We start from the raw sequence: 144,179 nt of genomic DNA, 5'->3' as shown, positions 1-144,179 counted from the left end.
TGATGTTTATCAGATATGAGCCCGATTTGACGTTTAGGAATATTACTGTTGCCATTTAAGGTCCATCTTTACATGCGTAATTGAGAAATATAACCTGGTCAGCCTTTACGATGGCCATCAAAATTTGCTTTCAAATACCATATTGCCAATGCCACCATAATGCCAATGCGATAACGAACCCGCAAAATATTACATGGACAAAAAACAATGGATTATAGATACAGTAAGTCATCTTACCATGGGGTTCCAAGTCTAGGTTCTGTTGTGAATATGTCCTCAGCAATAGACTGCTTTTAAAAGTGTGTGCCATTTGATTCCGAGCGAGGCTATTATATAATCTACATGACGTAATACTGAAAGTTACATGTTTGGTTTGTAAGGCGTGCCAGACACAACCCACATAACAACCATGGTTGCACTTCTTATTTTAAGCCAGCAAATTATATTTGGATAAGGTCACTCCAGTTCATTGGAAATAGCGTTGTTAGAGACACACACCACCAAACGAAATCATTCACACACACACACCACACAGGTTCCGTTTTTTTGACTACTGCTATTGATGCTATTGGAGATTAGTTTATTTTTTTATTCCAGACCTTCTGCGACTGGTTGCCATGCACACAGGAACCTTCATAGTATAGTGAAACAATGTATTAACTGACCAAGAACTGAAAATCTATACTTCAGGGCAAAGAAAAGGTATCGAAGGAGTAGGATCAAAGAGTTTTTCAGGACGCAATGTCTTTGTTTTATTGCTGCATTTACATGTTGAGCCAGTGCTTGGGTAAAAAGGTCATGGCATGATGTTTGTGTGTGTGTGTGTGTGCATGTGCATGCATTCGTGTGTGTGTTTGTTCATGTGTATATGTGTGAGTGATATAAAAAACAGAGTGAGTGGGTAAGCGACTGTTATTGAGAGATGAAGAGAAGGGAGAAAGAGATGGAGAGAGAGTTTCCTTGTATGTGTGTGTAATTGAGAGATGAAGTGAGACAGGGAGAGAGGGAGAGAGAGAGAGAGAGAGAGAGAGAGAGAGAGGGACAGACAGAGTTTCCTTGTGTGTGTGTGATTGAGAGAGGATTGTAAGTGAGGGTGTTTACTGAACGTTCATTCTGCCATCTGTGGTATTCAGGCTGAAGAAGAGTCTGTGATGTTTGTTTATGTGAACTTTGAAGCAGCCCTTGAGGTTGGCATAAAAGCAATAAGTCAAAGATGATGTATTATGAGAAGTAACATGAGTTAATTTTAGAGCACTCACTTCTTGTTTATTAGACTTCCTCCATCGCATAACATGCTGACAACACGGACCCTAAAACAGTCTAACAAACGACAAAGACAGCCTTTAATAGACAGGCAGGCAAACAGACTTACAGTGACATGTACTGTCTCTAAACTAGCTCTGAGTTAAACCATGCCTCAACCGACCATTCAATTTTCACTGTGTCATTGTTCAAATTAATTGAAAATAGGCCTATTCAATTAAAACTTGTTGAAATGATCCAGCCTGAGGATCGCAATAACTCATTAGATGTTTGGGAAATGTCAGTGACATAGTTTTATACATGGTCTTACATGGTTATAAAGTTACATACTGTGTTGTTGCACTGACCAGGTGGTGGCAGCAAAGATGATGGTTATTTTGTTGAACACTTGATGCAATTAAAAACATTTACATGTAAATGAGATCGAATCTGTCTGATCCAAAGAAGACTTTGGCTTCTCCATCTACATGACAGACTGTCAGAGGAAGACCAAACCCCAGAGGAGGGACCCTAAAAAATATGTCTGGGAGGTGGTTTATCGAACAAGAAACAACAAAATGAATCTCCCTTTTAATACTAATTCATGCATCATAAATGCGAATTGACAGAAACAAGTCTACATTTGAGCATATAGAAATTGCATAACTGAGCCTAGATAGAACAAGGATAATCTTGTGTCACACGTTCACACTTAGAGAAAAGGACAAAGTAACGTGTGTTTAAAGACACTGACCCAATAATATAGGGTTTCTTGGGTAGTTTTCCACAATTTATGCCTGATTTCCTTACTCTGGAACAGTTCAAGTAGTTCTTCTACCTTCTTGGCAGACAGTCCTGCCTTAAGATCCACCAGTGGTGAGAGAGAGCAAATGGCCATATCGACACGTCAGAATAAGTCAACGCAGAACAAACACCCACACAAACAGTTACACCATCCCAAATAAAGATATGGGATGAGTAATTGTCTGTGTAAATGCTGCACCTCTGTGAGTGAGGCAGGCTGGGTGATGTCTTGGCCTTTACTCCAGATTCTCGTCCACAGCTCCCTAGACACCTTCTCCACCTGGGCATCACCACCTGTCTCCATCTCCTCCACAGCTGTCACAGTGCGCCCTGTCTCTAGTCCTGTTCATTCTCTATCAGAGTAACTCTAGTAGACACACGCTTGTCAAGATCTCAGCCACACTGTCTCCCTCTCACACTTGTGAAACTCAGACCCTATCTGACCCTATAGGCAAATACAGACATTAGCCCCTGCCAGCACTGAGGGGTATGGGTTGGGTGTGGATCAGTATGGTACCTCTGTGAGTGAGGCAGGCTGGGTGATGTCTTGATCTTTACTCCAGATTCTCGTCCACAGCTCCCTGGACACCTTCTCCACCTTAGCATCACCCTCTGTCTTCTCCTCCACTGCTGCCACAAAGGATGGCTGCACCCACAGATGTCTAAACTGTCATATCAGGTTAAGAGTTGCTGGAAACTTGTGTCTGTTTTGGTCAAACTGTAGTGTCCACCTATATTAGTGATGCCTTAAACCATTAAGCTTTGAATGGAGTACAGACTCCAGAGACGATGATGCTGCCTGTCATTAACCTGTTACCTCTGAAGCGCCCCCTGGTGGAAGCGGCGGCGCCCCGGAGCTGATAACAATTTAATTAGTGTATGTAGCCACAAAAATAAAAAACATTTCACTATAAACAGATGTCTTTTCTGAGTAAGCACTAATACTGCCACAAGCACACGTAATATCAAATGCCTGTGTCAAACAGTTCATTGAAAAAAAAAAATCAGACAAACGTGATGTGCCCCCTGCAGTTTCCCCCCCTCCTGACGTCTTGTCAAACTAATTGTCCATTAAAACATACTATCTTTGCCAAAATGTCGTATTTTCTGCCATGAAACAATCGTTATCTATCCAAACAACTAAATTATGACACTGAATAGTTTAACTGAGGATATTATTGTAGTTTATTTATGTACTCACATCACAGCACAAAACGCATTGTCATTTTCAATATAATATGATCTCAATCTTCTCGAACTCCTTGAGGCTATGATACGTCTTTGTTTTACCTAAATATACCTTTATAATCAAAGCCATATATCTCTTTTACAAAACTGTGTAGTTTTTTTGGGCCAGAGTAAAGTTTTATTCCTTGTTCTACGTTCATTTTCATGTTTACTACCGATCATCGGTGAGCTAATGCACGACTTCCGGTTTCACGAAAATGGTTGTTATTCGTATCAACTCGTTGGAAACTGATTGACACCTATTTCAACCAATAGTACTCATTGTCAGGTTTAAAACGATGTGCATATTGTCTGTGTTTGAATAATGCAGAGGCCTGATTGGATTGAGCGTAACTGCCACCTCTCGATATATCTCAGCGTGCGTCACGCGCGCAACTCAGCGTTTTTCAGTCCCATCTGATAACGCACGAGTTTTGAGTCTTTCGTTTGTTATACTATTAAATCCATCTGTAAAAATGGAGAGATATACACGGCAACAAGTCTTAGAGATGTTTTTTAACAGCGATGACGAGGATTTATACCTTGATTTGGATGAATGCTCAGATGGTGCAAGCTTGGATTCTGAGGAGGAGATCAATTTGGATGAAAGACTGGATCCTGTCCTTGACATGTAAGTACATTTCTGCATTTATGGCTGTGTATTATACTTATACTATTAGCATGCATTTCGGTATGTTTCCCCAATATTATTACCAAGTATTATCTTGCTAAAAAGCAAGAATGCAACCAAGCCTCCTGCTAATCTGCTAACGTCAGATACGTGTAGGTTTAGGCTATGCATACTGTTCAGCACCAGTGCTTTTTCACTTGGTCAAGATGTACATATTTCCTAAATTTCCCTCGGGATTAATGGAGTATCCAGCTATCTATATTTTAATATGTATCATATGCTGTTTGAGTTCGAATATCAATCATGATATTTGATAAGAGTCTATATTCATTATATTCATATTCTGGCTAGCAAGAATTTTAGCATGCATGCTAGCTAGGTAAACAGCAATGTGGATGCAGCCACGATGCAGTGCGTTTTCACTTGGTCAAACAGTATTTTTCCTAAATTTCCCTGAGAATTAATAAAGTATCCAGCTATCTTTATTTTAATATGTACCATATGCTGTTTGAGTTCGATTATCAATCATGATATTTGATAAGTTGTTATATATTCATATTCTGCCGAATAAGCTAGGAAGAATTTTAGCAAGCTGGCTAACCAGCCATGTGGATGCTTCTACGATGCAATGTTTTTTCACTTGGTCAAACTGTATTTTTCCTAAATTTCCCTCGGGATTAATAAAGTATCCAGCTATCTATATTTTAATATGTACCATATGCTGTTTGAGTTTGATTATCAATCATGATATTTGAGAAGTTATTATATATTCATAGTCTGTCTAATAAGCTAGCAAGAATTTTAGCAAGCATGCTAGCTGGCTATCCAGCCAGGATGCAGTCTTCCTCACACGTAGATGTTTTCCTGTTCTAATCTGTTTGCTGTTTACATAGTATTTCTTGTGTGAGAATATAAATGCTGATATACTAATATAACTGAATATTGTTATTCTCCTGTTGGAAACTCTCTATGTCTGCATGTTTCTTATTTTGAGTTGCATATTGCGATTTGTTATTTTACAATTATATTTTACAGTTATGCTTGCTCAGTATTTTTGTTTGCACGGTTGTTTGTGTAACATTTGCCAATTGGTTTATTTTTTCCAGAGATGACCCTGCGGGAAATAAATCTGTCAGCTCCCCTCCGCCAGCACCCCTCAGCTCTTCTGACCTGCCAGGTCCTTCAAGCCCTCCTTCAGCACCAAAGAAGACAAGGGCCATCTACACCATCTCCACCACCCCCCAAACCATCTCCACAACCCTCTACACCATCTCCAACCTCTCCACCACCCCCCAAACCGACTCCACACACCACCTACCCATCTCCACCCCCTCCACAGCATCTCCATCACCCCCAAAACCATCTCCACCCCCTCCACAGCATCTACACCATCTCCATCTCCCCTCTACACCATCTACAACCTCTCCACCACCCCCCAATCCACCTCCACACACCACCTACCCATCTCCACCCCCTCCACAGCATCTACACCATCTCCACCACCCCCCAAACCATCTCCACAACCCTCTACACCATCTCCAACCCCCTCCACAGCATCAACACCATCTCCACACCTCCCAAAACAACCTCCACAACCCTCTACACCATCTCCAACCTCTCCACCACCCCCATAACCACCTACACACATCACCTACACATCTCCACAACCCTCTACACCATCTCCACCCCCTCCACAGCATCTACACCATCTCCACACCCCCCAAACCACCTCCACAACCCTCTACACCCCCTCCACAGCATCTACACCCCCCCCCCCCCCCCCCCAAACCACGTCCACACACCACCTTCACCCCCCAAAACCATCTCCACACACTTTGGATAGGTTTTTGGGTATGTTTTGGAGACCACCATATGTGTTTTCACAATAAATTACAAAATATTACACTGAAATGAGATCAGAATGGTTTGTTGTAGTACACAATGCAAGAAAACAGTATGACTGCTTGATATTCATTGAAAAGTACTTGCTTTTGTATTTGGTATATTTGGTGATGTTGGAGAGGTTGAGAGACACTTGGAGACGTCTAAAGACACCATATGGAAACTGATGTGTAACATTTGTTAACTTTTGTCTATCTGCTTCAATTTTTTTTCACACACTGTCAACATGTTGTTGCATCAGGAAATGTAAATATTTGTTTCCCATGACATTCCAAACCCATTTCTACACTGTAACATATAAAAAACAGTAGGCGTTTTTATGTTTTTCTGACAAATATTTTAGTTTGGTTGCTCTGAAATGTAAACTAAAATTACATAATAAAACACTTTAACTGTTTGAAGTTGATGGGCCAAGTGTCTTCTTTAATTTAAGCCATAAATGGTTATTCTGCAATGTGTAGAACCATAGATATTCAAGTTTTAAATGAAACAGTGCAATATAGGCGGAAATTGTCCAAAATACCCTTCTGAATTAACAAGTTAAACTCATTTTACTAAACATACTCTTAGTTTTTTCATTAATGAAGACGTTTTTGTAGATACATCAAAGCGGTCGGACATTAACACACAAGCCACTATATCAAGATTCCACATATTCTGGAGATTCAAGAGAAATGTATTTCACATTTTTTATATTTTCTTTATGGTCATTTTTGTATAAACTGTGTGATTAAAGATTTGTTAAGACAAAGTGTAGACGTGTGAGTATTTGATTGTCACAATTGAATTACAATTGCATTGTCAAAGTAGCAAGATGTGATTTGAAATCATGGGAATAGTGTAAATTCATATCATTCTACAAATTACTTTGAAAAAAATATATTCTGAGCTATCAGTGTAAGCAGATAAAAGATTAGAAGAAAAATCACTGTATTTTCATTACATTAGTGACATAAGTAACTAATTGGGAATTAAATGAGGAAAGTCTAGCAGAAAAGCTGTGGCACGCTTGGAGAAAAATCAGACATTACATCAACTCTCATCCACTGTTATTCTCCTCTTCACATTTTACTGGGACTGTAAGACCAGACTTCTGCTGGCTTTTCAGACACTGGTAACTATGGAAACATCCTAAAATATGTGTCTTTTGAGAAAAACTGAAACACAAAATTATCATACAAGTTTTTTCTTACTCTACGTACATTGAAAAACAATGCATGAGAGTTTGTCACAGATGAGCTCAACCAGAAAAAAAACAGAAACACCTGCAAAGACTCGCCACTAGAGGACGCCCTGTCTCTATTACTACTAGCAACAAGCTTGTCAAGAACTCAGCCACACTGTCTCCCTCTAACTCTTGTAAAGCTCAGACCCTATCTGACCCTATAGTCAAATACAGCCTTGTGCCACTGTCAGCCTGGTAGGCTTGTACTTGATCATGGGGACATGTCTAGAGAAATCTCACTTTAGTAAATGTATTGTATTTGGTCAAAGATTAATCAAGAGAATCAAGAGGTCTTAACCATATCAGTAGAGTGTGAATTATGCAATGACATTTTGGGGGCATCAACTTATTTGACAGGGTGCACACAAAGCCTAGACATTATATGTGTCAATGTCAATGTGTAATGTGTAATGCGTAACGTGCAATGTGTAATGTGTAATGTGTAACGTGTAATGTGTAATGTTTAAATGTAAGCAAACATACCTTTGCCTTCTTTAAGAGGCTTATTACGGCTTGTATTGCTGTTGATTTTAGTCAGTACTTAATATTTGTATTTAATTGTAAAGACATTGGGCCTCATTCTCGACAGCAGTTTATTATGACTATAAATGTGAAACGTAATTGTTAATGATACAAATATTCTCGTATTTATTATTTTAATCCGAGGATGTCTGTAGAGTTGACGTGAACGCAATCACCAACGGGTTCTCACAAATTCAACCGTTGACCCTTTTACTGTAATACGGAGTTTTTTCAAATGTCATTCCTCAACGCGATTCCTCAAATAACCACAAGATGGCCCGTGGAATCGCATTTGAGAAGATTCTGGCAGAGTTACGACTGCTATTTCGAGTTCTGAAAGTTGTCTGAAGTTCAGAAGAAAGCACAGAAGAAAAAACTATGGAGAATGCAAATGTTTTCATAAATGTTTCCGAAGTGGAGTTCCTTCTGAAATCCTTCGGAAAGTCTTCCCAACTGCTGTCGAGAATGAGGCCCTATGTTTTCAACTACTGAAAAACTGAGCGGATGTGTCTAACATTTGCAGGAGGATGGCATAAACTTAGTTGAATTGTAGCGCGCATGACCACCAGGCACAGAGAACGAACCAGAGGAAGATAGAAGGGAGTTTTCCATTGAAAGTTTCTGCGCTCGCCATGATTTTGCTTCTCAGAATTACCGCATTCATTACTATAATCAGTAAGTATCCTATAGATATGGAAATAATTCGATCATGAGAAATGGACTGCACAGCTGAAGAATAAAGCTCCTTTAGCCATAAATTTCATTTTTTTTTGCATTGTAGACCTGTTTTATTTTCACATTCTGCAGGTAAGGCCAAAGCTGGGAATTGGTACAATTCGCATGTGCGAGAGTCGCCATTCGCTTCAGAATTGGTACAATTCGCATGTGCGAGAGTCGCCATTCGCTTCACGCGAATCAGGCACAATTCGAGTGGGCGAGAGTCGACACTTTGGGCGCATATGAGACGTTGAGACTCTTATTAAAGATTTTACTCATTCTCGTGGTTGAAAGTCGGTACAGAATTGCACAGAGACGGGCGCATATGAGACATATACGTTGTTGACTCACAAAGACAAAACAAATAGCTACGTAGCCTATAAACGTTGTTGAGACACTTATTAAAGATTTTACTCATTCTCGTGGTTGAAAGTCGGTAACAAAACAGAGACAAATAGGTACACGTTCAAGCAATGTCATTTCATGTCATTTATTTCAAAAACAAACAATCAGAGTGTAAGAGCTCTGGTTCCAAGACACAAAAAAGCCAGGAACCAGGTCTGATGGCCCATCATCCTAAACAATAGGCCAGGAGCCGCCTTGATGGTTGTAACCTGGTGCTGTGTAAACTAGCTTGTGGGTGTTGAATTGGTATTTTTTTTGTTCAGCCACTTAACATTCTATAGTGTTTTCATATCTATTTATGTCATATCATGCCTCATGACTCTTACCTCATATTCATTGTACTTATATATCTTATCATGTCTTACCTCATTCATAACCTCTATTGCTACCTTCACCTGTACCTGTATCATATCTGCACTAATGACCAACTATTGCTGCCAATGTTACTACTGCTCATACCCCATATATCTTGTACTGTCATATCATACTGTATACATCCCATCTATTTATTTTTATATTACCACTATGCAGAATACTCTGCACTCTTCTACTATGGTTCCTTTGGTTAGATTCCGTTGCATTGTACTTATATCATATCAACATCAGCAATGATCTCACCTGGTCTGCCCACACTGACAAGGTGGTCAAAGCTGCCCGAAAACGCCTCTTCTTCCTGAGGAGACTCAGGAAGTTTGGCATGAATCCAGACATCCTCACCAACTTCTATAGATGCACTATAGAAAGCATCTTGACTGTTAGCATCTCAGTGCGGTTTGGAAGCTGCACAGCCATGGACCGTAAGGCCCTACGCAGTGTGGTCAGATCCGTTGAGTTCATCATCGGCAGGAAACTCCCATCCCTTCAGGACATCTACCTTAAAAGATGCCTCCGAAGAGCTGGCAGGATCCTAAAAGACTGTCATCACCCATCCTTCAGACTGTTCACCCTGCTGCCTTCTGGTAGGCGGTTCCGAAGTGTCCGGTCTCGCACCCGCAGACTGGAGAACAGTTTCTACCCTAAGGCCATCAGACTCCTAAATGAAGAATAATGCACTCCTCACTTTACACTTGCCACTTTACTCTTCACTGGCTCACTTTTACTGCTGTTTGCACTACTTTCTCAGTCCAGCTAATGTTCAGTTTAGCTCATGTAGGTTGTTTATCTGTTTAGTATCTGTTTAATATGTGTATTTATGTTTAGTATCTATGGTAGTGTGGTATGGTGTCCTGTCTTAAGCATTTCAGTGCCCAGTCCAACTCTGTTGTTCTGTGTATCTGACAATAAAAGAGTTGACTTGACTTGACTTGACTTGTACCTGTATCATATCTGCGCTAATGACCAACTATTGCTGCCAATGTTACAACTACTCATACCCCATATATCTTGCTCTGCCATATCATACTGAATACAAATGCTATACAATTCATTATCTGTACGGTTGTGAGTGTGCAGTGGTAATGTAAGTTGATATTGAATATGTTTTTATTCAGTCACACACAGTAACAACAAACAAGTTCAACACAAATAATAATACATTCAAAGTGACTGAAAAGGCACAAGCTGAAGAATAATGCTTGTATTTAAGCCTGTCCTGTTTGACCAATTTAAGCTACCCATCAACATATGCATTTTTATTTTATTTTTTACAAGTAATACATGTAATGGAAATAAAAAAAACAAACAAAAGAATTGCCTCCAAAAAGTTAGTCACAAGAAGAGCAATGAAGCAAGATCTCAAATAAACAGCACAAAATCCTGCATAAATTATGGACACTTGTAGCCCTCAAAAATTGCTTTAGCTACCATCCCTTTGAAAACAAAAAATGTCTTACACTTTCTTAAGATTATGTTAGCATCATTCCATAATGAACAGATATACATCTCCTTTTAATTAATTTTTTGGCATTTGGTACACTAAATTTACAGACATCTGAGATTATATTTTGTCTCTTGAAATGAGAAAAACCTTTGTATGCTGACTGGGAGTTGGTTTGATTTAGCTCGATACATTATTTGCATTATTTTATAATATACCAGATCATTAAATTTCATAACAAATGATTTCATAAACAATGGGTTAGTGGGTGCATAATAATCAACCTTATTTATTATCCTTATGGCTCGTTTTTGTAAAATAATGATTTCATTGACAGTTGTTTTATAAGTCAATCCCCAGACTTCCACACAATATGATATGTAGGGAAGTATAAGTGAACAGTAAATAATATGTAAGGCCTTATAGTTTAACATGCTTCTTGATTTGTACAAAATTGCTATCATCTTAGAGATCTTTCCTTTGATATAATAAACATGTGGTTTCCATGTTAATTTATGGTCAATGACCACTCCTAGAAATGTTATCTCGGTCACTCGTTCAGCATCACTTATTTTTAATTGAATGTCCTTACCTATTTCCTTTTTCGATTTCCAAAGACCATGAATTCGTTTTTTATTTTTCTATTGAGTGACAATCTATTAACATCAAACCAGGTTTTGAGGATTTCAAAATCTCTTTCAATAGAAGTCAAGAGTTGCTGTAGATTACTACCCGAACAGTAGACTACATGTTTGTATCAGTTGGATTCGTAGAACGTAATAAATTACATTGCTTGACCGTGTGTCTGTTTTGTTATTGTTATCTTTAATAAAAGTCTCAACAACGTTTATAGGTTACGTGTAGCTATTTGTTTGTAGTTCGCGTCCTAAGTGAAGCGCGCTTCATTCACAAAGTGGCGACTCTCGCGTGAAGCGAATTGTGCCAAGCGAATGGCGACTCTCGCACATGCGAAATGTACCCATTCGCAGACAAGACCTTAGCTCCATTCTGGTCTAAAAATGTAACTTCCTTCTCGAGACATCGCAGATGTTGTGACTGATCAGAGTGATGTTGTGTTTGGTGCAAACGGGTCCAGTGCCACCATTTGTAGCCAGCTACAGACATCAGCTAACATTACTGCTATTTTCTGGTACCATGAGAACCTCGTGGGAGACATTCATTTGGTCTGTATTTTGACCGAGGTTAGACTGCATCAAGACCGTTTCGTGGGAACACTGCCAGACGCCTCTGGTAAAACTTCACTGACTCTCAGGGAAGTCACAATGTCAGACGCAGGAAGGTACTTTGCCATGATGAACTTCAAAAGGACATATGTTAGTGGCTCCGCACCGTATTTGGTTGTAACAGGTAGGCACACATATATGGAGGATTATCGGGGCCAAAACTAAATAAATAAATAACTAAATAAATAAATAAATGAATGGTTAAATTCTTGGATAAATACATAATTAGATTTATGTATACCTACATTTATTTATTTATACTTACATATATTTATTTATACTTACATATATTTATTTATACTTACATTTTGTCATACATTTTGTCAAACATTTTGTCATACTTACATTTTGTCATACATTTTGTCATACATTTTGTCATACTTATTGTCATACTTATTGTCATACTTATTGTCATACTTATTGTCCACGGTGTAACTTGCTTGCAGCAAAATAAATCCGTCATCCCCCGTCACCAAGTCAGGGGGCGGGTTAAAGCCTCTGATTGGTGTTACACACCAGGCAGGCTCAACCAGTCGATCAGGCTCGAGGGATACTGAATTTTGGCGTTTATGGATGCCAAGCGCCAGATTTAGTTTAATGAAAGTTATTGAGCATTATTTAAATAAATCAAGATACCAGAATGTCCCAGAAGACATACCCTCAGCTGCTGCGTGAGGCTGCATCCTTAATTTAAGAGGCCCTCAACTCGTCTACTACTAGTAGTATTTCTAGTAGTGTTATGAAATGTTGGGTTTAATGTGGCCTACTGGGTGCACTGGCCGTAGTAGTCGTAGCCAGGTCGTAGCGCTGTCGTTACCCCATCACGTCTATCTCTTCCATAGTTTGCATCAGGCTGCTATTAGAATGTTACGCTGTAGCATGGTTCTTATGTCCTCAGTTTTTGAATCACCAGTGATGAAGAAAGTGTTTTGTCCGTCTCTTCATAAACGGATGACTAAGAGTAAGACCACATTTACACATAGCCGGGTAATTACAGAATAGAGAATATTTCTGCTCTTCCGTTCAAAAATAACGTCGTACACACAAGGTCTTTTTCCAAAAAACTTTCTGTTTACATGAACCCGCATGTACGCCCCCAAACGCCATCATAACTATGCTAAACCTGTAGGTTTGCATAAGTAGGCTGCTAATCCATTAAATTGGCTATGACTCCTAGATATGTCCTTTACGTTTATTTGGCTACAACAGGTAGACAAGATGGAATGTAAAACTCGTAGTCCACTGGTGGAAGTGCAGGGGATACCATTGTTAAAGCCAATAGTCACACACTGGGGAAGGGTTGAGAGATTCAGTTATAGGGTTGAAAGAATGCAATCCTGCGTTTGCATTAACGTATAAATGAGCACTACGTTAACAGCATCCATGATCAGTAAACAGTAAATATAGGACACTCACATCACGAATGCATTTTAGGCGCATATGTGACGCAAACTCCGTTTGACCCAGTGCACACGCAAAAACTGAGTTTTCCTGAAATCTCCACTTTGGCCGGAGTTTTTAGAAATGATCGTTTCCCGTGATAAAACCTCCGTTTTTTCTCGTAAATGAAAGGCCAAACCGCATGAAAATATATACGTTTTCCCACCGTATAAACGGGGTCTACGTTCAGTTGAGTTCTGGATTTTAATACGTTTATCAATCTGTAGATTGGGAGAGAAACCCAGACCTCTGACAATAAAAAACAACACAACACCAGGCTTAGGTCTCAATCATGTCTCTCTCCGCTCTGAAGGCCGGAGGACCATCTTTTATAGGGCACAATACTGTAAACATAGTGACAGTCAAGCAGTAATGACGTTACAACAGTCTCAGAGAAAGAGTCTCACAGCTCCCCAACAAATGACAACTCTCAGACTAGAGAGAAGCTCTCCTTTTAGTCATGACAAGGGACGTTTACCCATTACTTTCTCCAGATCCCGAACATCTATACCCCTGACACAGACACAGTCTACTCTTATTAATACCTGATACCACTCTGCTGCATTTGTCGCTTGATAGTGCGCTTGGACACTCGAAAAAGGTTCGCAATATCTTATATTTTCAGGCCAGAGAGTGCGAAGTGTTCAATTGTGCCAGCCGAAGATCAAACAGAGTACGACCACCTCCAGGATGTATGACCATCACTCAGCCTCATCTGCTACCATCTCGCTGAGGATCGTGAACACATTTTCATCTATGTCTGTGTCAGTCAGGGCCGATACCGTTGATATAATCTCAGCGAAGCCCTCAATATGATTTTAAAAACAATGTGAATTGCAGTTGCCTCCATCTCCTCAGCTACAGCCAACATTTCGACTACTGTAGCATGCAATATTCCATTTATTTAATCCACACCGGGTGCTGCCATCTTGAATTAGTCAAAAGCAGTCAATTCAAGTTGAACCACCAATCAGAGGCTTTCACCCGCCCCCTGACTTGGTGACGGGGGATGACGGATTTATTTTGCTGCAAGCAAGTTACACCGTGGACAATAAGTATGACAATAAGTATGACAAAATGTATGACAAAATGTATGACAAAATGTAAGTATGACAAAATGTTTGACAAAATGTATGACAAAATGTATGACAAAATGTAAGTATAAATAAATATATGTAAGTATAAATAAATATATGTAAGTATAAATAAATATATGTAAGTATAAATAAATAAATGTAGGTATAAATAAATCTAATTATGTATTTATCCAAGTATTTAACCATTCATTTATTTATTTATTTAGTTATTTATTTATTTAGTTTTGGCCCCGATAATCCTCCATACACATATAGCCTCTAAGCCAAATTGATTAAAATATAACTGTTTTTGGCTGATTAGGGTATTTAGAGGTTTTATGTGAAGTAGGCTACTTACGCATGATTAAAAGCACGAAACATGCTCCTTTGCATTTGTCTTTTCTTGTAAAAGCGCTATTTAAGATGTTTAGAAGAGCATATAGGCTTCAGGGACGTGTTGCAATTTTAAATGTACCGTAAGCAGTTAGACCTGTTGTGAAGCATGCGGCATTTCTGTAGGTTATATTTGGACATGTCCCAGCCTCTAATTTTTCCTTTATTGGTTTTAGACACTTCTACTCCGGCCATGCGCTTGTATCGAGGGGCTGATGGCCTTGGCTTTCCCTTGTTTCTCTGTGAGGTGATGGGAGCTGGTGCAAACTGGGGATATCCCTTTTGGCAAATCAAGGGAGAAGGGTAGATGGATGGCTCGAAGGAACCACAGGAAGACGAATCGGCAGTGACGGAGTCTTCACTCGATGGTCCACTGTCAGACTCAACTCTACACTTAATGTGGCGTGTGCCTGTCGCCACGTGAACCAGACCAGTGTCCTTATTAGAGCCTATGAATTAGAAGCGCCAGATGGTAAGTCGAATGGGAATATTAGTCCTATCCTATCTTAAAGCTTAAAGTGCTTTACAGCAAAGAAATTACATGCACAAGAATTTAAACTTTTAAACCACTGGGTTACTCGTTGTCAACGATTGGACTTCCCAGTCTTTTTGGTCAGCAGCACATCCTGGATGTTGGGCAGCACATCACCCTGTGCGATGATGACTCGGCACAGGCTATATCTAAATACTTTTTACGTTTTAGTTTCATCAGGTGCAGTGTGTGAATGCCTGGTTGTCCTGAGTCCGCCGTGCCTTCTCCTGATTCTGCTCACAATTGCGGTAGCCTTGCTTTGGGCACGGAGAGTCCGCCGACTCAGAGCTGCATGATGCAAGCCAGAAATAAAGACTTTTGAAATATGTGTAAATGTGTTACATGCAATGTGTTACGTTCTATTTTTGTAATTACAATTTTGTGAAATTACCTATTTTCCTATCTTTCTCATCACAATACTGGCAACAACAACAACAGAGAACCTACTGCTGTTAAAGTGCAAATAAAGGCTATGTGTTTAGTTTGAGACTTTACAAAGATGTCAAGGGAATGCAGGAATGTTGCATGGGGGTCACATAATCATAAACGTTAATTGAGTTGAAGCTCTTGATCTTGACAATTACTCTAAAGCATGTTCATTTCTATTGTTTCTATACTTTGTCTGTGGTCAATTGTTTGAACCACAGAGCTATCAGAAGGTGATTGCCTGTGAGGATGTGTGAGCACGGCTACGAAAATAACACAACGGAACAATTCTCTTTGGTTTCCTGTAAACAAAATAAATAAAACACATTTTGTGCAAACCTTTGAACGATGGCCTAGTTTGTGGCGGTAACGACCATAGCCTGACCACCCACCCACCACCTTTGTATTCTTGCAATAGTTTCCCATGCTGCCTGTAGGCGACTGCTCAATCTGAGCACTTGCAAAAATATTTTGGCGCCTTACAATGCCGAGGCACCGTCACACACAGATAACTATAAAAATAGGCCCACTTAATATTGTTTCTCACCGGGGTAAATCGAGTTTCTGTACGGTGAAGTAATAAATGAGGGCTTTTGAGGCTATACAAGTCATACCTTGCCCAGAGACCTGCGCTAGCCTAAGGCTGAATCCCATTTCTCCCGCTACCCCTTCGTCTTTCCCCTTCCCCTCCGTTTTGCGCGTTCATGTGGAGGGGTAGGGCCGTCCCAATTCACGTTAAGACAGAGGGGTAGGGGAAGGGTAAGCGCTTTCTACCGCTCCAAACGAAGATTTTCCACTTCAAACGGAGGGGTAGACTGATTTCCCTCAATGCATTGCGAACCCGTGATCATTAAAGAACAAACATCGCGCGAGTCCATTTAAAAATGTCGGAAACAGCAGGGAAAGCATCACACAAATGAAAGTATTTTCTTTGTAATTCATGATTTTAAAACTTGTTTGATGAAATGTTGCATTGTGTAAATAACAGCTGCAGGCGCCATGTTTGTTTATATCTGGTGAGTGACAGCTGTCGCTCTCCGGTAACGTAACAGCTGACGCTTCGTACTGATGACGTACGTAATTGTTGAAGTGCTATCCCAATTCGAAGGGCTAGCGTTTCAACCCCTTTCGCTACCGCTCCGTTTGAAAAAGCGAAGGCGAAGGGGTAGGGGTAAGGGTAGGGGTAGAGATGAGAAATGGGATTGGGCCTAAGTATGAGCAGGTGTCCCGCTTTCCGCTGGAGCCTACTGCACAGCATTTAGGCCCAATCCCATTTCTCATCTCTACCCCTACCCTTACCCCTACCCCTTCGCCTTCGCTTTTTCAAACAGAGCGGTAGCGGAAGGGGTTGAAACGCTAGCCCTTCGAATTGGGACAGCCCTACCCCTCCACATGAACGCGCAAAACGGAGGGGAAGGGGAAAGACGAAGGGGTAGCGGGAGAAATGGGATTCAGCCTAAGGCTATGACGTACGTAAGTGTTGAAGTGCTATCCCAATTCGAAGGGCTAGCGTTTCAACCCCTTCCGCTACCGCTCCGTTTGAAAAAGCGAAGGCGAAGGGGTAGGGGTAAGGGTAGCGGTAGAGATGAGAAATGGGATTGGGCCTAAGTCCCTTTGTCCTGAATTTCGCAAATTGAGATAATGTCCGGCATTTCATTGTTCATTTGTTTATTTGTCAGATACAAATATTTTATCTCTACTCGATCCATGGATCCATTCTGTGCACTGTCTTTTTAATGCAGCTGGGTTTTCTTTGAACCGTTTGATGGCCTGTAATGGCCAATACATGTTGGGTGTCTCAATAAAGAAATGTTACGTTGCAAAATGAGTGTGCCTTTGGGATGACAATCAGCACTATGCTCCGCATATCTTTGATAAAAAGGTTTCTTATTGAGTTTGATAGACATCTGGTCTTCATAAACCTAAATGTTGTACAGACAGAGATCATTTGCAGTCCTTTTACTGTGTTGCAGTTATTTTAAGATGCCATTTTTGCCAGGGTGGGAACAAAGTTAATTACAGTGCTGAATAAATATAATCAATTCCTTTGACAATAAATATATCCATAGCCTACCATATTTCTCGAACAGACACTTTTATGACAGGTTAACGACTTGATAGTCTCCAAAGCATGAAATAATATAATGCTTCCGCTAGACATTGGAAAATGTTGGTCTAGTTCTTTTGTGATACAAAAAAAAGCCATAGTGCACCTCACTTGTGTCAAAGGTGGCCGCCGACCACAACAGCGCCTACGCAGCCTCTACGGGGGGGGGTCGACCCTTAAAACCAATTATGAAATGCAGTGTATCGCTTTCTCTCGCACTTTCTGTGTCCCAGGACACTGTAAAGCAGACTGACTCAGGCTTTGGTCAATTATCAATATGGCAATATCTGCCTTCACAATTTTCATCCTTGCCTTAACGGCTGGTAAGTCATCTTCCCCCTTGATTTGGTCTGTTTGGTAGACCTAAGTCTATTGTAGGTTTAGCCATTGTCTTCTGTTATTGTAGTGATAAGATTTAAGATATTAGACACTTGTAGTTACAGCGAATTGTTCAATTTCCTTTTGCAGACTACTCGGTAAGCGAGAGTGGATTAATACTCGCAATGCTTGGTGAAGATGTTTCATTTACCTGCCTTTGCCCAAAACGCATACCGTGTAAGGATAGGTTCATCCGCTGGATAAAAGTCGCTGTGAATGGCACTGTGACAGTCTTAGACACTGGCTGTGGACAATCCTGTCGAATCTCTCATAAAAAAGTAAACGATTCCAAGATTGAGTTGACTGTTCGACGGATAAAGAGGGATGACGAGGGCCGATATTACTGTGACAAAAACACTTCTTGGGTCCTCAAGTTTCAAGGAAAGAGAACCCGACTCCAAATTAAAGGTGAGAATTATATGCCTAAACTGCAGACACAAATATAGGCCAAACTTGTCATTAATCATACGCCATTATTATAGGCCAATAGCTCTGATGAGCAAGTTTTGAAATGGGCAAAGATGAATATTTCACTGGATTAACTTCCAAAGTAATCTCGTCTGATACATAATATGGCATTTCAGAGCCTGAGACCGGGACCAACGGAAGTCAAGTGATGTTGTTCAGAGAATTCGAGAGCTCCATGAGGGCTCAGATACACATACGCGTTTTTGTAAAAACGGGACGCGAGCAAATGCATTGATTCCTATGGTACGGCGCGTTTAAAGCGTGCGCCCCTTCTCCACCACGCGTTGCGTCTTTGAAGCGTTTTTTAGGTGCGCTTAAAAGTTGAACTATTCTCAACTTTCCAGCGCAAGGCAGGGAAGCGCACCGCTCATCAATGTCACACTCGGCCCAGGCAGCCAATCAGATCGAGCAACAGGCGGGCTTAACTACTTTATCACTTATTTCCTGTTTTGATGCTGGTAGATGTGGTATGATTAAGCGATATAGCACGAGTGGGAGTGGGATTATCCCTTACCTACCCCACTCCCACGAGTATTGCTTTTATAAAACAATTCTACAGTCAACAAATTAACATTTTAATACGACAAATAGTTCCATTTTCAACGTCAGAATTTTGAATGAACGGTTTTCATCAATGCGCTTTCATCGCGGAGTGATTATTATTAGCTGTGAAAAGTCTGCACTTTGCCAAGGCGTTACTGAAGCGTTTCTGCCTGAAAAAAGACGCGTATGTGTATCTGAGCCCTGATAAAACCAGCTTTAGAGAAACCCCGAACATCTGTGCTATGCTGTCTTGTGACCGCCTTGCTCACTCCGAACATCATCATCACTTGGCATTCATCCCAGGGACGGGTGGAAGCCGGTGAGACCTGGGTATCTGACGCTAACGAAAGGTAACACAATTGCTAAATTAAATTAATCAACATGCAATTCAATCTGACCCTAAACCCCCAAGGCGAACAAGTGAAAAATTATAGCCCAGGTTAAATAAGTAAATTACATTGTTAAAATAATTACATGCATTATTCGTTGAATCCCACACACAGCAGCAGCGGTATCGTCACCATCGTCAATAATTATAATAATAATGATTGAAATGTAATGATTAACCTTTTAGATTTTTTTCCCTTCATTTCATTTTTTTTCTTGTTAAGCTATGTCGACACACTTGTGCTTAACATTCACGCGCTGAGGTGTAATACAATTCCAGATAATTTCATTATACACTATTTTCCTTTAATTAATTATTTAAATGTCTCTCACCAGATTTATTTAAATGTGGGATAAGGTTTAATCAGAATCAGAATCAGGTTTTATTGGCCAAGTAAGTTTGCACAAACAAGGAATTTGACCTGGTAAACTGGCTCTCAGTGTGCTTACACAAAATATACATTACAACACAATACAAAACAAACACAACACAAAAACAAACAGTGCAATGGTCTATGAAGTTTAAGAAAGTACAGGAGCTGTGAATGTTACAACAATAGTAGGCTATACAAAGAAGAAGTGGAGAGTGCAAGAAGTGCAGGGATACATATATATGCTACAGTGGATAAATATATATGCTACAGTGGATAAATATAAATGCTACAGTGGGTTAGCTGTTCAGTAGTGAGACGGCAAGGGGGAAAAAACTGTTAGGTTTAATATCACAAATACAATAGTTTATGATCTCTGCATGGACAGGCAATATATAAAACTACATAGCCCATGGTGTGCCCAGTCTCCCCCTGGATTTATATAGTTTCTAGCCTTGTTACTAAAAGAAAACCAATACCAAAACCTAATAACAGCCTCTCCATCATTTATTGACGAAGTCAATGAGGCTTTTTTGGAAATGTCGGTCAAGTTATTTTTCCTGCCTGCTTCTTCTAAAATAGGTTCACTGCAGGAAGCCGGCTACAAATAAACGTGACGACTGGCAAGGACTCCCAAATTTCCCCAAATGCAGAGGAGCACAGGGAGGAGTGGTGGTGTGAGGTGCAGGGAGGAAATCAGGGGGATTTCACATTGAGAAGTGACACGTCTGCAATTTACACAAGCAGAGGTAATGTGCCTCTACTATCTGGGCTCTTTCTTCTTGTAACTGAAATGAACTGATCCTGCCTCATGTGTCACCTCTGGCTCACTGATTCTCCTCCTTTAGTGTCCAAGGGGTGTCCTGCTGTCCTGTACTCTGCTGTGGCTCTCATCTCGCTGTGTGTCCTGTCCCTCGTCCTGCTCACCTCTCACTGGATCCTCTACTTACGCAAAGGTTCGTTACACATAGGAGGAGCCGCACAAAGATGTCATTAGGTGCCGATAAGAGCAGTATTATAATCGTATTACCCAATATAGTTTCTAAATACGCTGACAAGGTGAACTATATCTGACATCAGCTTGCAGATACTGTATATTAAAATACAAACTAATTGTACTGTCTGACTGAAACAGTTTCAAACTAGCTCTCAACTAACATAAGGCAAGTTACAACGTTTTTTTTGTATGGTTCCAGGTGCAGGAGCTTCATTCACCAGTGCTACATCACCATCTCATGTAAGATTTATGTATGCACACAATGTTGGCGTATGTTCATATTTATTTCACTTCTTTGTCTTGTGTGGTACTTCTATACACCAGGTAAGTGTTTTAGTGCGTAGCCCACATGTGTTTTAGTGCGTAGCCCACGTGTGTTTTGGTATGCACCTGGATGTGTGAGAGGAAGGTGAGAGAGAAGTTTTAAATTTGCCATTTGCCCACTATTGTGTTGACTCTCTCACTCTAGAATGATACTTCAACCAGTGTGACTTACGCTTCAGTGGACTTTCAACAGCCACCACGGCCAGAGAGACGACGCAAGGAGAACAACCGAGATCGGCAGACTGACATGTACAGTGCAGTTCATTTTCGCTAAACTTGTTGTGGATGCACTTGTGATAAAAAATCAATTAAACAAATTAGCACAGAAACCTCCTCTTGAAGTTCATCTAATTATAGACCACAGGATATGCATGCTTTTCAATGATGTATTACTTATTCTCACTACAACGTATTACTTTAAAGTCACATATCAGTTATTTAAATACCCTGTTTGTACTTGGCCGAAACTGCAATTCTACAACATTTTCTTTTGATCTTCCTCAAAGTATGTTGGCCATTGGCATAATATTTTTGAGTGCACTGACTTACTGAAAAAGATGAGCTGATCTCCTGTTTTATCCCATTTGAGTGAATCTGAGTGACTGATTGGTTGTCTTGGGTCCTCCAGGTACTCTCTTGATTCTGAACACTGTGGTGTATGCTTTGGGCTCAGAGATCCCACTGAATAAGACCTAAATGATGCAGATCAGAAATTAGGCCAAACAATGTGTTGTCACGTGTGTAAACATACTATCAGTTAAACATATAGTTTATAATTATATACTTGTATTTAAGCTGTCTGACATAGTGCCCCACACTATCAGAACTGGCCTGGCTCAAGAGTGAATTGAGTCGATCCTTATCCATCACATGTACACAGTCAGGGTTTGAATGACAAGTAATTTAGAAGCATATTTTAATGAAGCAGAAAAAAGCACAGCTGACACATAATGAGAACTAGTTTAACCATTTACATGTCATGATTTACACAATGAATGTACGTTTTTTGGGGTAAGACAAAATAGCAGATGATTGTACATGAATGTGCAAAAACATTTGCATAATGTCCAAAAGAATGAGACACTGCTGTTATGATGTGCACAAGTAACTAGATAATGTGGAGATTTATCTTATTTTAGAATTTAAATTCTGATCGGATAAATGCACCAAAGAAACTGAGAAAAACTGTTAATGAGCTAGACCATGTCTATGCCATGTTTCATGTTGATCAGTAAAGTCTGAGTATATAATATCGCCGACCAAAAGTCTGTGGGGGAGGAGAAAAATAAAAACACTTTGACAAACACTATATGACTCCACTGTGCTGCATAACAGTTCATATCAAGTGGCTGAGAAAATCACACCAATGAAAACAGTTCTCACAGGTTTCTTGTAAACAAAACAATAAAAACACCCCCAGTAGAAGCCTCTAAGTGTGGGTTTTTTTTCAGTAAGAATTCTCCACTCCCACGCACAATGGTGAACCTGCTTTGCACTTTCAAAGACAAGCATGCATAGGCATCTGTTTACCACAGTACAGTATACAGATGCACTCACTCAACTCAACTCAACTCCCTCACCCAGTAAATTCTATTGCCAGATATGTATGAAAGAAACATAAGCGGGCACGTGCAACATGAGGCATGTAAGACATCACAGGCTATCACTAGCCAGCTGCTCATGTAAGACATCATAGGCTATCACTAGTCAACTGCTCATGTAAAACATCACAGGCTATCACTAGTCAACTGCTCATGTTGTAGGCAGTGGTGTAGTCCAGGGTATACGCAGGTATACGGAGTATACCCACTTATTTTTGGTCAGCAATGCGTATACCCACTTCTCAAAGCAGGGGGTTTATCCTGTGCTGTATGGGCTGCTTAAAAAAATTAAGAGTATACCCACTTCTCCAGTGACAACTACACCAGTGGTTGTAGGTGCAGTATTTTCAGTCGCCAGTGCTCCTATGGCAGTTTCTCAGGTGAGTGTTGTCTGTGTGTGCCCCTTTGTGTACTTTGTAACTTTTTACACAAAAGTCAAAGCACCTCCATTTGGGTCCAAGTTCAAGATTGAGCTTGCACGTAAACAAACTTTCCACATCTAGAGGACAACCAATATATAGTATAGTGTCATGCAATGTTGGTATCCAGTATACCCTACCTACCCGCTATAGTAGTGTTGTTTTCATAGCAAGTGCTTGTATAAAACGTCTACAAAAAAGTGCCCTCAGACAGAGACGTAGTCTTTATTAGTTTCACCTCTCGACTGTGAGTTGTGTACATATGAGTATGTGTACGGTGTGAATGGAGAGAGACTATATTTCCGTTAACACATCCTTAAAAATGTAATTGATTATGTAATTTTACATTACAGTCAACTGTATGAATGGTTTATGAATGAAGGACGTTTATCCATTGCTGATCAAAGAAAACGTCACAGTTGGAAATCCTGCACTCTACTTTTAGAAATGAAAAAGTTTCAAAACTAGCAAAATTCATGAGTTCTGGACTGAATGTATTGTTTGATAAATGTTATTCTGAAATGTCAATGTGTGCGAGTTTGTCACGGATGAGCTCAACCAGAAAGCAGTAGACCTCCAAAGACTTGCCACTAGAGGGCGCTATGTCTCTATTCCTGTTCATTCTCTATCAGAGTAACTCTACTAGCCACAAGCTAGTCAAGATCTTAGCCACACTGTCTCCCTCTTATGAGTAAACTTTTGTAATGCTCAGACCCCACCTGACCTATAAATTAGAGATCAGTTCAAGTTCAAGTTCAAGTGTTTTGATTTGTCACATACAATAAATTGAAGTGAAATGTTAAAAGACCATTGCTCCACACTGTGCAAAAATAAATACAAATATAAAATAAAATAAATTAGTTAATTTATATAGATAAAATAAAAAATATGAATAAAATCAAATTTAAAAATAAGGTGTTGAATTAAAAATTTGAATTCAAGTGTCTCACTGCCTGTGGATAGAAACTTCTCTTAAGTCTCTCAGTCCTTGAGTTAAGGCTTCGTAGGCGTCTACACGACGGCAGCAGGGTGAAGAGGCTGGCATTGGGGTGTGTGTCATCCCTCCTGATGTTTTTTGCCCTCGACTCCACCCTCTTGTGGTAGATGTCCTTCACGTTGGGTAGGGACGCTCTGATAGTTCGCTCAGCTGAGCGCACCACCCTCTGTAGGTTGGCCTGGTCTTGAGCGGTACAGCTTCCGTACCAGACGGAGATGCATCCTGTGAGGGCGCTCTCCACGGCTGAGGAGTAGAAGGTCTTCAGGATGGAAGGGGAGACCTTGAACTTCCTCAGCCTCCGGAGTAAGTACAGTCGCTGCCTAGATGACTTTGTCACATGTTGTGTGTGGAGGGTCCAGGTTAGGTCTTCAGTGATGTGCACACCCAGGTACTTAAAACTGGGAACCCTCTCCACAGGCTCCCCGTTGATGATGAGGGGGGTGAACCCGCTGTCCTGCTTCCACCGACGTCCACCACCATTTCCTTTGTCTTTTTTATATTTAGGGCCAAATTGTTGGACTGACACCACAGTGCCAGGTCTGCCACTTTGTTCTGGTAGGGCTGCTCGTTGTTATCAGAGATAAGACCCAGCACCACAGTGTCGTCTGCAAATTTAATGATGGAGGTTGAACTTCCGGAGGCTGTGCAGTCATAAGTGTAGATGTTGTACAGCAGCGGGCTCAGAACACAGCCCTGGGGGGAACCGATGTTGAGGGTCAGCGGCCCAGAGGTTACACCACCCTCCACTTTCACCATCTGGGGGCGGTCAGTAAGGAAGCTGAGCACCCAGTTGCACATTTGGGTGCTGATCCCCAGCGACCTCATCTTGTCGATCAGGCGGAGGGGGACTATGGTATTGAAAGCTGAACTGTAATCAATGAACAGCATCCTCACATAGTTCCCCCCCCACCATCCAGATGAGTAAGAGTGGTGTTTAGCAGGTTGGAGATGGCATCGTCTCTGCTTCTGTTTGCTTTGTATGCAAACTGGAGGGGGTCGAACGAGTTTGGCAGGGAGGTGCAGATGTAATTTTTCACCAGCCTTTCGAAACATTTCATCACTGCAGAGGTCAGGGCCACTGGACGGTAATCGTTCAAACATGATGGTTTACTATTTTTGGGCACCGGTACAATGATAGACTTTTTAAAGCAAGATGGGACGACAGCTTGGGCCAGGGATGTATTAAAGATCATAGTGTACACTGGAGCTAGTTGGTCAGCACAGGATTTAAGGACCCTTTCAGGGATCTGGTCAGGCCCGGCAGCCTTTTTCCCATTTACCCCTTTGAACACCCTCCTCACATCACTCTCACTTACTATGAAGGGGGGTTTGGTGTTATTCCCAAACATGTCGGCCATGACTGCCATTGACTTGTGATCTTCACTCTCCATCTCAAACCGTGCAAAGAAAGTGTTGAGTTCATCAGCAAGGGAGGGGTCAGAGCTACACACCGAGCCGGCCTTGTTCTTAAAGTCTGTCATTATTCGCAGGCCCTTCCACACACTAGCGGGGTCACCAGCGGTAAAGTCGGCTTCCACTCTGTCCTTATATCGGCACTTTGCAGCTTTTACGAACTTCCTTAGGCCATAAGCAGCCACTTTGTAGTCCAACATGTCCCCCGTAGTAATCCCAACATTATAGGCAGCAGTACGCGCTGAAAGTGCTGCCCTGACAGTTCCATCTACCCATGGCTTCTGGTTTGGGAAAACTTTTATTTTAACTGATGGAATAATGTAATTTACCAGTAGGTGCATATGAGTAGGTGTATGTGTATGTAGTTCCCGACCACTTCCGCAAACTCACTGACGTTGTCGGAGGACTCCCGGAACATTTCCCAGTCAGCGTTGTGTTGTCAAGCGCGTCTTGCAGCAAGCCTTCTGATTGGTCAGTCCAACGTTTTACTTCTTTAGTCACCACAGCTTCGTTAATGATCTTTTGCTTGTATTTATGGAGAAGGAAGATGGCAACGTGATCGGACTTTCCGAATGCAGGCAGGGGGATAGCCTTGTAGCTGTCCTTGAACGGAGTGTAGCAGTGATCCAAGGTGTTGTCTCCTCGCGTCGGGAAGTGGATATGCTGTTTAAATTCAGGCAGGCCCCGGGAACGTTTGGCTTTGTTAAAATCACCGAGAACGATGATAGCAGCTGCCGGATGACGATGTTGTTGTTTGTTTATCACCTCCTGCAGCTCGGATATGGCAGTATCTGTGTTGGCTTGTGGGGGGATGTAAACCGCGGTGGTGATGATTGCGGTGAACTCACGGGGTAGATAGTGGGGGCGGCACATAATGGACAGATGTTCCTGATGGGGAGTATAATAGTCTTTCTCCTCCACCCTTGGACTTTCCGGACTTTCCGGACTCCTCCCGGATTATCACCATGTACTGTGTCCCATTGATATGTACCTGTTCCTATGAGCATCTAACAACACATGGTCACCGTTCTATCCATGCGAGCGATGGAGAAATGCTCGGCGGGTGTAACAGAGTGATCCGGGATAGATGGGGACAGCCAGGATTCGGTAAAACATAAAATGCAACAATCTCTGACGTCACGCTGGAAGGCAATCCTTGCTCTAATATCATCCAGACTGGACATTTGCTAGCAGAATACTGGGCAAAGGTGGATGGTTTATACTTGGAGGCCTGTACTACGTACTGTACTGAAGGTGTCACGTTTCTTTGACCATGGCTAAATTATTTTTCTTTTGGACAGACCCTCGTCAAAGTAAATTCCACGTATCCGGTGGTCAACATGAAATAGATAAATGTGGATGTGGAGATGGGTACCACAATCTCCGTTACTGAGTTTGGCATATGTATGGATTGTTTTACAAACATTTTGTATTACCTATAGCCTAATAATCGAATCACCTGAGACCGGACGATGTTTTCAACTAGGCCTACTGAAAAATTGAGCGGATGCCTCTAACATTTGCAGGAGGATGTCATAAACTTTGAATTGTAGCGCGCATGAACACCAGACAGAGAGAGAACGAGCAAGAAGAAGATACAAGGGAGTTAACTAACCGTTTAAAGTTAGCTAACAGTAACGTTTCTGCGCTCGCCATGAGTTTACTTCTCAGATTTACCACATTACTTTCTATAATCAGTAAGTAGCCTACAGATCTGGAAATAATTTGATTTGTTGTCTTCTACAACAATTTGATTTTCACATTCTGGCCTAATAATTTACCTTCCTTCTCCAGGCATCGCAGATGTTGTGACTGATCAGATCGATTTTGTGTTCGGTGCCAACGGGTCCAGTGTCACCATGTGCAGCCAGCTACAGACCTCAGCTCACAGTACTTCTATTCTCTGGTATCACGAGACCCTCGTGGGAGACATTAATTTGGTCTGTATTTTTACCGAGTCTATACTGCTTCAAAACAATTTTGTGGGAACACTGCCAGACGCCTCTGGTAAAACTTCACTGACCCTCAGGGAAGCCACAATGTCAGACGCAGGACGCTACTTTGCCATTATGGAATTCGGAAAGACATTTGTTGGTGGCTCCGCACAGTATTTGGTTGTAACAGGTAGGCAATAGCCTATGCAAAACGATTTTCATAAATATAGCCTTTAAACTAAATAGATTAAAACACAATTGTTTTTGCATCATTAGGGTATTAAGAGGTTATATGTGATACTACTGTACTGATGCTACTTACGCATGATTAAAAGAACGCGAAATGCTCTTTTGCCTTTTCTTGTTAAATCGCTATTAAGGGCAACATTTAAAGAAGAGCATATAGGCTTTAGGAATTTGCAATTTGAAATGTAACGTACGCAGTTATAGTAGGCATGTGGCATTTAGCGCAAAATAAATGCTATTTCGACATCTCCCTTAGATTTGGACATCTAATTTTTCCTTTACTGGTTTCAGACACTTCTGCTCCGGCCATGCGCTTGTATCGAGGGGCTGATGGCCTTGGCTTTCCCGTGTTTCTCTGTGAGGTGACGGGAGCTGGTGCAAACTGGGGAGATCCTTTTTGGCAAATCAAGGGAGAAGGGGCAGATGGATGGCTCGAAGGAACCACAGGAAGACGAATCGGCACTGACGGAGTCTTCACTCGATGGTCCACTGTCAGACTCAACTCTACACTTAATGTGGCGTGTGCGTGTCGCCACCAGAACCAGACGAGTGTCGTCAGATCATATGAATTAGAAGCGCCAGATGGTAAGTTAAGCGAACGTACAGAATAGGCATATCCTCTCCCCGTAATTCTTTCATCTCGTGGTTGAACATACATTGTATTATATACAGTGACAGTAGTCTCTGTATGATGTAGACTATAATAATAAACTGTATTTGTATAGCACCTCTTAAATAAACCATACAGTGCTTAACAACAAAAGAAATTACACAAGAATGTTTTAACCTCTGGGTTACTGTGTCAATGATTGGACTTCCCAGTCTTTTTGGGCAGCAGGCAGCACAGTGGATGTTGGGCAGCACACCACCCTGTGCGATGATGACTACGCACAGGTTTTATCTAAATACTGTTTACCGTTTAGTTTCATCAGGTGCAGCGTGTGAATGGCTGGTTTTCCTGAGTCCCCCGTGCCTTCTCCTGATTCTGCTCACAGTGGCGGTAGCCTTGCTTTGGGCACGGAGAGTCCGCCAACTCAGAGCTGGATGATGCAAGCCAGGAGGACATTTGATTTGAAATATGTGTAAATGTGTTACATGCAATGTGTTTCAAAGCCTACGTTCTATTTTTGTAATTACAATTTTGTTAAATTCCTATTTTCCTATCTTTCTCATTACAATACTGTCAACAACAACAACAGAGAACCTACTGCTGTTAAAGTGCAAATATATGTGTTTAGCTTGAGACTAGTTTTACACAGATGTCAAGGGAATGCAGGAATGTTGCATTGGTGTCACATAATCATAAACGTCAGTTGAGTTGAAGATCTTGATGAAAGCTAGGCAATTAAAGCATGTTCATTTTTTTCTGTTTCTATTACTATTTCTATTAGAAAACAGTCAAGCTAAGAGCAATAAAAACCTGGTGTAACAATAAATATAAGAAATAGAAAACGACAAAAGAAGTGCGGGACTGTAATTGCTGAAGTGCAAGTTAAGCATTAGTCAAGGTGCCAGTTAGGAAGGGAAGTGCTCTCTGAAGAGTTGGGTCTTCAAGAGCTTCTTGAAGGTAGAGCGGGACGCCCCTGCTCTGGTAGTCAAATGTTTGAACCACAACGCTATCAAAAGTGCCTGTGTGGGTGTCGGTTAAGAAAATAGCACAACGGAACAACTCTCTTTGGTTTCCTGTAAACAAACATTAATAGCAACACCTTCTGTGTCAGTAACAACCATACCCTGACCACCCACCCACCACCTTTGTGTTCTTTCAATCGTTTCCCATGCTGCCTGTTGGCGACCGCTCAATCTGAGCACTTGCAAAAAATATTTTATTTTTATTTTGAGGCACCGTCTCACACAGATCATACAAATAGGCCCACTCACTTTTGGGACATTTTTCCAGTCAGATGAAATATTATAAATATTGCTTCACCGGGGTAAATCGAGTTTCTGTACGGTGAAGAAATAAATGAGAACATTTGAAATGGGCCATACAAGTCATAACTCTGAGGACAAACCAGGTCGTTTGCCAAGAGGACCTGCATTAGCCAAACTAAGATAAACTATGTCCCACTTTGCTATGTAGCCTATGCACAGCATTTTAATCCTTTGTCCCGCATTTGTCGGATATAAATATTTTATCTGCCCGATTTAATTGAATAGTGCTACGTCAAAACCAGCGACCAGGGGCACATTTATCGCCGGAAAAATGTAAATTATTAATTACATTTGATAGGACGTCGTTGTGTGGTGAGAACGGATAGAAAATCGTAAACAACAACAATCGCCAGTGGGGAGAGGCCATTTTTCCATTGACTGGAATCCTGCTTTATTTATTGGTGGCACCAATAAATAAAGAAAATGGCGGCGATTGTTGTTGTTTTTCTATCAGTTCTCACCACACAACGTCTCATCTCTGCTCCTTGAATGTCGATATGTAATGGTATGGAGTTATTGAAACTTATAGGTGTAAAAAAGACTAGAAATGTTATGTTATTTTTAAGCCTCGAAAGTTGCACTGGGTGTCTTTAATAGCCTAATTTTTGAATCAACTTTTTATTCTTATCTTGCATTTGTTGTTGGACCGATTCTGTGCACTGTCTTTTTTAATGCGGATGGGTTGAGCTATGATGACTGCTGCTTTTTTTAAGAACCGTTTGATGGGCCTGTAATGGCTAAGGCATAAAGAAATGTTACATTGCAAAATTAGTTTGCCTTTGGGATGACGATCAGCAGCACTGTGCTCAGCATTTCTTTGATACAAATGTTTCTTATTCAGTGAGATAGTCACTTTATCAAAGTTTTAGGTTACCTCTCTCAGCGTTAATGACATGTCCCACATTGGCTCACACAAACGTAGGCTACTACTCGTCCCTCATTTGGTCTGTTTGCATCTGGTCGTCCTAAACCTAAATGTCGCGCTCTCAATTACAGTAGGCCTACACCGATAATCTGTATACATATATAGGCTACTGTATTGCAGTTATTTTATAATGCCATCTGCGCCAGGGTGGAAACAAAGTTCATTACAGTGCTTCCCTTGACAATAAATATATCCATACCATATTGCTTGAAAAAGACACCTTTATGAAAGGGTATCGACTTATCAAGCTGTAAAGCATGAAATAATTCCTGTAGACAATGGAACATTTTGGTCTATTGTTTTTTTATATATACAAAAAAGCCACAGTGCATGTCACCTATGTCAAAGGTGTCCGCCGACCACGAGGGCGACCACGCAGCCTTTAGGTGGGGGGGGGGGGGGGGATCGACCCTTAAAACCAATTATGAAATGCCGTTTATCGCTTTCTCTCTCACTCATTCTAACACTCTCTGTCTACCAGGACACTGGCAAGCAGACTGACTCCGGCTTTGGTCAATTATCAATGGCAATATCTGCCTTCACAATTTTCATCCTTGCCTTAACGGCTGGTAAGTCCTCTTGCTCCCTTGATTTGGTCTGTTTGTCTTCAGACCTGTGGTAGATCTTTGTCTGCAGGTTTAGCCCATTTTAGCTGGGCCTATTGTTTTAGATATTAGACACTTGTAGGCTAATTACAGCGAACTGTTAAATTTCCTTTTGCAGACTACTCGGTCAGCGAGAGTGGTTTAAAACTCTCAACGCTTGGTGAAGATGTTTCATTTACCTGCCTTTGCCTGAGACACACACCGTGTGAGGATCATTTCATCCGTTGGATAAAAGTCGATGTGAATGGCACTGTGACAGTCATAGACACTGGTTGTGGACAATCATGTCGAATCTCTCATAAAAGCGTAAGCGATTCCAAGATTGAGTTGACTATTCGACAGGTAAAGAGGGATGACGAGGGACGATATTACTGTGACCAAAACACTTTGTGGGCTCTCACGTTCCAAGGAAAGGGTACATTTCTCCAAGTAAAAGGTGAGATTTCAATAAACTGCAGACAAACCTGTCATTAATCATACGTCTTTAATAGGCTATAGGTAAATAGGTCTGTTGAGCAAGTTGGACTATGGAGTAGGCCTGAGGAAAAGGATATTGAAAATGGGCAAAGAGAAATATTTCTTTCTGTCACTGGATTAAAGTAGCCTCATCTCATCTAATAAATAAAATGGCATTTCAGAGTCTGAGAGCGGGACCAACAGGAGTGAAGTGATGTTGTTAAGAGAATTCGAGAGCTTCATGATGAAACCAACTTTAGCGAAACCCCGAACATCTGTGCTATGCTGCCTTGTGACCGCCTTGCTCACTCCGAACATCATCATCACTTGGCATTCATCCCAGGGACGGGTGGAAGCCGGTCAGACCTGGGTATCTGACGCTAACGAAAGGTAACACAATTGCTAAATGAATAAACATGGAGCATTGCAATCTAACCCTAACCCCCAAGGCAACCAAATCAAAAAAATATAGGTATAATAACATTACATTGTTTAAAAAATGACATACATTATTTGTTGAATCCCACAACAGCAGCAGTAGGCTATCATCAACATCATCGATAATATGAATGATAATAATGATTGAAAGTTAATAATTAACTTTTTAGATTTCTTTCACTTCATTCAGCCTACATTTTCCCCCCGATGTCGACACACTTGCCAAACTGTGATCAACATTCACACACCGAGCTGTAATACAATTGGTTCCTAATATTCCATTATACACTAATTTCCTTCAATTCATGAATTAAATATATCTAACCAGATTTCTTTAAATTAAAGATAAGTTTAATATCAGAAATACAATAGTTTATGATATCTGCATGGACAGGCCATATATAAAACTACATACCCCAGGTGTGCCCAGTCTCCCCCTGGATTCATATTAGTTTCTAGCATTGTTTCTCTTAGAAGAAAGTTTCATTTTCTGATTTTTACTTTGAAAGGATTACTGGGTAACTTGCCACATTACATCTCAGCACTGCTTTCTTTTCACACTAGTATATATAGTACAAGGTCAACAAATAAATTACTATTAATCACACCCTCAGTAAGGACTGGCAAAACATCATTCTGTTACTATGCATCATATGTCTGGAATGAACTCCAAAACACATTACATTTAGAGACACTTCCTTCTGTCAATATTTTTAAAAATCTTTTGAAGTCAGCTATTACAGAGCATTGCCATTGCTTTTAAATATGTTTCACTTCTTTAATTATTTTATTGCCATTTAGTTAGGATCCACATGTACATTATCCGGTCTTCTGCAGTGTTTCTCTTTAGTTGTCCTTGATGGTACTATCAATTGTGTTAGTGAGAATTGTCTAGTTTTTCTATGTGATTCTGTACTTTGTTTTCTGTCTGTGGTCCTGTTAGTTTTGTCCTCTGTCCTTGTATTTTCTGTAAATGTTTTCACTTGCTGCCTGCCACTCTTGGCCAGGACTCCCTGGAAGAAGAGCCATTGTGGCTCAATGGGACTTTCCTGGTAAAACAAGGGTTAAAAAAAAAAAATAATAAAATAAAAATAAAAATAAAAGAAAACCAATACCAAATACCTAATTAGAGTCTTTCCGTCATTTATTGATGAAGCCAAAAAGGCTTTAGTTTTGGGAAAGGTCAATCATATTTTTTTCCTGCCTGCTTCTTCTAAAATAGGTTCACTGCAGGAAGCCGGCTACAAATAAACGTGACGACCGGCAAGGACTCCCAAATTTCCCCAAATGCAGAGGAACACAGGGAGGAGTGGTGGTGTGAGGTGCAGCAGGGGGATTACACATCGAGAAGTGACACGTCTTCAATTTACACAACTAAAGGTAATGTGCCTCTAGTACTATGGGCTCATTCTTCTTGTTACTGAAATTAATTGATGTCACCTTTGGCTCACTGATTCTCCTCCTTTAGTGTCCAAGGGGTGTCCTGCTGTCCTGTACTCCGCTGTGGCTCTCATCTCGCTGTGTGTCCTGTCCCTCGTCCTGCTCACCTCTCACTGGATCCTCTACTTACGCAAAGGTTTGGTACACATAGGAGGAGCCGCACAAAGATGCCATTAAGTGCCGATAAGAGCTGTATAATAATCTTATAACCCAATATATTGCATCAAAGAGTAGGGTTACGTCGTACATACACTGACAAGGGGAACTATATCTGAACTTACAAGGGGAATAAATATCTGCCATCAGCTAACAGATACTGTATATTAAAATACAAACTAATTGTACTGTCTGACTGAATCATGTCTTATTTCTAACTAGGTGGTGACTTATTCAAGACAAGTCACAATGTTTTTTTTACGGTTCCAGGTGCAGGAGTCACCAGTGCTACAACATCACCGTCTCAGGTAAGATTTATGTATGCACACAATGTTGGCATTTGTTCATATTTATTTAGTTTCTTAGTCTTGTATGGTATTTGGATGTGTACCTCTATACACAAATATCCAGAAGCCTCCATGTTAATTTTGTGTAGGATGATACAACCTCAGGAGTGAGATTACAGCTCGACGAACGTACCACACCAAGAAGACAATCTGCAGATGGAGGTTCGGAAGTGTACAGCATCCTGAAATGTAAGTACTCCCAATTACATACACCTTATACCTAGCCTGGATACCAGCCTGAACTCCGCCCACACATTTTTTGGTCTGGGAGATTCAGTCTGGAGTCGAGCTAGTTGGGAGAGATTTAACGTTTCAGAAAAGTTGAGAAAGCAATCTAAACCAATCAAATTGTAAGGGCGGGCTTTATACGTTGATGGACAGATATAGATAGAATATACCGGAATATACATCGAACAAAGATGGCGCCGTCTCGGGAGCTTAGTGGGACATATTTTATATGATTTAAGCTATCTACACGACTTTTTTATGTCTACATTGACTCGGTTAGTTGTGTATACGCAAAACGTGTGTTGCCGGGGATTGTAGGTCTTAACTGAAGCCCTCTAGACCATTATTGATAGGTTATGCTAACGCGTAGTAAAAAAAAACATTGAAACAAATGGTAGCTTCTAGCCTTGAGTGCTAATTAAGTAACGTGAGCAGGCATATCTCAACAGATATTGACAGCGCATTCATTTTGAAAGAGGAACAGAGAAACGCGATCAAGGCATTTGTCGATTGAAAAGATGTTTTTGCCGTCCTTCCTACGGGATCAGGTAAAAGTTTAATCTGTCAGATGGTAATACTACGTTGCTCTGATTGGTTCTAGGTATCCAATTCAGCGAAGAGGAATTTTCACGCCCCATAATCACAGCCCAATGGTTTGGTCTCAGACTCATATTCTGACTAGAATTATGAGTATGACATCGTCAGGCTACCTTATACCTATATGACAGTCGCATGTTCATTTGAATTGTGTGCCTTTTTAATGCGTCAATGTGAAAAGCTTAGAAAGAATCCTGTGCTCTGTGTTCATTAGTTCCAGCTGGCAGCGCCGTGTCTTCATCTTCTCACCAGGTCAGTGTTCTATTGCGTACCCTACATGTGATAGTGTTTTAGTTCGTACCCTACATATGTTAGTGTTTTAGTGCGTACCCTTCATGTGTTAGTGTGCTACTGTGTATCCTTCATGTGTTAGTGTGTTACTGTGAACCCTTCATGTGTAGGTGTTTTATTGCGTAGCCCACGTGTGTTTCACTATGCACCTGGATGTGTGGGAGGAGGGTGAGAGAGAAGTTTTAAATTTGCCATTTGCCCATGGTTGTGTTGACTTTCTCACTCTAGATTGATAAGTCAGCCGGTGTGACGTATGCTTCCGTGGACTTTCAACGGCCACCAAGGCCCGGGAGACGACGCAAGGAGAACAACCAAGATCGGCAGACGGACATATACAGTGCAGTTCATTTTCCCTAAATTTCCCCTGGTTGAGAATGCTCTTGTGAATTAAGGCGATAAAAAAATCAATTAAACAAATGATCACAGAATCCTTCTCTTAAAGTTTATCTAATTAAAGACCATTATGCATATACTATATCACCACACCAGATTATAACACGCCTACAACAAACTGAATGTTATTTTGTAGCAAGTTGATGTTCATGTAAATGTCAACAATTTCAACTCAAGCTATCAAATGATGTAGAAGAATGAAGTAGCAGTATGCAAAAAAAAGAACTTGAAAGACTCGACAGTATCAACAATGGACCCTTCCGCAAACTCCGCCCCCCTTAGCAACGGTTGCTATATCAGTCAAGCATTCACGTTTCCCAGGTTCTCAGCATTGGTATGAATGGCGTGGCAACATGTTTTCAACCGTGTCAATTTCAGCTCTACCCAAAGAAATCACAAGCATTTTTTCGAAAAACGGCAAGATCTCAGATCGAAGCAGGCAAAAGGGTCTGCAATATGCTTATATAGGCTACAACCACGTCATTACATGCCGTGTTTGTAGACAGACAAATGCGAAGGCTAACAGGTTCATTCCAGCCATGTTTATGTGTTCTATTCAGAATCATATTTTTCAGAATCAGATTTTATTTGCCAAGTAAGTTAGAACAAACAAGGAATTTGACCTGGTAAACTGGCTCTCAATGTGCTTACACATATATTACACGTATAACACAATACAAAAACAAACACAATATATTACACAAAATATACATTACAACACAATACAAAAACAAACACAATACAATACAATACAAAAACAAACAATGGTCTATGAAAGTTTAAAAAAGTATGTACAGGAGCTGTGAATTTTTACAATAGTGCAAAGAAGAAAGTGGAGAGTGCAAGAAGTGCAGGGATAAATATATATGCTACATGGATAAATATGTATGTTACTTTGAGCAGTTCAATAGTGAGACGGGGAGGGGGAAGAAACTGTTTGTGTCTGGATGTTTTCGTGAACAGAGATCTGTAACGCCTACCAGAGGGGAGGCGTTTGAAAAGTTTGTTTCCGGGGTGTGAGGGGTCTGCAGTGATTTTTCCTGCCCGTTTCCTGACTCTGGCGGTGTACAGGTCTTGGATGGTGGGCAGGTTGGCACCAATGATCCTTTCTGCAGTCCTGACAGTCCGTTGAAGTCTGTTCTTGTCCAGTTTGGTTGCGGATCCAAACCAGACAGTGATGGAAGTGCAAAGAACAGACACAATTATCTACACAGTCGCCGCTACGCAAACATATAAGGTGGTAAAACTAAATCTTATTTTAAGCAAGGGTTTTCTCACGTTTTCGATGCAGTGGGCAGATTTTAGCGATATAGCAGCTTCTTGGAACAAACGTAGGTGCTTCTGTTTACGTTGCTGACATTCAGCAGATGGGGGGGGAGTCGTCCATATTGTTTGATCCACAGCAGGCATTTCTCTCTCTGGGTCTTGGGTTTCGGGAAGGGATACAATGTTACCCCTCCCTCCAGCCTTTTTGGATATCGGCTGTCAGAATTACACACTCCATAAGCGCAACGTTTAATTTTCTCTTCTCGAGCAGACGTCTCTCTCATTGACTTCCATTCATCAAAATGGCTCGCTTGACTGAGGTCCCGAGCTTAGTAACCGTTGCTATGCTATGATTGATCAGTTACCGTTTTGGGGAGTGGTCGCGGAAGGGTCAATTATAACCTGTTGAGAAACAATGGGACAGTCTTGCATGCCACATTACAGTAATTCTTTATGAAGTGATGTCATCCAATCATGATGCCACATTACAGTAATTCTTTATGAAGTGATGTCATCCAATCATGATGCCAAATTACTGTAATTCTTTATGAAGTGATGTCATCCAATCATGGTGATCATAGTCATTTCATTCTGTTCGATTCAGAACAGAACTTTGCATAAAGTACAGAATAAAATGCTGGAGCAGCAATCAGCATTTTTTTTTATGGTGTTTACATTGACCAAAATGACGTCAATCCAATCCAATCCAATCCACTTTATTTATATAGCACAGTTTAAACAAACACATGGGTTTCCAAAGTGCTGCACACAGAAAAAGAGATAAAATAAGTATAAAATAAGTAAAACACATGACCCACCCAACACTTCTACATCACATCAACACGCCATCTAGTGTCCAAAGGCCAAATAAAAAAGGTGCGTTTTTACCAAGGTTTTAAAAAGACACAGGGATGTAGTTTGTCTAATATGGAGTGGCAAAGTGTTCCACAATTTTGGGGCTGCTACCGCAAAGGCACGTTCTCCTCTGTGTTTTTGCCTGGTATGGGGTGTGGCCAAAAACAGCTGGTCAGCTGACCTAAGCAAACGGCTAGGAGTGTAGGGTTTTAGCAGCTCGGAGAGGTATGGTGGGGCAAGGCCATTTAAGGCTTTAAACGCAAATAAAAGTATTTTAAAATGAATCCTAAAACGTACAGGTAGCCAGTGCAATGAAGCCAGAATAGGTGTAATGTGGTCGTACTTTCTAGTGTTAGTCAAGAGACGAGCTGCGGCATTTTGAACTAATTGTAGGCGGGCAATGGAGGCCTCACTAATCCCCATGTAAAGTGCATTACAGTAGTCCAGCCGGGTGGTCACAAACGCATGGATTACTGTTTCAAAATGCTGTCTCTGAAGCATTGGTTTAATTTTTGCCAGCTGCCTTAGCTGGAAGAAGCTGGACTTCACCACAGCTTTTACCTGGGTGTCAAATTTGAGGTCAGTGTCCACCTTAACCCCCAGGTTATTTATGATTGATTATGATACATACCATCACACACCCCCATCCTAATGATTGAGATCCCTATACATGGTTTAGAGATGGTTACAGTAATATTTAGTTTGATGTAAAGCTCAAAAGTACAAATGTGACATAGTTAACTGACAGTGACACACACTTACATTACTGATCTGGCTTATGGGTGAATTAAAACGATCCTAATCTGTCAGATCTACACAGTCAGGGTTTGATTGACAAGTCATTTAGAAGCATATTTTAATGAAGCAGAATAAAGCACGGCTGACACATAATGAGAACTAGTTTCACCATTTTCATGTCATGACTTACACAATAAATGAATGTTTTTTAGGGTCAGAGAAAATAGCAGATGATTTTACATGAATGTGCAAAAGCATTTGCATAATGTCCAAAAGAATGAGACACTGCTGTTTTGATGTGCACAGGTAACTAGATGATGTGGAGATTTATCTGTTTTGAGAATTTCAATTCTGATCTGATAAATGTACCAAAGCAACTGAGAAAAACTGTTAATGAGCTAAACTATATCTATGCCATGTTTCATGTGGATCGGTGAAGTCTAAGTATATATTATCGTCGACCAAAAATCTGTGGGGGAGGAGAAAAATAAAAACACTTTGACAAACACAATATGACTGCACTCTGCTGCATAACAGTTAAAGTGGGGCTGTGGCTGAGAAAATCACACCAATGAAAACAGTTCTCACAGGTTTTGTGTAAACAAAAGAATAACAACACCCCCATTGAAGTGTGTTTTATTTTCTCAGTGTAAATGTTCCACTCCCACACATGATGATGAACCTTTCAAAGACAGGCATGCGTAGGCATCTGTCTCGCACAGTAGGCCTACAGTATACAAATGCACTCAACTCAACTCAACTCAACTCATCACCAGGTCAAATTATATTGAAAGAAACAAAAGAGGGCACGTGCAACATGTGGCATGTAAGACATCACAGGCTATCACTAGCCAGCTGCTTATGAGGCATGTAAGACATCACAGGCTATCACTAGCCAGCTGCTCATGTAAGATATCACAGGCTATCACTAGCCAGCTGCTCATGTAAGACATCACAGGCTATCACTAGCCAGCTGCTCATGTAAGACATCACAGGCTATCACTAGCCAGCTGCTCATGTAAGACATCACAGGCTATCACTAGCCAGCTGCTCATGTAAGACATCACAGGCTATCACTAGCCAGCTGCTCATGTAAGACATCACAGGCTATCACTAGCCAGCTGCTCATGTAAGACATCACAGGCTATCACTAGCCAGCTGCTCATGTAAGACATCACAGGCTATCACTAGCCAGCTGCTCATGTAAGACATCACAGGCTATCACTAGCCAGCTGCTCATGTAAGACATCACAGGCTATCACTAGCCAGCTGCTCATGTAAGATATCACAGGCTATCACTAGCCAGCTGCTCATGTAAGACATCACAGGCTATCACTAGCCAGCTGCTCATGTAAGACATCACAGGCTATCACTAGCCAGCTGCTCATGTAAGACATCACAGGCTATCACTAGCCAGCTGCTCATGTAAGACATCACAGGCTATCACTAGTTAGCTGCTCATGTTAGACATCACAGGCTATCACTAGTTAGCTGCTCATGAGGCATGTAAGACATCACAGGCTATCTCTAGTCAGCTGCTCATGTTGTAGGTGCAGTAGTTTCAGTCGCCAGTGCTCCTAAGGCAGTTTCTCAGGGGAGTGTTGTCTGTGCGTTGCTGTATGTGTACCTTGTACCTAAATATAATGTTTTACCTTTTTACACAAAAGTCCAAGAACCTTATTTCCATTTGGGTAGAATGCAAGTTCAAGGTTGAGCTTGCACTTCAACAAACCTTCCACATGGAGGACAACCAACAAAAAATAGCTCTGTCAGTGAATAGTGTCATGAAATGTTGGTGTCTAACATACCATACCTACCTGCTATAGTTGTGTTGTTTTTATGGCAAAGTCACCAAGGAGTGCTTGTGTAAAACGTCTACAAAACAGTGCCTTCAGACAGAGACGTAGTCTTGATTAGTTTAACCTGTCGACTGTGAGTATGTGTGGGGTGTGAATGTCTATTTCTGTTTGCCTATTGCCTTGACTTTCACCTAAGTTCTTCCAATAACAGATCTTAATAAATAGCTATATCTGCCAGCTTTCGAATCACATCAGTACTTGTAAATGCTTCCCCTTAAAATATGTCCACCATTATCTGATTTGATGCATTCTATGTATGAAAGTAATGTCACAGGCACCAGTACACATCCTTAAAAATGTAATAGATTTTATGATTTTGTCATTTTTGGCATTACAGTCAAATGGGCAAATATCCATTGCTGATCAAAGAAAATGGCACAGTTGGAAAACATGTTCAATTTACATTTGTTTTCTCCTAAAATATTCAAATACTGACCAAAGTTGTAAGTCACTTGCAAAATCAGTGTCTGCACTCTGTACTCTACAGTACATCTGACGAATACGATACATTTCAAAATCTTTATGAGTTCTGGATTAAATGTATTGTTTGATAATGATAATTCTGAAATGTCTCACTGAGGCTCCAACTGCATTCCATTCATAAGTAAGCTTCTGTTGAGCATATGCTTTTAACTAGCTTCTCAAACGGCAGCGCCATCCATATCATCCATGTGACCATCAGTGAACTTAAAAAATATAAAGTATAACTCAGCATCATTTTCATTCCCTTGCTATGTTATGTTTACTTCACACATAAGAAAGTCCTGAAGAAAGCAAGTTGGCCTGAACCATTCAAAAGGTCTCTGGAGTGTTGGGCAATGAGTCGACATCAGAGTCCAGAGATCCTGACTGTTTATAAGTATCCTCTCTGTCCATGATCACAATAATATCAGACACATGTGCTTCAGACAAGTCGTGCGATGATGAAGTTCTTGCCTCTGACACACATGATGTGTCTTCATCCTTCGTCTGGGTAACTGTTTCAGATTGACTTGAACAGCAGAGAAACTTACGCACCCTGTTTCTCCAAGAGGCCTGGTGTTGCATTGGTGATGATGAGAGGGAGGACTGTGGGTCCAGAAATGGACTAGTTTGGGTCGGCTTTGGAGATTGTGATCTAGCTATGTTGTTAGTGTGCTTTTTCTCCAGAAATGGACTAGTTTGGGTCAGCGGTGAAGATGGTGATCTGGCTACGTTGTCAGAGTGCTTTTTCTCCAGAAATGGACTAGTTTGTGTCGGCTGTGTAGATCGCGATCTGGCTACGTTGTAAGAGTGCTTTTTCTCCAATTCCCGATGGGGGCTCCCAGAGGCAACATCACTGATCACTCCCATGGTGCACGGAGAAACATCTCCCCTTGCCTTCACTTGGCTTTCCTTTGACCATCCCGATGACAGTGACGCCCCATCTTCTGAGGATGCTAAGTTGGAATCATCTTCACTTGTCTCGGCGGAACTCCCCGTATCATAAGTGTCGCTGTCCTCAACTAACTGTGAGTCGCTGTCGTCCTGAGCGGGCTTCGTGCCCCATAAGTATGACTTCACTTTGTCCTGGACACCTTGGTATATGTGCTGAGCTGAGCCCGAGGTGTCAATATCCCCCTCTGTAGAATTAAGGGTTCCACTCAGGCCTCTCACTAGTGCTCCTACAATGTCTGTCGCTGCAGAAGGTGCGTGACCCAAAGGTGCCTCCCCAGTCATGGACTCGGACTGTATGAGGACCTCCTGAACCTTTTGCTGAGCTATGATCTGGAACTGTGGACTAAAGACTTCCTGATCCGCAGCACATGACGCCGTAACAGCTGGTAAAAGTACATCCTTTGGAATCCACTGAAAGGCAGAAATCTTCCCAGAAGAGGCTAGCTCTTTGAGCTCGATCATTACGCTGTCCACAAAATGGTCGGTCAAGAGGGACACTTCTGATTCTCTTTCACTGGCAGCTCTGAGGCGCTGCTCCTCCAGCTCAGCTAATTGGTAAGCATCAAACATCTGACTGATCACTTCATTTGTGCAGGCTGTCGTGACCTCCTCCTCCTTGGAAGAGGTCTCATCAGTGCTGGTCGCTCCGGCATTTTCAGGCTGTGGAGTGCTTCTCTCCTCGCTTATATCTTTGGCCTCAGAGTCCATCTGAAGATCCTCACTCGACGGACAGCTGGCCTTAGTCTTTTGAGCAATAAAATCGGAGGAGTCCAGTCTCGCCCTTAGTGCACTTGAAATGTCCTCTTCAAGTGTGAGGAAAAGGGCACTCCATCCTTCAGTGGTGGCAGAGGATGTATCATTCCCTGACACCCTGTTGTCCAAGGCTGCTGACAGGGCTAGTTTGACCTCCTGCACAATTTCTGCGACGACAGCATTCCCCTGAGGCGACTCCAAAGGGGGCCTGGGCAATTAAAATGAAACAGAAATCCATCAATACAGAATGAAAAATACCAAAATGCAATATAATGTCTTGAATTAAAAATGATCAAATCATAAAACTTTGAAATGCAAAATGAAAACAGTATAACTTCAGTACAAATATATACATACAGAATAGTAGGGGCACGTAATGCAGCTGTTGCAGATGGCTTGGATCCATGGACAGTGTCCTCCTTTGGTTTTTGACTTAAGCTCATCATATCAATAGCTAGTTTGATATTCTTGTAGGTGGTGTCTGTCAAGTGCTGCACAATCCCTACACAAATCTTTGCAAAGTCCACTCTGGTGACCTGATTTTAACAAAAAGTAAGACGCCCGTTATTTTGAAATACACTGTGCAATAAAAAAAAATGTCTTAGCTACTAAATAAATAACCAGAAATAAGCAGGATAAATAAAACAATTAATAAAGACTATTACATATATTAAGACACTTAAGCACTGTAGAAAGCTGCATTCTTTTGCATGAAACGTGCTATATAAATAGTTTTATTATTATTATTATTATTATTATTATTATATATTAAGACACCAACTAATAACTTGGCTATATTGCCTATATCAAATTGTAACTCACATCTTCGAAGTCTTTGGTCAAAGTTCCCCATTGCCTGGAAGATTGATATAAGTTATGACATCAGCAAACAATGGCAATCTAGTTTACAGTCAAACGTAAGTTCAGTCTTCTGATATGATGACCATAATTTTGTACAACTTATGATATACTGCTGAAATGTATCCTGGCAAATAAACAAGTGGGTAGCTGAATGGCAGACATAGACCCACTCATTGTTGAGGTTTTCAATAATGGCAATGACATCTTCATGATTCTTCTTATCAAGCTTCACAATTCTTCGGTTTGGAGGGGATGCAAGGCGCCATCCGCCAGAAGTATTATTCACAAGCATTTCTGAAAGATCGAAACATGAACATACATCACTAAGAAGAATCTCATAGTAGTGGACTACGCCAAAGGAAATTTCCCTTGAAGATAGGTCAAAAGTTAACGTCAATCCGTCCCTATCTGTCAACATCTGTCTGTTTTTTGCATTCCCTTTCATATAAATGTTACCCATTGGCCTGCTTCCTAGGCGTTCGTGGTGCCATGGTTAGGCCCGCATTCATTTCCCGTCTGCAACAGTGTTAAATACCAGACCTTCATTTTACATATTTATAGAAAAGCTGTTTTTGTTGCCGTTTGTTTGTCTGTCTGTCAGCAGGATTACGCAAAAACAATCCGGCCCATTTTCATGAAATTTGGTGGAGGGGTAGGCTATAGTATGGGCCAGGGAAACCCCAAAACAGGTGCGGATCCAAATGAAGGGACTGATCCACGAATTATTTATCGCTTTCGTAATCATTGCGATTGGGCATTTAGCCCTCATCCGATCTCAGTGACGTTAACTCCGGACCATGTCAAGTTGAACTGTAACGTTAACTGTGTCAGATAATGATACAACAATATGTTATAGGAACTAGCTAGTGCCTTACGTAACTTCTGGCTAGTCAATATTGACGTTAGCTAGACTGCCATTGGCGGTATGTCAACGTAGCTATCGATAGTTAACTAAACTTTCCGCGTATCATATGTAGACATCAACTGTCAACCTTACCTTTGTATTTTGTTAAGGAATCTTTAGGCAATGGTGTTTTGTATTTTTACAACTTTTAGTATTCTGACTTTTTTCTTCTCTGACAACTTCTTCACTTTGACATGTAGATCTGTTTCAGATCAACTGACCGATCGACGAAAACCATGGAAACGCTCTGCAAAAGGGGATTTGGTGCGAACAAGATGATTCTAATCGAACGTTAGTTGTAATCCTTTTAAACCATCACAATGATCGCAGGCAGTTCTCAGGCTATTATCATTATTATTAGTATGACAGAAATGTCTGTAGCTTAGTAAAGATTTAGATTTAATAATTTAGACATTTAAAAAATATTATATCATCCTACACTGACCATGCAAACAAATGCTACAACCAAATCAAGTGTCAAAGCAAGAAGAGATAAAGGCTGAATCCCATTTCTCCCGCTACCCCTTCGTCTTTCCCCTTCCCCTCCGTTTTGCGCGTTCATGTGGAGCGGTAGGGCTGTCCCAATTCACGTTAAGACAGAGGGGTAGGGGAAGGGGAAGCGCTTTCTACCGCTCCAAACGGAGATTTTCCGAGGGCACACTTCAAACGGAGGGGTAGACTGATTTCCCTCAATGCATTGCGAACCCGTGATCATTAAAGAACAAACATCGCGCGAGTCCATTTAAAAATGTCGGAAACAGCAGGGAAAGCATCACACAAATGAAAGTATTTTCTTTGTAATTCATGATTTTAAAACTTGTTTGATGAAATGTTGCATTGTGTAAATAACAGCTGCAGGCGCCATGTTTGTTTATGTCTGGTGAGTGACAGCTGTCGCTCTCCGGTAACGTAACAGCCAACGCTTCGTACTGATGACGTACGTAATTGTTGAAGTGCTATCCCAATTCGAAGGGCTAGCGTTTCAACCCATAGATATATAGAATTAATTCTATATATCTATGTTTCAACCCCTTCCGCTACCGCTCCGTTTGAAAAAGCGAAGGCGAAGGGGTAGGGGTAAGGGTAGCGGTAGAGATGAGAAATGGGATTGGGCCAAAGTATTGGTCCTTTTCTCCAGATTTGTTTCGCTCTGCTGTAATGGTAGCCTATATTATGGCCCTGGGCCCAGCACTGATGCCAGTACTTGAGTGGGTTTACTTTAATAATATGACCAATCATAGAAATAATCAATTAACAGGAGGTGTGACGGTCATTTCCTCATTCAGGTGATTTAACAGTGAAGTTATTTTATTATGGGAGGGAGTATTTTATTCCATCTCTCTGTCTTCTGTTATGTATTTAAGAAGCGTCCATTAGCACGCATGAATGTCTGCTTGTGTTCTGCATTTAATAATTTCAGAGTGGTAACAGACAGTGTTCAAGAAAGAGAATGAGAGACTAGTTGAGAGAGAGAGAGAGAGAGAGGGATAAAGTAAGAAAGCGCATGCTCGCCTTTGTGTTCGTGGAGCTGTGAATGCTCATCTCAGTCATCTGTAAATATGTTCTCAGTTGACTTGTTCAATTTAAACATAGGCCTAAGCACCATCAATAGTAAGTTAATATAGTAGTCCGTATTATTCCTTTATGGCAGGGAATTTGAATATTGTTATATGAAATAAACATGTGTTCATCCACAGAGCTATTGGTTGCCACACTCATTCCCAACATTCAGGCAGAAAAGACACCATGTGACATTTTATAGAATCATGTAACAGCTTCTGAGAGATTTTACGTTCAGCTACCGACGGAAGCTCAATAGAGAAATTGATCTGTTCGAGGTCATGCACAGCTCTGCTTTCCTGTATTAACGGATGATAAAACGTTAATTCAGAAACACGTGTCAATGCAACTTAATAATCATGGATATCACAAATTCTCCATTTTTAAATGGCTGACATATAAATTATATCCAGACCGCCTGAACGTTGGTCACAATCACCCGCGGTCAAAATTATGTTTTATGTAATCATGCTGTAATGTACTGCCCCCTAACGTTTGTGTTAGATTGGTGCACAATGGACGCCATGAAATACATTTGACATATTTAGGCTACTTGGCAAACTGTAATTTCCCACAAGGGAAACACAGAAAAAGGAAGGGGCAACATTATATCAATGTGGCTTTATTAGGCTACTTGACGGCCTCCATCTCCTCATCCTTCCCACCAGATGATGATGATGTTGATGATGGCAAGAGTAATCTGGTGCTAAATGCTGTTTTTGCAGATTGATTCAGCAACCTACAGGTAATGCTACAAATATTTTGTAGGCCTACGACATTCCGTTCTGTGACTTAAAAACTATTCTCATCTAGTCATATTTCACTATTACCTGGAGGAAAGTGTATTAGGACTAATGTGAGTAATCCACAATGCCCCATAATTTGTGACGTAAGGTATCAAAGGAATTGAAAAGTTGGAAGTATAAAGCGCTGTTTAAGATGGGCTTCTTCACATTTCATCATGATTCCATGTGCTTCTTTACATTTCTCAAAACTGTGTTTTAATAGTTTTTTTGTTTATTTTTTTAGTTTGGGTTGTTGGCTATGATTGGTTTTCTTTGATCTGTTTGCTATACTTGTAATCAGACCTCATCAGTGTTATCTACAAAATGTTTCGGTTTCTTCATGAAATTACACTTCGGGTACTGTCCAAGGTACTGAAATTATTGCAGACTTTTCCACAATTTTCAATTCATTTACAGACAGCTACTTACCGGCTGCCAAGAAACAAGATACAACACTTAAATGCTCTCCTGGCTGTTCTTCCTTTTCTGTCTGATAAGATCAAGGCTATCTACGCAGTCCTTTTGAGCATGGAACACATGTCACAACTTAACTAAGGCATTGAAGGGCATGCCCTTGATGGGCAGATACAACTTTGTAATAATACATCAATAGCTTTATGCCAAATGTTATTTCTTTAATGTCTTACATCCATCCCCTTTCTGTAGGCCTATTTGTTGGTAAATATATTTTCTGAAATAGACATCTTTTAATAAAATAATAAGAAAATTGTAGCTATTGGAAGAATACATGTTTAACAGTTTAGCAGTTGTAATAATGGAGGTTCATTTGAATTTTAATGTATTGCTAAACATTAGGGGCAAGAAACAAATGTGAACAAAGGGAGTGTTTGTGATATAACAATTGATTACAGCACATGATGTAATTAAAATATAACATTATTACAGCACATAATACATCCATTGTCATTTTTTGTTATTACTATCATCTTTGTTGAGTCTCCCAACACCAACTATTCCTTCTTGCTCAGAATCCTCAGAGGGAAGGCATTGCTAGAAGCTCTTGCACTATGGGCTGTACTGTTGAGGAGCCCTCTGTACTTTCCTTGGGGGTACACCTTTTTTGAACTTCACTCTAAAATCCCTTTATCCCTACTGTGCATATTTTGAATAGGTTTGTTGGGGGCACTTTGGGTTAGACAGGTAAGTTCCATGCTCACATCACACCCACAGGGGATTGACCTGGGTTTCTGTTTCCTGTGTCATGAAGACAACCCATAGCTAATGGGGTGATGAAAAACGAGCTAGACCAATGTAGTTGACAAAATATAAAACATGAAATTATGATACAGAATTGCAATAAAATAATTAAGGAATGTTTGGAGGAACCATTAGTAACCAAGCAATGTTTAAGAAGGTATGTGACAGTGTGACTGATGGTGCAGAGGTATGAATCACACTTACCAGTTAGTTATTGCAAATCTTTGAAAGGAAGTGGGCGTTGATCTCTAAGAAAAATGAGGCTGAGTGGATACCTCTGATCTTAAAGTCCATAATCAGACACCCACATGAACTTACAGCATACTTGAAAGCCACCAGGGGTCACCATCATCGTCATTGTCGTCATCATCATCATTGTCATTGTCATCACATTATTGTCATTTATATCCCAACACCAAGATTTATTTATCACGTCTTAATAGTTTAATAATAAGTCCAGTGGCATTTTCAATGTTGCTTGCTGCACTTGCTGTGTTTCTCATTCCTCACATGTTGGAGGTTGAGCGCTCTGGTTCTTTCTCATTCTTTCCCCTTCTCTCTGTGCCTCCCTCTTGCTCCAGGTTCTGAATATCGAAGGGAAAGACATCAGGTGAGTTCCAATCTTCTGACCCGATTTCAGGCCACAAGCCCATGTGTTCTCTCCCTTCTCCTTTCTCTTTAATGTCATCCCTTCCTTTCTTCATGTGCTCCTTGTCTGAAGCTGTACCGAAAGACCTCCTGACCCTGCAGCTTAGGTGGTGTGAAAGGCTGATGAAATTGTGTGTTCCTGTGAAAAGTGCGAGGGAAGAGGATAGACAAAGAGAGAGAGAGAAAGGAGGGAGAGGAAAAGCAAGGGCACAGAGAGCACAAGAAAGAGGACAAAAAAGTGAGAAAGAGAGAGAGAGACAGATGAGCAGAAATGCTCTGCTTTCATAGCATGGAGCTGATTTTGAATGGTTTGAAATCAAAGCTCAAAGTCATCATCACAAATCTTTTTTGTCCGTCTTACCTTCAGAGATGCTGGTGATTGTCCTTGCCTTTCTCTCTGGACTCTTAATCCCCAGCATGTGGTAGACATCTGCTCGGAACTCGCGGTTCATAATTTGGTAGATGAAGGGGTTCATCATGCAGTGGGCTTTGGCAAACATGGCGGGGATGAGTGTCAGCACTGGCGACAGGCTGGACACCACCCGGACCACCCGCCTCTCCTGAGTGAAACTGGCACCAGAACTGGATCCGAATGTAGAACTGAACCCGGACCAAGAGCTGGGATACCCCGCGGTGGCACCCCACAGACCTGGGGATCCCGTTCCGGAGGCTGGACTCTCTGCGGTGGTCGAGTTGAACAGGGAGGGAATGGCGAGAAGGCCAGTGAGACCAGTCACGTTGCTCCCACCACCACCCACCGCGGCTCCGGCCACAGGCACCCCCAGCATCTCCTGCTCCTCCCTGGCCGTCAGGGCCGAGTAGAGCGACACAACGGCGTAGGGAGTCCAGGCTATTAGGAAGCTGGAGCAGACCACAGCAGCGATCTGTGAAGAACAGGGCACGAAGAAGAGAGATGTCAATCGAAATCACTCCAAGAAAACACGTCAATCCAAGAAACAATTACAAATTCAAGTTTTTGAGTGACAGAGAAAGACATCACTTTTGTAAGTTTCAGGTCTTTGCTGCTGTGGGTCCTGTTGGTTGATGAAATGGATGCCAAAGTATGTCTTGAGCGATAAACCTGGGAAAATCAACCAAGTTTTTAGTGCTAGACTTTTTTTTCATTTTGTGCAATTTCAATGTAATTTGAGGTAGATTAACAAAGGTCATATCATCAGAAAATCTATCTTTTGTACAACGAGAGACTCCAAACCATCACTATTAAAGTGGGCACAAATACGCATGACGAATACTCGCATCTCACCGTATAAAATATGGCCAGGTAGGAGGTGATGATGATGAAGGTGGGCACACAGAAGCAAAGGGTGAGGATGAGAAGGATGAAGGCTCTGTCATTTAGGGATAGCTTCAACCCCCACCTGCACAGAAACAGAGCAAACGTCATTTCCTCAACATGAGTAAGAATGGCAACACATCATCTTTCTAAATTACATCATTCTTGTCAATAAGTGAGCGTACAGTGCAGTAATATCAGAGCACTGGTGATTAAGTACTAATGTCTTTCAAGTGGTCTGAGTACTTGGCTAAAGCCAAGCTGAGCAGTCTAAGGGAGGGGGATTTTTTTTTTATTACTGTTTCACATGTCCCAGTCTCGGTAAGGAGGAGAGAACATTTTGAATTCAAGTTGGGTCACGAAGCGAGGGTAAGCCAGTGGTGCATCCCCTGAAATCAGATAGAGTTGGGACTACAATACAAGATGGTTGTTTAAGAAAGACTACAAATCCCATAGGGCTACAGTGCTAAATGAGGATGAGGGAGAACAGGGACATGGGTGGAAGCGAAATCTCATTTCATATTATGAATAATAATACTAATAATAATATAGGAATATTCAGCTGCAAGTCCTGTACCAGTTTATGGTGCAGCTGGTCCCAAAAGGTTCTGGGCCATAGCTTCCGAAACCAAAAGCTGGTAGACATGCCCAGAACACTGTGTAGACCCACACCATTAGAACGGCCATTAAAGCATGCCTCCTCTCAATCCACAGGCCTGAGAAAATAACAGATAAAGAGAGAAAACACAAGAAAGAAAAAAAAAAGAATCAACCAGTTGAAAAATTTGAAGAGTAACAAATGGATAGGTACCAATTTATCATGTGACACATGTGGACAGACAGTTGAGGAATGGAGGAATAATTTCACCATGCCACACTGAGAGACAGAAACGCGAAAATGATAGTAATGGGATTTGAGAGAAGCCATCTGTAAAGAATCCATTAGAGAATATTTTCATGTTTGTGGGGAGGTAGTCCAAATGGTGAAATTACTGCAGTGAAATAATACAGACAGGCAGGATGCCTGGTCGCATCTCGATCAGTTAGACAGTTAGACCCCCACACCACAAGCCACTAGTGTGCTGTTAGCTGTGGAAATGTCAGGACAATTAGCCTGTGGGGTAAGAGTCTCTCCTTGTACTGCCCCACCCCCCTGCAGTACCCTTTATTAGCCCCCCCCCCCCCCCCCCCCTTCCTCCCAGTGTGAATGATTAGAGGCAAAAACAGGCGACTGCCATGTTTGAATGTATAGACGTCAGAGCGACACAATAGGCAGGATCGTTAGATTCTTCCCTGTTTGACAACCTGAGATAAGGACAGGGGGCTCAGAGAAGGTGAAAGGGGCTGTGGGGTGGAGACGGCGGAAGGGGGAATTCTGATGCTGTTAAAGAGCCAATCAATAGCTGATCTGAGCTACTCCCAGCAGATGCTACGTATGGACGCATGGGTAGAGGTTAAAGACCATCGGGAGTTAACAGCTGACATGGGTTCGACTATTGTGTAACAGTCAGTCTTTCTCCCTGTGGCATAATCCATCCATTCCATCCTTCCAGTCCAACAGGTCAGAATCAATACTCTCCAGGAACCTCAGGGATTGGACCTTTCATCACTCAAAGTTCTCTCAATGGTTCATTCAATGTGCAAGTGTTCAGAAGTACCTTCCTCAACATGGAATGTTAAAAAATGACATCAGTAATAACACCATTTAGAAGAATCCATTATTTGGAGAGTCCAACCATAAATTCTGCTAGCACTCTGATGTCAGTGAAGAAAACAAAAATGCAGAGATTTAAAGGTTATGGTCACATTGATCACAAGTCAAGCTGCTGTAGAGCATCACAGGGCATAAAAGAAGCATAGATACTTTGATTTTGATAGATTTTAAAGATTTGTAAAGTGTAACATCCAAAATTTTACCAAGTAAATGTTACATATGTGCTAATAGATAGTTATAATAATGTGTGAATGGTAAGTATTAAGTTGCTAAGCGTCTCACCATATCGGAAGCTGCAGATTTTCAAACAGCGGTCCAATGAGATGAGGCAGGTCGTGAGCATAGACCCAATCCCAAACACAAAGCCTTGGATCCCGTACAACATGCAGCCAGTCTCTCCAAACATCCAACCATGGGAGAAACTGATTGAGATTTTTTAACAAATACAAAAGTTATTGTTTTTTTTTAATTGCTCTGAAAATATGTCTCCTGACAGCATAGTTTTTGTTCAATTTTCAAAAAGACAAAACGAGTGGAAACACAATATGTGTTTCCGAATGCCCATTCAATCATACAATCCATGCACCCATACGTAAACCTTTGCATACAGTCATATACATATACAGTATGCTTCACTTCTCTTAATCTAATGCAATGCACAGGTGTTAGCCCTATTACGCTACCTTCACTGGGAATTGGTATTTGGCACACGATTCACATTTCGATAAATCACAATTTGTTTCCGTATTTTGTGCATACACCACTACACCAAGCTCGGGGAAATAATACATCCTTTCTCACAAAGTCACTCACCTGGAAATAATGAGGCAAGGCGCCCCCAGGAGGCTGTAGCCGAAATCACAAACAGCCAGGTTGATGGTCATGAGCTCGTGATGCCTCAGCTTCTTCGGTTTGCGAGCCAGAACGAGCAACACCAAGCCATTACCAGCTATGGACACAATGCCTGAGGAACACAAGTAACGGATGTTTAAAATGTGAAATAGACTATGTGATAAAATACAACAAATTCAGTGGTATGTAACTAAGAGAGCATTAATTAGTCATTATTCCAGTAAATGCTGCTTTCAATTGACAACTGCTTCATAAGGATTGGCCGTCTCAGTTTTAAGATGTGCGTGTGTGTGTTTGCATGTGTGTGCAAACTGGGGTGGGGGGGGGTCTTCTGACATTATCATCACTTTAATTTTAGCTATGTGGTTTTTAGCTAAATATTTAAAAGTATATAACCTTTCGACTTGACCTTTAATGAAGCCAGTATGCCCAGGGTGGTCCCTAAAACATAACTGATTTCATAACTCCACATCCAGGTCCATGATTCGGAAGTATGAGGAACAACTGAAGGGGACTGATTGTGATCTTGATTGGGACTGTTTGATTTTACCGGATAAGTCGATGAACAAACCTGTGGCCGAACATTTGTATGACACGGTTCTGATGATGCCATAGAGATGAGATTAAGAGTGTTATCGAACTGAACTCAAAACTACTAAACACACTAGTTTAACAACAATACGGAGTAAGTGTACTAATACAGTGCAGTGTTCTGTAGTACATAAGTGATACACATGAATTCTCACAGGTGCAAAGGGTTGTCTTGACTTCAGCAGGAGTCATGACCATAAACTCACACGTAAATGGAGCATGAAAAGAAACTAGTAAAAGCTGTTCATTCATGAGTAATTAATAGGTGAACCAGGTAGTGAGGCTCACGATAGAGACGTCACAGATTAGTTTTGCTCCAGAAGACAGAACAAATGGAAGCAAAGAGCCTGTAATCCTCTACGGCTTAAAGGTGCAAAATGTAGTTTTGGTGTAGATTGAATGTAGATTGATGTAGTTTAAATTTTTTTAGCTTTAATAATGTAAGAAAAAGAAAGAACTAGAATAAAAACCAAAAACAAATACCCAAGACACTTAGTGCGAATACGAATACTGGGAAACAGTATGGTCCTTGAGACTAAGATAGTTATAGTAAATTGAAAAACATTCTCACGGTGTCATCACATACAGGCCTGAGACTCCCTGACTCAGAAGGTTCCAATCAGGGTAAAATGCTATCTCAGCAGGATGTCTAACAGGACAGCGAGGCTTTCAAGAACCATTAACCAACGTTTTTTAGAAGATGCCTTCACTCGAAAGTCATGCCTTGTGAGACACCCGTCTATTACAGCAACAAGGCAACAAGGCAGTCACCTTCTGTTTCGAACACATCAGCTGTGTCACTCACCTGTGAGGATCATATATACTGCCACGCCAAGATCCATGGAGACAGAGAGGCGAGAACGGAAGGAAAGAGAGACCGAGGAGAGGAGGAGTAAAGGCGGATACCCTGTGTTGTTCATACTCAGAGATAAACGGAAGGAGGAGGGAAGAAGAGTGTTTCTGAGAGGGGGATGGATGATGTGAAATAGAGGGAGATAAAGAGAGGAGGGATGAGAGAGAAAAGAACTTTCAGACGTGAAGAAACAGAAGAGTGTTAACTAAAAAGGAACTACAACTAAACAACTAAAAAGGAAGAATTTAGAAGCCATTGACAATAAGCTGAAGGTACAGTATCTACTTTGATCTTTTGAGATGGCATGCTTTATCTGACTGTTGAGTTTAGTAGTATAATTTATCCCTTACCATAACACACCACGTGCCTTAATGCAACTGGGAAAAAAACCTATGTTGATGTTAAATGAGAATGGATGTAAATCTTCTTGACAAATATACACCTTTTTAGCACGTCTGAAAATGTGGTAAAGAATCAGTAAAACCAATAAAAAATAAATAAAAAAATATCATCTTAACTCAAATTGCTAGTGAACAGTAATGCTTTGATATCTCTCGTAATCCGCACTGGTCCCAACCTGACAGGTCATGTAACAGCTCAGACTCGGTTCCAAAACACAGCGGAGCACAGTTCCCAAAACACTCAACACCCACACAGCACCTTACCTTCCTCTTGGACAGTGATTCCTCCCTCTCTGTCTTGTCCTCCCCTCTGAGCAGCGTCTTCGCTCATCAACGGTGTGCTAATCCCAAAAGCAGAGGAAATTAGTTAATCTGTGAGAACTGTGGGAGATTCCCGAGCAGTAAATCAACTGTACTCCCCGGCAATCTGGGAGAATTAACACAAAACAGTTGTGAGCTTCGTCTGACCTCTCTCTCTCTCTCTCTCTCTCTCTCTCTCTCTCTCTCTCTTTCTCTCCCCCCCCCTCTTTCGCTTCCTCTCTTTTATGCTCCCATGGTCATCCCCTGCCCGTCTCTGCACACAGGACTACATACATTTCAATCAGCTGAGCCTTGGCTTCCATCAGCGAGTGCAAGAAGCTGAAGCATTGAAGCAAGTGGCTGTGTAGCCCTCAGCTGTTCCATAGCAAAACAGACCGCCGGAGCGAGCACAAAGGGGTGGGAGGGCTTGTATTGAATTGTCAGTATAATAAAGCAACTGTGTGAGAGACTAATAACTTGATGATACCACACACATGTCTGCGCGCTTGCACACACACACACACACACACACACACACACATTCTGCATGACTGTCAGAGCAACAGTCAGAGGATTAAAGCTTGTTTTAAATGACACCTGCTCTTCCATGACAGCTGTTCAGGTTCAATTCTAGGCACCCACAGCCTGCCACCATAAGAGCTGTGGCTGGCTGTATACATGCATATTATGGGCCAATATGACAAACTGCAGCATGGGGATTCATTTGACTGATGACAGCAGGGGAGGAAAGATGGAGAGAGAGATAAAAACAGAGGGATGAGAGAAGAAAGGGGGACAGAGACAGATAATCACGGAAATGTATGTAAAGCAGTATATCTGTGCAATAAAACCAATCTAATTCTAAATCCCTGCTTCATAGAAATAGTCTCTACACACACAAAAACCCAGGCTTTCAAGCATTGCTAATGTGAGCACTGATGTTTACCTGCCAGGTTAATTAATGCATTCTAATTTTACACCCTGTAATGCTTGCTCATGTGTACACAGCCATTCATATTGATCGCTTAAGGAATCGTTACCATTGATTTGCCTTGTTCAGACACTGGGCTACTGCTAACGTCTCATTTTTGCCTATTAAGATAAAGATAATACTGTACAAAAAAAACAGTTTGCCTCTATTTGAGGTATATTTTCATGAACATCTACTTTTGGCATTATCTCTTCAAATGAATTTGAATAGGGTGTGGTCATGTGAAGGGCAGATAAACACACCTGTCGTTCTTACTAGCCATCCAGGCTAGTCACTACTTCTGTGGTCTGGGTTGGAACTCCCCACGTAAATATGTAAGAAAAGCCTTTACAGCCCAACGTGGTCTAAATATCACTAAAATACACCAATTAGCATGTTAGCAAGCTTTTATCTATTAGTTGTGTTTGCGAGGTTTCTGTATGTTTTTAGGTAGGTAACTTGCCAGTTTTAGACCAAAATTCCAGAATGTCCTTTTCAAATTCCAACAGATTATTGCAATGGCCTCTTGGAGCGGTATATTTAAAATACAATGTCATAAAATGATAACTGATAAATGAACCACCTTTTTCTATATTTACACACAAACTTTGATTATTTTTGCTGATCATTGTCCATGGTTGTCTCCATGTTCTCTGTTTGTTCTCCCATACAAGATTACAACAATAATTGTCAAATTCAGCGCAATTTTAAGAGCCCAGACAAAAAAGTGCTCATATTTGGTGCAGCTTGTTAGACAGATGAGCCAATAGTTTCTATACAATAGTATAGCCACAGCCTTGACGACCTCATCCTTAACACCCACCCTCTGCACATACATGTAACATGGGAATCTTTTTTTCAATCAATACATCAAGGTCTTTGTGATTTAAGAAAACCAGTATGTATAGGGTTGACTCAGAGCCTTGTGGAGATATGGCTCTCTGCATGGCTGTGGGTGTAATTGAGATATGTCCTCAAAGCACGGCCTGCAAACAGGAGTTTGCCTTGTATGTACAACGATGAAACATTGAAAACACAACGTTGATTATTGCGAAGATGCTTCAAGGCTTGAAGCATCGTGCTTCTCTGTGCTTCTCTGAAGGCATTATAAAAGAGTCCCTGTAGCCTATGTCATATCTCTCTGCACTGGTGAACAGGGCTTGATGTCACTCTTGAATGTGGGATTAGTGGTAAGAATTATCATCAGTGGTTCCATCAGAGTCACACCTGGTGTAACATCTTTTTGGCCATTGCAGTGCTTTTACATTTTGTAAACTAAGACTACAACCTTAATTTACAGTAGAATAAAGATTGATTTTTTTTTTTGCCTTTTTCTTCTGATAGGCTTGTGAAGAGTGCTGGGACATAAGTGGGAAAAGGAAATTGGGTATGGGCTTGAAGAGAACCACAGGTCCTTATGGTTCCTGTGTATCCCCTGGACCCATACATGGTTGAAGAGAACTACAGGTCCTTATGGTTCCTGTCTATCCCCTGGACCCATACAAGGTTGGGATGCAGCCCCCAGCACCGCCCCCACCTTCAGCACTTTGCATATTAATGAGATGCGTTAAACTGAAGATCCATATGAAAGATAACCTTTTAATTATAAAATCTTCCTGAAATCTCAGGCTTCATAATTTACCCAATTATACTGGCCAAGAATATACTTTACACTACCTAGTTTATACCATAGTAATATTCCGTTTCAAAAGCCAAAATCATCTTCCAGGCACTTTGGTATATACAGCCGCGGAAAAAATTAAGAGACCACTTCAAAATGATCAGTTTCTCTGGTTTTACTATTTATTGGTATGTGTTAAAGTAAAATGTACATTTTAGTTTTATTCTATAACCTACTGGCAACATTCCTACCAAATTTCAAATAAAAATATTGTCATTTAGATCATTTATTTGCAGAAAAATGACAATTGGTCAAAATAGCAAAAAAGATGCAGTGTCTTCAGATCTCGAATAATGCAAAGAAAACAAGCTCATATTCATTTTTAAACTACACAATACTAATGCTTTAACTAAGGAAGAGTTCAGAAATCAATATTTGGTGGAATAACCTTGATTTAAAATCACAACTTTCATGTGTCTTGGCATGCTCTCCACCAGTCTTTCACATTGCCGTTGGGTGACTTTATGCTACTCCTGGCGCAAGAATTCAAGCAGCTCGGCTTCTTTTCATGGCTTGTGACCATCCATGTTCCTCTTGATCACATTTCAGAGTTTTTTTTATGGGATTCAGGTCTCGAAATTGGGCTGGCCATGACAGGGTCCTGATCTGGTGATACTCCATCCACACCTTTACTGGCCTGGCTGTGTGGCATGGAGCATTGCCCTGCTGGAAAAAACACTTCTCAGAGTTGGGGAACATTGTCAGAGCAAAAGGAAGCAAGTTTTTCTTCCGGGACAACGTTGTACTTTGCCTGGCTGAGGTTTGTAAAAGACCATAAGGATTGAACCAAAGCGGACTGGAGGGTCTCCTAGTTCGTCTTCTCTGATGAGTCCAATTTTCAGCTTTGCCCAACACATGGTCGTCTGATGGTTAGACGGAGACCTGGAGAGGCCTACAAGCCACAGAGTCTTGCACCTACTGTGAAATTGGACTCATCAGAGAAGACGAACTAGGAGACCCTCCAGTCGGCTTTGGTTCAATCCTTATGGTCTTTTACAAACCTCAGCCAGGCAAAGTACAACGTTGTCCCGGAAGAAAAACTTGCTTCCTTTTGCTCTGACAATGTTCCCCAACTCTGAGAAGTGTTTTTTCCAGCAGGGCAATGCTCCATGCCACACAGCCAGGCCAGTAAAGGTGTGGATGGAGTATCACCAGATCAGGACCCTGTCATGGCCAGCCCAATTTCGAGACCTGAATCCCATAAAAAAAACTCTGAAATGTGATCAAGAGGAACATGGATGGTCACAAGCCATGAAAAGAAGCCGAGCTGCTTGAATTCTTGCGCCAGGAGTAGCATAAAGTCACCCAACGGCAATGTGAAAGACTGGTGGAGAGCATGCCAAGACACATGAAAGTTGTGATTTTAAATCAAGGTTATTCCACCAAATATTGATTTCTGAACTCTTCCTAAGTTAAAGCATTAGTATTGTGTAGTTTAAAAATGAATATGAGCTTGTTTTCTTTGCATTATTCGAGATCTGAAGACACTGCATCTTTTTTGCTATTTTGACCAATTGTCATTTTTCTGCAAATAAATGATCTAAATGACAATATTTTTATTTGAAATTTGGTAGGAATGTTGCCAGTAGGTTATAGAATAAAACAAAAATGTACATTTTACTTTAACACATACCAATTAATAGTAAAACCAGAGAAACTGATAATTTTGAAGTGGTCTCTTAATTTTTTCCGCGGCTGTAGATATATACACTTTAAAAGTAAAATCGACCACAACAGCACTGTGGCATGAACTCAATCCAGGTCACAGGGCTGTCAATTAATTATTTTCAGAACAGTGACAACAGATGCTTTCAAACATCATACAGCCAACTCAAAGTGGTGGTCAGATTATATTGATTCTAAATTCAGCAACTAAATTGCCCAGAAAAAGCACTGCACCTACCAATAGACAACATTGATAGACAAGATCAATAGATAGAGTCCACATCTTTGTTCAACCAACACTTCACATGTTGGATGACCTTTAACAAGGTTAAGGGAAGTCGTTGTTGCTCAGCTGAGAATTCAATTGTGTGAGTAGAGTGAGGTGAAAAAAAACCGTTGCTATTGCATGGCCTTCAGTAGACACTAATTTTAGCTTGAAATAATGAGTTCTACACAGCACTGCAAGGTTTTTTTGCACGTCCCGCTGTTCTAGTACATGGCTATGCACTCATTGTCTCTTTTTGTCATCTATACATAAAGTCTCTGGGTCAATCAGTTCAACAAGGGCTGGAATTCCAGAATTCCAACAAGGCATTTCAGGCAGCAGAGTTACTCCATCTGGCATGTATTTTGGGCATCGCAAACTAATATACAATTAAATCAATATACCAAAAATAAAGACACACAGACGGTGAATTTCTCACAAACAGAGGACTTTTATTTTCTCTCCAAGTCTGCAGCACGTCCATGCAAACAGACCCGAAGCCATTCTGCTCAAGCTCACATTGGAACAGAATAGAGCCTTTCCAGTACAAAAATGAAGTTGGTCTCCGGATTAAGAATGCTGCCGCTCTTCTTCCTCCCCCTTGTCAGACACAAGCAGAAATATCCACTCATCCAACTGGGGTGGGGTCGGGTAGGGGAGCAGGTCAGTATATGTAAAGTGCAGTGTTAACTCTATTCCTTGGTGGCCATGTGCGACATCAGGTCGATGACGCGGTTGCTGTAGCCGAACTCATTGTCGTACCTGCAGAGGAAGAAGAAAACAATTGATGACTAACATGTTTGCTATCCCCTGGGCCCGTACATGCTTGGGCTGCTGGTACCAACCAAGAAACGAACAAGAAACTGTTGTACATAATTGTTGATACCCAACAAATAATGTTAAAAATGCACTGAGGAGCTGTCTCAACGGTGGCCATTATTCTGCCCCTGGGCCCCCACCTTTCACGCTCTGCATAGCAGACTGAATGAGTCATTGGCAGACTTGATTAGCTGAGCCACCCTGATTAGATGAATCAAGAGCGTTGTAATTGGAAGCACTTTAAATAATGTGTACTTAGAGCACACAGGGGGGGTTAAAGGGCTTGTGAGGACAAAGTATGGGCGTACCATGTGACCAGCTTGACAAAGTGGTCGTTAAGTGCAATTCCAGCGCCAGCATCAAAGATTGAGGAGCGGGTATCTCCATTGAAATCTGAGGACACCACCTGTGGACACAAGGACAAACAGGGAAAGAAAAACAACATTAGGTGAGCCAGTCAGTCCACAAAACATCGCTTAAATGACTACAAAGGACAGACTTCCCTGAAACATCCGATTTGTGCCAATTGAAAGCACAAGAGCATAGTTCGGAGAGGTTCATCTCTTGTGAAACATTTCTCTATGTTATGAGCTCAGTTAGAAGAAAGGATGGAAATATCTACTCGTCCTATGATAAGGCAATGCCTCACAAGAGATGGGGACAGGCAGAATGAACACAGCCACATGGGGCCACTGTGGCCAAAACTCAGATTAGATGCACACCTGGTGTTCAGTGTATCCCAGGAAGCCCTTCATGGGTCCGTCAGCAGCAGCCTTCACCACCTTCTTAATGTCCTCATACTTGGCCTGTTACACACACAGAAAAAGAAAAATACTGATGAGACATTCAGTCGCTGCACTTGTTTGGAAGAATAGCAGTCCACAAGTATGTTCGTAAAAATATGTGTGTGTGTGTGTGTGAGTGAGAGAGAGAGAGAGAACATTACAAGACATGACTGGCCAACTCACAGGTTTCTCCAGACGGACAGTCAGGTCGACCACTGACACGTTGGGAGTGGGGACACGGAAAGCCATACCAGTAATCTTACTGAAGGAGGACAGAAAAAAAGAAAGAAAAAGTTAAACACAGACAAGCTGAAAGGGAGTCCATTGAGTCCTTCAACATCCTTGGCTGGGGTATTATTGAAAAGGTGGTCGATTGGCTCTTGCATCAAATGTTCATGATGGTTATGTACTTGAATGGAGTTAAGTCTTGTCTAGTCTAAAAGTCCCATTAAGCTCAGGGATGACTTTGCCCACAGCCTTGGCATGGAGAACACATTAAATTAGTTATTGTGCATGTGCGCCTTCTAATCATGAATCACTGTCCACACAAACACAATTTAGGCCCAGTGCCGTGTCCTCTGCGGTGGAAGCAGAAGTAACTGGCGATCGGTGCTCACCCATTAAGCTCAGGGATGACTTTGCCCACAGCCTTGGCGGCACCGGTGGAGGCAGGGATGATGTTCTGGCTGGCGCCACGGCCATCTCTCCACAGCTTGCCGGATGGGCCGTCCACTGTCTTCTGGGTGGCTGTGACGGCATGAACTGTGCTCTGGAGAGAGAGGAACGAAGGGAGGGAGGAAGGGGAGGGTGGAGGGGGAGAGGATGATTGAAATGATGCATGACCCCTTTCAAGGGACATATTGACATTATGAAAAAGCTTTTTGGCGAGATTGAAGTCTTTATTTAATACCATACCATCAGGCCTTCAATGATGACGAAGTTGTCATGAATGACCTTGGCGAGGGGAGCCAGACAGTTGGTGGTGCAGGAAGCATTGCTGTGGGAGGACGACAGTTTTCCATGAGTGGGGAAAAAAGCAATCTAAAAATGGGCTTTAGTGAGACTGGGATGCTGGGAAAAGGCAGCGTCAGGAGAAGAGACAAGCAGCTCACCTGACAACCTTGAGGCCGTTCTCGTATTTCTGGTGGTTGACACCCATGACAAACATGGGGGCATCAGCGCTGGGGGCAGAGATGATGACCCTCTTAGCACCGCCCTTCAAGTGAAGCTGAATAAATCAAAAAAAAAAAAAAATCACAGATAAACACTAAGGGCGAGACAAATTACAGACAAATAGCAACTCCACATCAGAATGCTAGTTATTGGTAATGGCAAACACTGCATATTGAAATGATTTAAAACTGGATTGAAGGCATCTATCAATTCCAGTACAAACAGCGCCTGGTGAAGAGGACTACGTACGGAGGCTTTCTCGATGGTGGTGAAAACTCCAGTGGACTCAACAACATAGGTTGCTCCAGCATCAGCCCATTTAATGTTAGCTGGGTCTCTCCTGCAAGAGGAAAGAAGTCATGTATAAGCACGTGACCCTCAATATTGATCTAGTGCTCTAGTACTCTATGAAAGTGCATGCCTGTGTGTGCGTGTGTGTGTGTGTGTGTGTGTGTGTGTGTCACTGTGTGTGTGTGTGTCACTGTGTGTGTGTGTGTCACTGTGTGTGTGTGTGTCACTGTGTGTGTGTGTGTGTGTGTGCGTGCATGCGTGTGTCTGTATGTGTATGTGTATGTGTATGTGTATGTGTATGTGTGTGTGTCACTGTGTGTGTGTGTGTGTGTGTGCATGTGTGAGTGTGTGTCTGGTGACAGAGAGAAGTACTCACTCGGCAGACACTACGATTTTATGGCCATCAATCACCAGATGTCCTCCCTCAGCCTTCACCTCTCCATGGAAACGGCCGTGGGTGGAGTCATACTTGAACATGTACACCTGGACAGGTAGAAGAGGAGCACACAGAGAATCAGTGCCCTAGAGTCTGAGCAGTGATTGAGTGCTAGGTGTGTTCATGTACACAGACTTGTCATATGTGCAGTCCTCACCATGTAATCCAGGTCAATGAAAGGGTCATTGATGGCAACGATCTCAACTTTCTTGGACTGGAAAGCTGCACGAGTGACCAGGCGGCCGATACGACCAAATCTGAAACGTGATGGAACACAAAACTTTAGCCAACGTGAGTTTTCAGATAATATTCATCAAGCATTTTGTTGTCACCAACTCACAAGGAAATTCCTTTGACTACTGCTACCTACAAATATATACAATGTCCTAAAGATTACAATGACTTGTGTTCACAATTTGAGCAGCCATAACACTTCAACATGTGACTTCTATTTGACCCAGTTGTGCAGAGAAGCGCATTTAAAATGAAGGGTAATGACCCCAAACGTTTTATGATTTGCATTTGCCTAGTCAGCCAGCAGAGGGCGTAAGACACAGGCCTCATGCTGAAGCCACTTGAAAGTGACCTTTTTCCCCTAGGCCTGCTGAACTTTGGCATGGCCTATAAAGAGGATACTATACTGCCAGTTACAAACAGCTCTGCTCAGATTACAACATTTGGAGGAATCACTGAAAGGCATAGATCTACTGTACAGTAGATGTGTGTACAGTGCAAGTGTGCATGTGTTCTGTACATGCACACTGTAATAAGGAAATTTGACTAAAAGTGTTGAATATCAGTACGGCTTCTTCAGACACAAGGTGGGCGATTGAAGTACCATCCTTGAACACCTTGGCCCTGAAATCCTTAAAAGGACTCAGATTCTTCAACTACAGCTGATTCCTTTTTTCTAAAATTATGACTTTTTAGTATTTATTTTCTCCCCTCACAGAATACACACATCCAGTAGTTCAGCGGTCAGGTGCTATTGAGAAAGTGTTGAGTCCTGTCGTGAAGAGATCCTGGACTGCTGGACCAAAGTGAAGTTACTGTTTAACTACAAACTTCCAGGGAATGGACACAATGAGTTTTGACCTACTATGAAAAGTCACCAGACTTGCCTACATCATGATTTGGCATCAGATGAAAGGATAATTTCTATACCCACTCATGATACAACAGAAATGAGCGCAGTGTGCAGCTACTGTGCATCTACAGATGAGACCATTTTATTCGATTTTTTTTTTTTAAACCACATATCCAAGGTAGAAGTAGCCTACATCAAATTCTAAAACAGGCAGTAAAAACCCATGTCTATGGTAAAAACAACTCCTACAGCACTAGCAAAGACAATGACAAAAAAGACTATCCAGAAGTTCTGCTTCTAATGTTCAGATGTAGCCTACTCAGGCAAAGCATATGGGGTGGGATTGTTTAACGCGAGGAGAATACCACCAGGGTCACATCAGAAGGTGAACTTTGACAGGAGGTCCACAGGAGATAACGCAACTTGTTTTTCAGCGTCATCCTGACGACATTGAGCACGCTTAGCAAATAGTGGGAGTCAAACGGGCAGACACTCCCTCTAAGATTTTAACCAACTAGCTACCACCAGGAAAGCTTTAGGAGAAATTGTCAAGTGTTTCAAGCATAGACATGGTTTCAAGTCCATGATTATAGCGTCTGTGGTGGAACCATGATAAACTGGTGTACTAAGGTCTGAACAACAGAAGTCAAAGTAACCGACAATGGATGAGATTCCATTATACGAGCTTCATCTAGCCTACTTCATGCTCTGAATGGGCCTACTATATGTAGATAGGCTTAACAAAAACGAACAACATGGCTGTATGGTTGTACTCACCCGTTAACACCAACTTTAACCATATTTGCTGTCTGGGACGTGTCCTCTGAAGAGACAAGAAAGTTAGTTATTAAACGGATATCGACCTTTTATGACATCAACCGGACAGCACAATCTTCAAAGAGCAAAGTACACAGGGCTGTGATAAGACCGGCTAATGTATAGCTTGCAGACATCAAATCGAACTCAGACAGTGTGTAAGCAAATTATTCCTAAACCATTGTGCTGGCCATTCAGAGGCAATCACGCTTTTCCAATAACTTGTCAACTACGTCAAAAGTCTGAATGTAAGCGTGTATAAAAGACAGTAGCCTTCACAAATCCGCCACATTTTCACTAATAATGATGATTTGAAATTTCGTTGACAGATTAATCGCCCGAAAGTAATATCAACACCAATTCGATTATATGACACATAGAACAAGCCACTGAAGCAAAGGTAGACCAATGCACTCTAAAGCGGACAAGTCATGCATGCAGACAAAAAGTTCATTCAAACATTACATACTTTCTAGGTTCAGCTGTAAATGAGTTCAAGGTAAAGAAGGGAAAGTTACCGTGCGTGAGAGTGCCTCTGCTCTTTGAAACACCTGCAGTGTGAGTGGAGTGGGCAATGGGACACGGTTGAATTTATCAGGCGTCTGGTTGACACCCCCTTGGGTTACCACGCCCCTTCAAAATGTCAAGGTCGCAGAACTATTTTACTCCAGTCTATGAAATGAAGTGAATTTGCCTTCATCCAACGAGATACATGTATGGCCGCCTCTGCATGTAAGATCCTGGTAATTAAAATGTGAGTGGTGCACTATGAATGGGGGACACCCGGGACAGTGACCTGATTAATTTCTCAACCCGTGTCAGACGCAATCTGATGAAACTCACATGTGTGATGGCATCAGGATGTTACATTACATTTGCAATTCATTCAATTCAAATTTCAGCTTGTCTCACTCTCTATCAAAAGTCAGATAGAAATAGTTTATGGGGCACATTTGTAACCTAAACGTTTTGCGCAAGCTCTCAGGTGGTTGTGATCAGTGACTTCCGATCTAGATGCAAGAATGGATTACTGAACGGGCCTACCAGGCCCAGGCCCAAGGGCCTCTGAGCTCTGGGGGCTCTGTCGCTGTGTGAAGTCGCTGTTATATATCCTTGTTTTGTGGTAGAATGAGGTGTATTTTGTTAATTCACTTTTGGCTTTAATTGAGTGTTCCTTTGCTGTGTTAGAAAATGTGTGTGTGCGCTGTAAATCTTGTTGAGGTACAGGTGAATTTAGTTATTGTGTTGTTGAAAATGTGTCATTACATTTAAGTAATGTTTTGCGAGCACACCATTTTTGCAGTCGTGGGGGAGGGGGGCTTTTACATTTCCAGGCCCAGGGGCCCATGGTTTCATAATTCGTCCATGTCTAGATGCTAGTATAAATATGAGCTGCATACAATGTGTTATATTCCAATTATTTGTATTAAAATATTAGGACATGTGGGGACAATTGTAATATGCAATCGTTTGCAAATAGTAAACAATGCTAGCACTTGAAATAGGCTAACCACTTTTGCGAAAAAGTGACGCCCTTGGTCTGTAGGCAACTCATTGGCATTTTAAAAACAAATGCTGTAAAGACTACAGCTTGCAAATACAAATTAAGTTTCCACTTTTTGGGTTTAAATAATACATGGCTCATCCCTTCAAACTGGCTCTCATCTGCATCTATATGTAGATTAAAAGAAAAAGGTAGGCAAATGTGTTTTTGATTCAGTGAAGTAAATATAGAGACAAGAGGTGTATGTTGCATATAGCCTATGTTGAAATGAAAGCAGTCACCTTTGCCAATTTTTTTCTGCAAGGCAAAGCAAGATGTGTTAAAACTTGGCCTGGTCTCTCCTTAATGTCATGCCACCCTCAGGCCCACTGGACACATAGTCATGTGCTCCAGCTGTGACAAGTTAGATTGCTTCATCTCAAAAAAACGTTTGTCACAGGTTTCATATGGCATTGGCCAGACGTGCAAACTTTTACTTTTTGAGCATTTCTCAGGCAAGGGCTTTAGAGATATCTGCAACAAGTGTGAAATGTGGGTAATGTTTAAGAAAAAAGGTCCTTAGAGAGAGAAACTGGTGTCTGTGCAGACCACAGTCTGACCTTCTCTTCAGCCCTGACGCCGGCAGACTGCAGGGGATCAAATCGCTGTTCTTCCTGGGGATGACATTTGCTGCAAAGACCATGACCCTTAACTTTTACTCTTTCCTCCCTTGTTCCCTCCTCCCTGCTCGGCTCCTGGGCGAGAGTGAGTAGGCATATGAGGGCCTGTGCTTGAGGTTCTATAGTGTGTTACTGGTCAGCAGGCTCTTTTCATCTGGCCATCATATATATGTATTTACTTTAAACCTTACACCACACACACACACACACACACACACACACACACACACACACACATACACACCGTTATACTTTTTGAGAAATGGGGGTTGGCTTTAGAAAAGGTGGCTCTGGTTTATGAAAGGATCATTTTGGGGGAGTGAACAGTGCTGTAGTCAGCATTTTTCAATATCAACAGGCAATCTAACAACACTTTGCTGCACACTATAAATAAACCTGCAATCATTTTTTTTCCAAATGCCATGTCTATTCCCATCTGTTGCCACGGAGACTCAGACTCTTGTGCCGATACCAGACAGATAGAAACTAAATAGTAAACCCAAACGTTTCTAAACACTACTACTACCATCTCGAATCACTGTCTGTGACTGACTCTGTGCAGAAGATAACCTGTCAGAGGTGCACAGTGAACAGGGTAAAACCTAGAAGTTTCTGGTCACTGCTCAGCCTCTGTGGCTGCTGAAGTGTGTATCAGCTCCAGTGAAGTTCAGAATGCTTGTCATAAACGCACGTTAGCCTTCACATGCTTGAACTGTCATGACTCTTCTGTCACCCCCGATAGCTGAAGGTCAAAGTGTTTAAGAAAAGGTCAATCTGTGGGTGAATATATCTGTGTGTGTGTGTGTGTGTGTGTGTGTGTGTGTGTGTGTGTGTGTGTATCTGAGTGTGAGTGTGCACATGTCAGTGTGTGTGTATGTGTACAAATACACACGGCATAATCATTTTCTTACCCTCTCTCATTCCCCCTTCCCCCAAAGAGACATCGTGGGCTGAGGCTTGGGTTATGCTATAAATAAACTCAGGCACCCCTTGGCCAAGTCCTCACCCAAGTGGCTACCACTGATCCAAGGGACTAATGTCGCACACGACCCATAGCCAAGCAACCAGCTGATCCGGAAACACCTATGGAGTTGGTGTGGATCTGGACCCATCGTCTGCTATCTGGGGTAACTAACCAAATATAAGAAGGGGTGCGAGTTCACTCTGATACTGAGGTACAGTTCAGCACTCTACTCTGCCTGCATGGAGGCGAATGGTATCACAACCCCAGCAAGAACAGGTGGCTTGAAAGTTACGTAATACTTCTGTACGCTGTCCGGTGTCAGCTCTGTGGCTGTGGTTCGACAGGAGCGTTGTGATAGGCCAGTCAAGGCACACACCTACACTGACTATACATCCCAAGTGAACTGATTCAGAGGGGCATATAGGTCCTGTGAGTGTAGGCCAGCTTTGATGGTGTGTTATTTATTAATGTGGGGCTGCTTTGCTGTACTGTTCACTGGACACAGAGTCCAAACTCCTCCATATCACTCAGGGGCACTGACTCACTCAGTCAGGCAGACTGGTGATATAGTTATTGGCATCTTGGTCGACACCTTGTGGTAAAACATGAACATTACATTCAGCTCATCACTGACATATTACCTGATTACATCACAGCCTCATCTGTCATACTGAAAACTGAAGCCGATTCTATCAGAGGATTTATGCTCCCTCCTTGTGTTCCAGGTAAATAATAAAGTTAATGTTTCTGAACCTGTGAATCTGCTACATACGTAAGTGGTACAAGATCCCCTATTCAACAAAATAGTCTTCATTTACAGAGAATTGTTTCAATAATGTGAACTTTGAAACTAAAGGAGTCAAAATAATCCAACAGATGGAGGATAAATACCCCCTTGCTGATGACAGCTCAACTCCACTGACACTCACAATCCTCTAGGGGGCAGGACAGTCCTTCCCAAATGTTCTGGTGACTGTGATTTAGTGGAGAGCCAACCAGGGAAACACGGAGGATACTGTGTTTTTTTTTAGTTATCCTCAACTCAGCTGTTTGGCCGAGTTTGTCTCTGAATCCTCAAATTCCCAGCCTCGAGCCTCGATAACCACCAAGCACCAAGTGGATGTGCTGTTGTCATATCAGGGATCTGTTTAGGGAGTACAGGTCAAATAATATGTCAATCTTAAAACAGTTATTTTTCCATCCTAGTGCAGTTAGTGTGCATAGTGACTAAGGGGACTGTCTAATATTGTTTGTCTGAAATGTGGAAAGTTATAGAGTTTACCACAACTAATGCAGGTTGTCCAGTACCCACAGTTGTACCACCGGTATCTTTTATCCAATCCATTTAGATTAAGGGCATCAAAGGGAATTCAGGCAACTGATTAACTTGCAAACATTCTGCTAAGTAGAATCAGTTAGCTGTTGAATATTTAACACCATGGCTTTGGGGCCAGACTTTTCTATAGCACATTGTGAGAAGAAGCGGAGTTCATGGAGTGCTTACAGTGAAATTTACTAGAGAAAAAGTCCACCTTCTTCTAAAACCCAACTATAATTTGATAACTTTTCACCATAGCCGTTTTTTGTTTGAACTATTCAAATAATCAGTATGGGAGGTATGGAAACATGGTCAAGTTTTATTTGTATGGCTTTTCTTGCCTTTACTGAAGATCATACAGGAAATTATTGGGAGATGGGACTCATATACAAGCCAAATTCACTCCTTGTTGTCCCCACAAATCTATGTTAGGGATAATTTGTAGTATGCCGGGAAGTATAGTAAAATAAGCCGGAAGGAAGGACAGGACCCAGACGCACAGTGGAGACCAGAGGCCAGATTCACACTGTACAGCAGCAAGTTTCATCCAGTGCAAATGGACATGACACCCTCAACCCACTGCAATGACATCTCTGTTAGGCAGCAATGAAGAGGATGACTTCTAAAGATATCCAACTCCAACTAAAGGTTTTAATAATGATTCAGTATGTAAACTAGTCCCACACAGTCTTGAGGTATATCAACAAATCCACTCTTATTAGCAGCAACCTTTTCTTTAATTACACGGATGTCAACAATATTGATCTGCACTATTTTGGAGTGACTCGTTCTGTCTGGCATACCTACTTGACAAGGAAGCATTCCATCCCACGCAAAAATAGGAACTGAAGGACATCTAAATCTGAGTTCACATGTTCCTTTCTGACATTCAGATGTGGGTTCATGAAACAGATTCTACTGAATCAATCACCTCAAACGTCAAAAGTGATGGCTGCTGTGTAAAGCAAATAATCAGGATGTCACTGCATGGATGCCTTAGTATTGGACAACAGAAAACAGGGCTAGGGTTGCAAACACTGAACTTAGGATCCAGCAGGCCTCATGATAAGAGTCGGTGTGCGTTTCTTTGAAGGACATTATTCATTCACTCTAAAATCAGGACAAACGTGAGAAAAAGACCTCGGTCCAGCATGATTTCGAAAACCTTTTATTCATGCACAATATATATAGAAACATAAAGCAAACCTCTTGTGTTACGTTAATGTTTATTATTAACCATGCATTTGACTTAAAATAATTCTGGACAACATATTTAATAGTTATTATACAATGAAGATTCACACATTAATGCCAAAAACACAACATGTTACATCTCCTCAAAATGCATTAACATGACGGACGTTTTATTTCACATCAGCACAAGGCAGGTAACACAGAGACCAATCAATGCTTCACTGCTTCACCATGGAAACTAGATGGACAAAACTAACGTGTCTAACCTTTGATTTGGAAACTCACTGTGTGTGTGTGTATGTGTGTGTGTGTGTGTGTGTGTGTGTGTGTGTGTGTGTGTGTGTGTGTGTGTGTGCAAGGTCTTATAATGGAGAACTCAGTGTGTGTGTGTGTGTTTGAGTTATTGTGTGTGTGTTTGAGCAAGGTCTTATGATGGAGCTGTCCTTGAAAGACGAAACTCTGTCATTTGGCCTCAGCGCTCATCGCCTTTCGCCTCTCTTCTCTGATTCAAGCACAAATGTGTGACTGCATGTACGGATCTCAGACCGCTCTCACAAGAACAGTTCACCTTAGCTACATCCGTCCCTCTAGTGGACACACAGGGGAGAACATGAGAATCAGAACTGCTTAAAATTAATGTCCATCATCCTATTTCTCTTTTCTTTCTTTCATTCTTTAATTCATTCATTCATTCCTTCCTCCCTTCCTTCATGCAGTCATCTCTCCATTAGTCTCTAGCACCCCAGTCCACTCATCGACCCGATCCGGTCCAGCTTCAGCCCAAAGCACCCACGGTTCCACCCCCTCCTCACGCGGTCCGGCACCGCACGCTTCTGATTGGCCAGAGCGGTACGCATGAGGCGGAGCCAGGAGTTGTCGCTCTGTGGCGGCAGGTCAATCCACTTCGGGTACTCGGCGACCTTTAACCCGGAACCATACACCTGCATGGGCTCCTCAGGTTGGTCAATGGTGAGATTCTCAAGGTCGTCGAGGGTCAGGAGGTCGTTGTAACGGTCCAGGACCTGCTCGAGGAACTTCAGACAGCAGAGAGAGAGCGTCAGCTTCCATGAACACACTCACCACATCACAGAGTACCACAAACCACAGCTTTGATCCTCACAGATATGACCTTATCCTCAACAGTGCAGCCTGCAAATACATCCCTATTTATTAAATGATTCATGCAAGTAGAGGAGAGTTTAATTTAAAGGTCATGTTTTGAAATGTGGCTCATTTAAAAAGCCATGGTGTGGAAGGTGCTATGCTCTAGGTGTGGGCGGTGTTAAAAATTAATGTCTTAAAATAAAGACAGTCAAGTTTATTTATCTAAAATGACGACTCTAATAAGGAGTCACACAAATAATTCTGAGGGTAAGAATTATGGCTTTTGGCTCCCTTTTAGAAATTAATGGCGAGAAAAAGTGCAGTGTTTTTACTGTTATAAATCACGTTAGCGAATAGCTGCCATCATCACATTCACTGTCACGCATCTCCCACATAGTCTGATAATGAGGTCCCCAACCTCGATATGTCTTCCTTTCACACATGCACACATCTTCTTCTCATGCAATATGTGTCCAGAGCTCTGCATGTGTGTGTGTGTGTGTGTGTGTGTGTGTGTGTGTGTGTGTGTGTGTGTGTGTGTGTGTGTGTGTGTGTGTGTGTGTGTGTGTGTGTGTGTGTGTGTTGGCAGTACCTGCATGGCGTTGGGGTTAGGTGGGTGAAGGGCTCGTGACTCTGTTGGTTTAAGAGGACTCAGCAGCAGCAGCAGCACACAGAGAAGAGCAGGGTAGAGCATGGTGCTGCGGGAACGAACACACACACACACATTAGACACGAGTCAGACACACACACATACACACACACACACACACACATATTAGACACTCAGACACAAGTTAGACTCACAGACACACACTCATTCTTGTGCACATGCACACACACACACAGCTATTTCGTTTTTGTTTAGAGACTAAAATAGATTTTCTACACACATAAATATAAGATCATGAGTATAAATCTGACAAAGGTAAAAGAAACAAACATTCCTAAAATTGTCTTTAATTGGTTACACAAAAGCATGTTTGTTACACATAAAATGTTCATAAAAGGTTCACTTGGTCCTGTATTGATCTGAATGTAGTTCTGTATCAAAGCCTCAAGCATCTAGAGAAGTCCTGAAAATCAATTTAATTTCCCACTGTAGTCTATTTCTGAGATCCTTTTCTATCTTAGAGCTCCTTTGCCTAGGAGCAGCTCAATGATAAAAAGCGCTCTTCTGATGACTAAACAGCCCGTCTCTCTCTCTCTCCCTCTCTTTAATTTCATATCTTTGAGGTGCTGCCAAAGGGGAGTAAAAGAAAAGCTCATGGGATTCCTTTGCAATTATGTTTAAGTGGGGCAACAGTTCACAAGTGACCTCAATTGGCGTATTAATGTCTTTTCCCCTTATTGTCTTTTAAATGTTTGTTTTTAGTCATGCCCTTGTTTCATGATTCATTTTAGATCATCTTATTTGTTTGGCAAGCAACTTCTTAGAGAAGATTTAATCATTTCTGTAATCTCTTATTTGCAGTAAAAAATATGCATGTGACATATGTTATATGATTCATTCATTCGTTTGCTTGTTTTCCTTGTCTGTGCCTCTGATATTGCTGATTTCCTCAGAAGGCATCCGTTTCCAAGCTTCAGTCTGACCCACTTACATTTCAATTTAGGAACAAAAAAACTGAATGCAGTTGACATAACAAACGTAAACTATGGCATTCTGTCAATTATTTTTGAATGAAACTATAACTTAAGCATTCCTGGGGGATATTCCCCGTAGGCTGTTTAGTGCCTGACCAGGGTAAGTTAACTCAGAGTAGGACATAATCCTCATAGAAAAGCTCTATGGTTGTGGTTTGCCAGGGGAATGAAGCCATAGGGTTCTTGTATTAGGAGGTTTACCACCTTCTCTGAGTTAACATGCCCAGGTTTGTCATTAAACCACGTATTTGGAATACCCCTCTGACTTGATGAAAACTAATGCTATTAAATTGCCAAGGAATGTGGATTAACCTGCAAACACACAGCTGATAATGGCACAGTGCATGTGCGCGACGCGTAAACCAGCGCATGGCTTCAGTCCAGCATGCCAGCCTACACTCACCCTTCCGCCCGTCTGCCTTCTGTTCACCTGCTTTCACTGTCTGAGATGAATCACTCAAAAAGACATTCACCGTACAATCGCACTGAAAAAATAATGTCTGTCACTCACCTGTTTATTTATTTTTTTCCTCCCAACTCCAGCGAAAGATGTTTCAATGGACTCAGCTTCAAGTCTTATGTTCTGCTTTCCATCCCTCCCTGTCCTTCTTTATGTCTTGTAGGCTATTGTTTTTTTCCCTCTCTCCTCCTCTCTGTGTCCAATCTCACTTGTAGACACCTGCTGACAGCATCCCTCTCTCTCTCTCTCTTTCTTTCTCTCTCTCTCTGCCTTTCCTCCTCCTCCTTCGCTTTCTAGTGGTGACAGTCTCAGTGGAGTCGTGTCGTGTCTCTAGAACGGCGGAGTGTCTGCTCAGGTTGTGTGTGGGATGCGGAGTGTGTATATAAGCTACTAAGCCCCCACCCACCTACACACACACACACACACACACACACACACACACACACACACAGACACACACACACAATGTGAGTTCAATCCAAACCCATTGTCACAATTGAAATGATGTCATGGCTCAAGAGTGCTGCTTGTTTCTACGGTGACCTGTGGGGGGTGAACATTTAGGAGGTTATCACTTTCTCCCAGACACACTCCCGCCCACACACACCACTCTACCACCCCCCACGCTCGCTCAGTGAGGGGCAAACAGTGATCGGAGCACTGAGGAGCAGTTCCCGTACCCCCGTCTCTCGCTTCTCACATTCTTCTTCCGTGACCTCATCCTCCCGCCACTCTCCTCTTCATCCTGGTCCTCCTCTTCCTCACCCACACAAGAACTGCGGCTGGCAGTTCTTGTCGGTTGCACCATCACTGACTGTCCATATGTCCTCACCTGCCTCACGGTAACTCTTAATGACCCAGGCATCATCCCCCCTAGGTGTTCCCATTCTGGTAGCACTATGACAGGCAGTGCAGGCCCAGGTACTCATGGGCACATCCACACAGCCTGCTGACACAGCGCCAGCTTGGCCGACAATCTAGCCCTTATCCTCTCGCTCTCCGAGACTCTTTTCTGGCATAAGGAGGATCTCTGTGCCCAAAATAAAACTGCATTCCTGGACTGGAGACTTTTGTGTGTGTTCCTTTTTCTTTTTCGCCCCGGAGTCTTAACTGCTGTTTTTCCTCCATCTGACTCTCTCTCTCTCTCGCGCGCCCGCCCGAGTCCCTCTCTCGCGCCCCTGTGTGAGTTACAGTCTGTCAGTGCCATCTGCTTTCTGTGCCCCCGGTGGCCTCTCCGAAAGAGACCCGGAGCACGACTCCATCCAACACAAACATACGCTCACTCTCTCTCTCTCTCACACACACACACACACAGCTTCAGAAAACATGCTGTTACGAAACATTTGACACCTCATCGTAATACATTGCAGCGCAGCTCGTCATCAGACATTAGAACAAGGCAAAGATTTTAACACACAAACACATTCTGATGCGCGTCAATGATAGTATTGCTGCAATCTAAAGCACTTGCACTCACACACACACAAAGTGCGTATGGCCAGGCTCATCTGTGTGCGGGTGCTTGTAAAGGCAGGACAGGTTGTTGGACTGTGGAGTGTTTGAGTAGCCTGGCAGCTGTTGCTTTACAATTCTGTGTTCAGCCCTAGGGCCCCTTGTGCACCAGTATAGGTCGCACACATCAGAATAAACTGTGCCAGCCCACACACACACACACAGTAATGAATACATACACCAGTACAAACACACCTCAGCTCCTCGAACTCAGACTTTTTTTCTGCTTTTTTTCAAGGAGCACAATGGAGGAATGATTGAGAGAGCAGCCATTAAAAGCACACCTGTGTCACCTGCTGCTTCCCACCCTCGCTCCTCTCCACTCACAAACTGAAAACTTCTGTCTAAACTACGGATGAAAAGTCCCATCCAGCCTCGCTGCGTAGGCCTCTCTCTCTCTCCCCGCACAAACCCACTCACGCAGACAGACACGAGAGGAGAGGAGTGGAGACAGGAGTGAAGGGCTGGGGAGGGGGAGTAATTGGCCTCCATGGTGCTCCCTCCACTGCAATTTTTTTGTTCCTTTTTAAAAGAGAACTTGCAGCGAGTGAGAGGGAAGGTGTGGGAGGACAAGTGGGCGAGAAAAACAGCGGGATGAAAGGAGGTGAAGTCAGGCTACGGCTATAATGCTGTGTCACTCGGAGCAAGCGAGGAGGAGGAGAGGGGGATGTGTGTGTGTGTGTGTGAGAGAGAAGAGTTAGGGCATCTGTAAAAGCAGGGTAGAGTGAGTGGTGGGTGTGTGTGGGGGTCTGAGGATTGAAGGATGATTGTAGGAAAACTAAGGCAGTGAAAGCGCAGCAGATGAAGGCTGATCGAGCTGTGTGTGTGTGTGTGTCCATGGAGAGGGCTGGAGGGCGTTCCAGCCCAGTTAGATCTGGCAGGTCAGGTCAAAAGTTAAGATCCATCTAAAGATAGTGTTCCTTGGCCACACTGGTAAAAGTAGCAGAATTGATGTTCAACTCTGCCGTGCTTACAGGCCAACTCCGCCTTATGGAGGGTATCCCTCAAGGAGCAACCTGGCCCAATAAACTCACAGCACATTCCGCTCCGCTCGAAAACAAAACACCAAACTCAACTTCATCTTTCACTTCACTCTGGCAGAGAGATTACGAGGCGAGCGAGAGAGGGATGTAACAAGGCCTGCCAAAGCAGCATGACTTCACCACACTGTACACACAACTGGGCAAACACACTCACACACGGAGTGTGAACCTACAACTCATTTGTAATGAGCCCACAAGAGGACATAGACAAGCACATAACACACACAAAACCGTCTATAGTCTTGGAGCAAGGGGAGAGGGATAATGAAGGATAAAGCTGAAGAAACAGTGATTTAGTCAAAAAAGGACGCAAGAAAGAAAACAGATTTGTAAAAAGTTAATTCAGATTTATTTGAAGTGCATCTGTTAAACCACCAGTTCAAAATGTGAACATGAAAATGAAGACAGACAAAAAGGTCAACACACATGAGAGTTGAGGACACATATAAATGAGGGTAAAGGTCACTGGTGGTTGCAGACCGCTGGGCTCCCTAGCTGTACCTGAGGCCAAACATGACCATTGAGTCCTGCAGTGGACCGGCAAAGATCACTCACAGCATCCAGAGGTGCAGGCTGCTTGGGATGCTGGCTATTTATTTATTTATTTATGGTTTCCTGCGTTTTTCCCCCCCAGATATCACATTGCAAATAATTTCCCTAAAGGGTAAAGAAAACTACAAAACAAACAAACCAATACAGACAGGACAATTGTGATAAAAGTTCTCTTAATATGTAAATCATTAGTTACACAAGAAAGATGTCTTTAAAAAATAAAATTAAAACTATCACAGTAAAAAATAACAGAGTTCCAGCAGCTTTGCTGCTCGGACTTCTGATGCCAATATTAACATTAAAAATTAGCCATTATAAAAAGGCAGGATGAAGACGAGGCTCAGTGACGCAGACGAGTGCGTCGCGAGGACCGGGCGATGGGCGTGGTCACTTTGGGAGTCTCACTTTCCTCCATAACAGCATCTGCAGAAAAATAAACAAGGACAAATACATGAAGACATCACATTTAAAAAACTAAAACAAAAAAACTGGAATTGCACCCAGCTGTGATGGGTGCTTCTAAAGCATCGTCATCTCACCCTCCTCTTCCTCATCGCTGCTGAAGACGATGACCTTACGAGGGCGTCGGCCTGTCTTTTGTTTAGGGGTCACAAGGTCACTTTCCTCCGGAATAGTGGATTTAACCCGACCTGTGAGACGATGATAGTGGTAAAGAAAGGGTGAGTGATTAAAACAGACAGAGATGCCATGTCAAAGGCGTGAGGAAAATGAGGAAAGATGTGTTAGCAGGACTTGTGTTTACTCAAGGAAACAAATGTGTTCTCATTAGCATCTGGTGGGCCTGTGCAACTGCAGCTCTGCTGGCCGTACTTGTGGCAATGTGAGCATTGTTCATGGATGTGTGTGTGTGTGTGTGTGCGCGCAGGTGGGTGTGGGTGTGTGTGTGTGTAGGTGGGTGTGTACCTCTGGTCTTGCGAGTGCTGCGTGGGGGTGCTGGGGTTTTGGCCAGCTGCGTCTGGCTTTGCTCTTCACTCTGAGCCTCAAGCTCCTCGTTCTCTACGTTCTCCAGACCTTTGGTGTGGACCGCCGTCAGCTTCTTCTCAAACTCCTCCACCTGAGCCTGTACACACACACACACACACACACACACACAGAGACAAACACACACACACACAGAGACAAACACACACACACACAGGTTAGGATCCATAAGTAGGCAAAGAGCACCAACTCCACAGAGAAGGTTCTTTTTAATAACTACTATGTACGACCAGGGGTTAAATTGGGATTTTCTATGTGGGGGGGCTCTGATCCGGAGGGGCAAATTTCACAAATCTTTCGTGGATTATGCAGTAAATAAGTTGCCAAATTAAAAAAAAAAAAAAAAAAAACACATCACCGTTAAAGTTGTATTAGTATTGATAGATTCACATCCATATGAATGGATGACATGACAAACAAGTGGTGGGAAATGGAAAGTATTTGTTAGTAGGTTACTTTTCTCTAATCACATTTTTTTTTATTTAAAAAAAATATTCACAGGGTCAATGCTAAAATACACTACTCACCCAAAAGCCAGATATCCCTAGCTTTTTGTGAGTAGTGTATGTTCAAGGACCAATGCATAGCCAGGAGGAAGATTCAGATGATGAGCAACCATCCACAAGCAGTGAAGCAAGCAGCCAACAACTCCAGCATTTTTTATGTTACTTAATATGTACTCTGTAGATTTTGAGTGTGTTTGATGAGGTCACATTAAGAGCTGATTCATAGAAATTCATCCAGCTAGGAATGAGAAATATGATTCGGAGATCGCATAGACTACTTGCTAAATAATTTAGAATTAGCAGCATTGTTCTTTTAACTAGCGCTTGCGAGTTGACACACCAGTAGCAGGCATTAGCCTATTGGTGATGATCGGCCTCTTTCAAAATACCGTGCACCTTTAATTTTGTTTCTCTTACCTCGCCATTCACCTGTCTACTACGATATGTCTGATGATGACCGATTTATGTTGTGTTGTCTGATCGCGGAGGAGCTGCTGCACAAGTTTCGTGCGCGACTTGCCTACTTCTCAAACTTGCTCCAGATGTCTAGGCCAGCCTTTCCCTACCATTATTTAGATTTGTGTTTTAAAACAACATAGATTTGCAATGGAAAAGTTGTAAAAGAGTAGGACAACATTGCTCGTGAATGGACTAGGCAGACTGCCAAAATCGACTGGAGCTGCTGCGCAGCAGATCTGCTTTGCAGAACTCCAGACCCGGCAGCTGATGTGCCGGGGCTCCGCCCCGGACAGCCCCGGCCCAATTTAACCACTGTGTACGACAGTAGAAACTAAACTAGCTTCTTATCAGGTCTATGGTTGCTAAGCAGAACAGCTGGACAGTTTTTAATGGCATCAAATTAGAATATTTTAGTCTTAAGAGCAACCGTGTCACGAAGTTGAGCTTGTAGCCTACACAATGGCAAAGGGTAGGTTTTGGATGTTATCTATTCATGTTGAATTTAGTTGCCAGGGTGACATCCTGCGAACGCCACTGCCTATTAACATTAGTGACAGGATTACAGAAGGTGACAGGAGTCAGGCCTTGAGGGTCTTCTGAAAAAACAACCTATACATCCATAAAATAATGTTTTCAACTTTGTCACCTCGTCTCCTCCAGCACCGCCACTGATTGTGCATCAACATATGAACCTTTGAGCTATTTGCCGTTTCAAAAGCATGTCATCATAAGTTAGGATGTGTGTGAACCGCAGGGGCTCTGCCTATATGTGGTCCACTGCGGAGTGATCTAGCGTGTGTGTGTGTGTGTGTGTGTGTGTGTGTGTGTGGATGCGTCACCTTGAACAGGGGTTTGGCTCCTCGACGCAGCTTGGCAGTGATGGACAGGAGGGGCTGGTAGACGCCGGCCTCAGTGAGCTTGTCGCTGTAGCACTCCCAGCACTCCTGCAGCCGCTTGAAGCCCCGCTCACACATGGAGAGCAGGGAGAGGGACACGGCCAGGTCCGCCCACTGCCGCTCAGTCCTGACACACACAAAGGGCAGAGGGGTCAAAGGTTAACATCCGCATGGCGTCTGAACGACAGAGACAAAGAGAAGAGTGTGGTCTCTGCTGTGTTTGATAAGGGGGAAACATAATGGCCCACTGACTTCAAAAGGAGCACATGTTGAATAGCTCAAAGCTATTGTTCCTATAACAAAGAGTAGCACAGGCACTTCATGTACCGTCAGTAGCTAGTACTCATGGTTGTTGTCCCTAGCAGTAGTAAATCAAGACTTGAAATACAAGAAAAAGTCTATGGACCTTGCGGTATATGGATTAGTAGTTGTCCCAATTCTAGTGTTTCTTGCCAAGTGTTTGAGTCGGTGTGTGTGGCTCTGAGCCATAACTGTGCTCCTCATACAGATGGGCTGCATGATTTCCAGTAATCCTGGACCTCAAGAGGCCAACACTCACTGCAGGGGGGGGGGTGGGTGGGGATCATGGGAGATGTAGTTTTTCTAACCAAATTCTCAGCAGCGCAAGGATTCAACAGTCACGACCACACACACACAGACAGACACACAGCCATGAATTAAGGAGCAGAAGAATGAGAAGTGTGGGTGGAGAGACGAAGGAATGGAGAAGCGACGGACAGGAAGAGAGGTGGGTTTTAACTAACTTTGCCGTTCTGAAGCGCTGACAGAGTTTCTCCACCAGGCTCTCCGTCTGCTTCTCCTTGGTTATGTAAGAGAACAGTTGCCTGAGCAGAGAGAGAGGGAGGAAGAAAAAAAAAGGCGATTTATATATTGAAATGAAATGCAAAGTGCACTAATTAACAAAATTATGCAGAAATGTAGTCTCCAGCCCAAAAAGTCTCCAGCCCAGAGCAGATCTAAACACAAACAGATGTACACAGACACACAAACAGATGTACACAGACAGACAGATGATTTTGGGGACACACTGAGTGGGTGAGTGACTGACTTCATGATGGTGTTGAAGTCCTCCTCCTTCATAGCCCTCTCTGGGTCAGACAGACGGCTGATGATGTCGGGCAGCAGGTTGTAGATGGCGTTGTCCTGGAGATGACAGAGGGAAAGAAATCATACCCATCACTCCACTGAGATGTCACATCATATCATAAAAAGGAAAACTAACCAACAATTAAAAGAAAATACAGAACATACAATAGTAGTTGTAATAGTGCTGCCCAATGCCTTTACACTATGTAAATCAAATTGAACGGAATAGTCTCGGATAAGACAATATTGATTACGTTTTTGTTAGGGGAAAGACGAAAGAATTCAGATCATGCCATGTACGTCCTGATCTAATCGGACCATAACGACTTCCTGCTGGCCGGGAGGCAGAGCCCACTTGCTCTGGTATGGATAGTGCATATTCTGGAGGTGACCTCATCGTTTAAATGTAGCATAACAACAGCAGTGATGCCAACAACTGACAATAACGGCTCTGAGGTGATCGCATGGCCCCCTTACACATCGTCAACGTCAGTCTTGATCTACATACTGACTGACTGATACGGAAACTGATGAGACATGTATTATCTATGCATTTGCTGAAAGAATACGTGTAAATGTGAAATGCCATCAGGTTAGTCAGAATGCGGAGCCAGGCAGTGGTCTGGGGTGCCTACCTTGTCGGGCGGTGTGGGGTGCGTACCATGTTGGGGGGGGGGGGGTCTGGGGTGCCTACCTTGTTGGAGAGCTCGTTGAAGAAGTTGATGGCCAGGCTGGCGATGTGGGGCTCCGGGTCCAGCAGCAGCACGGCCACCTCGCTCACCTGACCTTTGACCTTCATGACGTCCTTCAGCACCAGCTGCGTGAGGACGGTGATGGCCGTCAGCCTGACCGAGGCGTTCTCGTCACTCAACCTGCGGCAGACAAGACAAGTCGTGAGACACACAGCAACACCACAACACAAGTTTTTAAAATTCAAAATACACAATGAAACAGAGCTGGAGGAGACAATATGACAGCAGATTATAATTAACTAAAATGTTTCAAAAGCATTACGTAATATGCTACAGGATCTCCCCCCAGGCTGTGATGGTCATATTGATTAATGCCTTACTGCAATATTTCAAGGATCACTCCATAATCTATATTATGAACATCACTCAATAATCATCATAGTGTATGTGTGTGTGCTTCTAGTCTCCATGTAAGGGTGGAAGTGTGGGTGTACACGTGTTAAGAGCCAGTGGGCAAAACCCACCCGCCTCCCACTGGGGTTAGCGATCAGAAAGACGGCCACGCAGAGGGTAATACGGACACCGCTGTTCAGGCCAGGGGGGCAGCCGGCATGGGTAATTATTCCTCCACAAAAGCAGCACAATCAGGCCCATCAGGGACCCCTACCGCTGCCCTGTGGCCCCCCAGGAGCAAATCACCAGCAGCAATGGAAACTATAATCAGCCATCATTGTTATGCACACAATTGGTTTCTGCCATTAAAGAAGGGGCTGGTAGAGAGGATAGCTTTACGGCCACGTTGGCGGAGAGAAGAATGGGTGGCCCAGAGGGGGGGATGTGTGGAGGTTTTTTTTTTTGTCTTTGATGGTGGGGGGGGGGGGTCGGGGCGCTTCAGAGAGGATTTGTGTGGTGAGCGTGTTGTCAAGGAAACGGGGCTGTGTCTTGCGGAGAGGAAAAGTTAAGGTGCGCAGCCTGAGAGGCCTTTTTTTTGGTCAGTGGAGAGGAAAGCTCAATACCATTGCCTTCTAGGTTAATCTCTTCTGTGTACCAAATACTACAGCAGTTAACTGGAGTGTCTCCAATAGGAACCGTAACCATGTTAAACTGCCCATTCTAACCAACATCTGGGCATTTTAATGTAACCGTCCAAAAGGTTGCATAATCACAAAATGATGTTCATCCATATATGAAGATAAAAGATACTGCCCTCTGCTGGACATAGGGAACAGGTAAGACACCAAAGAGTTTCGCAAGCATGATGTGCTGTCCGCATTGAAAGTATATGGACAGCTGTTCAGCCACAGTCTCCTTTTAAAACCATGGGCATTAACGTGGAGCTACCTCACTACTCTACTCAGTTTTCTGTAGACATGGGAAAGGCCTCCCCCTCAGTCATAAGTACCTTGAGACTTCTTTGTTAAAGTGTGCTATATAAAATATATATTATAATTATAATAATAATAATAAAAAGTACATTGGTGAAGTTGAGTGTTGATTAGGAGCGATCAGGTACTACAAGTCAGCCAACACGTTTTAAGGATGTCTGAGGTCATCAACACCAATCTCAATTACCCACTCCTATAGGTATCATGCCAGTGTACACACACGAAAAGGTTGCACTTCCTTCCCCAGATACATTATCCAGCCACCAACAACCAAAAAACATTAATTTTCAAATATCAAAAATGCTTAATATGCACACCCCTACTTTTATGCAGGAAAGTTTGACTACAATTTGTGGATAATTATGGGTGTTGTTGTCTCATAACCTAGCATAGAGGTTGGGAATCCTCACCTGGCATAGAGGTTGGGAGTCCAGGGTTCCAGAATGTTTGGGAAGCGCACAGTGAGGTCGCCGAGGGCAACGATTGTGTTGGACCTGATAATGGGTAGGGGGGATTTCTCCAGGATGGTGAAGAGGAGACGGATGTGCTCCTTACAAGCAGCAGGGCTGCACGCACACACACACACACACACACACACACACACACACACACACACGCACAAACACACACACTTTATTAACACAAGGGAAAACATTAAACGTCTTTTGAAGTTGAACATTCTCGGGGACCTAGCTTGTAATGGAATTATTATGTTTTTTATCTCAATCACCACTAAAGGCAGCTTGCAGAGCTCTCCTGTAGGCACGGTGTTGTCATGGTTACCTGATCATCATGTACTGGGAGAGAGCGAGGCAGGCTGCAGCGGTGAGCTGAGGATGGGAGTAACGGCCCGGTGAGCTGCACACCCTCACCAGCAGTGGCACAAACACACACAGCAGATTCTCCTCTGAGAGAGAGAAAGAGAGAGCGAGAGAGAGAGAGACAGAGACAGGAGATTAGATAGTGCTCCATTATCAAACTGGTACAGCCATTCGGTGTAACAACATTCCTTTGTGTTTCGTACCGCCATTGTCATTGCCCACTGGGTCAGACAATTAAGAGGAGTAATAAAGCTATATATTAATAAAGTCATAAAGTGAATCGCCTTTGAGTGGCCCTTGGAGCATGCTTGACTTTGGAAGGGTAAACTCTGTGAAATCAGTGGTGTGATGTCTCATTAGCAGGACACCACACACTTTACATTGGGGAGCCACGCTTACCTGCCAGCAGCTCCGACTCACAGATCTTGCGGATCAGCTCGGCCTCAGTGTCTTCCGCCGAGGCGCCAACCAAGCCAAGCTCCTCCTCCACACTGTCATTGGCGTCTTGCTGTGGGGTCAACCAATGAGAAGCCATGAAAACTACAGGCAGGATTGTTGCCAAAATAAGCTGTCTAAATGATCACGAATGCCCATACGGGTCTATGTTCTCTGCATTGACATATTCAATAACGGACAACAAATTGCAAACTTGTCCGTACATCTGCAACTATTACACATAGCAAACTTAACAGTTTGCGTTTATAAAAGCTCAACCAGGGTCACCCACGTTCAGCCACCTCACGTGCGTACTGCAGGAACTCTGAAAGGATGACTATTTTCGGCCACTAGGGGCACTGACCTTAGACTTGCTGGAGGGTCCCTTCTCCTCCTTCTCCTCCCTCTCTCCTCTCCTCCTGCGGAGCTCGGCGCTCACGCTGCGCTCCAGGTGAGACACCTGCCAGAAGGTCACGCTCCCACACAGAGCCAGCAGCTGGGCCAGAGACACACAGCTCACTGCACAGGGAGAGGATGGAGGAGGGGGGGGGAGATACAGGCAGGGGATAAACAAGAGCTTAGAGATGCATCCACATTCTGAGGGCTTTATGATTTTCTACATGCACTTATTTGACCCAGTGCTACTGTAAAGCCCTGTAAGATCTGAAAATACACGAATGCAACAACTTTTGCCAGCTAACTTTAACACACGAACACCTACTGTATGCCTGATCCAATTTCATGAGACCTCAATTGCCAGAAGACACATACTTGTTGTTAACTGATGAGGTCATGCTCAATAACTAGAGGGTCTGATCACCTTGTTCTCCCGGTTCCTTCAGGTCCTGAGAGGAGCCCTGTGATTGGAGAGTCTCCTCCATCTGTGATTGGGCAACAACTGTATCGTCTGATTGGCTCATTGGTCCAGCCTCAGTGGCCTGCTCCAATAGCAGGCGAGCGCAGCGCTGGAGAAGGTGGCCACACAGCTGGTCAGGTGACTCGGCCAGGAAGTAGATGAGACGCACGGCCTGCTCCATGAAGGTCTGCCAGTAGGGGTCGGACTGCACAACCCCTAAACAAGAAAACAAGAGAGTTAAGAACTACATCCACCATTATGCCATGCAAAATGAGTAATGTGAGCAAACATAACTAGAACTGCATTCAAGGAATTATGGTGGGTACCACAAAGGTGGTGTGTGTGTACGTGCATGGGTGGGTGTGTGTATATGTGTTTCTATATACCATCAGCGATGGCCTGGGTGAGGCAGCTGAAGAGCTGGTGATCCTGAGGCAGCCTGAAAGGGGCTCCTTTGGACAGCTGAAACAGGTTTACATGCACTCAGTTACGTCACTTGCACTGACTTGCTACCGTTTCATGTATAGGTCTAAATACAAATGTACTGTTAGCCACCAACACACTTCTGTTTGAATGAATTTCTCCATCCTGGGTTAAATGTACTACACACATTGAAAAGGGCCAACATAGCAGAAATGCAGAAAAGCGTGCAAAGTGTGCATACCCTAATCTGATCGGTGATGTTGCAGATGGTGATGACCGTGTCTCTGGCCAGCAGGTAATCCTCCGTTACAGACTCCCCCAGAGCCACTGAGCAGAGTGTGTCCAGGTTACTGAGGACCACCTCTCTCTCCGCCCTAGTGTGCGCACACACACACACACACACACACACACACACACACATCATGTTGACAGTCTTGACAAATATAACCATGTAAGTACATATATTGGGGCCTTAATGCCATATCAGCAACTGCGGTGATTTATTAGCAAAAAAAAAAAAGAGCATTGTAAAATCGCTATAAATACCTAACCAAAACATGCAATTAAAACAAAATTGTGGCACCACCTTATTAAAAACCATGTGTGTGTGTGTGAGGGGTATGTGTGTGTGTGTGTGTGTGTGTGAGAGAGGGGTGTGTGTGTGATCTGACTAACGCTGCAGCCAAAAGGAGCAGTGCAGCTCATATCCTTTATATTGGTTTTAACCACGCACCAATATTCATGAGGCCGTGGGTGGTTCCCTTAAGCCGTGTGTTTTCAAAACGCTGTGAACAGGGCCATGGGAGGCAGAGCAAGATGCTGCCAACAGGCTGACATCTGTCTTTCCTTCCTTCTCCATCTCTCCCGCCCTCTCTTGTTTTCGTAAACATAAAAGCTCCCATAGGATTGCAATCTGTGTTGGCTGAGCATTCTTACAGGGCAGTGAAGGTCATGAAAAAATTATTTGTTTCGTGCGCCAAGCCCTTTGCGAACCCGAGGCACTGAACTTGCAGTTCATTGCTAATGGAATTCTCCGGAAAAACGAGTCTCCATATCTACTGGTGCGCACAAAGCCAGCACCTCTCTTTATGCATCCTAGTTGAAAATAGGGGCCTTTCTTCATGAAGGCACGTCTTTAAAGTGAAGTAAGCAGTGAATTAGCGCTTCTTTGAAAAAAAGTACCACGCAACGAGAGGAGGAGAGGGAACCACCACCTTTGACTAAAATGGGCTTCTTTTTGCTTTAATGTTCGAGCGGGGGGGGGGGGGGGGGGGGGACTAGTAACACTGGTGTCCTCACCGTGCAGCCATACCCAGCAGCAGGACGGCAGCGCGCCTGTGCAGGGCCGTGGTCTCCCGCTTGCCGGAGAACCTCTCCCACAGCGCCTGCACCACAGACACCTGCAGAGCAGTCTCACTGCCGAAGAACTCCTGCACCTGTGGAGTGGGGAGAAGACAGAAAAAGAAATTAAATTAAAAAAAAAAAGCTGTTGGCCAATTTGAGGGGGTGTTAATCCATATTGATTTTCTAGGCTTGTCCATCAAATTAAGACAGCAGTTGGCCGTTTGTGGCATGTCTAGTAGTTTGGCACCTGATGCTTTAACAAATGAAGTACACGATCAAACTGCTAAACAAATGAGACAGTGGCAAGTTCTTATCCACCCCTCTTCCCTCCCCCAATACAAGAAATTGCTTCCTGCAACTATGAACATGCGGCCTCTACTCACAATCTCCTCCAGACACTGGATGGTTCCAAGCGAGGCGTCCACCATCAGCTCGGACAGGCTGTCCACCAGCGTCTGCGCTTTGGCCCTGAGAGACAGTAGTGGGAGGATGGGTAAATAAAGACAGGGCAGGAGAGGTTAGGGAGGAAGAACAACATCAGTCGGTCACGAAGATGTTTTTGCAACATTGTCCTATAACCTAAGCTGACGCTACCATTGACTGACCATCCCAAACACCAGGTAAGTGCCGAACCACCAGGATGAGTTCACCGTCCGAACAGGTGCTCATCCTACAAAACCAGGCCAATATGGAGATCATTTCATCGGACATGTGCAAAGCATAGATATTAAACCAAAAATGCTCATACTTATGATTCCCAGCCTATTAGCATTTAATGGTTCAAAATAATAATACTACTAATAATAGTAATACAAATCCATGCATAAATTACCCATGTCTGCAACAGTCATGTTTAACTGAGAGTTTTTCCATTCTGTGACTCAATTCTTTGTGATGCTGGGCAATTTGTGTGCCACCAACAATTAAACAGCCATTTAAGAGGAAAGGGCTGGGAGAAATCACTGCACAATAATTATCATTGGATTTACTCTTGACTTCCTCCGGGGTTGGAGCAGAGGTTTCCCCCCCATCATCACCACAGGCATAGAGGGGCTAAGCAGTTAGACCCTTATATAACCCTTGTGCATTATCATAATTGCTTTTCAGAAGTCAAATACCTTTCATAAAATCATAAAAGAAAAAACAGGACAAAATGGCCCAAGTGTCTGTTAGTTAACTCATGTGATGGGGAGAACAGCAGAGAAAAGTGAGGTAGTTAAAAGAGAAGCACTTTGGTTACAACCATATTCTGTCATCTTGGAACGATTTGTGAAGTCACAAAGATATGCGTGTGTGTGTGTGTGTGTGTGTGTGTGTGTTGAAACTGGCGAAAGGATTCTCAGAGTAGTTACCCTCAGATTAAGGAAAGCTCATAGCTCAATGAATTCCACAGAAAACTGAGTCTCATCCTGCACACACACACACACAAACGCACGCAGACACACACGCACGCACGCACGCACACACACACACACACAATATAAGTCCCACCCTGTCTCCTCCTCCGTATCTCTTCACAGGAAGGTGTTTAGAGCAGGACTGGATCTGATGTAGGCAAGCCCTTACAGCAGAGCAGCAAAATTCCACCGCTCTGCCAAGATTACCGGCCAACGTGAGTGCAGGAGAGCCCAGTCCCCGTTTCAGAGAGCTCGTATTCGCCTTGGTGTCATCACCGGGTAACAAGCACTAGATATATCATTTTCAGTTTCTTTAGCCTTTTTATGAATATTTCTCCCACTTGGCTTTGGATCGTACATGCTGGCTCACCAGAAAGGCTGGCATTGCAGTAGCAGTAGACACAAATGTTCATTAACACTCTTGACAATGTCTCCCAAGACTTACCACTACAAACCCTGTGTGAGTGTGACTCATCCCTTTGCTTTGTGAGTGCGTGCGTGCTGCGTGTGTGCGAGCGTGTTCGTGTGTGCGTCCATCTATCAACACAGAACTGAACTGTTACCTGGTGTTGTCTCCCTGAGGATTGAGGTAGAGGCGCCTGTAGGCCTGCACCACTGCTTCCTTCACCGAGGCGTCCGTGGACCAGACCAGCGGCAGCATCTTCCTCACACCCGACAGCGAGTTGGCAACGCTGAACTCGTACGCAGTCACACAGAACTGCATGGCCTCTTGAACCACTGGGACACACAAGAGAAGGGTTTGGGTTTTTACTCGTCTTACACGGAGAGCACACACAAACCATCAAACCCTTCCTCTTGCACAGACCATTTTTCAAACATCAGAACCAAGCACTTCAGCAAAGCACTTTTTGAAAGCAAATTTCCAGGAGAATCAGACCGGATATCAGCTGATGGAAAGACTAGGTGAAAAAAGCAATGCACCTGGCATCCCCCATCCTCGGGTGTTAAAACTTCCCATCCCATCCCAGCTGGACCCCCCCCGCTCACCTGTGGTGGTCTTCCAGTAGAGCATGTTGTTGATGATGGCGATGGCCCTCTCCACCTGCAGGGCGAAGCCCTCCGTGTCCCTCAGGTACTGCACCAGCATCTCCTGCTTCTTCAGCTCGCCCTCGTCCACCCCCTCCTTGGCCCCCGCCGCGCCCTCCGCCTGGCTCTCCTCAGAGGAGGAGGGGGGAGGAGGCAGCTGGGCCACGTCCTGGGGCTGCTCATGTTCATCCTCATCCTCTGACCCTGCACAGACAGGAGGAAGGGATGACTGTCTACACAATACACATGACTACAGACATTAGATTTGAAGGGCCAGTGACTTCAGCACTAGTTTAACATCTGGAGGCAACACTGTGGTATTGTGGACTTAAGGCATGTAAAAAAGACCACCGCCAAGGTGTACATTTACAAGTGTCTCCACTCACCTTTAAACAGGTGGCCCAGGGCATCCATCACTGCCTGGGTGTTCAGGTTGGAGAGTCCAGAGAAGAACTTGGACTCTGGGAACCGGCCGTGGGCCTGAATACACGCACGCACTGCCTGCCTGCAATACAAGATTACAAGCAATATGAAATATGGCAACGACACTCTGCAAGGGACAAGCTCCACACTGCCACCATACCTATTTATTCCTCTCTTAATGGTCAGTATTAACATCTTCATGGGGAAGGCACTGTCAGTGACGTGCAGTCAGGGTAGGCAAGGTAGGCACTGCCTACCCTGACAAAATTCAAACGTAAAAATGTTTATTAAATCATTTTATTTAATAAACTTGTATTTGTATCGAGTATTCTTGTGATTTATATATGCAATACATACGTTATTCCAATTGTTTATACGTTACGATGACAATAGTATCAGTTACGCATAAACAAATACAAAAAAACGGTAGAATAAGCAGTGCCTTTACTGTCCATTCATTTTGAACGGCAACGAAAAAGTCATGTCGCGCATGCGCACTTAGATTCTGTATTCTTTAATATGTACGTCGAAAGGCACAACTCTACTGCACGTAAATATGTTATGCCAGTAATCATCTACGTTACGTATCAAACATGGACCAATTAAAATTGAGATATTACTGGACATTTGCGCAGCTGACGTCATTACACCAGCTAAGCGTAATCCCCGCGAAAATCAAAGTAAAAATGACAACAGCGGTATCTACCGATATTGTGGAACTTAGACATTTCTCTAAACTCGACTTTAATAGAAAAAAAGGAGTAACTAGCAAGAGGGATGCCTATTCCAACACTAAATGAACTTCTGCAGAAAAAGGGACCAAAAATTGTCGTTTCAAACGGACTGGTATGACAAAAAAGATTGGCATTGTGGCTGTGCTAGTCAGGTGAGTTAGAAACTATTTTGAGCTTAATTTTGAAATGATAAGTGTGGGGTTGAATTAATGCCGACTGCAAGCCATTTGCTTTCATATTCAATTGAGCAGTGTGTGTTCTCATTGCTGCTGACTGACATACATAATTGGCCGCTGTGCGGATAAAGATGGTTGCATTCTGATGATGGACATTAACTGGTGTGTGCATGCGTGTGCGAGACTGAGAGTACGATATGTTATCGTGATTGGATTTTTTTTTTATATATCGATCGACCGTGCCTGTGTGCCACACTTGTACCTACTGTTGTGACGTAGCCTATTAGCCTAAACAATAAATAAGGTAATCTGGCTTTCATAACTCAGTGCCTACCCTCGTACTGACTTCACCGCACGTCACTGGGCACTGTTGCTTGAGATATAAATCTACAGGACTGTTCTGGGGGGAACATTTTTAAATGTGTGTCTTACCATTTATGCCTGTAGTGTTGTTTGGGTAAACATCTCATGATGGACACAGTGTGCTTACCTATACTTGTTGTCTCTGAGGAGCTGGGCAATTTGGATGGCAGTGTCTCGGTCGCTGCCCTCATCTTCTCCAGTGACCTCCTGCTCTCCTTCATCCCACTCCTCCTCTTCCTCACTGTCGGGTTCCAGGTGGGCTCTGGCCGTCTGTAGAAGCTCTGGCTCCATCGCAGACCACAATTCAGCAGCCGAGATCACAGCAACTGCGCGCACACACAAACACACACACAAATCTGTAAGTGTCTAATCTGTAACACTGGTGTGCTTTAATGAGAAGTCATCTCCCTCAGATTAAGGAAAGCTCATAGCTCAATGAATTCCACAGAAAACCGAGTCTCAACCTGCACACACACACACAAACTCACGCACGCACATGCACACACAATATAAGTCCCACCCTGTCTCCTCCTCCGTATCTCTTTACAGGAAGGTGTTTAGAGCAGGACTGGATCTGATGTAGGCAGGCCCTTACAGCAGAGCAGCAAAACTCCACTGCTCTGCCAAGATTACCAGCCAACATGAGTGCAGGAGAGCCCAGTCCCTGATTCAAAGAGCTCGTATTCGCCTTGGTGTCATCACCGGGAAAAATAAACACTCCATACAAGGAGTATGAAAACAGATGAAGGAGCGGCCTTACCTGGCGACTTCTCCGCCATCTTGTCCTTCATCTCTTTCAGCTTGGCAGTTTCTTTCTCCAAGGGCTTCTTCAGGTCTGCACTGCTGAGCTGCACAGAAGAAAGGAAAGGAGAAAAAACACCATGAAAAGCACAGTAACAGGAAAACACCACAAACAGGGCCAATCACACCCCCAAACTTTAAAATGCCTAAACATGTAGAAGGTTTGACATCAGACCACAGGCAGTTCTCTCCCAAGTTAACTGCATGGTGTGAGCATGGTGTGTATACCTTGCCGCTGTAGGGGTTGTGTGCAATGAAGGCAGCCAGCAGCTGGATGGCGCTCTTGCACACGTTGACGGACTTGTCTCCCAGACGGCCCACTGCCAGCTCCATCACCTCAGTGTAGCGGCACAGCGGCAGAGCCTGAGGAGAAGACATAAGGCAAACAATGCATAACCAACATGGCAATATCATGAGCCAAGACTAGAATACCCAGTAGTCGAGCTTCTGATCATTGCTGATTGCCCTCAGATTACCAAAGAACAAAATCAATACTGATTGGCTGTCACAGAGAGCGTCATGATTCCATGCTTACTGACACACACACACACACACACACACACACACACACACACACACACACAATGTAAGCAGTTCCCTTGTCTCCCACTCACGACTCAAAGAGAGAGTGTCTCATTTAGGGTAGCTGCCAGTTTTCTTTAGGTGGACCCTTACAGCAGAGGAGCAAACCTTCGCTTCCCTGCCAAGATTACCCACCAATCAGAGAGCAGGAGTACATGACCCCTCAGCCAATTAGCTCAAGTGTGCCTGGTCTCATCATTGGGCACAAACAGCATCTGTACAAGTACCTTGCTGTTGACGATGCGCGCGTAGACATGTAGGACGTGCGTGCGCACGTTGGAGTGGGCGTCATGCATGTGCTCCTGCAGCGTGTCCAGGAAGCGGTCACGGTCCGCCCGAGCGGAATCCTCCAGACGGTCTCCGGTCAGAATGCGCACCAGCACCTCTCCGAGAATCTCACACACAGCCACGCGCATACTGGCGCTCTGCAGAGAGAAGGTTCAGTGTGAGCTGCTGGTAAGCAACATCAACTAAAAGCCAACCAGTAAAAAGTTAGCCTGGAAATATTTAACTGGCACAAAAACTGACAGGGGTCTGTGCACATCTGTGAGGGTAGTACAGTTCCATGGCTATATTGGTTAAATATATTTTAGGGGTGGTAACTGCCACAAAGGCAACAATACAGTACTGATATTTTGTACTGCAATTTATTTGTCCCATGTATTACGTTTCGGATACAGAGTCTCTGTAGCATTCTTGGTGCGTAACATTTGTTTGACCGTGATCACGCCGAGATATATTGTGAGACTACACCGTATCGATTTTTCTCCCACCTCTAGTTAAATAGTCTGTAATTCTGGCAAAAAGTTGTTGTGTGGAAAAGTAGTTGTGGACGAACCCTGGGGTTTTTCTGAGTGCGAGCGCACACAAGACAGCTAGAGGAACTATGGGAGCAATTAACTGAAATTTGATTAAGTGTATTGGATGAGAATTGCGACCTCCAATTGTAAGTGTAAGTGTGTGTGTGTGTGTGTGTGTGTGTGTGTGTGTGTGTGTGTGTGTGTGTGTGTGTGTGGTGGTGGTGTGTCTGTGCATACCTCTTTCTCCAGGTGTGTGAGTATGACACTGATGTTGGGGATCATGAGTTCAGGCACCAGGGTACTGAGCTCCGACAGGAAGCTGGAGAAGGCCTTCACTCCAGAGCCCTCTCTGCTCAGCTCCTCACTGGACTTCTGACCAATCTCCCTTTGGGACAAAGAAACATGCATCAGCATGACACATCTGCATTAGGCAGCTTGCGGTCGTCTGACGAGAGTACGCCAGAATCAACCATGGGAGGGCAGAGATACCAACAGGATACTAGAGAAATCTGCCTTAATGCATGTAAATCTGCATTAAGCTGAAGCCAGAAGTGTCTTAGCTCATGACAAAAGCTCAACACTACCTCATGATCTCTCCCGCGATGGCTTTAACTCCAAACTCAGTGCTCCAGGTAGCTACAGCCTGCGCACACACCCCAGCCAGCTGCTCAAAGTGCTGCAGGAGCTGGATCACCTTCACGCGTGCTCCTGGAATGCAGAACACAAACCATGCCATTCATTAATTCATTCAGTGAGAGAGCTTGAGCACAATCACAAGGCATTTATTTATCATCATCATCATCATCATCAATAATTATGGCTGCCCAGACACTGACTCAACTTGTAGTAACGAAATGGACATCTGTAACTGTACTTTACTGCACTTATATCAGGGTTTCCATTAAGGTTTTTTTTTTCTAGCCTGGTGTCCAGAACAATGAATTGTAATGCAGACGTTTCAGTAACATCTTACTAAAGATGCAAATATTCTGATCATTGCTGATTGCCCTCAGATTACCAAAGAACAAAATCAATACTGATTGGCTGTCACAGAGAGAGTCATGATTCCATGCTTACTGACACACACACACACACACACACACACACACACACACACACACACACACACACACACACACACACACACACACACACACACACACACACACACACACACACACACACAGTAAGCAGTTCCCTTGTCTCCCACTCACGACTCAGAGAGAGAGTGTCTCATTTAGGGTAGCTGCCAGTTTTCTTTAGGTGGACCCTTACAGCAGAGGAGCAAACCTTCGCTTCCCTGCCAAGATTACCCACCAATCAGAGAGCAGGAGTACATGACCCCTCAGCCAATTAGCTCAAGTGTGCCTGGTCTCATCATTGGGCACGGACAACATCTGAACAGGTACACCACTATAACTATCTTTCTTAATATAAATTTGACAAGGCAAAACAAATCAAAACCAAACGGCTATACCGGCTAACGGAATGCCTGACGCATATGTCTGTATACTGACCCAGCATGTGGTTGTATTTCTTGATCATGACCCCAATTATGTGTATGATTAAGTCTCTGGTGGGCTTGCTCTTCACGTGGCTGATGGTAGGGTTCTCCAGAAGCTTATAGCAACAGCATGTCACGCAGCTACACACAAAAACACACACAAAAAAAAGCTATAGAAATTAACATCTGAAAGGATAATACAGGAAAGAACATTGTGTTATAAGATTTCACAATATATAAGGATTCTTAATAGGACTAGTTGTAAAAGATCCCTAAATAAGGGAGATGGGACAAAAAAAAATATTGTGATACTACACTGTATTGATTCATTCTTTTCCCATGATAAACATAAAGCAATGGCAGGCATTAAAATATTTATTCCCAGTATAGGAAACAATATATGGGAGATATAAATCGCAATGTATCGCAGACTCAAATTGCAATACTAGCTGTATCGTAAAATTTAAAGAATCCCAATGACATCGTCCCATGGCAAAAATATTGTGATAGTACTGTTCCCACCCCTAATGAGTAGACAGGCAATAAGCAGAACAGACCTGACAAACTCCTCCTCCACCAGAGACAGGCTCCAGAGGGAGCGGATGTCCAGCTGCAGGAGCTGAGAGAGACACTGCAGGACCACCTCCCGCTCCGACTCCCACTGCATCAGGCCCTCGCCGCCTTTATTCTTCTTACCACCCTGCAATGGCACACAAACACACAAAGATGAGTACATGCACACACACACATACACCTGTACATAAAAACATCTGCTCCGCTCAATCCTTTATACCTTGTCCTATGTTAGGTCAGCTCTTTGAAAGCCAAATGCAAATATATGCATCATTGCTGATTGCCCTCAGATTACCAAAGAACAAAATCAATACTGATTGGCTGTCACAGAGAGAGTCATGAATCCTGCTAACTGAGACACACACACACACACACACACACACACACACACACACACACACACACACACACAATGTAAGCAGTTCCCTTGACACCCCCTCACGACTCAAAGAGAGTGTCTCATTAAGGGTAGCTGCCCGTTTTCTTTAGGTGGACCCTTACAGCAGAGGAGCAAACCTTCGCTTCCCTGCCAAGATTACCCACCAATCAGAGAGCAGGACTCGTGACCCCTCAGCCAATTAGCTCAAGTGTGCCTAGTCTCATCATTGGGCACAAACAGCATCTGCTAATCAGCTCATGCACAAGTACACCACTATCATTCATTATACAAGAAGGTTGTGCATCACACAGGACTGGTTTACCTTGACTGGGGCAGTGACAATACTCTGCCTGTAAGAATCCATCTCCAAGGTCTCGGTGAACTTGCAGAGCAGGAAGACGCCCATCTTAACAGCGTTGAGCTGCAGCTTGCGGTCGTCGGATGAGAGAGCGCCAGAATCGAGCATGGAGGGGAGGGACAGCGACAGACCTCTGACCACTACCAAAGAGGCGCAGGGAGAGGGAAGGAACATTTAGTTTTATATTTATATTACACAACGAAGGTGGTGGTCCTTAATACTAAGAGTCTGGTAAACTGACCTTGTATAAGTAATTCCAAAGTTTCCTCCTTCATGGCCACGTCCAGATTTCGCCAGTGCCTGCAGAACAGCGCATGTTTTAATACCTTATTCCATGTTTCATCTAAGCCAGCTTTTCCCCTTTACATACTATACACAAAATGATGTAGGTACAAGTACTCACTGTAACACGCTGTATGTTGTGTCGAAATGCTCGAGGATACTCAGTGGGCCCTGGTTGCGCAGAGCAAGTTTAAATCCTGGTTTTCAAAAAAAGACACAAGGCAACGCGTTCATGAGGTTAATAGAACATCACTTTGCCAAGGGGCCAGAAAGTGAATTTGAAAGGTTCAGTCAGTTGATGCTTACTGTTGAGATGAGAGGGCAGCTCTTTTGGAGTTAAAACATCTTGAACCACGTACTGGCCCACACCACCCGCCTTGACGAGGTCATCCACGCTGACCGGTAAATTGAAGTCCCACGACATCGCAGCTGGCTATAAAAATGGCATGTAGTTATGGCTAACGTTGCTATTTGTTTCTACTATGAAACTGTATGGAGATGAAGTAATCTTGTGATCGATCAAGCAGTCTAGGTAGTAACTAGCTTTTCCATTTGTAGGTTAGGCAACGTTGGTGGTTTGTTATACAGGGAAAGTAGCTAGATTTGTTTGGACTTGTTATCTTGAATGAAAACCAAAACCAAAACAAAAGCGGAGACCCGTTTAAGTGTAGCCTCTGAGCACGCAGTTCATTTGAAGTAAAACGGCAGGTGAATGTGTCCATTTGTAACACAAACTGCTTCACATAACTAACTACAAGAAAAACGAAAAAGCTCCCAGTGTGTATTCAATAAGTAACGTTTATATTAGCAGCATTTGTCGCTAACGTTACATTAGAAACGCAAGTAGCCAGAAGGCAGTTAGCTAACGTTAACATTAGCCATCTCTTCCTGCGGTTTTAAAACACACGCGGCAGGAAATCAACTAGACCAACATTCAAGTCATGCCACAGCAACAATGTGAAATCAAAAACAGTTTACTCACCATCCACAACTCGGCTGATTTACTTAACTTAACCTAAAATGTAAAAGACGCTCTTAAAATGATCCTCACAAACACTGCGACGGAAGCTATATAAGCGAACGGTTCACAGCTTTGAATTTCCCAAGCAAGCCCGCCAAAGGATGTACGTCATAACCACGCCTCCAAAATCCCTAGACACGAAGAGCACCTATTTACCCACTAGGTGGCACTGTTCGACCAAAAACATCCTATTTGGAGTCTATCTGTGATAGAAATTGATCATCATGTGACATACCGATACATTTAACACCATCTCTACACAAGCCTGGCAGCTGTACATTTACTATTTTTTTTCACTTTCGAGGGTTTGGTATTTCACCCTCTAACATTTTTAAATACACGGGTAAAAACCGACCGAGTACACACCAGGAAAACAAGGGGTATGACAGCAAAATCTGCACATTGTGCGAGCCATAGGCTACAGTGTTATGTGGGATCCCTTGCAGGGGTTCATTTTAAGGGGTTCAAGGCAAGCCCGTAATTCTAAAGCAATAGTTACCTCTCAGTTAAGTGTGATGAAACCGCATATTGATGTTCTGATTTGGTTGTTGCATGGTGGTTCTTATGTGAGCATAGAAATGCTCATGTTGGAGACTGATAGAACAGCAAAATAGCTATTCTACTGTAATTTTGTATAATTTGTATCTGTAACTCATACTATCTTGGATGTGTAATCTGTCTGTCTCACTGAGACCTGACAATTAGCATGTGAACCCCTTCACCCCCAGATAGCCTCTCTCCTGCTATCACCCTTTGTCCTCTGGTATCTCCCCTACTCCCCCACAGGTGAATCCTCTGTACCTCTGTCTCCCCTTCCTGCCATCACCTGTAGGGTGTGGTCTGCCCTCCCCTCCTGTATTCTACCTGACTATAAATGCCAACATATTCTACAATCAGGTAGGCCATTTTCTGAGCACCATCTGAGTGGGGGTCTTCACGCTGCAATAAACTCCAGAAATCCTGATTGCGTCCTCCAGGCCGTTCTTCAACTTTGGTGAGCTCATTTTCGATTCTCACAAGCGAGTACGCTAAAAAAAAAAAAAAAACATTATGGCTTCAACTGAGCCATAAACAATTCCAGCCAATCAACACTCCAGGAGCTGCTTCAGGAGCATGGAAGGGATGGTGTAACTTGATTGGTTGTTGAACTTAAACATCAACATTTTGACAAAATCACAGACAAGGTCTTTAAATGGACACAAATGAAGCCCCCTCCCCCTTCCTTTAGAAGGCCATGTTTTTTCTATACACACACACACACACACACACACACAGAAGTGAAGTGTATTCAGTATTATGGTGTAATGAGGGAATGGACCCGATAGTCAAATAATTAATCGGTCACCTGTCAACGTCTACATGTCTGTTGTAAAATAAAACAATTACGCATAGGGACCACTGAGTTTATTAACTCACTGTATAATTCTGATATTACAGATCCATACATAAACACTCATATTCCAGGGAAAAAAAGATATTAAAAAATAAACATATTAATAAGAAATTGTTCCACTGTGGAGGGATTCACACAGTTGTAACTTGATCACAAAAGTCCATTGGCAGTCCTTAAAGGTCACAAGGAGAAGGTACGGAGGGACTGACAGTGAACAGGTTTGAGTGACTCCCAGCCACAGCCGACCTTAGCTCAGTCTGGCTCCACTCAAACTGACTACAACCATAACGGACCCAAAGGCCAAACCAGGCCAGGATTTGCACCAGTTCTTTCAGTCTACGGCCTTGCTTTACAGCATGGCATCATCTTGATTGATCAGTTTCTTCAGCTTCTTAAATTTATTTTTCCCCATTCTGTTCTTCTTTACGGGACTTTTATGCTTCTTTTTCATGGTCTTCTTTTCAAATCGGCTCCCCTCTTTTTTCTCAACCCCTGGCTCGCTCTTGGTCACGCCACCCTCCTGGTTAACCTTCTCCTTTGTGACCTCGTCACCCTTCTTCACGACCTCTTCAGCATCGACCTTGGCTATTTTAGCTTTTTTGGGTCCACCAGCTTTGTCTTTCTTCTTCAGAGAGCCGGGTTTCTTTCCATCAGCTGGTTTCGCTGCCACGCCGTTAGCCTTGACATTAGCTTTGCCGTTAGCCTTGACATTAGCTTTGCCGTTAACATTGCCCTTAGCTTTGCCGTTAACATTGCCCTTAGCTTTGCCATCAGCTTTGCCTGGTTGGCCTTTACTCTGCGGGGATTTCTCGGGCTTAGCTGACAGCTTGGCAGGCTTGGTTTTCCCCTGTTGAGGTTTGCTGGGCTTCTCTTTGTCGTCGTCGTCTTCCCCTGCAGAGCCCTCCTCCGCGGGCACAGACACCTCCTCCTCAGCAGGCTCAGCCTCTTCCTCTGATGGCGGAGAGTAATAATGTTTAAAATGCATAGGGAATATCAAACATAATAATCTCCTAATTACAAACTGAAATTTATATATTGAAAAATGGAAATGAAATATGGAGCATTTTTCATCTGAAGCCAATAAATGTGCAGCCTCTTCAAAATGAAATGTGTGTATTACAGATGAATTGGCTTGAGCCAAAGTGGTCCCTCTATTACCTGTAGTGGCAGTGGGAATGGTGTTGGAGATCTTCTTGAACTTGGCCACGAAGAAGCCATCCATGTTGTGCAGGTGAGGGTAAAAGCGCCGTGTGAGGTTCAACGACGGGTGGAAGCGTCGCTCTTTAAATCTGGGGGAAACGTTTCACATGTTTTTACCCACGAGTGGGAAGATCCGTGCTCCACCACAGGAAAATAAACCTTCAGCCATGTAAACACTGAAACCGTGCCGCAGTTTTACCTGGTGAAACCTTCTTTGCCGAAGTCCAGGCCAGTCTTCACCAGTCTCACGTGTCTCTTCTTCAGAGCGTAGTCCACCACCCACTCGTTCTCTTCCACCTGCACCAAAAGCACACACTAATTATCAAAAGTTTGCTTTCTAACTTTGTTGGACTTAAGATATGCCACGCTGTGATATGATAAGGGTAAGAGCAAGTTTAGTTTTTTGTATAATGCTGGTGTTGTATTGTGGTGTAGTGACATATGTGCTGTATATCTTTGTCAGTTTTGTTGGACTACCAATCAGTTTACATTTTAATAATGCTTTGCTGTGGGCATAGTATTCACAATGTGGGGATCATCATGACCTAATAACTATCAATATCATTTGGATCCATGCAGCTACACCCCAAGCCCACTTAGGAACCAATTAGGTTCCAGTTCCAGGTTGCATTGAACGCAGTGAATGTGGATGTAACCGAGTCAGACTAGCCAGGGCTGGTGCTGCGTACCGTGATGGAGCAGGTGCAGTAGACCAGGTAACCGCCCGTCTGAGATTCTGCGTTCACGGAGTCGATGGCAGACAGGAGGAGCTCCTTCTGCAGATGAGCAGAGCGCATGATGTCTGCCTCGTCCTGAGGGGTGAGAGAAGAGAGAGTCAGTCTTGTTAGTTTGTAGTCTGAAAATGTTTATTTATATCTCTTTATGCCCCTTTTGTGTATCTTGAAGTCAAAGTGCTCATAGATCCCCATGCAGTCATCCTCTGATTGGCTGACTCAAGGCTTCTCATTACCTTATTGGTCTTCACTGAAGGGTCTTTGGAGATGACCCCAGTACCAGCACATGGGGCGTCCAGCAACACCCTGTCAAATCCTCCCATTACCTGAGAAGACAGACAAACATAAACTCACAATGCAATCAAAATAGAAGAACTGTCGCAACACTGACTTGTACTAAAAAAACTAAAACAAAAAATATATAATAATAATGGAGAGAGAGAGATACGATCTAAAGCATGGACATTGTCAGGAGACTGAATAACCTGACAATTACTCTGCTCTCAGAGTGTTGGCCCTCTGTGATTAGCGACTGACCTTAGGGAACTGCCTGCCATCGTAATTGCAGATGATGGCGTTTGTGACGCCCAGCCGGTGCATGTTTCCCACCACACTCTTCAATCGGCCGGCATTCGCATCATTAGCCACGATGATTCCTGTGTTTTTCATCAGCTGGGCTACAGGGGAAAAAAATAAATAAATCACACCAGCACATAGTTGTCAGAATTGGAATGCTACTCCTTTTAAAATCTTAGCGCATCAACACGACATAAGCTCCTTTCTAGGGTGGGGGGGGGTGGGGGGGGGTGAATGTGTGCGTGTGTGAATGTGTGGTAGCCTCAGACCGACAATTCTAATCACTTACTGCTATGCAGCTCACACGAGGTGTCAGGAATTAAAACAAAAGTCATCACTGGCTCTGGCCATGCATGTGAGTGTGGATGTAAATATTAGTTTTTTTCTAAATTTTTTCTGCTAACATTTTAACTTTGGGTACTCTTAAACACGTGTTGCGTGTCTTTTGACAATATTCTGATTAGTATTGTAGGATTAAATTACATTCCAGCGGTAGAGCTTAAAATTTGCGACCTCCTAGCACCTCGCCATAACCAGAACCCTCAAGCAATCTTTCTATTTCTTATGTAAAGTAGTATTTATTGTCTCGATTGCTCGTTGCTTGACTGTTTTCTCCCTTGTACGTCGCTTTGGACAAAAGCGTCTGCTAAAGGACTAAATGTAATGTCCACAAACTGCAGAGGTGTTTTTATAAGCGCATGTGGAGTGTATTGGATTAGAATGGAAGTCTATGCCTTTAACAGGTACTTAAGTGTACTTGTACTTGGGGGGGGGGGGGTGGGGTTTAATGACTCAATAATAATAATACTATTAATAACCAACATGGTGACAAGCAACAATAAATATTTAGGCAAGCATTAAATATATATTAATAATCTACTAACAACGGCAATGTAATGGTAATACGTTTAAAACTATAGGCTGTATTTTGTTTTACGAATGCCCTCTTGCGCATTGGCGCGCTGCACGTTATAAAAAGCTGCCGTTCTATTCCTTTTGGATCTTAACGGTTAAAAGCGTCCGTTTTATTCCGTTAGAGAGGCTCATTTCATTTCAACTGTTTCAACATTCAACAGCTGAACAGTCAATATGTTGTTTTTTTTGGCCAGAAACATTGACATGTTAATCATTTGGAAATAATTAGGCTGCACTCGTGTCGGCCCTGTAAACCTTTTAAGTTATTACAGTTTAGCGCGTTTTGGTAGGCTTACATGTAAGTCATGCTTTATGTTTGTTTGTTTTATTATTTTCTTGCTCTTAGCCTATATATTTTGTGATATCCGTGAAGTGCATGACGAATTATTTGAAAGCTTTTGCAGTAAAAAAGGTAAATGCCATTGTGTTTCTATTTGTTGTTCGACTTTTAATAAACGTGTTTATATCAACACCTTCGTGTCTATTCTATTTTGTAGCCATTGCACTGAAGTTGAACGTCATATTTCTGTTGACAATGAGCAAGTTTCCCGACGCAGGAGCAGGCTTAGTTAACGTGAATATCATGAAATGTTCGACGTGGGAAAAACGAAGAAAAGCTGTAACCTAGACCGGGGGGGGGGGGGGCGTGGCATCACGATGGTTACCATCCATCGTGATGGTGGGTCAAAAATGACCATGGACGATGATATCGTCCATCGGCACAACCCTACTCCTTTCCCTAAAATACGCTGAATGTGATGTGCGATGTAATAACAACAAATCATTGATGAACTCATCGTGAGTGACTGGCTGATTGACAGATGGTCTGACTGCTCACCCATATATGTGGTTTTGCCTCCAGGAGCAGCACTCATGTCGAGGATAGACTCCCCCTCCTGGGGAGAGAGTGCCATGACAGGTAGGAGAGAGGACGCTCCCTGAAGCATGTAATGCCCTGCCAGGTACTCAGGAGTTGCACCTGAGTTAATACAAAAAAAAAGCATAATGTAAAAAGTCCCACAGCTTATATAGACACGACTTTCTTTGATCATTTAATATAAATGCAAATTTGATAGTAATATTGCATGTTTAATCAGAAAGGATTTTTGGCATATCTCTTAGCCTAGAAAAAGGGTTAATTTACTTAAACTAAAGGATTGACAACTGATTGACATTAGAACTCACCAATGGGGACAGAGGAGTCGAAAATGACCAAACCCACTTTGGACCATTTCCCCAGTGGGTCCAGATTCACCCCTCTGTTGATGAGAGCCTGCAGACAAAAACCAGAAGACCATGCAGTTGAGTTCAAGACTGCTTCAACTTCAAGCTCACATCATGCTGATATGCAGTTCCACACATGAGGCCACAGATGATGCCCATACCTGAGCCAAGTCCCTCCTCCGCGTCTTCAGTGTGTTCGTTCTAATGGTGACAGGTCGATGGATTTCATTGGCCTCGAGGAAATCTACCAGCTGTTCACAAAAATGGATAGAATCAATCCAAGTCTTTTTGATTCTTAAACAATCTGTTACCACAGTTATTCACTCAAAATATTATTGAGATTATTATTAACCATACTTTACAATCCCTGATCATACTATTATCATTTCTTTCAGGTTAGGTAAACTTAAAACACACACACACACACACACTTTCTTACTTCAGACAAGGGGAAGAGGTCCATGAGTTTGCCCATAAGGTAGTCGTTATAGCTGTAGTAAATGCAGAGGTCAGACTTCAGCAGGGTGAGGTATTCTGACCTCTCCTTCCCCTCCTCCCTCTTTTCAGTAAAGTGGGTGAGAACATCGACATTATCCTTTATCCTCTGGTGTATGGTCTGCAGGTCTAAAGGAAGGATTCCTGAGAGGAGATACAGAATGAGTTAGTGAAATCGTCTCCTTGTGTGGAGGAATATGCAGACAAAATAATTCTTTACTAAAGCAGATGTAAGAGTACGTTGCGGAGATTAAATGAAGTTTAGGGCGGTTTTGGATTTACCTTCTTTCTGTCTTTCCTCTGCTCCAGGTAGTACAAATTTGTCCATATCATCCATGTTGATCTGTAATGCGTCATCGCCTTCCATCTCGCCTTCTTTTTGTTTACCACCCTCATCTTCATCATCGTCGTCATCATCATCATCGTCGTCGTCGTCATCATCATCATCATCATCATCACTCTCCTGGTCTAAAGCTTCTTTCAATGCCTTTTGTTTACGAGCAGCTTTCTCAATAGGAAGCAGCTTTTAAAGAAACGACAGAAAAAAATACATTATTCTAACACCTGAAAACATGTAACAGCACCAAGTCATCAGAATGACTGCAAACTGCACCTTTTAAAAGTACTTTACCTAGCCAACATTACAAATGCTCCTGGGTGTAGATCTAGTGAAACTGACCAATGACCCCGACAGAGCCTACAGTATCACAGCTAGGAGGAGTAAATATATACGGTATACTCCTAAACCTTTCATTGCATTCTCCTCTGGAGGCTAATTAAAATTGTATTTATTCCACTCGCATAATGTCATCACCTTAGGGCCTGGAATCACAACAGAAAATTAAATGTCTAAATAACTTCAGCAAGACCCAAATCGTATATTTACCTCCTCCCCATCTTCCTCTTCGCCACTTTCTGCTCCGTAATCATCCACCAGATCATCATCATCATCATCATCATCATCGTCGTCGTCATTTTCACTATCACCACTGCCATCTTCATCGTCTTCATCACCACCTTCTACCTTTTTCTTTCCTTTTTTCTCCTCCTCCAGATCCTCTTCCTGTTCCCATTCACTTTCACTGTCGTCTTCCTCCTCCACCTGGTCAATTTTGCGTTTAAGCTTGGCTGGTGTCAGCCACTTACTGTTCGCATCCGTGAAACCTGTAGAGAGGAGGCAGAAAGCTAATATCAACACATGGATATGGATACAGATTGACTAATGTGAACTTTTATATCACGTCTATGTGACCATGCACAGAGAAATTAAACTAAGACTTTGTTGGTTTGATCATTTCTTCCAACCTTTTTTAGCCTTCTTTTCAGCTATGGCAGTCTTCTTTTCGGCTATAGCAGTCTTCTTGGCTTCTTTGGCAGTCTTGGCTTCTTTGGCAGTCAGAGCTCTTTTTGCAGCTCTGAGGAAAGTTCACAATTATACTGTTTAACACAATGCATGGACATTGCAGAACATTATTGAGCAAGTTCAAGTAAAAAAAAAAAAAAAAACCTTTTTTTTTTTTTTTTTTTTTACTTTTTCTCAATGAAAAGATTTTACAGTGATGCTGTTAATTGCATGAATTACAAAGTCTGCATAAATGTCAGGAGAGTATGGAGAGTATGTGTACCAGGCCTAGTAGTATCTTACCGTTTTCTGCCTCGGCTAGACAACCTTTTAGATTCATCCTCTGCAAAAAGTAATTTAAAATTAGTAATGATTTCACTTTAAAGGAGAACACACTGGCCGGTGCCATGCTCTGTCAGATCCTCCTACCTTCTGTTATAAACTTGGACAGCTCTGTCTCTGCTCCCTTCTGTTTCTTGGTCTTCTTTCCTGGTCCTCGCTTAACATGAGTAGTGGGGTCCAATTTCCTGCCCATGACTGACACCTACTTACAAACTGTCAACAGACATCAAAAACATGTCATCCATCAAAGTAAATCAGGGATCCGAGATACTGATATCAGATCACGACTGAGATCACGTTGCATTTATGCAGAACACATTCTAGGGTTAGTGGGTTCATACTTGATTCAGTCATCTAGATACTTATAATACGTCACTATTTCAAGCATGTTAACAATCAAGTAAAAATAACTTAAATTTAAATAAGGTAGAAGTGTAAAATCTTCCAAAGCTTTGAGTGCCCCTAGCATATAAATGCATCAAAAAGTTAAGCGCTGTCGGCCCACTGTGTTCAACAAATGACAAAAACATATCAACATTTAGACCATTTGAAAAAGATTAGTTGTATGACGTCCTGTGTGAAAAGCACTCTAAAAATGTAATAGTTAACTTGTTACCTTAGCTCGTTTCTTGGCTAACTAGCTAGCTGTGTGTTGCTTGCGTTGACCAGTTAGATTATGTTTAGAAGTGAAATAATGATCTCAAACATGACATGTTACTTACGTGGTATGGACAGAAATGGTAATAGTCTAAGTGTCTCTTCTAGAGCCACTTTTCAGTATCTAAACTCAGTAGTTCAGATTGCACGCCACATGTGTTCAGCACGGTGTATGTAACACGCACTAGATTTTCTCAACACACGTTTTCCGGAAAACGTAAAGCGTTTCCGTCGCAGACCTTTTGCGCAGGCAACTTCCGGCCGGGGTTAGACATGCTGTTTTGCTATTGTGGAATGTAACAAGTTACCCTCAGGTAATTTAATTTCTTTTGACCTCATGCACAGACTTTCAACATGCAGCTATATTTCCACCTAAATTTTAAGCGTTGTATTGGTTTTGATTACAAATGTCTATAGACGCCAAGTGAGTTGTCCAATAAAGGTTATGACGGTTGCATGGGAACCTTTGTTGCTAGCTGGCTAACTAAATACAACGTCTAATTTCCTCTAGCTGAAGATGGAAGATGAATGGGAAGAGGAGGAGCAGCTTGTTGTTGCTGAGCTATCCGGCATAATTAACTCGGAGTTTCTGACTAAATGCCGGGGCAAATGTAAGATTGTGGATGTCGACAGTGACCAGCCTATGATGCAGGTGGGAAGATATGTTTTTGCTGGACAGTATGAAGACGCGTTGAGCACCTGTGTGATCCTGGAGGAGCAACCGCAAGGAGATGCAGAAAACAATTCAAGTTTAGAACTTAAATACAAATGCCACACCATGAAGAAACTTATGATGCAAAGAACCTTCCTGACAGAGAGGAAAGAAGGAGAGCCCAGTTCTGGTGGCATAGAGATTCTGGCCCTGAGTGAAGGGAGTGCGTGCAACCGAAACAGTAGCATTATCTGCAGTTATATACAGGATCCTTCAGCGCCAACCGAAACTGATGCCGATGTTTTAGTTGCCAGTTCGGATTCAGACGCCGAAGAGATGGAAGGGGAGCAGTCATCCATCGCGGACAATCCAGGTAGCAATTGACAATCGACATGTGATGATTGTCTGGGACATGAACTTACTTACTGGGACAAGACATACTACCTTAGATCTTTCTCCAAACGAACTATCTCTCTTTTGTGTCTAATAATGTTAACAGTATTTTCGCAGAACCGTGGTTAAAAATGACAATGAATGACATTTGTAATAAATTGGCTGATTTGAAAAACTGAAAGTTTAGAAATAGTAGTCTGCACATCACACCAACATGAACATTCCAGAATATCCGTTACCATGACCATGAAATAACCGTTACCCAAGCATTTGTGTTGTTTTTGTATAAATGTCAATGTAATTTCATTAACATTCATCAAAATCCCTAGGCAGCAGGCCTGCAGAAAGCTAGCTAAAACAACAACTGATCACTTGTGTTGATAAAAAACGATTTTATATTTTTGATATGGCTAATCCTGGTGGAAAAACCGGTGAGAAAGGTGTTAAAGCTAACAAAAACAAAACAAATTTGGCGTCTAAGGGAACTACAGCTAATACTACTGGAAGTAAGAAACTGGATAATATGAAACCTCGATCTGGCAGACAAATGGGATATCGTGGTCTTGGAAAAGCAGGAGCAAAGCGGTTGGGTCAGATGTTGAGGAAAGCTATTCAACAGAGGGAAGGGTTCCAAGGAAACGGAGGGAAAGCCTTACCAAGTTAGTATAACGTTAGCAATAAGGTTATTAGGCAGTGAGTTTGCCACCCAACGTCAATGTAATCTATCGCAAGTGTGTGCGAATACCACTTATGTAGGCATACCCATCTGTGAGGTTTGTTGGAAATACTGAGTTGTACATTTTACAATACTGGGCTGGTGTAATTGAACATGGATTCAACTGTATATTCAAGTGTTAAAGGCTATTTTTGTTAATACAATAGTTTTTCTGCTTTTAAGAGACTCCAGTTGGTCTGTTGAAACACCAGGCTGCTGCAATAGCTAAAGCCACCTCCAGTGAGAAGACTAGGCTGGTCCCTCGGGTTTCGGAGCTCATCTTACAAGTAATAGCCCAGTGCAAAACCCAGGGTGGCATATCCATGGTTGAGCTCAAGAAGGCCCTGGTCGCTGGTGGTTATGATGTGAGCAAGAACAATTCCCAAGTGTATAAGGCAGTGAGGGGACTTGTGCGGACAGAAACACTAGTGCAGACCGCAGGCAAAGGAACCCTTAAATCCTACAGTTTTAACACGCAGGTAACAGCATTAAAAAATGAATCATCTCTTGTGTTGTTTCAGTAAAGAGTACGCATGTCACTTGGCTTGATCAAATCTCCTTAAGTAAACAGTTTAACACATTTAGTAATATACACCTAATTATGAAATAATGTACAGTACATCTAACCTGATATAATGTTTGGATGTACAGAAATTAACAGATGATAGGAGAGTGCGGACAAGGGCAGCAAGAAAGAAAGAAGCTGGAAACAGGCTGCAGGAGCGCACAGTGGTTCAGCCTAGCACCACAACAGTAAAGGCAAACAAGAAATCTACAATGGCATCAACTAAACCAGCAAGCAGAGATAGCAAACCAACCAGCAGAGCAGTGCCAGGAAAAAAGCCTCCCACACCAGTGAAGAAGGCTAGGGCAAGAGCCAAAGCATCACCAGCAAAACAAGCTAAGGACAGCCCAAGGAAAAGAGGATGCTAACGGCAAAACAAAAGTGACCCAAAAGAAATAGGAAGTGAAGATGATCTAGATGTATGCCAGATAAATAAGCATAAACAGTGAAATATATATTTGGAAGAGTAACAATGTGAAATATGCTTTGGTTTTGTAGTTTAGTTGTATACAATAAATGGTTTTATCACAGCTTTTTGTACACTTCCCATTTAAGAAATGATGACACAAAAGTTGACATTGAATATAAAATGAGAAAGAAATGCAAATGTTTATTTGCACCATTGGGCAACTATACACGTTTTCCCATAACAAATTATCTGTGGAATTCAGTTGAAAAAGCTATTGAGCACAATATCCATTTTTAACACATTAGATAACTGTAATACACGATCCCCTATTGACTGTTGTTGCCGATCAAGAGCAGAAAGGCATGCCTTTTGTAGACTTACACGGTAACCCATTAAAATCTTGACCAACCAACTGTTATACCTGGAACCAAACACTACCTCCCAATCCTTCAAGGTAATGACTGCATCACAGTTCAGGATGAGCAGGAATCAAGGCATAGTCACACCGCTGCCTTTATTATGGAGCCCTTTGCAAAAAATGTGGTCCATCTGTCCTTCCTAGAGTGTTGCATATTTCAGTGAAGAGAACTAGGGGTCTGGCTTGTCAGGTCACAACACACCCCAAACCTCTTCAAAGGCAGAACACATCTTGGCACAGGTAAGGGCAGCAGACAGAGGATAGTTACTGATGGATACCGTCTTCTCTGTGTAATCCACTTCCACCTAAGGGACAGGAAGGTAGGTTTTGAACATTACATATGACAATGGGTTAACAGAAAAATTAAGGTCACTGAAGTGATTCTACAGCATTAAAAACGACAAGATTATTTAACAAAGTGATAACGACCGTGCAGGTATAGTGAGGGTACGTAGGATAACTTACTGCGCCATGAGCGAAAGCCCCGATCACCAGTGCTGCTGGTCCGTCTTCGGGCACAATCGTCCGTGCACACACAGCATCTCCTGAAGAGAAGGAGGTGCCAATGCGAGGACATCCTGGGGGCAGGTGGTCGGAGATGGGGTTCCTGATGGTTCTCAACAGGCGCTGTGGTCCATCAGAGGCTCGCACGCTCAGTTTATGCAGAAGCTGGACTGTGGAGGTAGACGACGGAGACAGCAGAAACTCATGTAACAAATTATACTTCGTATCTCAACATTCAGCCAGCACTTGTGTTTAAATTACTGTAAGTTAATATACCAACAATATGCTCTACATATCAACCCTTTAAGACTTGTGTCGTGTGCATGTTTACACATTAGGGCTTAACAGAGTAATGTAATGACGAAGTGATGTGGGGGAAGAATGATCCTTACCCATGAGACCGCAGAATCGTGCAAAGGTACGCGGGATACGTGTTTGAGGGTTGATTTCTATTAAGACATTCTTCTCTGTGTGAATGTAGACTTGTAGAAGCCCAGCCCTGTTCAGTGGGCTGTCCAATAACATTAATAAGCACTGAGGAGAAAAATGTACAAACAATAAATGACAAAGGCATCCAATGTTATATAATTACAGTATTATAGCTACCACTTGTTTCTGCTGCATACTTTGTAAGATCCTAACATATCTTTCCAAATACGTATCACTGTATTTATTTTGCAGAGAGCCCGAAGTTCTTTACACAATTTCATGATCAGAGAACACACATTACCTGATGTGTAATATCTGGTCGTATCTTTCCTGGGTCTCTTCCATTCTTTAAGATCATACTCTTGTGCTGATCGCAGTTAAGCAGCTCAAATGTTTTGCCCACCTACAAGTTGAGAACATAAAACGTATCACGATTTGAAGGAATGCATTGGTGGCTATCGTATCAGGTAGTTAAAGTTAGCTAACATTAGCTAACGAAGTTACACTGTAGAGTTCACGACTCTATTTACCTTAACAGATTCAAGCGTAGCTCCCTCCAGGATTACAACAAGTCGCTTTTCTGACATCCGATCTTTAAGACATCGTGGCAATTTGGCTCGCTTTGGTTCATATTCGTCAAGTTGTTCAAGACCACGCTTGTCACCACCGTGTGCTGCCATTTTTTCTACAGTCAACACTGGCGCTTATGTTTTACGTCATTAGAGGGGAAGATGGGTTCTCGGCTCTGGGTCGTCAAATACTTACTTCACTCTGTTAAAATTTGGTCGGCTAGTGCTCATTGGGGCAATGTCTGTTTAGCTGTGTAGGTTACAAAACACCCTCATCCAAATAACCACAATGGTAGATATATATATAAATAGATAGATAGATAGATGGATTCTTTATTTATCCCGAGCAAAATGTAGGACATCCAGTAGGCCTAGCATATACAACTCACAAACACACATACATAAATCACATATTCATAGGGAGAACATGTTCAAAAGGAGTGAGGTGGTAACAGACGCAAGAATGAGTCTGACCCTATGGTACGATATGCATGATTGTGAGTGACAAGTGTAGATGCCAAGGAGGAAAGTGTTCTTGTGCTTGTGTGGATAGTGCTAAAAGATGATAGTGCAGGATATAAGAGATGTGCAAAGGGCTAATGTAGCCAGTATGGTAGGCTATGTTTATTATGGTATGTTGACAATTATATATATATATATATTGTGACATTTTGTGATCTATCTGTAACAGATGCATTAAAGTAATGCAACTTCGCTAGTGCTTAGGTACACCATATACACCAGCTTGTCCATGTAGGCTATTTTTATGGAGTTTGTAGTGACTCCTTGATTCCAGATAAACATCAATAAATAGACAGTAGCCTACTTCATGGTCATGGGTGAAATGGGTAAATTCCTGCCCTCTGTAAAGTGCTTTCCTTCTGTGTTTCTGGTGTATGGTCCTTGTGGACTTTCTCATGTCAGAGCCTCTGTCTCATCCCAAAAAAGAAATACACAGTAAGGTTGCGCACAAAACTTGGCGCACAGCTAAACCCTTGACATAGACGGTTGCATGACATGCTTGCTTTCAGTGCTTCTTCATATTTCACTGGCAAAAATCAGATGACAATTATATGAAAAGTGCACTCCAGACAGTTCCGTCCCCAGACATTGCCTCTAGTATGTTATGGACGGTTAGGCTCTCAGGTGAGGTTAGCTGAGTCGGTCTTGAATACTTAACTGTGAAATGGTTGTGAATCAGAATCATTATTCTATTGTATCTTATATTCATGTGTCTGTTGTAACAGACGTCTCTGGGCAAGTGAGTTTCCATTCATTCTACGCTTAAGTCTTGGTGGCGTTGTGTCTGTCTTTTGGTGCGAAAAATAAAGATGCCTAAGATGCTAATTTGAAGGTACTTAGACTTTCTCTGGTCTAATCAGACAAACTAGTGTTTCTATATGTGAAGCCATGTTATCTCAGTTGGTGCACATCATTGTTAAGAATAAAACTTGTTCCTGATAATTCAACCATTGCCATTGAGTCTCCATTTATCTCTGGTATTACAAATTACCATCAACAGTGATTTTAAAAGTGAGTGCCTACTCAGACCAGCATCAGCAAATGTCCAAGGGGGCAACAAGTGGCTTCTTCTGACAGGTCATCTGTGAAGGACAGAGGTCAGAGATGGCACAAATGACAGACACCAGAAAAGAAGGTTCAAAGGTCATCAGCTGACGGTATGGATAAGGATCACAGCTGACCTAAAGGGAGAGGAAAGGTAGAGAACATAAGCCAGGTTGCAGTTCATCGAATGCTACTGATGGTTATTGTGATGGGTGAATTCAAATACTTTTGAACGACCTACTTGTGTGAAAGAGTTGAGAAAGAGATGAGTGTGGAAGAGGCCCGTCAGGGAGGCGTCATTCTGATGCTGTTGCAAACTGTTCTGATAGGCCTGAGAGACATGTTAGGAACATTGAAGGAGAAAGATTAAAGAGAGGAACATGGAAGGAGGCCAACTTTCACAAACAAATAAAGGACAGCATTTCAGCAGAAAAGATAGACCACGGAGAGTATACATCATATTCTGTATGGCTCAGGCGCCTCCCACGATAATTCATTTCCAAGTCTTCGGGTGTCAACACATAAAAGCTGAGGACAATGTGTTACAATGAGCAGGTAAGCTTACCTTTAGCGCCACCTGCAGGGCAGTGTACTGCATCCACACCTCCAGCTTCTGTGTTGGAGAGAGAGAGAAAGCCCCAACGCGCCCGGGGCCTTCCGTGGCGCTGATGTAGTGAGACCACACACACGCTGCTACTGACTCAGGGCTACCACTCTCTGTGTGGACTGATACATGCCGAACACACACACATAATTACGCACAATTTATGGAAGACAAAAATTAAGGTAAAAAGCTAAGAAGATGGCTCAGTGATTCGTTAAGTAGTTTTCAACCAAATTGCCTGCTAAAAAAAGGGAGAGCTTAGTGTTTTTAGGTTTTCTTCTATAATAATTTGATCAATAACAGCTTTTTATCATTTACAATAAACTAGAATTAATTAAAAAAGCTCACTTAATTGTGGAAATGTCTATATACAGCCGCGGAAAAAATTAAGAGACCACTTTAAAAAAATTATCAGTTTTTCTTTTTTTACTATTTATTGGTATGTGTTTGAGTAAAATTAACACTTTTTAGAGCATTTTTTGCAGAAAAATGACAATTGGTCAAAATAACAAAAAAGATGCGGTTTTTCCGGATATTGATTTCTGATCTCTTCCTAAGTTAAAGCATTAGTATTATGTAGTTTAAGAATCTATATGAACTTGTTTTCTTTGCATTATTCGAGATCTGAAAACATTCCATTTATTTTGCTATTTTGACCAATTGTCATTTTTCTGCAAATAAATGCTCTAAATGACAATATTTTTATTTGAAATTTGGTAGAAATGTTGTCAGTAATTTATAGAATAAAACTAAAATATTAACTTTACTTTAACTCATACCAATAAATAGTAAAACCAGAGAAACTGATAATTTTGAAGTGGTCTCTTAATTTTTTCCGCCGCTGTATTTGGCCAACATTGTAAATATGCCATGGTGCAAGCTTAGAATTAGCCAGGTGCAGGATGCCCTTACGGTCTGGCAGGAGGAGGTGGAGGAGGTCTTTGGCCATCATGTATCCAAGTCCTCCATAATTCAACGCCCTGCAAAAGAAAATGGCCTAAGGACATTAGTGCCTGACCCATCCCACAAGCCAGGCAGGAATAGTGGAATACAAATGGAAGGCTTTCCGAAAAACCTAGTATGGAACTTTTTATAATTCATACAGCAAGGGTTACTTAATCATACCTCACTATAGAGGTACATATACCTTGGATATGTTGGATGGAAAAGAGGTGGCAAAAACATCCCTGAGGGAAAGATGATTTCACTCCCTGAGAGGAATGGAGTGATGGACATACTGCAAGTAAAACATTTTTTAGATAGGGACAGAGAGAGAGAGAGAGAAATGTCAGTGTCCTGACAGTCAGAGCTCATTAATCTTTCATAAGATACTTGTACAGTATGGTGAACAGGAGCAGTGCACAATAAAACAGCATCCCTGACACATTCATGTCATCCTTCATTTTGCCTTTGCATCCAGATGCGCTCAATCAAAGTCCAGATATGACGCTCACGCACATGTCAGGCTGAAAGCTTTGTGATAAGAGCTGGGTTCTTCGCTTCTGTTCAATCAAGAGAGATTGCAGGCAGTTTGAGAAATAACTGTCTTTGCTGATCACCACCTGACAGAGAGAACCATTACATTGGGCATTATATTAAGATATTTACACAAGTGCTAACTAATACAGATACATTTATTTATTTATTATTATTGTTGTTGTTGTTTTTTTGTTCACCTTAGAGTACAGTTCTGCAAGTTTCTGTTTATCTGTCTGGGCCATGAATCGTGGTGTCAGAGACTTCACCTGCAGAGAAATCATGAGACGACGGCACAGTGTGAATGTTTCAGTACGGACAGTGGTGAAATTTACACACCTGGATTAGAAAGACTTCAAAGTGAGAAGATTCCATTTTCACTTTACAGGACAAAGATTTACAGTACTGACCAGGGATTAGGAGCCAGCTTGGTCAAGCAAACATTAGAGAGAGAGTCAGCCAGAATATGTGCTTTAGCTTAACGGCTACTGGACTGTTTACCCTTTTTAAAACGGAGTTACGGGACTCCTTGTCCCGCCATGTCAGATCAGTTAACTTGCTCTGGAGAGAGGAGTACAGATTCCCCACCAGCTCTTCTGTCTGCAAAGTGAATGGAGATATGGGAGATTATGTTTCATATTCATAGGGACTTTCACTTCCATTAGGAATCATCCTTCAAGATGAAAGTGAATAATTTACTGATTTTCACTTTTCCTGGAAAGATTTCAGAAACAGTTTTCTGAGTGTTTTATTAGTGAGTGATACATGATCTTGTAAATTGTATTTAAATGCTCATAAATTATATATTGAGTTCATCCATCTGACCGTCCATCCAGCCATCAGCCCACCCTTGCAGCATTACCTCTCTATGTGCAGTTCTGTCTCTGACCATGTCGCCGAGCAGCACGTCAAACCCTCTCTCTGTCGTTTGAATGCAGTGTTTCCAGCGAGGCACTTCCTGTGAAGGACAGTGAATAAAACAAGAGAAAAATGCAACTCTGCATCGACAGATTGCTGATTCTAACAGTTGCTAGTCCACTCACCTCCTCAATGTTACCAAGGGCAACAGAGAGGTTTCTTTGCGTTTCCCTGAATCTTGAGTCCAGGGCAGGAAGTAGAGTGTGCAGCAGGCTTAGAATCATGTAGGTCTGTATGGTACCCCTACAGGGACGGAAGGCGTGACAGGTACAAAGAGACAACAGCACACAAGGATACATTGACACAGTACTAAATACATGGTCCGTTCTATAGGAAGTTCAAAAGGACACATAACTAACACTGTCTTCAATGTGTGGTACCTGCCCATCACGTCGTTCTTAAGCAGCCATTTGCTGATGGTGCCGGACATGTGGACGATGTACGGCAGGTTGTGCAGAAGGACAGAATCTGATTCGCTGATAGCCAGGGGGTGAAAGGTGGCCTTTAGGCAGCCAAGCCAGTCAATAACTGGTGCCAGAGTCTGTGGATAATGACATGATTTAATATCAAAACACACACACACAGAAATACACCCACACACAGAAATACACCCCCCCCACACACACACACACACAAACACAAACACAGATACACACACACACCTGTAGTTCACGAATGGTGACTCTCTGGTAGAGAATGTTGGTCTGGAGACGGTGGTGGAGAGGCGAAGACTTTTTGGCCAGTTCAGAGGACAGAGCTATGTACAGCCCATTAGACATACCCCTGGAGCTTCTGGGAACGCCCAGCAGAGTGAGCAAGTTCAGAGAGGAGGAGAGGAAAGGGCGCAGACTCTAGGAGAGGCAGATAGAGAGAAGAACAGTGTTTGAAGACAAATAGTTTCATGAGATATTTTCTAGACGAGGCAGATGACCTCTTTGGCAGATGACCTCGTCAGCGTAACTTCAGAGAGAGATTTTCAAACACAAACCTCCCGAGGAACTATTTTACAACCGGAATCTGGGAAACTAACATGACACAAATATGTCCTAGCGATATCGCAGCCTACCAGAGCCTTAGCTTTGGATGTCTCGCTCTGGTCGTCCCACTCAGTGGGAATCTGAAAGTCTGGTTGATCAATCTGTAGTGACAACAGAACATAATCACTATTAGTACAAACTCAGTCACTCCTATAGTGAAGATAATGGCTGACAAATGTATTAAAAATTGAAGCTGTGGTATTAATGATGGTGTTTCATTTGGTCTTGACAACCAGTTCTGTGAGTATGTCAGTGAAAGCATGGAAGCATGAAAGCATGGAAAGACCATGAAGCATCCTTATCAGCACTATATCCAGGGGCCCACCTGTATATACGGGGTGTTGTTGTGCTGTTGGTTGGGGTCTTTGCCCACAAACACACTGAAGAATGGAAACGTCCCATACTGACCCATTAGCAAGGCCAGGGTGGAGTTAATATCAGTCTGAGTCCGCTGTCCTAATGCTGACCAGCCACCCAACTACAGAAACAAACTGAAGGGTTAGGACAGAGAGAGACAGACAGACAGTGGGACAAGAGAGACAGACAGATAAATCGATCGATTTTTGTATGATTCAATAAGCATTGGCAAGCACACAGGCATAGCACAGGTCTGTGTTTATTAGTCAGTCACCTGCTGAATGACCTTGAGAAACGGCTCAGAGCCCTGGCTCTCGATGGAGTCTGTGTTCATGCAGGACCGGTAGAACTGCCGTGCTTTCCGCTCCGGAGACTTTAGAGAATCCAACCCTTCCGCCGTCTCTGAGTATAGGCCAGAGACAGTGAGGAGGACAGATGTGAGAGTGATAAGAAGATAACCGTCAACTTATTCACGTTTTACAAAACCAATACACTCTCGCTGTAGTTCTAATATGGACACACTATCATAAAGTAACTACATGTGCATTCTATGTTCCATTACAAGTTAACTGGAATGCATGTAACTGTCCCTGGACTATAATTGAGGTATATTTTTATAATGAATATAAAAAAGTTTGACCGACACCATTGTAAAACCTCTTACCCAGTATTTCTCTAATAGACTCTTGCAGCAGTGTCTTTCTGTCTGGCAGTCTCTCAACCAGAGTATCATTCTCTCTGTCTGTCTCCACCCTTCTACCATGTCTTTTCTTTGTCTTCTCACCCTCCCCACTGTTGCTATGGTGAGGGATGCCCTTGCCTCTCTGTCTGCCCCTTGTCGCTCCCGACGACCCACAGGTAAACAGGAAGTAGTCGCATGGCTGAGAGAAAGGATCTATGGCCAATGAGAGACGATCAGCTGCTTTCAGACAGGCAGGAGAACGGCATGGTTGTGGGGCTGGAAAGCGAGATAGAAAGATGTAGAGAGATAGATAAAGAGAGAGAGAGAGAGAGTGAGAGAGAGTGAGATGACAGCATTGAAGAGAAGAGAAGAGAAGAGAAGAGAAGAGAAGAGAAGAGAAGAGAAGAGAAGAGAAGAGAAGAGAAGAGAAGAGAAGAGAAGAGAAGAACTATACTTTAAATCAGCATCTCATCATCATGCAGTTGAACTACACTGCTGAATACAACATTCATAAAAATACATACAATGCCACTGCAAAGGAACCCAGTGAAGCCTTATGTTTTAATAAAGGTCATGTACCTGCTCTGGTGTTGGCCAGAGTGTGTAGACCTGAGGGAGACTTCCACTGCTTGAGGGAGTGCAATCCCAACCCAATCGCCATGGCAAAGAGGAGAAAACCCAGGAGGACCAACACAACTTTGACACATTTATTCCATGCAAAGGGTTTAGGGTCACCTGGCTGGTAGACAGACAGAGACGGTGGTCATACACAACAACTCCAGGGGACGCCATCAGTACAAAAACACTTTTATCAGTCATTAGGAGGGAAATAAACATGCAGAAGAGTGGCTGCCTATACACAACAGAATATATTCAATCATCAAGTCAATCAAGTGCATACATGCGCGAATCATAAATTAACAAGTGTTTGCAGTAAAGTGGTGCTATATGCAGAAGGACAAGTGCAGTAAATGTGTCATACAATGTATATTAAAAGCCTTTGATTTACCTGTGCTGCTGTAGGGGTGTCCTCTATGGTCATACTCTGCATTTTTGGTTCTGCTGCTGTTGCCACTGAAGATGGGTTCATAGCTTTTTTCACTCTCCCCCTCCTTCCCTCTCTCTCTCTCTCTCTCTCTCTCCCTCTCTCTCAATTGCTTCGCTTCACCGGTAAACCCCCCTCTCCTTCTCTCTCATTGTCATCTTTCTCCCCTTATCTTCCTTCATAACTCTCCCTGCTCCCTGTTCCTATAGCAGATAAACACACTGACACGGCCTCCCGGTTGACCCTCTTTCTCTCTCAGTCCTTGACATCATTTACGGAGTGCAGACGTGACTCAGTGCGTGTGCTTGTGCGTGACAGAGCCATAGTGTCTCAAAGTCTAGCAGGCGCATGGCAAAGGGCACCTCCCAGACAAGAATTCAACAGTTAAACTCGACACCTCAGACGACATCCAACTCTTGATACCTATAAAATGTGTGTGTTTGTGTGCGTGGGAAATTTCTCACACATGCGCTGAATGACGGAGAAGAACGGCACTCTGTCTCATGCTCGCTGGCTTTCTCAGATGCGCTCACACACACACACACTCGCATATACGTAGTGCAGGCTATTTTCTGAGAAACGTGCTGCTGGCTGGAACTGATAGCAGGAGAGGTGTGTGTAAGTGACGACTGCTAGGCCGATACACGTCAGAGGAGGCCTGACAGAGTGCATGCTCAGTTACACGTCCAACTTGCTCTATCCAACATACTGTAGGGACCTCGCAGTGTCAGAAGTACCATTGACCTTCTTGCCATTTATTAATACAAGGCACAAGCATTCAGACACTCATAGAGAAGGGAAAATGGAGCAGACTTACATACACAGGCCCATTTAGCAGGTTGAGGGCAGACAAAGACTATAAAACACCAGAGAAATCACACTAGGGCATTCATACAACACACTGACTTTTAATCGCTAGCTTAAAATACACATACACATTAACAGAAAGGGGAAAACACCAATCACTCCAATTTAGTGTGGGATATTTTTTTATGTTTAGAGGAACATGGATTAACTCATCAGTATGAAAGTCTCACCTTAGGAAAGGCAGACCAGGCAGGACGCTAACCTAACAAATAATATATAATAATTACATCATACACTGATGTTAAAGTCAGTACTAAAGTCATGACAGAGGCACATTCCAAGAAACCTCTGGTGAGGAGGGGGTCTCAGAGGATCTTACGGGAGCCTCAGGGGATCCAGACACGACACACACACATAGGGGGTCTCAGAGGATCTCAGGGAGCCTCAGGGGATCCATACACGACACACACACAGGGGAGTTAGAGAAGAGGGAATAGTTAATTCTGATTGGTTTTGGCAAAGAGCCAAACAGAACAGACCACACGACGATATGGGCCTTAAAAATGCATGCAGATTGTTCATACAATGAGATTGAGCTAATCCATGGACCATCTCCTTATTGTAGTTTATCGATTACAATAAACCTCCAGATTTCTACATCCAGTCTCTGGTCTTCTGAAAGAAAAGGTGTCCGAAGCAATGCTGGACAGCTCCTTTCGTGGCAGGCCAGCTTGCTTGTTGTCCGTGCAGGAATTACAGTACACTTGGAGAGCCTTCCCTTCCAGTACTGATTTCTTCTGCTGACCAACCGTTGAAGTCTCCAGCGTCCCCTAAAGCTTTGAGCATCTCCATTGTCCTGGTGCTGGGGATTCACTGGTCAGCCAATCGGGCGGGGGCGCGGTTCCACCTGCCGCTCCTGGGCTGGGGCACGTACAGGTTATCAAGCAGGTGCCTTGGAATAATGCCTTTAAGTCGTGGCCTCAGCTCCAGGTCTTTCAGCCGCTGTCTCGTCTTCTCCTGTGTGGTCATCTGACCACCGATGTAGCGATCTGGCGGAGTCCGGTGCTTCTTCGGCTTTCCCCCCTTTTATTAATATAAGATCCAAGCATTCAGACACTCACACAAAATGTAAAATACACAGACCCATTTTACAGGTTCAGGGTAGACAAAGATGCTGAAAGCAGTGAAATCACACTATTATACTAGTGACACTGACTCTTTATCGCTAACTAAAGATGCACGTAGACATTGAACGTGAAACTGGGTGGAAACACCAACTGAAAAATAAACGTACTCTGACGGATTTCATGGGAAAACACCACCGTTATACCACTATATTATAACAAACCACTATTTTATCTCTGAAGTTAGTTGTAGTTGCATGCTTTAGCAAAGGACTCGATGGAATGGCGGTCCACCCAAACCACATTATACACATAAAAAGGAAGTACACAGTACACATCACTCCTGCTTCACGCGACAATACGGATACACAAACAGATACTTACATCTTACTACATGTTAATAAATCAATCAACCTCAAAATTTTTAAATGATTATCACTTGTTTTTTTTCTTTGTTTCAACAGTAGATGTACATTTAGAAATAAGTCAGCAAATGCGCATTGTTAACCAACCTTTCTTTATTTCTGAATAAAAATAAAAGTCAGAGACAATACGTATGGGTCATGACAGGACATTTGGCATATTTCAAAACGTAAACATACACACATTCACATATTACAGAGGAATTTATATATGTTTGCACAATATGGGAAACAAACAAAAGGCAAATACATGGCAATTAAATAAATGCTTTGTAGAAAAGGGGGGGGGCCAAGTGGTGTTTCAGTTGATCATTATGGCACACAAAATATTCTGTGGTAATAAGAGATGGCCACCCAGTGATGCAGACGGTGTGGCAAGTAATACAGGTTAGGAATAACCAAACACAAACACTCACACAGACTTAGACACGCAATGTCAAAATTCATTATACAAACCATGAAAACAATATATCATTCAAAACAATGGAATATGATATTTGGTCATGTGATAATCAGAAGAATGTCTATGAGTTCCCATGCAGGTCATGATGTGTGATCTGCATGCATGGTCACCAATGGAAAGATCTTTAAGCTTGAGGCTAACTGTAGCAACATGAGAGTGGATAAAAACCAAACACAACAGAGAAGTTCAAAGGTAAATGGAAATAATCAAAATGGAGTTCTTTTCATAGGAATACAGTGATACATTTGGAAACATAAGATACAATACATTTGAACTCAAAAGGCAGTAACTGAAAATAGTGGTGTTCCTTAGTCATGAGTGATACATTTACAGAAGGAAAGCGTAGAATACTGTGCAGCAAGTTCATGATCGTCGCAGAATCGCAAAGAAGGAACGAACACTTGGGAAAAACGGAATGGGCGGGACCTGGAACGTCAGTGAGAGACAGAGAACCAGACAGGAACTGTGGTTCTGTCTGCTAATGCACTTACTAGCATTCATACATCACTGAACATGTATGAGAGACATGCTTCACATAGCTAGACTATAGCCTTTAAAAAATACCAAGAGGATTCTAAAGCTCAGTTACGGAAAATACCCAACCGTGTTTGTGAGAGGCATTCTAACTGTGTGCGAACGGTGTCTATCTGTAACTGTTGTTTAAAGTATTTCAAACTGAGCAGTCTCCTCCTTACACTAGGCTAACAAAAGGCAGGCTTTGTAGGTGTACCACTTTGCCTAGTTCAACATTTATCGAGCAGAGCAGAATTGTGCAATCCGAAGCCATCTAGTTGTGCTCTACTTGCTGTATAACACTGAAGTGCCCTGTACATCATCAGGAATTTACTATTGGCTTTCTAAAGTGTTTGTCTGGCCTTTGTGTCTGAAGCAGTTCTACACATAAGTGCATCTAAAAGTGGCCATCAATGCCTTTGGAGTTGCATTTTTCATTGTGCTCCTGTGATGGGTTGCTTACAGTAAACTACCAAGCATTGCATGCTCATAGGAAACAGACACACTACACAACTGCTTTTTAAGACTGTTTTTTGTTGTTGTTTGTTCTTGAAATCAGGTTTTAACCGCAGGGGTGCACTTTATGATAAGCACTACAGGACAACTGCAATGCCTTGTGGGTACTGGAGTGCTCGAAGCATTGTGCCACTCTTCTGCTGTTTTAATCTAGTTCCAAAGTGCATATGGGGAGAGAAAAAAAAAACTACAAATAACAAACTGCCCCAAAGATTTGGGGAGGCTCTAAACGTTAGTTTTGTCCTATGTTATGGGAACGCCTGTGCAAGGCATGCTGGGAGATGTAGGCACAGCTAAGAGTGATACTGGACTGGCAGGCCCTGCAGGGAGACGGCTGTGGTTGAAGCACTTGGTTGAGACTGAGAGCAGTACATTACCACTGTTCCAAGTCAGCCACTGGAGACAAACACACACACACACACACACACACACACACACACACACACACAATCGGAGTGTGTAGAAATACACAATGCGGAGAAAGTCGCATAACTTTTGTCATGTACACACACACACACAGCCCTAATGCAAAGCTGCGATGAAAAGCTGGCTGAAATCCTGTGCCCTGGATGTTTCAAAGTTTTGAGTTTTGAAGTGAGGGCTCTGCACCAATCAATGCTTGGCCTGTTTGGCCCGCTGGGTGTGGCACTTCATGCAGAGGATCTTGCCGTCCAATGGGAAGCAGCCGTCAGAATCCGCCTCTATTGACAGGGGCCGGGCACAGTCCTGTCAATGGGCAAATGAAGGAAAAGACACAGCGAATGAGATGGCTGGTGAGCTGAGAGAAGGCCTACTACAATGGCTTCTTCAATAGTGATGAAAAAGAGTGTTTGCATCTTCAAATCTTATTTTACTTTCATAATACTTTTTCGTGGTGGTGGTGTTGTACTCATGAGGGAGGTGAGTGGTGGTGTTGTATTAATGTGGGTGGTGTTGTATTAATGTGGGTGGTGTTGTACTAATGAGGTTGGTGGTGTTGTACTAGTGAGGGAGGTGAGTGGTGGTGTTGTATTAATGTGGGTGGTGGTGCTATTCTAATGAGGGTGGTGTTGTTGTACTAGTGAGGGAGGTGAGTGGTGGTGTTGTATTAATGTGGGTGGTGGTGCTATTCTAATGAGGGTGGTGGTGTTGTACTAGTGAGGGTGGTGAGTGGTGGTGTTGTATTAATGTGGGTGGTGTTGTACTAATTTAGGGTGGTGGTGTTGTACTAGTGAGGGTGGTGGTGTTGTACTAATCTAGGGTGGTGGTGTTGTATTAGTGAGGGTGGTGAGTGGTGGTGTTGTATTAATGTGGGTGGTGTTGTACTAATGAGGGTGGTGGTGTTGTACTAGTGAGGGTGGGGAGTGGTGGTGTTGTATTAATGTGGGTGGTGGTGCTATTCTAATGAGGGTGGTGAGGGGCCCTTACCTCGCATCTGTAGCACTTGAGGTGAAAGTTCTTCTCCAGAGCCACAACCCTCACCGTCTCCTCACTGCCAGCGGCAGGGATGATGGGCTCATTGCAGCTCACGCAGATAGGAGAGAAGCGCCTGAGAGAGAGAAAGAGACAGAGAGAGAGAGGGAGAGACACAGAAGCAGTTACAGAAGCTGCAATGGGTAATGGGAACGGATCATCTCAGCTGACCTCTCTAACTTCTAAAACGGAATGGCAGAACGTTTCCATCTTTGTGGTGTAATGAAACAGCTCCTTCAAGAACTGCCAACTGTTCACATTCTCAACAATATTCAAAACGGTTAGACCCTTTCTTATGACCGGTCATATACTAATTGAATAAAACTGAATTTCAAGCTAAATATACATATGTAGCTGCAAGTACAAAGAAGCATGTTCATTTTTAATCACACAAGCATGCTACTCTGTCATCTCAAAGAGACACTCCTATGTCTGATTGGTGCAGGGGCTCACCGGTGGTAATCGGGGACGCAGAAGGGGTTGTTATCGTCATCTGTGATGAAGGGCGCTCCCTCCAGGCTGCAGCTGCAGGTGGTGCAGCGGAAACAGTGGGCGTGGAAACACTGGCCCACCGCCTTCAGCACGCGGTCAGTGATCCGCTCACCGCAGCGCGAACACATCGCCAGGGAGTTCTACCGCACACACAAACACACACACACACACACACACACACACACACACACACAAACACACACACACACACACACACACACACACACACACACACACACACAGAGACACAAAGTTTAGAAATTCAAGAAGAAAACCATACCTCATACATATGCATGTTTTTTAGGGGCCTGTTAGTAATATTAGTATTCATTCAAATTCAAAGTGTTTTTGCCTGATGTGGGCATATTTGGGTGACTCACCACATAGCAGTCCTCACACTGAGGCGTGTTGTCCCTGTCATAGAACTGCATGCCCTGCAGGGGGCGATGGCAGGACATGCAGCAGAAGCACTCGGAGTGGAAGAGCTTGCTCATGGCCTTCACAGCAGGTTGGGTGCGAGACAGGGCCTGCCCACACTTACCGCACATCTCTGAAAAGGAGTGAGAAATAAAGTTGGCTCGACATTTCTAAGAGTATGGCCTTGGGGCAGGAAATGTGAGTTCTGTAGAGAGAAACTCAGTCGGGCATTTACAATGAAGTGGGAGTAATGCAGGATCCAGTGAGAGGGAGAGAGAGAGAGAAAGAAAGAAAGTCTGCATTATTTCTTCAATTCTTTAATTTGTTTTAAAGATCTACTGGAATATTTATATACAACTGTTTGTGGAAAATGTAGTACATTTACATTAGTACATATCATGCACAATACTATTTCAGCTTTGCAATCAAGTGGTAATAAATCATAAGGGTATGGGTATTCCCCCTGTCGCTTCAGAAGGTGCAAGGAAGTAGAGAGCGAGAGCCTGAAGCTGTCAGACAACACACACACACTCACAGACACACACACACACACACACACACACACACACACACACACACAGACACACACACACACACACACACACAGACACACACTCACAGACACACACTCACAGACACACAGACACACACTCACACTCACAGACACACACACACACACACTCACAGACACACACTCACAGACACACACACACACACACACACACACACACACACACACACACAGACACACAGACACACAGACACACAGACACACACAGATGTGCAGCAGCATTTCATTCTGGCCTCCGTGTAATTCCTCAAGGATTTCACACACATCATAGGGGCCAGGCCCTTGTGTGGAGCGTCCTGTTACACCTCTCACTTCCCGCTCACTAATGTAATGATAAAAAAAAAAAACGGATCCTGTCCATTCTGTCCCTAATGTAGCCTTCACCTGGTCCAGTGAGTGAGGCTTGTGTGTAATTCCAGTATGATGTTATTCCTCATAACCCATGCATTCCACATACACACACGCGCAAACGCACACGCACACACACACACGAGATATACTGGAGCCTCTGTAGATTTGACCCGTGTGTCACTCTGCATCCAGTGGCATTGCTGATAACTTGACACATGACAAGTCGCCCTGCCCGTTAAACGGTCCTCCTCTAAGGTAATCATCATCGTAGTTATTCTGAGAGTTATATATTAAGAGCATGGGTCTGCAACTGGCACATCTCCCTGCTGATCTCTGAGGTGGAATGTTTTCAATTATTTTGGAGGAAGCAGCTACACCTAGTAAACCAATCCAACAGTTTGGGTTTTCTAATTTTAAAACCGATACGGGACCTCACGCATCGATGTAGTCGTATCTTACACGCTAAAAACGGATATCGATACGTATCGGTAATTTTTACACCCCTATTTATCAGACATGTAGATCAAATTAGGGTTGCTTGGTGGTTGGAAGTTGCCTCCTTCACAGTGCTGTCTGATGTGCCTGATGATCTCTATACACAATATGATGTCAGCTGCTTACTGACCCGAATACTTAGCTACTTTAGGAAGGGATCTAGCTGATACTTCATAAGCCTGTGATATTGTTTCTTCCTACAGGCCTTCATGAAGGGATGGCAAGCTTTGTGCATAAAGAATGTTCGCAATATCCTTATGTTTGCACAGAGGTTGCTCTTGTACAAATATGGCCAGAATTATTAGTAAGGTACGAATACCCTCCCCCTTTCCATATGTACAGATATGCGTTAAAGAAATATCACCAATGTCTGACCTATCTGCTGTAAAATAAAGACTTCTGAAAATCTTTACATTGAAAACTCCATAACATACGATTGAGAGTAGGTTTAAGGTTTTGACGGCTGTGGGTTTGTCTTTCAGCCCATGACTAGTCTATGTATCGACTGCCGTGCAACTGCCACACAGTGGGCTGGCGAGAGTAAAAACTAGCCTTGACTGCAAGCCACTGATAGCATCTGAAGCGGGCCCTCGGCCCGGATCCACAGAGCAGCGGAGCCAGACTCGGGCCGGCGTCCGTAGCCATCTGGGCCGGGCGTTCCCAGAGCCAGGTAATCCCATCCTATCCCATCCCAGTCATCACTGGCAGAGACGGAGCAAGGCTATTACGGCGCAAAGACAGGAGGATGGAGAGAGGAGGGAGTTGGGGAGGGAAAAGGAGAACAGGCATGTCCCAGTGTGGCGCCACTGATCGGCCATTAAGATGGGCGCCGTCGCCATGGAGAGTAGAGAGGGCTTGCTGGAAGCTGCCTTGCAAAACACATATATCTTCTACACAGCCTGGATTGGTTGTTTGTGTGTGTGTGTGTGTGTGTGTGTGTCTTGACTGGAAACTTTGGGTTATATATACAAGTCTGTACATGTATGTGTGTATGTGTGTGTGTGTGCGTGTGTGCGTGTGTGCGTGTGTGAGCACTTTCAGGGATGATGTAATGTTTTCTACATGGGTGTGTGTGGAGGGGGGTGGATGTATGCACTTGAAGACATGTGTAGGATATTTTGGAGCCTATGTATAGACAAGAAAATGTGTGTGTGTGTGTGTGTGTGTGTGTGTGTGTGTGTGTGTGTGTGTGTGTGTGTGTGTGTGTGTGTGTGTGTGTGTGTGTGTGTGTGTGTGTGTACCTGTGGGTGGGGATGTTATCACAGGAGCGTGTGTGTCCATGTCCTTGATGAAGTCATTGGTCAGTCTCTCCAGCTCCTCCACCTCTCGCATGGTGAGGGGCACTCCACCGATCCCTGACCCTGAGCCCGGCGACTAGAGGCAGAAACACCAAACTCAGAGGTTACTGAACAGAACTGAACAAAGTCTGAGGTAAACAACATTTTTATTTCACTGTACATCACCTTGTTAATGGCATACCAGTAAAGTGGGGTAATCAAAATCTAATGCCAAAGGTTAATAGTTACAATTGATGGTAGCCATCATTGAGAGGAGTTCTCAAATTTAGCATTTGTAAATGGTAAGGGAAAACAGCCATGTCGTCATGCCTACGCCAGTTGCCAGTTTTTTTTAAGTGACATAAATTCAACATCCAACATCAAAATGGCTCTAATGCATTGCAATGACCAGCCTCAAGAAACCTTCACAGCATCTAAGTGAGTCATTTTACTTTAATTACTTTGAAAGCTCCTTATATTACAGTAATGAAGTAAGTTTTGAGGCCGTTTCTACCTTAGCAGGGCTCCTAGCCGGCTGGCTATTGGATGAGGCCGGTGATGTCACAGGCTTGGGCTGAGGTGCAGGAGGAGAGGGCTGCCTCAGATTCTCCTGACTGCCAATGGGAGAGCGTTTGGAGTGATTGGCGGCCAGGGCAAACGGTGCGCTTGCGGGAGGGCTGGGGGCCACGGGAGCGGGGGGCGGGGGCGGGGTGTAAGAGCTGGAGAGGACAGGTTTGGGGGCGATATAGGCAGCAGGGCCGGGGCTGGACCCCCATGATCCAGCAGAGGAGTTGGCCACTTTGGGAGAGAAGGACGCATGCGGAGAGGAGGTGAAAGAGGACTTGGGTGCTATGGCTGGCGCTGGAGCTTTAAACAATGGCGGCGCAGAAGCAGGAGTTTTAACCAATGGCGGCGCAGAAGCAGGAGTTTTAACCAATGGTGGAGCAGAAGCAGGAGCTTTAACCAATGGCGGAGTAGAAGAAGGAGATTTAACCAATGGCGGTGTAAAAGCAGGAGTTTTAACCAATGGCGGAGCAGGAGCAGGTGCAGGAGAAGCAGCTTTGGCCGGTGGCTGAGCAGGGGCAGGAGCAGACGCTGGTTTCTGATTGGCCTGCCGCAGCGTGGTCCGGGCTCGGAGCTCCTCGGCCCAGGGGGCAGGAGGGGGGCGGTCCCCCATCTCGGGAGGCGGGAGGAAAGACAGGCAGGGTTTGGGAGCGGTGGGGGGAGGGGCCACCGGCTTGGGCGCCGGAGGAGAGGAGAACTGACTGGGCATCTGTGAAACAAACAACAACATAAACAAAACGAAAATATAAAAACATTAGATAAATAAAGGTACAATATAGAGACGACAACTGTTAAAAGGGTGCAATCACAATGACACAAGGGTCAAACTACGCTCGGGTCTTGTGTACCTTTGGATTAAAGGGACCGCTGGTCTCCATCTCTGAGAGCATATCAGTCAGAGAGTCCAGCTGTCTGTCAAAGCTCGTCTGTTTCTCCATGAGCCGCTGAGAGACAGAGAGAAAGAAAGAGAGAGATGGAAGGAAGGATGGAAGGAGAAAGAGGAGGGAAAATGGATGTTATGAAAGTGACAAGAGGCAATGAGCAATCAAGACAAAGATGGAGTCGTGTAGGGAAGGGACAGGAAGGGGACAAGAGAGTGCAGAGAGAAAGAGTGAAAGAGAGTGCAGAGAGAAAGAGTGAAAGAGAGTGCAGAGAGAAAGAGTGAAAGAGAGTGCAGAGAGAAAGAGTGAAAGAGAGTGCAAAGAGAAAGAGTGAAAGAGAGTGCAAAGAGAAAGAGTGAAAGAGAGTGCAGAGAGAAAGAGTGAAAGAGAGTGCAGAGAGAAAGAGTGAAAGAGAGTGCAGAGAGAAAGAGTGAAAGAGAGTGCAGAGAGAAAGAGAGAGAGGGAGAAAGAGAGAGACAAGAGAGTGAAAAGAGAGTGCAGAAACAGAGAGAGTGTAGAAAGAGAGAGAGAGAGACAGAAAAGGAAATTAATCAGATTGGGACACATCCCTGGGCATATGATTAACGCTCAATTTGATCAAATTATCAAAGACAACAGAAATGTGACTGGTGCTGAATTTCTAATTATGGAAAGTCGAAAGGTGGAAGAAACTGACAGAGCTGTTTCTCTCAGGCTACAGCGCCCTCCACTACAGCTGTGGCCTGACGAACCATATTATAGAAATGGAATAAATAGTATTTATATGTATATATAATATATGTATACAAAGTTTTTTACCTCTAAATATATTTGCATGCTTTTGTGTTGTTTTGTATTCTATTCATTTGAAGCAAAAAAGGGAAAATTCCTCAGCATACAGATAAAGCTGGACAGATGCCACCTAATCAAAGCAGAGCATTCCTACATTCCTATACTGGACACATCTATCTGTTGATGGCATGAATGTGATTTTGAATGTGTCCTAATGATGATCTGTCGTTCTTGAGCATCTGTGTGTGTGTGTGTGTGTCCTTACCTGGTTGTTGTTGTTGGCGGTGGAATTAGACGCAGGAAGTGGTGGGGGAGGAGGGGGAGGGGGAGGGGGAGGAGGAGGAGGTGAGGGGTCAGAGGGCTCAGAGGTGAAATCTTCTGGGGGTGCTGGGAAGGGCAGGTCCTCCACAGCAGGAGGGGGAGGGTCAGGGAATGCAGGAGGAGGGGCTTCATACTCAGGGGGTGTGGCATCAAGATCAGGGGGAGGGGCGGGCAGCTCATCAGCGTCATCCAATGGTGGAGGAGGGGGTGGGAAATCTGGGGGTGGGAGGGGCTAGCATTAAAGCCATGACCATCTTAGCACAAACAAATATAAACAAAAACAAAAACAATCCCTCATTCCTCTTCATTACGCCAACATTTGGTAGCTTGCACACAAGGTCACCATACCATGCCTTTGAGGAAGTGTATGTCGAATTCCACACTGTCAACAGCAGCCAATAATAACAAAACCATAAACCCGTTCCATTATGCACAAATCCTTCAATACAAGTTCTCATTCAGCCATGCGATTGTGTTAGTGTGTGTGTGTGTGTGTGTGTGTGTGTGTGTTTGTGTGCGTCACCTTTTTTCTTTGTTGTGTGCGTTATCTCCAGGATTGTGAGTAGATAATGGGTAAATGTGCCATTTTCCCAGACCCGCCTTCATGACGACACACTCCAAAACAGGCATTGCGGGTTTAGTGCCACAGCGGTGACCCTCAGATAAGCAGCAGCGACTTGTTCAGGACGAGTAGCAGCTAGCTGAGCACTATTTAGCAGGGACTATGTAGGTAGATTACTGTAGTCTTTAGCTAGTTGAGCACTATTTAGCAGGGAATTCTGTTGGTAGATTACTGTAGTCTTTAGCTAGTTGAACACTATTTAACAGGGAATTATGTAGGTAGATTACTGTATTCTTCAGCTAGCTGAGCACTATTTAGCAGGGAATTCTGTAGGTAGATTACTGTACTCTTCAGTGAGCTAGGCACCAGCTAGCGAGGAATTCAGTGGGTAGATTACTGTAGTCTGCAGCTAGCTGAGCACTATCTAGTAGGGAATTATGTCAGTAGATTACTGTAGTCTTAAGGGAGATGATTAAGCACAATACTATTCACCTCATTTTACAGCTCATACTCCGACCAAGCCCCTGCTTGCCTCGACGCTTCAAATAACACCTGGTGATTTTCACACACCATTTCACCCAGGGGTTACCTCAGGTCAGACACCCTCCCTTTATGGTGGCAACTCAAACGCACTCTCTCCCCTGCCTCAGCCCACCCTCCAGGCAACCCCTAAACAGCTCGGGGGGGGGGGTTAATCCTAGTAGTTGGACTACACTCTGTCCACAGTAGATATGCTTCATTTCAGAAGAGAGGCTAATTTAGCCCCTGCAGGATTAATATGGGTGAAAACCAGGCCACGGAGGAACAGTTACCCTGAGCCGAGCGCTGTTATCACGGCAGAGACTGCGCGGCGCTAATAAACCCTTGGAGCGGAGCGCGCGTGTGATTTACGGAGGCCTTGATACGTGCCACGGCACATGCAAATCTCCCACCCGTGGCCGAGATTGATCGCCGTATTTGCCTAGCGCCAGCCATCCATCACACACTGCTGTTTACGTATGCACAGGCCAAATGAGCCGTCGGCAGCACCCGTGTTCAAGGTCTCGCTAGACCTACAAACGGAGTTTTTAAATGAAGGATGGCTTTGTTCTGAGCTACTTCTCTGTGCTTAGAGAGGTACTCAGATGAAGTCAGAGACTCAAGAGTCTGTGTGTCATGTCAAAATAAGAGTCTATATAGAGTGTGACATCACCAGCTTAAGCAGTGCTTTTTTGTAAACAACATCTAGGTGACTTCAGTCATAAATGCAAGTGGATTCCGTCAATGGATAAATAAAATGAATAAACAAAGTAATGAATTTAAAATATGGACACCACAGATGTAAGGAACTCTTACCCTCACAAATTGCTGGCGGGGGTGGTGGCATCTCTCCCACTCGACCAATCACACCTGTGCCGACTTGTCCTTTGGGCCGGGGTGGCGCCACCGAGGCAAACTTCTTTGGTTGGTTGTAGAAAGAGGGCGCGGTCACCTTCAGTGAGATTGAAGATGTGACCACCATCGGCTTGCTGCTGCTGGAGTCAGCCATGTTGAATTCTGAGATCTGGAGGAAAAGAGGGGAAATAAAAAGGGTTAGTAAAAGAAATTGTGGCCTTAGAGTATGGTCGGTCTTCACCCAAAAAATCTGATATAGATCAACAGACTTTCACTGCCATCACTGGTCTTTACTAGTGTTGGTTCATTGGCTGGGCAGCTGACCTTAAAAACATACTGCTAGGTTGTTGTTATGCCACAGGCACACAAGTATAAACCCATCACACTGTTTACAGAGCATTACAGCCTCCTGTGGTTGTCAGGTCCCACTCTGCACTGTGGTTTCCTGGCTACAGTGTTGGATGGCTAAAAAAGGAGTGAAGCTCAACTGATCTTGAACCCAGCTTACTCATCGACCAACACATCCTGTGGTTTTGTAGTTCTTCAGAAGAGAATTTTTTCACACTTCGTAGCATAGCAACAAAACAAACCCAACTGAGTAATTTTCTGCTGACAACATGAGTAGAGAGATAGTGCCATGATGACTGATAAAGTGTTCCTCTGACACATATGCATCAGGACTTCCTGTAACCTGCCGTTAGGCTAACTTTAACAAAAAAGCACGATCTCTTCCGACTCACATGGCTGATGTTAACTCAGGCCATGCGTTCAGTGAACTCTGATAGCTGTTCTATTTGCCAAGGGCAGAGACAGAGCGGAGGCGCGACCATTAACGCCCAGGTAAAATAATATGTATAAAGCATCAGATGGTTTGCATGACAAGGTGTTTGACAAATTGCTAGTAAGTAGAGTTAGCGTCTGCAACCTCTGAGAGAGTGTGAGAGAGAGAGAGAGAGAGAGAGAGAGAGAGTGAGTAAAAAGGCACACCACGAAGAAAGAGAACAAGAAGACAGAAACACAAGCAATCCAACAAGAAAAGAATGCAATAAGTTAGAGTAGCCTTTCCCAACACAGCAGTTTCTGTTTCCTCATTTCCTTCCCTGGCTGATTTCACCCTGCAAACAATGACCCCTGAACATGAATAATGATCTGTATTGGTCGTCATGCGGAGAGAGAGGAATTCATGTAAGGTGAGGTTACGTTTCTCCACTGTTTAGACTTTGGTGTGGACTCCTGCTGGGTAAGGGGCCAGATACAGCATGTCCTCTCATGAAAGTAGAACCAGACTGCATAGTAAATCCACACACACCGTGGCCCTTCAACAGGACTATGGTGTGCCAAGCAGGCCATTTCTCACAAGCGTTCTTGTGCACGACCACCATGGTTACTAAGGGTCCATCATACAATGGTGGTAGTGCCTTGACGACGCTTGCTGGAGACGAACCCCAGAGTGGCTGCAGACTGTAAAGCGCCACTCTTCCCCTCAGCACAGGCCTCCTGGGTCGCCATGGGGATCCGGCTCGAAACAGTTAAGCTCTTGTGGCGGCTGCATGCGATATGCCCCTGGGGAGCGCCCTGGCCGAGAGTTTCGCTTAAATATTTACCTCACACGTGTTTGCTGTTAAAGATGTTGACGTTACCTCACCCCCCAAAAAATCTCCTGCAGCCCCCTCTTCTTCTTCCTCGATTACCTTACACAGTCAGAGCGAAAGCTCACCCTCCAAGCCACATATGGTTTATGTGCTCAGTGTCATAGGCACCAAATGCAGGCTATACAAGAACTTTTTTTTTTCATTTAAAACCCTGTGGTTTTCTGAAGAAAAACCTTCACGCAATGTACAGGATTGGATTTACTTCTACCATCTATATGCATGTCAATGTATGTCTGGCAATTATGACAATAAAAAAAAAGGTATAACTGGTCCCTGTGAGAGGCAAGCGGGCCATGTGCTGCTGGGGCTGCAGTGGGTGTTTATCTCTCATGGGTTCCACCCAACTCAGCAGGAGGAAGACAGAAAAGCCTTATCACCGCCCGCCACACCATCCCCCTGGTGCAGACATATGCCCTCAAAGACAGCCATGCGAAAGGGTGCACTCAATCAAGGGTAGTCCTCCTCGCTCACTGTCTTCGGAGCGCAGTTCTACTGCTTCAGTGAACGTCTTCTCTGTGTGAGTGTGTGTGTGTGTGTGTGTGTGTGTGTGAGAGAGAGAGAGTGTGTCTGTGTCTGTGTGAGTGTCTGTGTGAGTGTGTGAGTGTGTGAGTGTGTGAGTGTGTGAGTGTGTGAGTGTGTGAGTGTGTGAGTGTGTGAGTGTGTGTGAGTGCGTGTGTGGATGCGAGGACCGGACCCTGCTCTCTGCCGTGGGACCTCACCCATCCTGTGCGCGACCCTGGGAGATAAGACGCGTGTGGTGCGTCTCGCTCCCCCCCACGTGTTTATTCTGGAGCGAGAGGGAACACGTAGGCAGGGAGCAGGCGAGTGGAGACGGAGGCAAGGCAAGGACTGGCCCGACGGAGCGAGCCAACCAGCGAGCCGTCGAAGTTCAGCGGCTGGGCAAGCGGCGCACTGCCCGAAACCCGAGCGCTGGCTTTGTTGATGCAGCTCAATCGCCGTGTCATGTCCCTTCAGAGTGGATTAGGACCGGCTGTTATGACTGATGCTGGCTGATAAACCTACACTGGACCCAAAGGCAGCCGCAGGAAGGGGGGGGGGGGGGGGTGGGGTGTGGAATAACAGACACAGAGTGCCGTGATTTTGCGATTCACTGTACAGTGTTCACAACTGATTCAGCTTGGGGCTCTTATTTTAGGGCGCTCGAAACGAGCGGGTTGCTCTGAACGGCTGTGACAGTCCTTGGTTGTTTTTAATTGCCCAGAGGTAATTACAGCCACTATGCATTCTGCTTGTCTAAAGGAGTGCAGAGAAATGAGCTATTGGGATAAATCCAGTGGTATATTTTTACGTCAGAATTTAAAAGAAAGAAAAAGAAAAGCCCATTTAACGCTTCATTTAGCTGCAACTCCGGCTTCGTTTCGTGTCGGGGCAAGACCCAGTGCGCAAGTGTAAAGTATTCCAGCAATGCAGATGGAACCAAAATGAAGAGGAACGGTGGAAAATTCCGGTTTGTGCCGCTCCGTCCTTCCCCTCGCCGGGGTTTGGGCTGCCTGGGAGCTCTCCGCCTGATTAGAGAATAGGCCTTATTCTCACTGCCCGGCCCAGATGGCTAAAATTAGCCCAGGTTCTGTCCACTGGAGCCTCGTCTATGAGAAAGGCTTTTGAATTCTCACCCATAAAAATGCCCTTTCCCTGAGACAGTGATGTCAAATAAACAAAAACAACCTGATCTAGTGGGTTATATAAGGATGGCCCTCTCCCCAGCCTCATAGTCTCTCCCTGAAGTCCAGGTTTCATCATGGGCCTGACACACACACACACACACACACACACACACACACACACACACACACACACACACACAGAGAGAGACACACACACACACACACACACACACACACACACACACACACACACACACACACACACACACAGACACACACACACACAAACACACACACACACACACACACACACAAACACACACACGCACAGTAAAACTCCCCTACTTTGTTCATTTTAGCCAGGCCCTGACTAATGCAGTGGAGTGCCTCGATGAAATATTTACAGAGTACAGCCAAGAACCGGACAGGCCCATATTACACTTACACTTCAAAACTTTCAACTCCGATTCACTCCCGCGAGGAGATACTACATAAAAAAAGCATTGATAAATGAAGTTCATCAGTTCACAGCCTTAGGACAGCTAATAAGAAATGAATAAACTGACAGGACAAATATATGAGGTATGAGACCAGAGGGCATAGAACTGAGAAGAACTCAGATTAAAGTGAAACCAGTGTCGGCCCTGAAGGCACACCGTAGCATAAGGACAGATTTTCCTTCCACAGTCTTTGAAAAAGCCTCTCACAGACCACCTTTACGGAGAGAATTTGTGGCTGTATGACTCACACGCTTGCTGGAGCATAAATCTCTGATAGCACCATTTTGAGTACAGCTAGTGTCTCGCCCTGCTTGATTTCTCTCACGCTGGCAGGGTCATCTAAAGCAATGGCATCGCAGAGCTGTGCGAAAGGAATGGGCCCTGGCTGCTTGACTTCTACAGACGTGATCCAACACAGTGCCAATGGCTCTTACATGTTCCAGCCAGGTTTACACACAGCGAGATGATTCATCCCAGGCTACGGATGACTGGTTCCCCCCCCACTCAGATTTGGGGGAAATCAGGGGTAAAATTGGGAGGGCAGAGAGAGAGAGAGAGAGAGAGAGAGAGAGAGAGAGAGAGAGAGAGAGAGAGAGAGAGAGAGAGGGAGAGAGGGAGAGCAGAAGTCGCTGCTGGATGAGAGCATTCTGGATAGAGCAGAGAGGCGCTGGGCAGCAGCAGGGGTGCCAACAGCTGTTGTGTCGGACGGATGTACGGATTCCAGGCCCTCCGCCCCCGTGACCTGACCCACGCCGCATGACATCATCGCTTTCAGATCAAAACTCAATCAACTGCTTTCCCTCCCCCCAAGAGGCTTTAATGTTTTTTTTGTATTTTTTGGCCATGGTGTTGGCAATGGAAAAAAATCCTTATCTGAGGTGCAGCACATTTTTTCTAGACACTCGATGACACTAATGAACTCAGCAGACTCAAGGCGCTGCAGCATGTGCTTTGGACTGCAGAAACTTTCCATCTTTTCTGGCCGGTCAGGGTGTTCGTTTCCCTGTTTTGTTTCCCGGTATGGTCGGGTGACATGGTGCTGGTGCAAGTTCTTGCTCTATGGCAGCGTTTAAGGGCAGGGCTGTCTGCAAGAGACCACGTGTGCCACCAGAACAATAACGCCATTAGCTTGGTGAGACTTAAAGCATGAATCTCAGCATTGTCTGAAGGCAGAGCAGTCTTAAGTAGCTAAATGCAGCTGGACGAAAAACAAAAACAAAAAGACTGGGCAGGTTTTTCCAGGAAGCAATGATGTCTCAAGTCTATGACAAACAAATTCATTATGTCTTATCTTAGAGGACAATGTACATCTAGAAGCAAGGACCTTGACAACCATTATGAGGGTGTCTGTGTCTGTGTCTGTGTCAGTGTCTCAAGTCTAAGATAAACAATTTCATTACGTCTCATCTTAGAGGACACTGTAGATCTAGAAGCAAGACGTAAAGGCACTTGACAACCGTTATGAGAACATGAAGAAAGCCTTAACCATAGACATTACAGAAGTTCAAACTGGATAGAGAGTGTGGCTTAGAGGCTAGCCTTTCTTTTGCCACTCTCAGGGTGGGAGGGCCACACTGAATGGAGGTCTGCTCTTTCACACAACCAGGTTGGGTGTGCCTGTGGTCGGGCTGTGGCTTTGGGTGAGAAGACTCTGCCTTCTGAGAATCAAGTTTCAGTGAGCAGAAGACCGACAGATGTGTACACACACACACACACACACACACACACACACACACACACACACACACACACTTTGTGAAATATGCTCTTTCCTGTGATTGGGTAGGCTGTGTGTTCCTGCGGTCAGAAAGAGGAACTGACTACGTGGGGGCAATCATCCTGTGTGGATGACAACAGGGAAACAAATGGCGTTACTAAGACACAAGATGCTTCTGGGCCCAATGTCAGAATACGTCATATTTAAAGTTATTCATTTAGCAGACACTTCAATCCAGAGTGACTTAGCCTATAGCATACTGGTAGGCTTGGGTGAGAAGAAGGTGCGCTGTAGTCTTGGCTTATTATAAGAAAGTTATATTAACTCTCTGTGTGTCTGTGTCTGTGTCTGTGTCTGTGTCTGTGTCTGTGTCTGTGTCTGTGTCTGTGTCTGTGTCTGTGTCTGTGTCTGTGTCTGTGTCTGTGTCTGTGTCTGTGTCTGTGTCTGTGTCTGTGTCTGTGGGGGGTTCCTCAGTACACGACAGCCTCCGGCCTATAATTTACTCTGAATGACTTCCAGTGACATCATTTTGCAGAATGTGTGTAATTCCCTCCCTCTTCACGAACGCCTCTTTTCTTCCCGCTGCCCTGGAATGTGGTGACATCATAATGACAAAGCGGTGGTGACATCATAATGACAAAGCTGTGTCAGACTCCGGCCAGACGTCCGAGATCAGCGAACAAGAACAAACACCCTCTCGAGTGACTCAGCACTGAGCAACCTTGAGTTCAGTGGCTAATCAGAGAGGTGAAGCAATCTGGTGGCTAACAAAGCAAGCAGTCAGGCATCCAGGAAATGCCATGTAATTTGGGGCAACCCCTGCTATCGGAGAGCTGGACCTTTGTTGGATTACCAGTCACTCCACAAGGACACACGGCAGGGGTTGGTCACTATGAAAAAGGGGACAGGAGGTCACGCCCACTGTCTGACTGGAAGACTTTCCACTGGAACTGGGTGCTGCCAAAATAAAATCTAAACGGGGTTGGTGTTATTCAAGCAGTAATACACCCCCCCGAAAAAAAAACTAGGTCTGTGTCTACAATGCTTCGCGTCATGTACACAGACAATAGCCGCGTTCTGCTGAGACAAATTAAGTATGTGTGAGGCCACTGAAGAATTCAGTTAAAATTTAACCTAATCTTGCTGCACAGCAATAAACAGCCAGACAACCAAAAAACACTGGGAGATAACATGCGAATCCGCAAGAATCTTTCTTTGTGGGGGAAGACATTTAAATATCCCCTTCAAACCTTTAATTTGCAAACTTTCATAGTTATCTCCATGGTTGCTCTAGGATCACAATCAGGATACCGCAATTTCAGCTGACTCTCACACCCAAATACCACAACTGACAACTGTTCACGGGTGCTTATTTTTATAACTAGCCTGGTAGGATGCCACATTGCAAAACACCATTAATCAAGACTCAACTTAAGGATACATTGTAATTCATTCATTCATTCCGTTCATTCGTGCAGTCATTCATTCATTGCTCGCATGTTATTGTGAGCAAGTTTAAAAACTCGCGACTCACAAAACAACAATGATTCAGGATACAAGCTTCCTATGTTTCCATGCATGAAATAACTTTAGTTTATAACGACATAATTCTAAGATTTTGAGTAGGCCTACAGCTGATCGATCTGACTATTCTGAGGAACTACAGAGCGTGAACTTCGACGCAAGCTCACCATATAAGGCTAGCTTTCCCAACACACAGGTAGGCAGGCATAACAAAGAACAGTATGACTGACAGACTAGTGAAGAGTAGGCTATAGACAATGTGGCCTCAAAGTCTGATGGACGACAGTTGTGTCTGTGGCCTTTACCCTTACTAGCTATAGTTTTAAATGGCTTAAATTCTAATCCAGTTAAAAAGACACCGGTTGCGAACACTTCAACTTAATACACGTTGCTTAAGGCATCTAATGCCCCACCCCATGACATGCTTCTGGTAGGTCTATGATTAGTCAACGATAAATGCCACATGGAAAAATCAGTGAAAACTGCCTATTCAGACCAGGTAATATGCTAATCCGTACAAACTGACAGCCGCACCGCTGTCCACATAATATGGCACTTAAAATACTAGCTTCGTAGCAGGCCAGCGATAGCTCGCTTACAACGACACAGCCAATGTTACAACCAGCCTCTGAATTGGTAAATTATACGATAAGCTAACTCATTGTCAACATGAGCTAACGTTCATTTACAGTAACGCAATAGTAACGTTAGACTTAATTGCCAAGTGGCATAACACCGACTAATGCATCCTGTTGAAATCGCAATCAAACCTACATCGCTTTATCAATACATACAAAGACAGCTAACACAGTTAGCTACCAACTTACCACAGCTCGAAACAAGCTTGGCTTGTTGACAGTCTGGGCACTCGCCGAGCACAGAGGTGGCCAGCGATAGCCAATTCTTCACATAGACTACTACTAACCAGCTACTAACGTTAGCTTGCTGGCTGGCTGGCTAATCCCAGTGCCTCCGCCTCAATTAAAGTGCTTCCCTGACATAACCACTCCCTTTTTGAGTTATTTCCTTTCCTGAACTAAGAAGCGATGGTCTTTACATTCTTGCCATTGTGTGTTTTTTTTTTATTATTATTTTAGGTCAACAACACACCTGGCAATCTGTCTGAAGTTTTTCCTAATCAACTGCCTCACTTCCGGTTGAAACTTCCGCATTTCCTTGTCTGGATTTGGAAGAACGATGCCCCTGCATGCTTATGAAATGAAGTGGGGGAAAGTTTTTGGGCTGGTAAGGGTAGGCAGAATAAAACACGAAATTGAACTACATATAAGTCTCCATACGAAACACCGTATTCAGTGGACAACTGTAAAAGGTCTGTATTATATAAAGAAAATGATACAAAAAGAATACATTCTATTGACCTAAAAGATAACTGGTGAATAGGCCTAATCAACACATTAATTGTGTAGATTTGCTGCTGCAGTCACAATTTATTTTTATGATGACAGTGCAACAAATACAAGCCATCAGGTAATTCTCGATGTCATCTGTATATTTTGCTTTTTGAAATCCCACTCAAGTGGAGTATGTTTCATAAACATACCTGTCTGGATTCCTCCGGCAAGTAGATCCAAGCGATTCACAGACTGACTCTGTGCTCGGCTAACTTCTCTCTCTCTTTTACTTCTTCCGCCCCTTTACAGCTGTTGGACCCTCCCCCTTTGGAGAAGGAATTACCGCATCCCTTTCAAACAAGTCTTCTCTCGTTTGACTTTGGCTCAGGACGTGAATATCACTGTGTAAACATCTCTCTCCCTTTCTCTCTCTCTCTCTCTCTCTCTCTCTCTCTCTCTCTCTCTCTCTCTCTCTCTCTCTCTCTCTTTCCTCTCTCATGCTTTTTCTCTCTGTTGTCTTTCACTGCTTGCAGAGCTCTTAGGTTTTGTGTTTCTCAGCGCCCCCTTTTTTTACCCCCTCCCCCTCCACTGACTCTCTCTCTCTTTCTCTCCTTCTCACTCGCTCTTTCTCCCTCTGTGGATTCCTGAAACATTCTTCATTCTATGACATCAACCATGCCTGCCTTTCCTTGTAAGGTCAGAGTGAGTGAAGGAGAGAGAGAGAGAGAAGTGAAGAGAGAGAGATAATGGAGGTAGGGGCCTGATTAGATACAGACACTGAAACATTTGGCAAGAGAGGGGGAGCAGAAAGGACACACAGTCCAGCACAAAGAACTTGGCTCAGAAGAACCATGCCTCATGCTGGAACAACACAGTTGAAGGTACTGGCTCTGAAGGGATTACAGTTCACTTTTGGTGTATGGAAATACCAAGCATGACAGACTTCGACTGCACCAGTAGTTCCCTCTTCTCTGCTGAAAGAGCAGGCTTGCTTAAATGATGTGTAAGAAAGGAAGTTTTCTTTGTTTCTGATGCAGGAAACATCAGTCCAGTAAAGTGCATTGACGAAGCAACATACTCCGGATTCAGCGGTGTCAACTTTTGGTGGTCACAGCAGCTGCTTGATCATGAATCTTACAGATGTATCCATCGATAAAGTATAGTGGCATAGTTTACATGCTGTAAATGCAGCTTGCGATATTGGAACATTATGTTCCCCTTTTTGTAATTGTGGTTCCTCAAACACTCAGAATAATTTCATGGACAAATAAGGATGTGAAGCTACCTAGTCACATAGGGAAAGGATAAAACCGCCCATCCTGTACATCTGTTTTGTGCCCGCGCCCGCACACACGCCTACACACACACACACACACACACACACACACACACACATACGCACTCGCACACACGCACCCACATGCGCACACGCACACACATGCGCACACACGCCTACACACACACACACACACACACACACACACACACATACATACACACACACACACACACACACACACACACACACACACACACACACACATGTGCACGAACACACACACACACGCACCCACATGCGCATGCGCACGCACGCACGCACACACACACACACACACACACACACACACACACACACACACACACACACACACACACACACACACACACACACACACACACACACACACACACAATGGATCCTCATGAGGCCCAGATTCAGGCCCAGATTCAGGTGTCTTTTTCCAAAAGCCTCTTATTACACATGCTTCCTTTTTTTTCAAGCTCAGATCACATGCACCAGTTGAACATTATGAAAGCCAGACCTCTTTAGTTTAGTGACAGGATTTGCCATTGGACATATGGCTTGTTATATTAAGCTCATGTATCATGCTACAAGTGGAGTCCTGAGTTTTGAAAGCTCATAACTAAAGATCAGCAAAGGGATGGAAAAGGCTCTCTCAGGCGGTGGTTGATGTGCATTCGGACAGTTTCAGCTCAGGGAGAATTCATGGCCAGAAGGCACTTTTTGAGACAGCCACGGGGTCTTTCAGCCAAACTGAAGGTGAGGCTAAACAACGGGAGGCTCTCAAGAGTCACAGCCAACGGTTGCTTGGACAACAGCCAAGACTTTACCAGGAATTGTGTCTCTCTCTCGCTCTCTCGCTCTCTTTCTCTCTCTCTCTTTCTCTCTCTCTCCTTCTCCCTCTCCTCTCTCTCCCTGTCCCCTCTGAAATACTGTAACTGTCAGCAAAACTTAAATGTCCCTATTCTGTTTTTCGTTCAACCTGACTCATAGACTGAAAATGAATGGGTCAATCTTTCCATCCCTTGCTTTAAAGCCTCCACACTGTGAGTCATGGAGTCACATAGATCAGTGAGTTTTTACTGAAGCTTTTGTGCAATATGGCTAGTCAGCTTAAACACTCTGCACAAGCAGGGACAGCTCTTTCAAAGCTTCCAACTAACACCCAAATGTAATTAATTCAAAACTGTGACGTTATCTTATTGGGAAAAGCTCGTATACTTTCAGAGAGGCACCTTGTATTGTTTGAAACAGCCATTCTTTGAAAAAATCTACAGTCAGGAGTTATTTTTTAATTTTCTGGACAGCACCAACAAGCAAATGTTGAGCACTGTGTTGCACCACGCTTGGCGGTTTGATTTTGGGCTGATGTTCTGCATATGTCCACTAGGGGGACGTGACTGACTCCTTCCTTGTCAGTTGGGCCGATAAATCCTCAGTCTTCAGTCTTCAGGCCTGACAAACACTGGTAAAAGGAATGAGATAGAGAGAGACTCCTGGTAGACCCATACATACTGATATGTGGAGTGAGTGACATGAGCATTTAGCTGAGAGGACAAGAGGAGTGAGTGATAGGCGGAGGAGCCTTGACACAAACAAGGAAGCGATGTGGATGAACAGATAGTGCTGGGGTCTAGACGTGAGGAGGGTGGGATGAGGGCAGACAGAAATAGAGAGAGAGGGAGAGAGAGAGAGAGAGAGAGAGAGAGAGAGAGAGAGAGAGAGAGAGAGAAGTAGGGGAAATGGATCTGAATTATGGAAGAGAGTTGAGATCCCCGGATGCAATATGGCCTTTTTACACCAACACACACACACACTCACACACACACACACACACACACACACACACACACACACACACACACACACACACACACACACACACACACACACACACACACACACACACACACACACACACACACACACACACACACACACACAAACACACATGCACACAGACACACACACTCACACACACACACACACACCTCCTCTGTAAAGCATTAAGAATGGCGGGGATTACATACTGCAGGCAGGCATGTTGATAGAATTGGCAGCTGCAATACAGATGATGGTGTAGAGAAAAGACACACACACACACACACACACACACACAACCAGATCCATATCCATTCATGCTGCAGCACATATATGTGGGTGCATATGTGTCTGTATGTTGGTTGCATTTTTGCTCAAAGGGCTATTTGTGATTCAGAAATGATAGAAATGTATGAATTGGTGTATATTTCAATACACACACAGAGGATACATTGCACCTCCTTGTGGTGTTTTAAATCTGTGGGTTTGTTTGCCTTTAATATGAATATGCATGCACGCCTTAGTTTGCATGCGTGTTTGTACGCCAGTGTACTGCATGCTTTCATGTGGGAGAGAGTGTGGGGAGGTGTGACAGACCTTACATTTACATTTTCATGTATTTATTCATCAGACCCTTTTATCCAAACAAATGAACTAGTGAGCCTGATTACAACCCACCCAACAGTAGATAGAACAGAAGTCATGAAAATGAATTGCCACCGTCACGCTCAGTGTTACGCCACCTGATGCACTGTGCACAGCACATACGTGTTATACAAGTGCTGAGAGAGCATAAATAGACCTTATATTACATTATAGTAAATAAGTGTGTATGCAGAATGATGCCTTTGTGGTGGGAAGAATTCAGCATTGACAACGTAGTGACCGGCCTTCCATTACTGTGAAGTGGAACAACACTGAAATGCCTTTCTGCAAACACTAGGACACAAGAGCAGACCCTGGTCTATCCCTTTCCAATTCTGCCTCGTCCTCCTCTTCATAAACCAGCTACAGCCTCATTAAAACCATTCACTTTTACACAGCAGGATTTAGCAGATCTAAATTAACTGCCGTAATAACAGCAATAGAGTTATATATTTGCTCATTCAGTGCGGGTTTGTTTTCTGTTCATTCACACGAGCAAATTATATATTGCTGATGTCTCTTGAAATAAATCACATCTGTTAAATTGATATTTTACAATTTTTACTGAAGGAATAAAGCAATGTTTCAGAAAGCACCAAAGCCCACAAACACCTAAATCAACAAGCATGTTGATTGTCATAGACCCTTTGATTCATGCTTTTGGCAACCTACAGTA

At 43.2% G+C, this 144,179-nt stretch overlaps 8 protein-coding genes across 9 annotated transcripts; 1 reads left to right on the top strand and 7 right to left on the bottom strand.

Annotated features, from left to right (window-relative positions):
- Positions 1-59,478: 59,478 nt before the first annotated feature.
- Positions 59,479-65,083, bottom strand: gapdh (glyceraldehyde-3-phosphate dehydrogenase). Its single transcript, XM_080857439.1, has 12 exons — positions 64,973-65,083; positions 64,416-64,461; positions 62,709-62,808; positions 62,492-62,598; positions 62,074-62,164; positions 61,764-61,879; positions 61,567-61,648; positions 61,269-61,420; positions 60,835-60,913; positions 60,589-60,672; positions 60,175-60,272; positions 59,479-59,809 (listed from the first exon to the last, which is right to left on the bottom strand). Exons 2-12 carry the CDS (start codon positions 64,436-64,438, stop codon positions 59,740-59,742), a joined length of 1,002 nt encoding a protein of 333 aa, XP_080713565.1. The 5' UTR covers positions 64,439-64,461; positions 64,973-65,083; the 3' UTR covers positions 59,479-59,739.
- Positions 65,084-70,691: 5,608 nt separating this feature from the next.
- On the bottom strand, positions 70,692-71,891 carry nppcl (natriuretic peptide C-like; the record flags this gene model as incomplete). Its single annotated transcript, XM_080858663.1, has 2 exons — positions 70,692-71,127; positions 71,790-71,891. 2 exons carry the CDS (start codon positions 71,889-71,891, stop codon positions 70,828-70,830), a joined length of 402 nt encoding a protein of 133 aa, XP_080714789.1. The 3' UTR covers positions 70,692-70,827.
- A 4,857-nt stretch (positions 71,892-76,748) lies between these two features.
- ncapd2 (non-SMC condensin I complex, subunit D2) lies at positions 76,749-96,180 on the bottom strand (the record flags this gene model as incomplete). The annotated part of the gene is made up of 31 exons (XM_080858661.1): positions 96,060-96,180; positions 95,875-95,950; positions 95,713-95,771; positions 95,436-95,611; positions 94,719-94,861; positions 94,175-94,302; positions 93,242-93,365; positions 92,895-93,042; positions 92,085-92,282; positions 91,504-91,638; positions 91,235-91,322; positions 90,602-90,800; positions 89,165-89,283; positions 88,740-88,982; positions 88,295-88,469; positions 86,718-86,802; positions 86,290-86,426; positions 85,232-85,364; positions 84,954-85,029; positions 84,532-84,783; positions 84,076-84,230; positions 83,676-83,784; positions 83,239-83,362; positions 82,866-83,021; positions 81,073-81,250; positions 80,341-80,435; positions 80,036-80,116; positions 79,215-79,398; positions 77,333-77,489; positions 76,948-77,058; positions 76,749-76,831 (listed from the first exon to the last, which is right to left on the bottom strand). Exons 1-31 carry the CDS (start codon positions 96,175-96,177, stop codon positions 76,749-76,751), a joined length of 4,245 nt encoding a protein of 1,414 aa, XP_080714787.1. The 5' UTR covers positions 96,178-96,180.
- Positions 96,181-98,169: 1,989 nt separating this feature from the next.
- On the bottom strand, positions 98,170-105,847 carry nop2 (NOP2 nucleolar protein homolog (yeast)). Its single transcript, XM_080858471.1, has 16 exons — positions 105,718-105,847; positions 105,083-105,208; positions 104,957-104,996; positions 104,617-104,726; positions 104,198-104,475; positions 103,594-103,834; positions 103,256-103,455; positions 102,978-103,067; positions 102,778-102,865; positions 102,431-102,571; positions 100,639-100,778; positions 100,338-100,427; positions 100,057-100,179; positions 99,567-99,664; positions 99,326-99,456; positions 98,170-99,118 (listed from the first exon to the last, which is right to left on the bottom strand). The coding sequence occupies exons 2-16, from the start codon at positions 105,186-105,188 to the stop codon at positions 98,517-98,519; spliced, it is 2,478 nt and encodes an 825-aa protein (XP_080714597.1). The 5' UTR covers positions 105,189-105,208; positions 105,718-105,847; the 3' UTR covers positions 98,170-98,516.
- Positions 105,848-105,912: 65 nt separating this feature from the next.
- gtf3c6 (general transcription factor IIIC, polypeptide 6, alpha) lies at positions 105,913-108,364 on the top strand. Its single transcript, XM_080858555.1, has 4 exons — positions 105,913-105,966; positions 106,164-106,677; positions 107,596-107,891; positions 108,064-108,364. The coding sequence occupies exons 2-4, from the start codon at positions 106,170-106,172 to the stop codon at positions 108,343-108,345; spliced, it is 1,086 nt and encodes a 361-aa protein (XP_080714681.1). The 5' UTR covers positions 105,913-105,966; positions 106,164-106,169; the 3' UTR covers positions 108,346-108,364.
- A 198-nt stretch (positions 108,365-108,562) lies between these two features.
- Positions 108,563-110,429, bottom strand: emg1 (EMG1 N1-specific pseudouridine methyltransferase). Its single transcript, XM_080857623.1, has 5 exons — positions 110,268-110,429; positions 110,039-110,140; positions 109,701-109,842; positions 109,270-109,478; positions 108,563-109,109 (listed from the first exon to the last, which is right to left on the bottom strand). The coding sequence occupies exons 1-5, from the start codon at positions 110,415-110,417 to the stop codon at positions 108,996-108,998; spliced, it is 717 nt and encodes a 238-aa protein (XP_080713749.1). The 5' UTR covers positions 110,418-110,429; the 3' UTR covers positions 108,563-108,995.
- Positions 110,430-111,862: 1,433 nt separating this feature from the next.
- kel (Kell metallo-endopeptidase (Kell blood group)) lies at positions 111,863-118,081 on the bottom strand (the record flags this gene model as incomplete). The annotated part of the gene is made up of 18 exons (XM_080857992.1): positions 117,956-118,081; positions 117,526-117,685; positions 116,929-117,222; positions 116,539-116,666; positions 116,233-116,385; positions 115,937-116,008; positions 115,533-115,721; positions 115,251-115,411; positions 114,996-115,113; positions 114,815-114,910; positions 114,454-114,552; positions 114,153-114,221; positions 113,935-114,038; positions 113,624-113,713; positions 113,389-113,456; positions 112,438-112,598; positions 112,114-112,203; positions 111,863-112,009 (listed from the first exon to the last, which is right to left on the bottom strand). The coding sequence occupies exons 1-18, from the start codon at positions 118,034-118,036 to the stop codon at positions 111,863-111,865; spliced, it is 2,280 nt and encodes a 759-aa protein (XP_080714118.1). The 5' UTR covers positions 118,037-118,081.
- A 2,415-nt stretch (positions 118,082-120,496) lies between these two features.
- zyx (zyxin) lies at positions 120,497-139,969 on the bottom strand. 2 transcript variants are annotated; one of them, XM_080857300.1, is made up of 10 exons: positions 139,944-139,969; positions 131,326-131,533; positions 129,373-129,644; positions 128,304-128,399; positions 127,406-128,164; positions 126,856-126,988; positions 124,161-124,330; positions 123,742-123,920; positions 123,244-123,364; positions 120,497-122,562 (listed from the first exon to the last, which is right to left on the bottom strand). In XM_080857300.1, the coding sequence occupies exons 2-10, from the start codon at positions 131,516-131,518 to the stop codon at positions 122,449-122,451; spliced, it is 2,037 nt and encodes a 678-aa protein (XP_080713426.1). In that variant the 5' UTR covers positions 131,519-131,533; positions 139,944-139,969; the 3' UTR covers positions 120,497-122,448. The 2 variants fall into 2 exon arrangements, with proteins under 2 accessions (XP_080713426.1, XP_080713425.1); XM_080857299.1 differs by lacking the exon at positions 139,944-139,969 and adding an exon at positions 139,210-139,222.
- Between the last annotated feature and the right edge of the window lie 4,210 nt (positions 139,970-144,179).

Source organism: Sprattus sprattus, assembly GCF_963457725.1.
Source record: "Sprattus sprattus genome assembly, chromosome: 19".
Lineage (NCBI taxonomy): Eukaryota > Metazoa > Chordata > Actinopteri > Clupeiformes > Clupeidae > Sprattus > Sprattus sprattus.
The sequence above is the reverse complement of the archived record's forward strand: the minus strand, read 5'-3'. Positions and strand labels throughout refer to the sequence as shown.

Excerpts from the sequence above, each read along its gene's own strand:
- gapdh (XM_080857439.1), bottom strand. The coding sequence starts at position 64,438 with ATGGTTAAAGTTGGTGTTAACGG. Across the intron at positions 61,880-62,073 it reads CCACCATCGAGAAAGCCTCC|CTTCACTTGAAGGGCGGTGC; the intron begins GTACGTAGTCCT and ends TGATTTATTCAG. Across the intron at positions 59,810-60,174 it reads TTTGTCAAGCTGGTCACATG|GTACGACAATGAGTTCGGCT; the intron begins GTACGCCCATAC and ends CTTCCTCTGCAG.
- nop2 (XM_080858471.1), bottom strand. The coding sequence starts at position 105,188 with ATGGGCAGGAAATTGGACCCCACTACTCATGTTAAGCGAGGACCAGGA. Across the intron at positions 104,997-105,082 it reads GTCCAAGTTTATAACAGAAG|AGGATGAATCTAAAAGGTTG; the intron begins GTAGGAGGATCT and ends TACTTTTTGCAG. Across the intron at positions 100,779-102,430 it reads AGGCAAAACCACATATATGG|CCCAGCTGATGAAAAACACA; the intron begins GTGAGCAGTCAG and ends TTTCCCCTGTAG.
- gtf3c6 (XM_080858555.1), top strand. The coding sequence starts at position 106,170 with ATGGAAGATGAATGGGAAGAGGAGGAGCAGCTTGTTGTTGCTGAGCTA. Across the intron at positions 106,678-107,595 it reads ATCCATCGCGGACAATCCAG|AGACTCCAGTTGGTCTGTTG; the intron begins GTAGCAATTGAC and ends TCTGCTTTTAAG. Across the intron at positions 107,892-108,063 it reads CCTACAGTTTTAACACGCAG|AAATTAACAGATGATAGGAG; the intron begins GTAACAGCATTA and ends TTGGATGTACAG.
- emg1 (XM_080857623.1), bottom strand. The coding sequence starts at position 110,417 with ATGGCAGCACACGGTGGTGACAAGCGTGGTCTTGAACAACTTGACGAA. Across the intron at positions 109,843-110,038 it reads GACCAGATATTACACATCAG|TGCTTATTAATGTTATTGGA; the intron begins GTAATGTGTGTT and ends TTTTCTCCTCAG. Across the intron at positions 109,110-109,269 it reads GGGCTTTCGCTCATGGCGCA|GTGGAAGTGGATTACACAGA; the intron begins GTAAGTTATCCT and ends CCTGTCCCTTAG.
- zyx (XM_080857300.1), bottom strand. The coding sequence starts at position 131,518 with ATGGCTGACTCCAGCAGCAGCAAGCCGATGGTGGTCACATCTTCAATC. Across the intron at positions 128,400-129,372 it reads CCGCCAACAACAACAACCAG|CGGCTCATGGAGAAACAGAC; the intron begins GTAAGGACACAC and ends TCTGTCTCTCAG. Across the intron at positions 123,365-123,741 it reads TGCGTCCCCGATTACCACCG|GCGCTTCTCTCCTATCTGCG; the intron begins GTGAGCCCCTGC and ends TCTCTCTCTCAG.